General features: G+C 42.4%; 3 protein-coding genes across 3 annotated transcripts; 1 reads left to right on the forward strand and 2 right to left on the reverse strand.

Annotated features, from left to right (window-relative positions):
* Positions 1–6,612: 6,612 nt before the first annotated feature.
* LOC145417356 (vacuolar ATPase assembly protein VMA22) lies at positions 6,613–21,669 on the reverse strand. Its single transcript, XM_080286031.1, has 3 exons — positions 21,365–21,669; positions 15,445–15,547; positions 6,613–7,374 (listed from the first exon to the last, which is right to left on the reverse strand). Exons 2-3 carry the CDS (start codon positions 15,538–15,540, stop codon positions 6,742–6,744), a joined length of 729 nt encoding a protein of 242 aa, XP_080142157.1. The 5' UTR covers positions 15,541–15,547; positions 21,365–21,669; the 3' UTR covers positions 6,613–6,741.
* A 472-nt stretch (positions 21,670–22,141) lies between these two features.
* AlaRS (alanine--tRNA ligase, cytoplasmic) lies at positions 22,142–55,821 on the reverse strand. Its single transcript, XM_080286118.1, has 2 exons — positions 55,758–55,821; positions 22,142–27,395 (listed from the first exon to the last, which is right to left on the reverse strand). Exon 2 carries the CDS (start codon positions 27,388–27,390, stop codon positions 23,791–23,793), a length of 3,600 nt encoding a protein of 1,199 aa, XP_080142244.1. The 5' UTR covers positions 27,391–27,395; positions 55,758–55,821; the 3' UTR covers positions 22,142–23,790.
* A 5,087-nt stretch (positions 55,822–60,908) lies between these two features.
* frtz (WD repeat-containing and planar cell polarity effector protein fritz) lies at positions 60,909–109,111 on the forward strand. Its single transcript, XM_080286006.1, has 12 exons — positions 60,909–60,963; positions 66,542–66,683; positions 67,612–67,750; positions 70,357–70,537; positions 72,782–72,981; positions 74,512–74,760; positions 82,433–83,208; positions 85,241–85,533; positions 85,878–85,960; positions 94,916–95,348; positions 96,147–96,174; positions 105,344–109,111. Exons 2-12 carry the CDS (start codon positions 66,601–66,603, stop codon positions 105,414–105,416), a joined length of 2,538 nt encoding a protein of 845 aa, XP_080142132.1. The 5' UTR covers positions 60,909–60,963; positions 66,542–66,600; the 3' UTR covers positions 105,417–109,111.
* Positions 109,112–115,340: the final 6,229 nt, after the last annotated feature.

The raw sequence follows: 115,340 nt of genomic DNA on the forward strand, positions 1-115,340 counted from the left end.
AAACCCCCTTTCATGGGCAACCCTCAAGACACCTTTCAGACCTAAGTACAGTATTGTACTTTACAGGGAAACTATGTAAGACATATTACCTAAGATAAAGTAAACCAAGAAGATTATGGCTGCTCACCTTTACCCGTACTCGGGGTAACCCCGGATTTGGGCCACTCTTCACTGCCCATCTTGCTTACAAGGAGCTCAATTCGCGTACTAATAAAAAATACACTAAAATAAAAATAGGTCCGCGCATACAAGAGGGTTCGCATACTCAGAACTCGCGTACTGTGGGGATGTACTGTACAACCTATGTATTATGGTATGTCAGAATACGACTTAGATGTTTTGTAATTAACACATACTGGATCAGCTAGATGCACTACTTGGGTTCGTGGAGGGCAGTGTTCCAATCCTTTATGAATTATAATCAGCTGCCTGCGACAGTATTTATTCTTTGAAACTCAAAATTGACTACAGTTGACCCTTGATTCTATGGACACCGAATCAACGGATTTCGGAAGCAACGGACAATATCTGCTAACAGAGAATCACTCCGGACGCTGCTCATTTGTCCGTTATTTGAAAGTTTGTCCGACAGGCCAGTAGGTGGCAGTGCAAGACGATAGACGTTTCCTGCCAAGAAACTCCCGCTCTTTACAGGAACAAAAATAAATGATACTGTAGTTGAACATTTACTGTAACACAGTACTGTACTGTCCTGCACAGTACACCATGAAGCAAGTCGTAATATAATGGGTCCATAGACACCGGGGTATTGTGAGGGAAACTAGGCAGCGACAGTGTCACTGCACCTCATCTTTGATACCGTCATATTTCTTTTGCTATTTTTTGAGTTTTAAGCTATTTTCCCTTAATTTTCAAGCAGTGGACACTCGTATCCCCCCAGTTAGTCCGTTGAATTGAGGGTTGACTATAATAACCATATTCTTCATTACTGCCTGCATATTTGGCCATTCAAATAATACTGACAAATGTTCCCAATGCGTTACCATATTATACACGAAATTGGATGCACTGACAGGTAGGTTGCCAGGGCACGATAATGAAACCTTCAGATTCATGCGCCATGACTATAACAAAGGTCACAGCCTTTCCCTTAAACCGGACTATATGAGCTCTCAGCTCCCTTCCGGGAGGGTGAAAGCTGACGATCACGACCATCAAGTGATCCTGACCGACCCGGTGAATTACATGCCAAATACAAAGATTCCTTGGCATGGAGAGAGAGCCTTCTCAGTGTCAGGAGAGGCAACAGCAGCTCATTCTTCCTCCAACCACTCCTTACACTATAGTTGCGGCGCATGACTCTGAGGTTATCATTATCATACCCTGGCAATCTACCATTCAAAAGTGCACGTGATTTTATATTGTACATGAATCATAATAATTATTCATTCATTCATTGCCAGACGCCATGTATCCCAGACGGGGTGGCCAATGGCTTAGAGTTAATTGTTTTACAGGGAGGGGCACTAATCCTCCACCAACCCCACTTGACACGTAGGGATGCCAACAGCATCTGGTGTTCCCAGGCGGTCACCCATCCAAGTACTAACCAGAATTATTATGCATGAATATATTATACTCGATTATTATTATACAAGAACATATACACGAAAGACATGCATCTCATATATCAAATCATACACACTTTTGAACGATAGGTTGCCAGGGCACGATATTAACAACTTCAGAGTCGGGTGCCGCGACTAGCCATAGAGCTACTAGCTCCTGTCCACCTCCAGTACATAATATCAGAATTTTGAATCTTTTTCAAGTAGGTTGCTCCATGCAACTGTTCTTAATTTTTTAAAGACGACACCAGAAACATAGTGTTGCTTGCACAAAACGTTTACTGCTTACAGATGACAATGGAAGCAGTTAATATTAATGAAGCCACCTGTCTGAGAATGGCGTAGGATTGAGGGGTACCACAACTTAGGACAATACCGAATCTACTATGCAATTTCCAACATGATGCTCCAGCACATTACACAAAATCAAAATTTTCTAAACATAACATTTCCCCTTCTATGCATTGCATGACACTATCTTGGTGTGGTCTTTTTGTAAGCTGTATTTGATCCCATGATTTATTTTTTTTCAGAATCTTATAAAGAACAAGGTTTGTAAAGTATGCCCCATGGTATTCAGCAACTGAAAATGTGATTCAAAGATGCCTGTTCATCTGCCCCGTGCCCTTCTGCAGTTGAAATTGGGGATATAAGTATTACCTGAAATAAATTCCCTGAACAGACTGGCAGTGTGTTATCAAGGTGGTAGAAGAGGGGGAGGGGGGGGGGTTGTCACCAAGGCACTGGCAGCAAATGTATCTCTTTAGTGATTTCTTACCAGCAGTTTATTCATGCTGTTTCAAAATGGTTTTATTCTACTCGGGAAAGACTTCTTACATTGAAGTTGCTCATGGAGGTGTTTGATATCTAACTCCTTAAGTTTCCTAACAAAGACAGAATTGTCAATAATAAATTAAACTGGTATTTTCACAGCAAAGGGTTTCAAGGTCTGCAACTCATCAGAAACCCCATTATAGCAAACAGTGCTGATACTTATGGCTTTATTTTAATACTGTATATGGTACTTGAGACCAGCACATCTTACTTGCATGTAATTTCGAAGACTGACCGGGAATTTAAACAAAAAAAAGGGGGGGGGGCTCATTATAGCAGGTGTGGTGGGTAAGTTAAAATAGCATGTCAAACGATCCCAAAGTCAGTCAGTCAGCTGGAAAAACCTGAATGGCGAGCAAATATTTAACAGGGCTAGTACCATCAAATACCAGTACTTACAAAGGTAGCCAATATTGTACATAAATTTCATTAATTCACTGCAATATGCTTGAAATTAAAAAAACACCATCAATATGGGGATTTCCCCTGCAAACCGTATACCTAACAAAACTGTTGCTCCATTTCTCATCCCTCTGGTGTACCTATGAGCTTTAATTTTGCTACAGGGAATTTGGTATGGCAGTTATCTCAATCGTCAAACCAGTTTGCGCTGTAGCTTCATGTTAATAAGACAAACTGAATGCACTACCAAAGGACTAGCCAGAAGAACAAGAGCTTAATTCTTAAAAGAATGAGCAAAACATGAATATAATTGAAAGTTTCTTACAACCTCGGTAAGATTTTACTCACCTTAGGACTGACACCTTTTCATTGTGAGGTATATCCTAAGCTGAATAAAACAGCCCATATTGTAACAATAACATAACAACAAATGATGTTATACTGATGAAGCTGTTCTACAGCTACAGTAGAGTATGTACACTATGCAGGGATCCAGTGTCTCCCTGTGGTAGACAGTGCCATACTAGGGTCATACCATGGTGAGGTGCAGGGAAATACTGTATGTGGTTTGGCTTTTGGATTGATGCCACAGCTGCTCCACCCAAGGTGCATGGCCCCATCACATGTAGCTCTTCAGCACCTCCCTGTTAATATTCTAGTGGATTTTGGTATGAGATTGTCTGAACACTAGTTTTAGCTCATTCCTCAAACCATATCTAAGCAGTCACAATAAAAAATTACCAATATCAGCTATACTGTATATCTTACCCCACACCTTTAGCATCAGTACTCTCTGCCAGCCTTTCATCTTAGCATCATTCACCTGATAGCCATAATCCCATTACATACTTCAGGCAGAACACCGTTCAATGATTTCACGGGCGTTCCTGTTGGATAATCATCTAAAGGTCCAACTGCCCTGCCTCATGTGCTTGCAGACAGTGTGCCACCAAAAGTAAGTAGGCATTGTCTCAGCACATCAGAGACAGAGACATTAAACAAACAAATCCATAAAGATATACACATTACAAATACACTTTAAGAAGCTTCTCAGAAGATTACAAACTTGACACCTTAAAGACTGAGTTTGAAAACAGTTGGGTTATTGTGGGTCTGAGTGAGAGCCACAGAAATGAAGAAAATTAATTCAGCTCCAAGACAGCAGCCAACTATTTTACTTCAGAGGAAGGTAAAATGAAAGAGTTAATGGTGCAGGATTTCTCATTAACAGAAATCTTGCAGAGAACATTGTTAAATTCAGCAGAGTATCTGACAGTAGCATGGATTGTTATTAGGCATAAGATACACTCTGAAAGTAATACAAGTATAGTATATGCATTGACTTCTCAAAGCTCAGATGAAGAAATACTGGCAAAACATTCTATGACATCTCCCAGATTATTGAAGAAAAGACCATACTCATGGGAGACTTCAGTGCAAAAGTTGGCAAATAAAAAACATCGAAAGGCATGTGTGTGAAAATTCAGTGTGGGAGAAAGGAATAACTGGGGAAATGGTGGTTAAATTTTGCTGAAATGTAGAACGTGATAATGAACATTGCTTCCCCCCCCCCCCAAAAAAAAAAAAAAAAAAAAAAAAAACCGGAGAAGTCCAAATGGAAAAATGACATACATCATTATTGCAGGTAAGAGTAACACGATAATAAATTCAAGAGTTATCAACAAAGTAAATATAAGAAGTGACCAGAGAATGGTGGGTTGCACAGTCAATTTCAGAAGTGAAAACAGCCGAGATGTGCCCAATAACAGTATGCAAAAACAAAATATCCTTTCAATTAGAAATAAAGAACAGATTTCAGGCTCTAAGTTCTGCTTAGTGTGGCACTGATAAGTTATATGATAGACTAACAAAAGTGCTAAGAGAATCAGCCGAGGTAGTGGCGAAAGCTAATACAACCAAAGCCAACAAGTATTCAAAAATGACCCTCGAGTATATGAAAAGAAGAAAGCAAATAAATATAGAGTGAAACAGAAAAAAACGGAATTTCTGTAAACAAGCTTAACAAGAGACAGAGGCACAATTATACAACCTTATCAAGAAGAGACAGAGAAGAAAAATGAAAAATGTGCATCAGATCAACCATCAAAAAAGGGAAGAAGTCTGAATCAGGTCCAAAATAAAATGGCACTAAGAGAGCAACAAATTATATCACTGAAAGACTAAAACAATTAAGTCATTAAATGGATAGATAGGATGGTGAAGAGACTTAAAGAAGTTTACAAAGAACTGTACACATAAAAGATGATACAGAAGTGAGGGGAAGAATTTTACAAAGAACTGTATGCATCAAAGACAGTAGTACCAATTGATAACGTTTCAGTTGACAAGTGAAATACCAGAAGTAGCACCAGGCAAAATAAGCCTCTCTTAAAAGGATGAAAAAGGGGAAGGCTCCAGAAGGAGGTAGGATAGTAGCAGATTTACTGTCGGATGCAGGAACAGAAGTATAAAACAGGCTCACCCACTTATTTACTCAGTGTATAATCCATCCATCCATCATCCAATCCTATGTTGCCCCATGAGGAGCGTAAGAACCCGGCCCACTCTCACTCATCCCTGAGTGGCATTACAAGAACAATAAACCCCAACCACCTCTTGGATATAAACCTGCACCAGCCCAGTCCAATTGGAGCGCCTTAACCCATACCACGCTAGCGACATAAATCTATGTCCCCTTCAGAGATGCTGGTGACATAGATCTACCTCCTGCAGCAATGAGAAGTCACTGCAAGCAACCGAAGTAAATGGAAGGTAATAACGTATCTCGCTAACTTCAGTCATTTCTCTGCTATGCTTACAGCACTGATTTAGAAGCATGGGATGCGAGTTGGTCTTCACAGGTTCACAGCCGCTCTGCTCTCTCAGTACAGTAAACTTGAAGATTTCAGAGGTCGAGTGACACCAACCTGACGATTCTTTCTGGCTTTGGTGATTACTTTTCTTAGTGCCAGGGATCATATATTGATGTATTAAGTCCATTTACCCACACAAAAAATCCAAATCGATTTACAAGCTCACAGACACTGTTCTCTCAGTAACCTCAAAGAGTTCAGAGGTACAGTGGCACCAACCTGACTCGATTCAACCAACTTTCTGGCAGTGGTGATTACTTTTATTTGTGCCAGGGTTCTTAACTGATATATTAAGCCCACTTAGCCAGGGGAAAAAAAAAAAAAAATCCGATATCGGTTCACAAGCTCACTGCCACTCTGTTCTCTCAGTAACCTTGACGATTTCTGAGGTTGAGTGGCACCAACCTGACTCGATTCAACCAACTATATGGCTTTAGTGATTACTTTTATTAGTATTTAAAAAAAAAAAAAAAAAAAAAAATCAGCCAGGGTAGAGGGGCATCATCTCTCCCCCCCAGTGCAGTACGGACTGATTACCCACTAAAACCCCAGGTGCCATAATTTGGTTATATGGTTACCACCCAGTGTGGTAAATGGTTTCCTAGTTTACAGGAAACCATTTGGCTTGTCCCTCAGTGTAGAGTCACCCACAGGCAGAAGGAAGAGGAAAAATTTGAAATGAAGAAAGACAGAAGAGGGAGTGTAAAGTCACACGTCAGCAGAAGGAAGAGGTAAGAATGACAGACGAGGAAGGATGGAAGAGAGGAATGGGCAGACACCCACGGCAGCACTACATTGAGTTACTGGATCCCCACCTTATGGTACTCTGTATACTTCATCAAACTGAAGTACAGTACTAAGTGACAGGCAGCACAAAGCTGAGTTAAATCCTTTCATACCCAAATACCCTTTTATTGAACAATAAATTCTGTAAGGCTTAATATTAGTTCTTAAAAGTTACTGTACTGTACATGCAAAATAGGTGTATGTAAAAGGAATGTAGCAATTACAGTAGCTTTAAAAAAGGTTAAGTGGACTTTTCCTTATGCTTCTTTCTCAACACTATCCAGTTTGCTTTTAATCTCTTGGAGACGTCTGAATTCTTTATTAACTGCTCTCAACTTCAACTGTGTTGTGGCACACTCCGCAACCAAACTAACTGCAGTTTTAAACTCTGTTTGAGCTTGTCTCAAGGTTTGTGGTGGAAGAGCTGTGAACCAACGAATGGGGTTACCACTCACCACTTTGGCTGTGTTCTTTTCATTATCAGCAGATGTGTTCCCACTCTTTACTGCAACATCTTCACTTGGACTCACTTCCTCCACATGTTGTTTGCTTTTGACAGATGACCTTTTTCTCAGCCCTGGATGAGAATTATCATCTAAACTAACATGCTGTGAACTACTGTCACAATCCTTGCTGTCTTCAGTGTTACCATCACTATCTGCAACCTGCATGGCTGGATCCCCAAACCTGGCATCTATTCTATGATACATGATGTCATCTCTGTAACTCTCTAGACTAACAGGTTCACTGATGACCTCTGCCAGGCGTCCCACTTCACAGTCACTGGATGGCAGCTGGAGGGCACTGACAGCATGGGTGCCTAGGCTATAACGTGTCTTGCCCAGCATGAAGAACCCACCTCTCATGCACTCCTCTAGCATCATGTTTGCCTTGAAGAAAATAAGCAAATCAGATTATTTATCTGTCATAAACACTGGTAATGCTATTAAAAATGAAAACCAAAAGAAATTACAAGTCCTCATCATTACTGTTATTATTTTATTATTTTTATTTTTCAGTTAATTCCTCACTAAATAGAAAAAAAATGTGTCCATTAAGTTTCACTGCTACCACTTAAGTTGATATGCCAGTTCCCCCCCAATTTACAGCATCAAATGTATGGAAAAAAATTGACATTTTGGAATGCATTCCTGATAGCCTACATAACATGGACCACATGTACTGGACTACAGTATGTACTTCCTGGCATCTTCAACAGCTACATGGGAACTAAGGTAGCCACTTGGAATCAAGATAACTTCAAGTTCTCAGTGTGTTAGGTATATGTACCCTAATGCAGTCTATTACAGTTGCTCCCCCTAGTATGTGCCTATATGGGTGGCAGACGACGTCCCGTACTAGGAATCCGTGTACTCTGAATAAATAAACTCATGGGAAAAATTACATATGGGCAGCACCCCCCCTTCATGGGCAACCCATGAGACTCCTTTCAGACCTAAGTATTGCACTGTACAGGGAAACTATCAGAGACATATTACCTAAGACAAAATAAACCAACAAGATTATGGCTTTTCTAAGTCAACAAGGATATGGCTTAACTAAACCAACACGAATACTGCTGCTCACCTTAACCTAAGAGGACAACAGGAGAATTGTCTCCTGCACCACTCAGTTTTGGGACAATTCGGCATCGTCAATTTGCCGTCACAACAATAACAAGACAATTCGCTGTCATTAATGAAGACAGCTATGGGTGACGCTAGAATAACTCAAAGGCGACTGCAGCGAGGAAGAAACTAGTTAATTAAATCACCAGTGATGGAGAGTGGAGACATGTCTATGAGCCATTTCCTGGGGAGGATCAAGAGGATGATGCGATGCCTGAGGTGTCAGAAATAGACTTTGCAGGGTTTATGAATTACGTGAGTGCATTAGCTAGTGAAAGTGTCGAAAGTGCTGGTGACGAAAGTGGTGAGGAAGGTGGTGCCGAGTGGTGAGGAGAGAATTCGCCGTCAGACAATTCCTCATCAAAACATGGACGATTCCCCAACATGACAATTCGCACCCTGGACAATTCCCCGTCATTCTATAAATACAGTATACATATTAATTAATCAATACTTTAATAACCATCAGTGTTCAATAGCGTAGGCTTTGGATATTTTTTATTAGTTCCATCTTTAGTTAATACTGACTAAAGGTGCAACTAATATTTAATATTCAAAGCCTACACTACTGAACATTGACTTTTATGGATCCCCCTGAAATACAGTTATTAAAGTACTGATTAATTAAGTATAAGTACTGTATACTGACGAGAAATCGTCCATGTTTTGACGGGGAATTGTCTGACAGTGAATTGTCTCAGAACCCAAGCATGCAACTCCTGCACCACTCGACACACCATCTTCCTCACCACTCCAGTCACCAGCACTTTCGACACTTTCACTAGCTAATGCACTCACTTCATTCATAAATCCTTCAACGTCTGTTTCTGACACCTCAGGCATTGCATCATCCTCATGATCCTCCCCAGGAAATGGCTCATAGACAAGTCTCCACTCTCCATCACTGGTGGTTGGCGCTTCTTGGGGTGGCATTGTCGCGTGCTCGGGGCAAACCTCAGATTTAGGCCACTGTTCACTGCCATCTCACCTATTACAAGTTCAATTCGCATCACTATTAAAAAATACAATGATAAAAATAGGTCCTCGCGTACAATGACGATCGTGTATTCTGAACTCGCGGTCTGTGGGGTGCAACTGTATGTTACTGAAGATACATGAAGTTCACTAAGGTCTGTCTATCTATTGCCAGACGCCATTATCCCGTAAGGGGTGGCCGTTTGACTAAGTTATTTGTTTTACGGGAAGGGGCATTAACCCTCCACCAACTCACCTGTTGACACGTACGGAGCACATATGGCTTGGGTATATGGTTGATTAATGAAATAAATAAGAATCAACTGTGAGGAAGGTACACATGTACAATTTCTAGACATCTGCAAACATTCGACCCAAACAAATTACATATTGCAAAAAACTTCCTATGAATATTAACACGAGTAATTAGCCAGTGCACTGAAAGGTCCTGCTGTCTGGTGGCAGCCCATGAACTTCTGACAGATACATGAACAGCAGGTGTGAGAGATATACAGTAGCTACCAATGCCTGAGGTTATTCTATCCAAAAGCAGCTACAACTGAGTGTTGTCAAGTAGAACATCAGGTTTTCATTAACAAAACTAAAGGTTCTACAATACTCATACCCTCATAAAGATGGGTTGGAAAAAATAGTAGCTATTCACATGTATGCTCTACTCCTTTTTATCGGGTGATTTCAAGGGAAGTATTAGAGTGTTTATGTGGAAATATTGCCTTCATGCATGTACAGTCTGTAAATCACTCGAATAAGGTAACCTGATTTCCATTTCTTAAAATCAATGATGAAAGATACAGATAATTTCGCCATTCGACATTTCCATTCGGTACTTGGCTCTGCCACACATACAATTGTAAAAAAAACCATGAGACTCGCTAGCTGCTGACAGGATGACTGGTCACATGAGACTGACAGTAACAACAGTTAGCAAAATGATGAATTCTGTTTGTGCTGTGGCAGGCTGCAAATCAAATTCAACTTTCAACGCACACCAACGCCCATTAATGAGACAAGTTGGGCTAGAAAAATCAGCTGTGTCTTCCTCACTATATCAGTAAGGTACGTGTGTTGTTTACATTCAGGAAAACTTGTACATTGCTCCGGCAGTGAGTTTAAAAACAAGGTAAAAGTTGTGCATGAAAGCACTGCTCCAAATATTTACCATGTCATAGTCTTGCACCAATTACATGGGATTTTTACTGAATACTGTAGTAAGTATGTAGAAGTTAATTCAATGGAGATTATTCCTGTTTTAGGGGTATTTCTTTTTTTTTCTAGTACTGCTTACACACCAATAGCATGAACAAACCAACAGCATGATTGTCAAAGGCATTTGAAAAATTTTGTGATTTAAGGAAATTACATGAAAGTATGTGCAAAAAATTTCTTTGAAACCCACAAAACATGTGCCTGGGAGAAGTTCACAGACAGCCACCACATAGCAGTACCTTTCTGTGGACTGGCCAATTCTTGAAATGTACAACAATCTGGGTGAGACAATATAATGTTCACCATGAATACTATAAATTCTATTTGCAACTTGCTAATCATATGATGCTTATCATAATGAACAGTTTAGGGTTAAAAGTACGGTAACTAACAATAACTAATGTTACATCTATTTAAACTAAACAGACAAAACTGAAAGTAGTCTCAGTATAGTATAATCAAGAATAATACAATTTAGTGCACTGGTTTTACTTTAACCTTGTTGTATTACTGACAACCAACATCCCCTCACTTGACGTAGTGCTGCCTACTTCTTCCTTCAACTTAATCACTCCATTTCTGCGCCTGCCCTCCTCGCTTCATATTTCTCCCATCTTTCCTGTCAATTTTTATTGCTCTTCTTTCCTATTCAGGTGGCTTTACATTGTGTGACAAGCCTAATGGTTTCCTGTAAGCCAGGAAACCAATTACAACGCTGGGTGGTAACCATATAACTAACCCGTATGTGTTCCCTATGTGTCAACAAGTGGGTTGGCAGAAGGTTAGTGCCCCTTCCCATGAAACGACTAACTCAATGGCAAATGGCCACCTCTTACAGAATTATGACGTCTGGCTATAGACTGACAGGTACATACTTATGGAAATGAATATGCAGCTGATGATAATGTTGAGTAACTCCAGTCTGTCTGGTCAAGCAGACCCAGTGCTGTAAATGGTTTCCTAGGAACTTACAGGAAACCAACAGGCATGTCACTCAGTGTAGAGTCACCAGACATGGAAAGAAGAAAAGGGGCAGGAAGGACAGGAGAAATTAGGAAGAGAGGAGGGCAGATAGAAAAAGAATGATCAAGATGAGGGAAGAAGAATGCAGCACTACATTAAGTGGTGATAAGTGCCCCACCTACAACCAGTATATATATATATCTGATGTATATGATGTAATGAAATCGAGCTCTGTTTGCAATACTGAATACAATATTAAGAATTCATAAAAGATCGTCAGCCAGAATCCAAAAACATCTACGGTACTGTAATACTGTTAATAGTTCTGATAACTCTGACCCCTAACTGAACATCCTAACAATTTAGTAATAAATAAATGATGTGCTAGGTTCCGTGTCTTATACTTCAAATCCTTTTTACCCTAACTTCACCTGAAACTACTGTCTCTCCATGTTGAATACAGAACTGTAGCAAAAGATGAACACTAGAATAGGATGGTAGTGATGAAGAACTGCTAAGAGCAGTCTTTTTTTTTGTCACTCACCTACAGGAAATAAGCTGCAAAATGACAGAAATCAGGACCAGGTTGCAGTAAAAAGTGCACCAGTTTAGTGTAAAAATGTGCTGAATACTTTTACAATAACGCTGTTAAACGAACAATTACACCATTCTAAACTGCTAATGCAACTGGAGGGGTAATGCCTTTAAGCTTAATATTTCCAGTGATTTTATTCAGAATATTTTATTCTTGCTACTAATTTTACTCTGCATTAGAGGCTCTTCAAATTGGAGGTATAGGATACCAATATAACGTACATCAGAGTCTTCAGTTTGAGAGGGCTTTCAAATCAGAACCAAGTTGTGTGGTGGAAGCCTGGTTAAATTAAAAAATACACCATCACGCCATGAAGGGGATAAAATGATTTTACAGCACTACTTTGGAATGGTGCTGGGCATAATTTCTGATATATATGATGGAAGAAGCGAAGAGTGGCACCTATGGTGGACTTATGAATCTCCCAAATGAACCTATTCTGCGATTACAGTATTCTCCTTGTAAGTCGCCTTTACTGGCATTATTTGTTGCTATTAAGTCCATGGTAAATTGCTGAAAATTTTCCTATAATAGTTCCAATGATACCCATGAATTTATATGCTTTCCCTTGACAGACAGAACCTATCTATCTACCTGTTGCCAGGTGCCTTAATCCAGTAAGGGATGGCCTTAAACTAACTGCCTCCATCTCACCATGTGACCCTGTCCCCTGCCATTTTGCTGTCCTCTCCCCAAATTACATCTCCCCCACTCATTTACCTCCCCACTCCATCCCTTCAGCTCATCCTCAGTCTTCCCCCCACCCACCCTCCACCTCGTTCACACACACTCTCCTTGTTACTGACCCACTCTCCATTCTTTCCAAACAGCCAAACCACTTCACTTTATATCTCCTACAATTTTCTATCGTATCCACACCACAATGCTCCGTTACTCCCTCATTTGTCAGTCTCTCTCTCCATGTAACTCCACATGCTCCCTCAGATAACTTATTTCCACTGCTCTCACTCTTGACTTGTGTCCTTCCAACAAGGTCCAAGCTTCGCTGCCATATATCCGGGTTGGGATCACAGTACTGTCATGCAGGAACCTTTTTACATCCATGCTCATCTCCCTATTTCTTACAACTGCTTTCAGTGAACCAGCATTCTTTCTTACCTGTTGTACCCTTTCAAGCACTTCCCTTACTCAGCACACTACTCAAGTACTGTACTTAAATGCCCTCACAATTTCCATTTCTGTACTATCCAGCCTCACCGTGCATTCAGTGACTTCACTTCTTTTGAAAACCTCAACTTTACTCTTCACTATATTCACTTTCTTACATATTCTCCCAAACTCATTTACCAAGCACTGCAGTTCTCCTTCCTCTTCACTTAACACAGTAACATCTGCAAACAACAGACCAGGAAGTTTTCACACACTGCCCTCTCTCGTTAGGGCTGTTCCAACATCCACTGCCCTACCTTGTATATCTTTTATAACTGCATCCATATACAAACTGAACAACCATGGAGATATGACCAGTGGCATACTGGGGGGGGGGGACCCCTGACTGACAGCCATGGGGGAGAGGGGCATTTAGCTGAATGGTAACTTTTTCATCTCACTGTTTCAAGGTTTTTAGTATTTCTATCAGAAACTAGACTGAAAGTAAATGATTCTATGCTTCTTAATTTTCATCCATCCATCCGTCATCCAATCCTACATTGCCCCATGAGAAGCATAGGAGCCTGGGGCTAGGCAAGTTGGTCCTGACACTTAAGATAAGAGTGACCAGCCTCACTCATCCCCACGTGGCATTACATAAGCAATAAACCCCAATCACCCCTTGCATACAAACCTGCATCGCCTCAATCTGATTGGAGTGCCTTAATTACCCACTAAACCACCAGGCACCATAATTTGGTTATAGGGTTACCACTTAGTGTAGTAAATGGTTTCCTGGTGTACAGGAATCCATTTGGCTTGTCACTCAGTGTAGAGTCATCCACAGGTGGCAGAAGGAAGAGGAAAGAATGAAGGAAAGAAAGACAGAAGTGGGAGTGTAAAGTCACCCACGGACAGAAGGATGAGGAAAGAATGAAGGAAAGACAGAAAGGGAAGGAAGGAAAGAAGGAAGGAGAGGAAACGGCCGAGAGTAGCACTACATCTAGTGAGTGGATGGTGAGCGTCCCCACCTACCACACCTGAATTCTGAAACTACCGTAAAACTATTATGGTGAATTTTCATTTGTATATTATTCACCTCTGGAAGGATGGGGGTGTCAGTGAACAGGTCCGCCCTGGGAGCCAAATACCCTATGAACCCCCCCTGGGCATGACACATCCCTGTTTTAATCCAGCATTCAGAAAAAAAAATTAACTCAGTTCACCATCCACAAGCACTGCATCCCTAGCATGCTCATAAAACTCTTCACAGTATTAAACAGCTTCCCATTTACTCCACATATCTTTAATACTTTCCAGCTTTTTTGTCTATCCACTCAGTCATATACTTTTTCCTAATCCATCAAGGCGCATACAACTTCTTTTCATTCTCCAGAAACTTTTCCACTTAACACCTTAGGATGAATATCTGATCTACACAATTTCCTGAAACCTCCCTTTTCTTCTCCAACTAATTCCTCTGTTATTTCCCTAAATCTGTCAGTAAGTATCCTACCATATACTTCTCCTTTTACACCATGAAGATGAATGCCCCTATGATTACCACACACTTCTTTTTCCCATTTTCCTTTGTACTGTACAAGGGAATAACTATACATGACTTCCAATCTTCCAGGACTCTAACTTCCTCCCAGGTCATTCTGCACAACTTCCATATCCATTCTACTACTACCTCTTCTCCATGCTTCAACATTTCACCACACACTCCATCAACTTCTGGGGCTTTCCCCATTTTGACTTTCTTTCTTGCTTCCACTACTTCCATCCTACTGATCTCCTCCTCCCTTCTCACCTCCCTCCTTCTCCCAGTCACTTATACTAGCATTACTTTCATTCTCTATGTTTACCAATTTCTTAAAGTGTTCTCTCCATCTGTTCATTTTTCTTCCATTCACAAGTAATCTGTGATTTTTATCTTTCACTCTCCTACTGCATGCGAATCATCCTGTCTTACTCTCTTAACCTCTTTCCAACACATTTTCTTACATGCAACTGTAGGGAAAACGTTGTGATATTCTGGAACACATCCCTAACTTTAATGACAGCTGCCTGTATATTATTATGATTTTTGTGGTAGGTGGGGCATCCACCATCCACTCATATGATGTAGCGCTATGTTTGGTGGTAACCATAAAACCAACCTGGTGGCCCTAGTGAATTAAGGCTCGTCAACCAGATATGGTCCATGATTTTTCATGTCTAAGGGGTGGTTGGGGGTTGACTAACTGCTCACATAATGCACCTCAGGGAAATGGAACTTGTCATTCTCACCTAAAATATCTGGTTTGAATGGACTAGCCCCTGGCCTCTATGCTCCAGATGGGGCAACAAATGACTGGATGATAAAAGAATGAATGATGATCCTGTACTGTGAGATTACATAGACTAATGTGACAAATAAATTCTGTTATCATGAGGTACTGCTGATTACTGCACTGTACCTTGATGAGCTGGTCCATCAACTCCAACTGCTTGATACACAGTTGGTCCAGGCCATCACAAAGCACCTCCATGGTTAACTGCACACTCCCAGCCATCTTGTCACTGTTAAAAGCACTACTCTGTTATACACTACACATACCAAGTAAAAATAAAAAAAAAAAAAAAAAAAAAAAAAAGGGGGGGAGAGACTGCCATGGATTTGTTGTTTTAATAGGTGAAAAATACCAACACAAACAGAGTGAGCTGAGTGTGATGCTTGAACCCAGAAGCTTTAATAACTCCAGCCTTGGGACAACTCGACCACCACCAAAAAACACTTATCACTTCCCTTCAATTCCCCCCCCCCCCCTTGAGACTTATAGATGACTCTAAGACAGTACCATAATTACATGCTACCTCTGGCTTCTACCTAGATGGAGCTGGTGGACTGTTGACTTCAGACAGCATTACCACATTCCAGAAAGATGAAAATCAATGCTCGTACTGGGGGGCAGGAGAAAACACTTCAGAGAGGAGAGGTGGGAAGCACTCAGAACCTGGGGTTGGGGAAAGTACCTAGTACAGAGGAATGGAAGGAAGCATCTAACAATGGACGGTGGGTGAACCTAACAGAAGCCTCCTTCTATAAATGCAATTCATTCTTTACCTGTTTCCACCACTCTAGAGGCATTATGGCCATAATGGTGAGATACCTCCTACTCTAGTTCCCTTGTATTTTTTAGACATAGTCTATCTATCTATCTATTGCCAGACACCATAATCCCGTAAAGGGTGGCCATTTGACTTATTTGTTTTACGGGAAGGGGCACTAACCCTCCACCAACCCACTTGTTGACACGTAGGGAGCACGTATGGTTTGGTTATAAGGTTACCACCCAGCGTTGTAAATGGTTTCTTGGCTTACAGGAAACCATTTGGCTTGTCACTCAATGTAAAGCTGCCTGTAAGGGAAAGAAAAGCAATAAGAAGTGACAGGAAAGATGGGAGAAAGAGGAAGAGAGAAGGGCAGGCATTGAAAAAGAATGATAAAGGCTAAGGAGGAAGCAGGCAGCACTACACCGTGAGTGGATGATGATGCTGCCTACTTCCTCCTTAGCCTTTATCATTCATTTTCTGTGCCTGCCCTTCTCTCTTCGTGTTTCTCCCATCTTTCCTGTCACTTCTTATTCATAAATGATGATTGTGATGTGTGTGGAGGCTAGGTATCCTATTCCAAGCTTTGTCAAAACAGATCACTTTCTTACATTCCCTTGGCTTACACTAACAATGAAACAAGATAAAAATGAAAACTAATCACCTTAGCTGATTGATTTTGTCAGTAAACAAAGGGTACTGTAATACTGGCAGCTGTAGTCATTTACAGGGAGCTAAAATACAATCCGTTCAGTACTTCAACTTGTCACCAGTACGGTAATATGAAAACAACAGATTTTCTTGCTGTCTATTTGTAGTCAACATTCTGCAGCGTTTGATTAAGTCCTTATGTTTTTACAATACACCTTACAATAAAGGAACAAAGTGAATTAAAGATGGGCAAAAACTGCAAACCTGCCCATTGTTGAAGGATTAACAAAAAAGAGTGATTGTTCAAGAACTTCTTCATGTTTCCTTAGTGTCTGTCAAGTGTACTATACATTCAGTGGATGAAGAGAAGAGCTTGTGCTCTGGCACTCTCTTGGATGTTAGGAAGCTGCTCACTTTCCTGTATACATATGGTACTTCACTCAATGACTGGGGAGAAAGCCATTGAACGGAATGATCTTTGAAACCCTTCACCACGATGACGTATCCTATTAATACATCATTTCTAGGCAACAGGAGTGCACAAGGACATACCTGGGGCATCAAAAACCAATGCTTTAATAAATATGGGCATAGCAGAGGGCTGCCTAAAGCTTCATAGTTCCTCATCCTACTACTCAGATATGGTACTGATGGGAAGGGATGCTTGTGGGAAGTGGTTACTGAGTTAAGCTCATGGCAAAGAGGTTAAGACTCTAATGAATCATCAAAAACATTCTTATGCAAGAATGAACAACAGTGATCCCTTGGTTATCGCACATATTTGGTACTGAGCCTAGTGCGTGATAATGAAAAGCACAGAACCTAGAGGATTTATCCTAATTGGTACTGGGTACCCAACTTGTACACCCAAATTTTCCCTTTTACAACAATTTATACCTAATAAATACATACATACATACTGTTAAGGAATCAGAAACATACCCGGTACACAGTCACGGTTAGTTTAATAGAATGTGATGAAAAAGACATAGTAAGAAAGAAACCTGAGATGGGCTTGAGATAAGGGACTCTGAGGCTAGGGGGTGGAGAGATAGTGGAGTCCACCACATGGGATTGTAACACTTCCAGTAAGGCTTCATCTTTGAATCCCATTAACCTCAGATACTGCACCATCATTGATGGCAGAAACCAGCTCAGATGCAAGTTAACGTACCTAGTTTTTTTTAGCTGAAAAATGGGTGATAATGGCAGGAGTGCAAATTTTCATCCTACAGATACCAAAAACCATTATACCGAAGTGAACGATAACCAAGGGATCGCTGTATTTCAAATGAAGCTTTAGTGTGGTCATAATTCAGCTTTGCTACGAGCAGCATAGAGAGCAGTCATATATGTAATACGCAAGAAAGTATGACTAGAGAAAGAGTGAATACTGATGATATGCAGTTTGGGTTTATGCCAGGCAAAGGGATTACTGTTGCCATATTCACTGTTTGACAGCTTCAGGAAAAATATACAGGAAAGGGGATCTGTACTTTGTTAATCTGGAGAGGGCCTCTGACAGAGTCCCTAGGGAGAAGGTGGAGTGGGCAATAAGAAAGATTGGGATCGAGGAATGGCTGGTTAGAGTAGCTATGACTATGCATATGGGTCTATTTATCTATCTATCTATTGCCAGACGCCTTAATCCTGTATGAGGTGGCCACAAACAAATTGCCTTAATGTCACTACCCTTTCATTTCACTGTCCCCCGCCATTTCACTGCCCTGCTCAAAGCTCACAATCCCCTCTCTCATATACCTCTCCACTCCACCCCTCCATCTTATCCTTGGCTTGCACCAAACGAGAGTGAATGGATATTTGAGAGCTGACTTTTCCATGAACACTGGTGTGTATCAGGGGTCAGTCTTGAGCCCATGATGCTTGAAGCCCTCTCACATGCCTTCAGAGATGGACTCCCATGGGAGATGTTGCATGCCGATGATTTGGTGTTGACTGTAGAGAATGAAAGGGAGGCAGAGGAAAGATTTACGAAGAGGAGACGTAAAAACCAAAATGAAACTTAACAAATCACTGGTCTGACAGAGATTTGATCTCGGGCCCTCGTGCTCCACACTCACGCACGTTACCACTATGCCAAACAGAGGTTCCCAGCTTTGCCTCTGGAAAATGCGGGCTTTTAAAGACCCAATTCCAGAGAGAAGGTATGGGGCACAAGGGCTTGAGAGTAAAGGCAGATAAAACAAAGGTGATGGTATTTAGGGTTGGTGGTAGTACAATGAATTGTGTGGCCATGTGCAGTTTTTGTCACAAGGGCATGGGAAGTACTGTAATTCTATCTTATGCAGTGTTTTTGATAAGTGAGTGCATAAGGGATGTACGGTAGTGGTACTAGAGGTAGAATGTGAGACAATGCTGATTTCACATGTGCGGTGTGTCTGGGAGAGCATGTGGAGATTGTCAGGCGTGAAAGGAATGATCCTGCTGGCGAGTCTTTTGAGTAGGCTATGTGGAAGAGTTTTGTTTGGGGAAAATGTTATGTGCTGAAGGTTGGGCTGGAGCTAGCTCTGTGGCTAGTGAGAATGGTTGGAAGAAGTTCAGGGAGCTGCTGCCTCTTCTGACATTGAGAAGGCTATCCCTCCATGCTAAGGGATTTTTGTATATGGCATGTGTTAGGAGTATAATTCTGTATAGTAGTGAGACCTGGGCAGTAAAGGAAGATGATATTCAGAGACTCAAATGTACAGAAATGACAATGATTTGGTGGATACGCAGTGTGTCCTTTAATTACGTTTATGGTGGAAGAGTTGAGAGGAAGGATGGGACGAATATTGTATTGGAGTTGTGATGAGGAAGAGTTGACTGAGATAGTCTGGGCATGTGGAGTGGTTGGGGGATGACAACTGGGTGCAGAAAGTAAGAAGTGTGAACACTGGGGGTGGGGCTGTGAGAGGCAGACTAAAAAAAGACCTGGGACAAGGTCAAAGAGTGTGACCCCAGGGACAAAGGACTAACATGGAGGCTGCCAAAGATTGAGCAGCACAGAGAGCAGTCATGAAGTGACCAATGCAGATGCATGTAAGCATGCTGGAGCCTTTATAAATGAAACAAAACATACGTATATTGACCACAGAAGAAATGAAAATATAGTCATTATGATACTAACAAGAATGTGATCCATCTTCTTAGCAATCCCTCCAATATTGGAATACTGAGTCCAGCAGTGAAGATTTGGCAGCCAGAACCAGGACCCAGCAATTCTTACCGGTATGGGATTTTGCAAAATCCAAAAGATAAGAACTACTGGTATTCCTGGTTCCAGGCACAAAGAAAATCTATCTATCTATCTATCTATTGCCAGACACCACAATCCCGCAAAGGGTGGCCATTTGACACTGAGTTAGTTGTTTTACAGGGTGGGGCACCAACCCTCCACCAACCCACTTGTTGACACGTAGGGAGCACGTATGGTTTGGTTATATGGTTACCACCCAGTGTTGTAAATGGTTTCTTGGCTTACAGGAAACCATTTGGCTTGTCACTCAATGTAAAGCCACCTGTAAAGGAAAGAAAAGGAATAAGAAGTGACAGGAAAGATAGAAGAAATAGGAAGAGAGGAGGGCAGGCACAGAAAAAGAATAAAAGCTAGGGAAGTAGGCAGCACTACATCAAGTGAGTGGATGATGGTTGCCACCACCTACCACAAAAAGAAAATACTCCATAAAAAAAAAAAAAAGACAAAATTCTTTTGTCAGCAACCATTTACAATGCTGGGTGATACCCATATAACCAATCCATGTTCCCTATTTGTCAAGAAGTAGGTCGGCGGAGATAGTACCTCTCCCTGTAATACAACTCAAAGACGAATGGTCACCCTTACAGATTACTATTATTATTTTTTGGGGGGGCGGTGGTGGGGCCAAGAGGCACATACACAACTTAACCTACCTTACTGCTGTCAAGTCAGGTACCAGTGAAGCTGAGCTTGTCAGGTTTGGCTGGTCTGTCATGACTAACAATGTATGACAAAATTAAGTTTGGAGAGGTTAGGCTGGATTTAATTATGGGTTTGGTGCACTACCACCACCCTATAAATCAACACGTAATTATACAGTATTTGGTTCTTCGTGCTGAGTGAAGGGATTTTACAGATGGAAGGCCTGTAGGAGCCCTCACACAGGCTGAGAGAGTTTGCAACTATATTTTGTATGAAGTTAATGCCTGGAGAAGAGCCAAATGGCAGCAAAGGACAGGGCAACATGTAGGCATTTTGTTTGAGGCCACCTCTTATGGGAGTAAGACATCTAGCAATAATTTTTATTTCTTTTATTGCAAGGCTGGTCTGCAAGAACCCCCCCCCCCCAATAAAAAAAAGAGGTGAGTTTTAAGGTTTCATGTCCATGGGAAAATGACCTAGTCAGTTCCTAGTGTTACTATTCTGAAGGGCCATTAAGTTATACTAAACTGCACAAGAAAAATGTTTCATACCAAGGATGTTGTTTAATGGCACAATTATCCTTATGGCGTCTGGCAGTTTTTTATTTTGCACTAAACATACAACTTCTGATGAAGTTATCACTGGCTAATTAAGGCATTTTCATGAGTACTGTACATCATTAAGAACACTGCAAGGCTGTCAAGAGTTCGAATATATCTAGGTACAAATTCACTTACCTTTGTCCTACAGCGTACACCAACGTCGCCACCTACAGCACGTCTGCCCCAGGATTGAGGAAGTGTATCCTGGGAATGTTGTGGTTGGTGGTGGCCAAGGTCTCGGCATGGACCCTTGCCGCTGTTGGGAAATTGGTCTGCACCATTTGTTTGTTTACATCTCACTTGCCTGCATGACTCATCCAATAAAACGTACGAAAACTTATCCTCTTACAAAACTTTAAACTGACTGGATATTTAAATGCATTGCTAAAAATCTACTGTTTTTAAGCAAACCAGTTTCCACCAATGAAAACAAAAACACGTCCCACTACTGCCTTCCCTTACATACTTCCACCCACCCGATAAAAACCAGCTGACGGAAAAATTTTGTACGGCACCCAGATATCCGAACATCACACATCTCAACAATTAATGCAATAAACAATCGTGGTTTGTATCACCAACTCAAACTTTTACAGTGGTAGGTTTTTGACATATATTTTGATCGTTTACTTGTACGGCTGGCACCAACTAATCAAGGCAGTCCTTGAGGAGTGGAATCACGTTTTTATCCAACTTCCAACTATGTATGCACAAATGGAAGCCCTCTTGCACTGTTCTGAATTATTCAACAGTGAAAACACTGTACCAGATAGTCACTGTGAGAAAACTCTTAGTCAGTATCAACTTCCGCACACACCCAGCACATCCAGAGGTCACTTCCGGCACACCCCAGAAAAAAAAAAAAAAAAAGCACAATACCCCAAACTGGATATGAAAACTCAAATAGTTACTGGAACACTTTATCAACGGTATAAAAATTAATTAACACCGGTTACCTTTAATCTGAAACACTCAAAAAGTACCAACCTCCACCAACGCCTATAAAAATCACCATTTTCTGCTATAATTTCTTTCCCAGCAGACGAATTCTTTTAGTCACACATCGACAAACAATTCTATGGTCTCAGCCTGCCCTGTTGCACGTTATCAGAGAGTGCGTAACTCCGCCAATCCCATATTAATTATAACGTATGATTTCCATTCATCCATCCATAATCCAATCCTGTGCCCCATGAAGAGCGTAGAAGCCCGGGGCTAGGCACGTTGGTCCTGGCATTTGAGATGAGTGACCAGCCTCACTCACCCCTGAGTGGCATTACATGAGCAATAAACCCCAACCATCCCTTGGATATAAACCTGCACCGGCTCAATCGATTGGAACGCCTTAATTACCCACTAAACCACCAGACGCCATAATCTGGTTATATGGTTACCACCCAATGTAATAAATGGTTTCCTAGTGTACAGGAAACCATTTATTACGCTGGGTGGCAACCGTATAACCAAATTATGGTGCCTAGTGGTTTAGTGGGTAATTAAGGCATTCTAATCGGATTAAGCCATTGCAGGTTCCGCATCAAAAGTAGTAATGAGTTGTCTGTGAGAAGCATGTGAAGTTACGTGGAAACAGACTGGCAAATGACGAAGTTGGGGAGCATTGTGGTGTTCATGTACTCATGTGGCTGAATGTGTTAAGATAAATGCTTTGAGGTGGTTTGGCCACGTGGTCTGGATGGAGAAAGAGACTAGAAGAGTACAGTATGTAAGCGAGATGGAGGGATGGAGTGGAGATACATGTGTGTGTGTGGGGGGGGGGGGAGGAGGGTGAGTTGTAGGAAGGGCAGCCACATGGGGAGAGAACCGGGCGATGTGGAGGCGAGCTGTTTGTGGCCACCTCTTACGACTTATGGGATTAAGGTGTCCAGCAAAGGACGGACAGATAGACACATCTGGATCCACCTCAAAATCTAATCGTACTTGACCCACTGGCCACCTATCAACCAAATTTCACTGAAATTCGATAACTTTCAGAGATATAGTTGTTGGCGGAGGTACGGTAATAAATCTCGGATCAAACATAAAATACTGTACTGTACTTGATAATAAATAATATGGTACTCTAAAAACCAAGTGCACAGTAAAAATTTTTTTATAAATAAATAAAAATAAAGCTAATCAAATTATACAATACTTCATTCACTTCGTACTGCACTATCCTTATTATACTTACATCTCATCACAAACACAATAACTATTGTTCTACAACCAATTTTCCAGTACATCAGGAATTAATTTTTACTTCCTTGTAAATCAAAGACAAATTCCAATACAAATTACTTGGAAGTAAGGAACAAACCTGACACTGAGATGACAGCATTTCCTCCTTTGCAATTTACTTTACATATTAACCCTTAACAACTTCCTGTATAATATTTATACAACTGTATTATCAACACAGTTTCCACCAGTAACATACCAAAGGATACTGCAGAGTACTGTAACAGGCAAAATAAACCATTTATGAGGAGGTTACAAAATTTCTTTACCAATGATAACAGGCCTTTGTGATAGATTACATTCATAACTATCATCTACCAACACTACATCATTGTGACTGTACCCACAACCTGAGCTACACTGGGCTGGTGGAGGATGGTGTTGAACCAGCGAGTTAGGCTAGGGAGCTGCTCTCGATCACTAGCACTGAGACCTTTCTGGTAGGCAGGTATAAGGGATGCAAACATGGCAATATCAGCTAGTGACACCCTCTCTCCCACAAGGTACGTGTGATCACGAAGGTAGACATTAAGCTTATTTAGTTCTTTCATTGCAGCTTCATGGGCACCCTTGTCTTTCTTTTGAGCCAATAAGCCAGAGCATACCAATGGCAACAGCTGTGAATCAGCAGTTGACATCCAGCTTAATACTTGTGCCTGATTTGCCATACCTCTAAGAGCATCTGTTGCCAAGTACCATGCAGGACCTAAACTACCAACAAGAACACCACCAGGTGTTTCCAATCCAGGCACTGTGGTACACCCAAAGAGTTCAGAGTACTCCTTACTGGTGTTTGTTACACCTGGTTTAAAGTTGCTTGACAACTGTACTTCCTCACCTGAGTATTTGGCAGCAATGAGTGCTGGGAAGGAACGGATGCTGTTGGGATAAGTGTGCAGCACCAGATTGCTTTTGCTTCCCTTGTTCTGCTGCATATCTTTTTTCTGTGTTGACTGATTCTCATTCTTTGTTTTGTTGCTCTGTGGCTCTTTTACCTGGCTAGGATTTGAAGTTAGAGGTTGTGGAGGTGTCAGGGTAACTGGTTTACAACCAAGTTTCTCCTGGGCAAACTTCTCAGACATCTCAAGAGCCTCTTTCAAAGCCTTTACATTGGTGCCACTAATTTGGGCTGATTCTGGCTTGCCTCCACCCTTGCCATTCAAAAGGGATTTAAGGTTCAATACCCACTCATCAGCTTTAAGACCCTTGTTCACAGCATCTTTTGGAACGGAAGCCATTGCAAGGATCTTTCCTGTATCTTCATCTGTGCTCATAAATAAGGCAGGAGGTCCACTTTTCACTTCCTTCAGTGCATCATTTATCACTTTGTTCTGTGCAAAAGCTCTCATTTCTGTTACCAGATATGGAACACCAGGGTTGGCTGCCAAAATATTCTTAGTAATCTGAATAGCTTCTTTGGAAATTGCTGTCTTGCGAGATCTGTCAGCATCACCTTGCACTTTTTTAATTGCCTCAACTGCTTTGCGAAGTTCCTCCTTCCGCCAGTGCTGTATTTGAGCATGATTAATGTCATTTTGCATTTCAGTGAGCAAGCGCACAACTTCTCTGAAGGGAAGGGAGTTCTGTTCAATTTTTTTCTTCAACTTGTTGATTTCATTTTCAAGAATGGATGCTTTGTTTAGTGATTTAATTGCATCCATACCAGTAACAGCAACAATTCGTCTAATGCCCTTGGCAATAGCTTCTTCACTAACAATAACAAAGTCCCTGGCATGTCCAGCTCTCAAGAGATGTGTGCCACCACAGAACTCAACACTAGTAACACTACCAGCTGGACTGTGAGGGTCAGCTTCAAGGGTTTCCACTGGGATGCCAATGGATACAACACGTACAGGGTCTGGATACACTTCCCCAAACACAACACGTAGTCCCTGTATATTCTTTGCCACGGCAAGGGGAGCAGTCTTTGCATACACAGTCTTATTATTTTTCACCATTTCTCGTGCAATCTCTTCAGTCTTCTTGATTTGGTCTGATGTCATGGCACCTTTGTTGGTGAAATCAAAGCGCAGTCTATCTGGGGCTACCAGTGAGCCACGCTGGTCAGCCTCAGAAGACAGAACCTGCCTAAGGGCAAAGTTGAGGATGTGTGTGCCTGTATGGTTATTCATTAGCAGTTTTCGCCGCTCCCTGTCAAAGGTCAGGTTGAGGTCATCCCCCACCTGAAGCTTTCCCTCCACCACACCTATGTGACAGATATAACCACCCTTAATCTCAACACTTTCCACCTTGAACTCTGTCTCTTCATCATTCACCTTTACCATAAAACCCTCATCAAACAACTGTCCACCACTTTCTGCATAAAAGTTGGTTTTGTCGAGAATGAGGCTGCACCTGTTGCCAGAGGTCACTTCCTCCACAAACTGGCTGTTGTGCCTGATGGCCATGATTTTACCCACACAGCTCTCAAATTTGTAGTCTGAATCAGGGGCTTCACCTGCATTATATTTGTACTTTGCTTCATCATCTGTGAAAGGAACTTGTCTGTTCTTTAGATCTTCAATTGCATGGACATCCAGCCTAAATGAGTTGTCTCTGTCCTTGTTGTCTCCCCTAGACTTCTCCTGAGCCTCTTTCTTGTTCTCCTCAAAGCTATTCATGTCTACTGTTAGTTCTTTTTCCTCAGCCATCAGTTGTGTCAGGTCCACTGGGAAACCATATGTGTCATACAGTCTCCAAGCGACATCTCCCGGCACCACTTTACTTCCTCCTAATTTTACTATGGTTCGCTGCAACATCTTCTGACCCCTGTCTAAAGTCTTCAAGAACTGCAGTTCTTCCTCATTAATTACATCTTTTATGAACTCTGGATCTTTGGACACCTCAGGAAATGCATCCTTCAATAATTCTACAACAACATCAACAAGGGAAGCAAACATGCCTGGTTTCATTCCCAGTTTCTCTGAGGCATAACGAACACCTCTCCTGAGAATTCTCCTCAAGACATAGCCTCGGCCAGAATTGTCAGGCATCCCGCCATCTGACAAGGCGATGGTCAGTGTCCGTATGTGATCAGCCAGAACCCTGTATGCCATGTCAACACCATCAGCATCATCACTTCCTACTTTCCCCGTGTAGGGTCGGCCCCTAGACAGCTTCTGAATGGCATCAAATATTGGCACAAAGAGATCTGTGTCATAGTTTGAACGTTTACCCTGTAGGATTGACACAAGACGCTCTAGACCCATGCCACAGTCAATGTGTTTCTTAGGAAGGGATTTCAGAGAGCCATCTGACTCCCTGTTGAACTGCATGAACACCAGATTCCAGATTTCAAGCACATCGGGGTCATCCTGATTGACAAGGTGAGCTGCATGTCGCCCTCCAATGCGGTCAAAATGTATCTCTGAGCAGGGTCCACATGGGCCAGTCTCTCCCATCTCCCAAAAATTGTCCTTCATGTCCCCAGGCAAAACGCGGTCCTCCTTCAACCCTAGGTCCAGCCATATTTGCTTACATTCTAAATCTGGCTCAAGGCCTAGGGATGGCTCACCCCCAAAGTATGTAACATAAAGGCGCTCAGCAGGCAGTTTGTACCAGTTCACCAGAAGGTCCCAGGCCCATGCACACACCTCTTTCTTAAAGTAGTCACCAAAGGACCAATTTCCCAGCATCTCAAAGAAGGTGTGGTGGTAGACATCTTTTCCTACATCATCCAGATCATTGTGCTTTCCTCCAGCCCGGATACATTTCTGTGAGTTTACAGCACGCACAAGTCCAGCCAAGTCGCTGCTGGGATCCACTGTTCCGACAAAGATGGGTTTGAACTGGTTCATGCCTGCATTGGCAAAAAGTAAAGTTGGGTCATCATGGGGCACTGTTGGAGAGCTATGCTGGTATGTGTGTTGGTGTTCCTTTTGGAAGTAGTCAAAGAACATCTGTCGCACCTCAGAGCTCTTCATTTTGCCTGCAAACAAAAAACAGTCTTTGTAGTGAATTGCTAAAAACATATCTGGTTCTGCAGAGTAACAACTACTTTGCAACATCCAACTTGCCTGTAGAGCTGCACTTTCATGGCCACCATCCAAGACTCATGGAAGGTGAGTGCGAACTTATTAAACATGTTGTATGAAACATACAGTATTGCCATTTTGTCAAACGAAGAAAATTGGCCAACTACAGGTGACTGAGAAGCGTTGAGCCTGGGTTAAACCTACAGACAAACTGGCTGGTGCAAAGTATAAATATATTAATGATGTGCAATAGCAAGTACTTTTAAACCGTAATATGGCATGTCACGCAGATCATCATTATCATCAGTGGCAACTTGAGTCAGTCTACTGCAAGACACAGGTCTCTTGCATCATTTTCTACTTTGAACTAATAGCGCTACCAGACTGTTTCATCCAATCATTGGAAAACTCTGAACCTCATCTTGTTATCTTATCTTGCCACTCTGTTGTCCTGGCTGTGCAACTGTTATCTGTTAGACCCACTTTTGCTTTTATTATTGCAGTAATTATATCCTCTACTCTCATCTGATCTTTTATCCAGGAAGTTCACTTTTATCTCTCCACATGATCCCTATTATAATTCTTTCCATTTCTCTCTAAGCACTCCTAAGTATACATTCCAAGGATTTTATTGGATGCCATGTGTCCAATCCACACACTGTAACATTCCCAACATTTGGAAACAAAGAGCATCATGACTATACAGTACTTAAGCCAACAATGGACCCAACACACCCTTCTTTGTACTGAACCACAACAGCACTGTGCCATACTCTGTATGCAACCCAAGATTAACAAACGCCTAATTCTCAACAGCCACACTTCTGTCTTCCTTGCTCCCTCACATGGCTTTAAAGCACTACATCTATCTGACAGCATCAGCTGTAATATAAATGTAATTTCTCAAAAAAACATACATTAGTACAGCCTTTGATACCATCCACCAGTGCAAACTAACCACCCAAATCTACAACATGGACATGCAGAACAACATCAAACACCTGACTGTCAACTACTTTTTTGGCAGATGAAGACACCAGGGCAAGTCATCATCATGAAACCTTCTTACTGGAGTTCCACAAGGCTCCATTCTTTTACCTACATTTTTCAACCTGTAGATGCATGATATTCTCATACCCCAACCACCCACAAATGTTGTCTTATATGCAGATGACATTACCATAACATTCACACGTCACTTTACAGCCACAGCTGTATGGTATTACAAAACTATCTGAGCAAACTTTAGGCATTGGTCAAGGACAAAAACACTGATGAACACTATAGCCAAATCCACCATCAGACTCATCGCCATCAGCAAATAGAAGCATAGGTACAGCCCTAACACCATACTTAACAATGTACCTGTGCCACTCACACATCCTCCACAAAGATCCTTGCAGTAACACATGACAATGGACTACCCTTCAAGCAACACATATAGATACCATGAGGCAGTGCAGCCCCGGCCACAACACACTCTTGACACCTACAGGGATAGACTTTGGGTGTCATTTTTGTTTTTAAAGGCTCCAACATGCTTGCATGTGTCGGCCTTGGTCACCTAAAGACTGCTCTCCACGCTGCACGATCCACTGCAGCCTCCCTGATCAGTCCCTTAACCCTGAGGTCACACTTAATGACCTCGTCCCATGTCTTTCTCGGTCTACCCCTCATAACCCCACCCCCAAAATTAACACTTCTCACCTTCCTCACCCAGTTATCATCCTCCATCCTCTCCAGATGTCCAAACCATCTCAATCTACCTCTCCTCATCACAACACCAATACACTCCAGTCCCATCCTACCTCTCAACTCTTCCATCGTAAACCCAGCCCCTCCAGGTCTTGGACGCAGGGAAACACTGCACATCCACCTAATCATTGTCATTTCTGTACATCTGAGCCGGCGAATATCTTCCTCCTTCACTGCCCAGGTCTCACTACCATACAGTATTACACTCCTAACACATGCTGCATACAAAGACCCCTTAGCACGTAGGGAGAGTCCTCTCAATGTCAGGAGAGGCAAGAGCTCCCTGAACTTCTTCCAACCACTTCTCACCCTAGCCACAGAGATAGCTCTAGCCCCACCTCCAGCACACAACATGTCTCCCAAATAACAAAACTCTTCCACACACTCAAGAGATTCACCAGCAAGTTCAATCCTTTCACGGCTGACAATCTCCACCTGCTCACCCCGACACGCCGTACACATAAAATCAGCATTATCTCGCAGTCTACCTCTGATACCACTACATCTCTTATGCACCCATTTATCATACACACAGCACAAGATGGAATTACTTCCAACGCCCCTGTGGCAAACTGCACATGGCCACTCTCCCTCGTCTTTGACAGTACCACCACCAACCCTAGATATCATCACTTTTGTTTTATCTGCATCAAAAAAGAAAAGTTTGCCCTACTCTATTGTAGAAACAACATATCAGATAAGTGATATCCTAAATTTCCCTAGCATGGACCCTTATGCTATCTAATGCCCACAACACCTGACAGACCATACAAAACAATGCTCAATGCATTATCACTGACTGCACCAATACCACTCTCACAGCTCACTTACATTATGAAACAGAAGTCCTACCTGTAAGAGAATATCTTGGCATGAAGGCAAACAATTCTGTGTGGCAGTCTGAGCTAACATGCAACTTCCCTGTAACCATGAAACAGAGCCACACAACAAAACTATGCACATAAAACAATCCCCCAAGCAAACATTACCAGACCCTCTTCAACAACATCCCACTTCCAGACATTCCAACACTAGCACAGCAATGAAGAAACACCTACAGTACTTACTCAGTTCATGTGCAGGGGAATACAACACCTTGATAGAACCCTTCACCCTCCCCCCCTCAACATCCAACCATCAAAGGTATCCTAAACTAGAGCTCATGGAGTTCACATAATTAGGCTTTGATCAAGACATCACTCAGTCCTCCTCAGCTGCCAGCTCAGACCTGGGCTGGGTGGAATCATATACAACACATGCCCCATTTGTAGAACAGACCCATACACCCCAAAATACACATAATGAAACACTGCATAGCACATGCCACAATAAGATGCAGATGCATCAGTGGTGTTGGGAACTCACAGGAAAATCCCAATATGGGCAGTTGTTTAGCTGCAGTCAATGGGTCTGCTTGGCCAGACAGACACGGATTAAGCAACAACAACAACTGGAGAGGCATGAACAAGTCTGTTTAAATTTGTTTTTTCTTTTTCACATCCAGTATTCATTTTCAAGCCAACCATTTCTAATCAGCAATAATATCTTGTAGTTCCTCCTGCATCACTGGAAAGAACTATGGCATTAGCAAAATCTAAGACTGTTGATATTAACTTTCTTTTCATCCCAGTCTAGTGAAATTTTTATCTTACCTAACCTCTCTTTAGTGGAATTTTCTGGCTGGAAAGCAGGATGGAGGGAGGAGTGGGAGGGGAAGGACAGGAGAGTATGGTGTTGGTACCTTTACCATACTTCATTATACAAAAGCAGTGATGGTGTTAAGAGGATGAAGGAGGAAAAAGAGAATAACAGTGGCATATGCTCCCTAAAGTACAAACCCACTTGCCTAAACTGGACTGGCTAATGAGATAGAGTTGGGAGGAGTTCAGATGATTCCCAACCCTCACTTGGTAAGCTCTGGCAACAAATGTGGCATTGTGGATCATTCCCAAGTATGGTAAAAAGTTAAAATGACAAACAGACGACAATGGATATGACATGGACCATGCCATGATGACAAAAAGGCGTTATCATATTGAAGGGGTTTATTATGATCAGAGATGAGACCATCATCACATCTTCCCTTACCCTTCTTCATTCCTCTCACAGCATTTTATATTTCTAATGTAATGCTCGGGATCAGAGAAAGCATAATAATATTCAATGAACTGAGGTTTTGTTTCTTAACAGATTGACTCAATTGGACAGGTTTATGTGAAGCTACAGAGTGTGGTGAATGTTTTTGGCATATCTGATAGAGCCAGGATTCTAGGGGCTTGAATGCGCGTGAATGAAAGCGTGGCCCATTGGACTGGGCAAATTTGGGCTGTCTGGACATTGCTACTCCTCATCCTGCCCTTTGGTGGGAAAGGAGGTCCGGATGATGATGATGATGAACAGATATATTAATCATAAGTATGAATAATGTGGGAATGACTGTGTGCACCATTTAACTGAACACTGTGTTTGATAATTTTCCTAATTTTTATGTTTTCGCCTACATTTCTTAATGGACTGTACCTCACTTTTTTTTTTTTTTTTTTTTTTTTTTTTTTTTTTTTGGAGTGCTGTGTTTTGGATTTTTATATACAGAGGAAGAAATCAGCCTGAGGTGGTACTGGTGCTACCCTGATGCTGGGGTCCTCATACTGCCACATTAAAGTCTCAGATGAGATGTAGGTCAAGTCATACAGTAGTTCACCTGACTAAAGGCAAATAACCCCTTGAATCTGATAACCGCATTTTTCATAAAATTCATGCCATCCCCAGAAATTCCCCCTCCCACCCTCCTGCTATACAGAGACTTTTAAAAATAGTGGTTAGATATAGTATAGTATTTATTTACCCCTTATTACAACACATTTACCCTGTGCTGAATGAAATACTGTACTGTAATTTAAAGTCAGCTAGAATAACTCAATAAAGCAGGCTATTGGAGGGAAAGGGCTGAGGAATTGAAATGGATCTTTAATTCCTTGAATGCTGCTAACAACTACTGTGTTTTGGGTGAAAGATGCATACAGAAGTCCTAGCTACATGTTTCCTTCTAAGTTCTGCTTTGGAATGATGGTATTGTATATAAGTAGTGCTGTAAAATATGTGTTTGATTTGCTGGATGTGTGATGACAATGAAGGCAGTAATGATGTGAATATGTACTGTAATAAGACCACCTACTTTACTATTTGTTCTGCCCAGTCTGCAGTATCCAAAGGATTATTTGAATATGACTGGGAGTTTTGTCTCTTGTATTAAAGCTATACCCATAGTAAGTCAATGTCACAAGTGTGGAAGGTGATTAATTCTGTGGTCTTGGTTTTTATTATACCAAATGGTTAAGAGTAATATATATTTTTTCCTGTGTGTGTGTGTGTGTGTGTGTGTGTGTGTGTGTGTGTGTGTGTGTGTGTGTGTGTGTGTGTGTGTGTGTGTGTGTGTGTGTGTGTGTGTGTGTGTGTGTGTGTGTGTGTGTGTGTGTGTGTGTGTGTGTGTGTGTGTGTGTGTGTGTGTGTGTGTGTGTGTGTGTGTGTGTGTGTGTGTGTGTGTGTGTGTGTGTGTGTGTGTGTGTGTGTGTGTGTGTGTGTGTGTGTGTGTGTGTGTGTGTGTGTGTGTGTGTGTGTGTGTGTGTGTGTGTGTGTGTGTGTGTGTGTGTGTGTGTGTGTGTGTGTGTGTGTGTGTGTGTGTGTGTGTGTGTGTGTGTGTGTGTGTGTGTGTGTGTGTGTGTGTGTGTGTGTGTGTGTGTGTGTGTGTGTGTGTGTGTGTGTGTGTGTGTGTGTGTGTGTGTGTGTGTGTGTGTGTGTGTGTGTGTGTGTGTGTGTGTGTGTGTAATGTGAAGGCAGACAGGTACAGCAAAGGTATAACCACTTTTTGCAGAGCTTGCACCTTGACTGACCACTGCCTCTTTGTGATGTTTGTTGAGCCAGGGTTCATGCTGGTGTATGTCTGTGAGAAATAAAGTAATATTAAAGATTTAACTGAGGTGCTTTCAAACAATTACTTGTTTCAACTAACAATTTCTTTTAAGTTATAATATGAATACATACCTGTATTTCTTTCAGAAATTATTTATGAAATCTATCCTAAATAGACCTTATAACTAGAGTGCAATCAATATAGACTAGAAATTAGCTACAGCTGCAAAGATAAGTGGAAAAAAAAATGTGTACATTAGCAAATACAGTATGGTATACAGTTAAAAATTTTAGTGTCAGAAATGGATTTTATATAATTTTTTGTTTTTCTACTAAAAGTTAAGTCTACTGTTTCATCACCAGTCATGAAAAGTAATAAAAAATACTTAACATGCAAATTAAATACTGCAATGTAGTAGGGTAAATTGCATTTAAAAATTATACTTTATTACATAATTTGTGGAATACTACTGTAATTTGTCAAGTTGCAAAGACTGACTTACTGTCACTCAAACAGAGATGTGACTTCAATTTAGCATATTCTTGATACAGTATTTCCAGACAACTTTACATAGTCTTAGAGAAACTATCTGAACTGGAGAGGACACATAGAGCTTTCATTTACCCCTTCATTATAAGAGGGACCTCCAATGCTTAATAAAATCATTTGAAGGAAGGAAGAACCAATCAATAAAATGTACCATCAGGGTTTGATCAAACTGAAGTACAGTACAGTGATGGTATTTTAGTTCAATTTATCACCATCCACGGACAAAATACTGTAAGAATCAGGAACAACAGTACTGTATCTAGATTTGTAGTAATTCTATCTATCTATCTATCTATTGCCAGACGCCTCAATCCTGTTTGGGGTGGCCACAAACAAATCGCCTCCAAGTCGCCCTGTCCCCCGCCATTTCACTCCCCTGCTCCCAACTCACACCCCCCTCTCTCATATACCTCTCCACCCCATCTCTCCATCTCATCCTCGGCCTCCCCCTCCCTCTTTCCCCCTCCACCTCACTCACATACACTCTCTTCATCAGTCTTTCACCCTCCATCCTCTCCACATGGCCAAACCACCTCAGTGTGTTCCTCATAACGCTTCCTATCACATCCACATCAACACCACAACGCTCCTTTATATTCTCATTCGTCAGCCTGTCTCTCCATGTGACTCCACAGGCTCCTCTTAAATAACTCATTTCCACGGCTCTCACTCTTGACTTGTGTCCTTCCAACAACGTCCAAGCTTCACTTCCGTACGTTAGAGTTGGTATCACAATACTGTCATGTAGTAACTTTTTCACTTCCATGCTCACTTCCCTGTTTCTTATCACTGCTTTCAAAGAACCAGCAACCTTTCTTCCCTGCTGTACCCTTTCAAGCACTTCACCCTCCAAACCTCCATCCTTACTCATCACACTACCCAAGTACTTAAACGTACTCACATTTTCCAATTCCTCACCATCCAACCTCGCTGTACATTCACTGACTTCACCTCTCTCAAAGACCATCACTTTACTCTTCCCTACATTCACCTTTAGATTCCGTTTCTTACACACTCTCTCAAACTCATCCACCAAGCCTTGCAGCTCCCCTTCGTCTTCACTCAACAACACGGTATCATCTGCAAACAACAGTACAGGGAGTTTCCAAACACTATCCTCTCTCACCAGGGCCACTCCAACATCCACTACCCTACCTTGTACCTCTTTTATTACCCCATCCATGTACAGATTGAACAACCATGGAGACATGACACATCCCTGTTTCAACCCAACTTTCAAAGAGAAAAATTCACTTAGTTCACCATCCACACGCACTGCAGCCTTCGCACCATCGTACATACTCTTCACAGCATTCAACAACTTCCCATCTATTCCATATATTCTTAACACTTTCCACAATCCTAGTCTATCCACCCTGTCATATGCTTTCTCCAAATCCATGAAAGCTGCATACAACTTCTTTCCCTTCTCTAGAAACTTTTCCACTAAGGATCTGAGAATGAATATCTGATCTACACAACCTCTTCCCTTCCTAAAGCCTCCCTGTTCTTCTCCTACTAATTTCTCTGTTCTTTCTCTAACTCTGTCAATAAGTATCCTACCATACACTTTTCCTATTATACTAAGAAGACAAATGCCCCTGTGATTACCACACACTTCTTTTTCCCCTTTTCCTTTGTACAAGGGAATAATTATACCTGACTTCCAATCCTCCGGGACTCTACCTTCCTCCCAGGCCAATCTGCACATCTTCCACATCCATTCTACTACTATCTCTCCCCCATGCTTCAGCATTTCACCACACACTCCATCAATTCCTGGGGCTTTCCCTGATTTAACTTTCTTCATTGCTTCCACAACTTCTATCCTACTGATTTCTTCCTGTCTTCTCACCTCCCTCCTTCTCCCAGCCATTCCCCAGCCACTTATACTCGCATTACTTCCATCCTCCACGTTCAACAATTCCTTAAAGTGTTCTCTCCATCTGCTCACTTTTTCTCCCTTCTCCACTAGTAATCTACCATTTTTATCTTTCACTCCCCTGCTAACTTCACTTCCACCCTGTCTTACTCTTTTCACCTCTTTCCAGAACATTTTCTTACAGTCCCTCCACTTTACACTCAAATTCCTTCCAAATTCCTCATCCACTCTCTTCTTACTCTCTCTTACTAATCTTTTCACCTCTCTCTTTCTTTCTACATATAACTCTCTCTTCTGCCTCTCAACTTCTTCCACGCCCCTATTTCTCATCCATTCATTGTATGCTTTCTTCTTTTGTGCCACAGCCTGTTTCACCTCTTCAGTCCACCACGCTGTTCCTTGCACCCCCCTCCGTCTTCTCTTCCTTCCACACACCACATCACATGCTGCACATATTTCTTCTGTAAATATTCTACACACACTTTCCACGTCCCCCATCTGCTCCAACTCATATTTGCCCAATCGTTCCTCCACTTCTCTCTTATACTCTGCCTTTTTCTCATCCTCTTGTAACCTTTCCACTCTCCTTGCAACTACTCCCTCTCGTCTTTCCCTTCTTCTATTCCTCCATCTTACTTGAACTTTAACTCTGGCCACCACCAAGTAGTGGTCAGAAAGTCCACTCCCCCAACCTCTATAAACTCTTGCATCTAATATACATCTTCGCATCCTTTCATCCACACACACATAATCAATCATTGCCTTCCTTTCACTCAATTTGAGAGGTTCTCTAGTCAATTATAACTTTTATAATCAGAATTTTATAAATTTATAACAATATTTACAACATTTATGACGATATTTACATCAGCAAATTGTCCTAGGTAGTTTATGGCATGCTTTTTTGATGCAGGAGCATCTCTAGCAGCAAGCCTATCTGTCAGTCACTCACTAAGAATTTTTTAAACCAGGCGCTCCACTCTCATATTAAGGCCATGTGCTCCAGCATGTATGTAATACAGTACTGTACTTTCTTTTCTTTTTCTTTCACCAACACTGAATAAGAGGAATTAACAAGTCCTGGACATCTCAACTAGGTATCACTAGGAAGGGAGGTCAAATTTTTACATTCTTTCACTGTTTCTAACTGACAAATGGATAACCCTGCTAAGAGACCTAATCCAAAAACTACATTTAGATCTGACTATCAAGACTAAAGTCAAAGAAGTTGCTTCTACAGTTAGGTCTGGTAGCCTGGTTCACTTAACACTCTAACACTTTTTGTGGAGCTCAGATTGCACAGGTTATACACAAAAATGTTTGAATTGAAATATAATTTTAAACAGGAACTGGAGAGATGGAATGGGGTACATGGGTTTGAGAGAAAACATGGATAAAACAAAAGTAATTATAATATCTAGGGCAGGTAGTGGTACCAACAAAGCTGAGGGAGTGTGGTCATAGGCAGATTCTGTGTTTGCAATGTGTAGGGAAGAGGACACTGAGGCAGAAAGGTAGGCAAGGATTAATCTACCTGGAGTGTCTTGAGTGTCTTAAGTGTATGGGGGACATGATATGTGCTGGGGTTGGGGTTGGAGCTCTGTGGCAACAGTAAGGAATGTCTGGAAAAAGTTAAGGGAGTTGCTGCCACTTCTAACATTGTGAGGGCTCTCCTTCTATGCTAGAGGGTCCGTGTACGTAGTATGTGTTAGGAGTGTATTGTTGCAGGGTAGTGAAATCTGTGCAGTGAAGAAAGAGGACATTCACAGACTCACAGATAGACAATAATGATTAGATTTTCATTTTTTTAATGCAAGGAAGAAGGAACCAAAGGCCAGCAGCCTGCAAACCGTTCTTTCTAAGAAAAGACAAAAACAATACAACAAAGAGCCAAATTCAAGATCCGTTCGAGATACCAGGACACATGGACACAGCGTTTGAAAGACTGGAGGTCATAGGAAGTGGAAAAACAGACAGAAGGAGATGGTTCCAGATGGATGTATAGTCTATCCTTGAATGACAGGGAAGGCATTAGGATTTCAAATGATGAGTTAAGAGGAAGTTTTGGATTTGAATATAGAGTTGTGATTAGAAGGAGTAGAGTGAAATGGTCTAAGCATGTGGAGAGGATGGACAATGACATAAGGATGCAAAGGGCAAGGACCTTCCAAAAAAAGACCTGGAACAACGTCACTGTGTGACTTCAGTGATATGGGACTGAATAATGCTGCTGCTAGAGATCGAACAGCATGGAATGCCCCCAACACGTGTCCACAGCCGATGCATACATGTATGCTGAAGCCTTTATAAACAAAATTAAACATAACAAAAATGGATGCATACAAGCATGTTGGAGCCTTTATAAACAAAATTAAATAGAACAAAATTACAAAATATATAGTACTGATTAGTTTAACAAGTGTCACATCAATAGGTAGTTCAGTCTATATAACTGAACAATACATTCCCCAGGACAAATGCAGAGCCCTTTTGAGTTTATTCAACTGATGCTAACGATGTCCAGCAAAGAATTCCAGAGATCTTTACACCTAACACTGAAGAAACTGTACCTGGTACCTAAATTCAAGAAAGGTGTGGTTTTCATGTCTTTTTCTGTGGCACCTTGTACAGTATCAGATACAAGGGACAGAGTGATGACATCTGAAGGAGAAATGGAAGAGTGATGGTGGTTAACCTTCCAACAGATAAAGTATGTTTGCTCGAAGTAGTCTACCTTGCACAGAGTACAGGTCAAGAATCTTCAAACAATCAGCATAGTCTGACTCTGTATGACCATTGATTTGTTTGGGTGAATGTTGCCAGATGGATGCTGTGTACCTGTCATTATGAAAGAGATGCAAATACATGGTTCAGAAGCATTGTTTTGCATTGCAGTTCAATCATCAGCAAACTGCTAATAAGTAAATTCGTGTTATGTTTTTTTTTTTAAATAATGTGGTCATAAATGGGGTAAATCCACTTAAATCGCACAGTTTAATAAAAATTACGCCAGATGTGAATCTGAAGCTCCCACCGCACAGCGTAAGCTTTGCCAGCTGCCATGAGGCAGCGTGCATGGTTGCCTCTCCCAATCCCACCAATTGTTTGTTTTGGTACATGATTCTGATAGAATTTCATCATGGCTGGTAAGTGTTCAGCTAGTGAAAGTAAAACTGGTAGTGCATTCAATAGACAAAGGAAAGCACTGAGTTTGGAGAAGAAGCTTGAAGTACTGGAGAGATACAATAAAGGCCATAAAACATCGGTGATTAGTCATGCCACTGGACTGAGTCATAGTACCTTATGCACAATTCATGATAATGCCAGCAAAATTCGTGCCAGTATTAAGGCAGATGACATAGAGTAAAGTGTATGGAAGCCTGTGCGTGTTAGCCTACTGCATGGCTGTAGAGTGTCACCATTGCCTCCTGAGAAGATTAGTCAGTGAACTGGCATATCTGCATGCATGTTTATGTGCATATCTGTGTGCATGGATGAATATACTTTTATATAATTTTCAGGAGTACAGGCCTAGTGTACAGGTAAATGTACAGTATAGAAGCCATTTAAACATGAATCTTGCACCAATTAAAGGATATATCCCTTTCACTTTCCTTAATTTCTTATGACAATTGTTTAAATTATCCAAAAATTTCTTTATGCAGCCTCTTCAGGAATGCATCTCTTGTGTAAACTGAGAAGTTACTGTACTATCTTACCTAAACCTATCCTTACTTAACTAAGCTAACCAAACCAAACCTATCGAGTCCAAACCAATGCGAATCTAACATAACCAGACATAACCAAATCAAATGTTAGCTATATACCTGTATACTCATCCTTACCAATGTGTAACGCTGGCCTGTGGGTACTGTTTCAGTGATAATTACACTGTTGTTAATATTCAACTGAAAGCATATTCGTATGTATCATTATATAAATGGATCAATTTGTGCCTTTGAACAACCAGCAAATTCAGAGATTTCCTTTGTCTGTTGATAAATATCACAATCTACTTTTGCATTCTCTACAAAATATGTAAACAAACAATTTTTTTTTTCAACCTTTACTCATAGGGGGAAAAAACAATAGGCATAAATTAAACTGCCAATAATGCTAATAAACTCTTTTTTATCTATATAACAAGGGTAGAAAGGCTGCAAGACCATGGAAAAAAAGGCAGAATATAAGAAAGAAGTGAAGGAGCAATTGTGTAAATATGATGTGGAGCACATGGGGGAGGTGGAAGGGGTGTGCAAGATATTCACAAAAGAAATCTGTGCCATGTGGAGAGGATGGAGGGTGAAAGACTGACGAAGAGAGTGTATGTGAGTGAGGTGGAGGGGGGAAGAGGGAGGGGGAGGCCGAGGATGAGATGGAGGGATGGGGTGGAGAGGTATATGAGAGAGGGGGGTGTGAGTTGGGAACAGGGCAGTGAAATGGCGGGGGACAGGGCGACTTGGAGGCGATTTGTTTGTGGTCACCCCAAACGGGATTGAGGCGTCTGGCAATAGATAGATAGATAGAAATCTGTGCAGTATGTGAGGTGGTGTGTGGGGTGTGAAGATGAAAAGGGATGCAAGGAAAAGCACAGTGGAATGAAGAGGTGAGACAAGCTGTGGTACAAAAGAATGGATATAGCGAGTAGATGGGAAGCAGAGGCATCGTAGTAGTGATGCAAAAATCATTGTATTTTTAATAAGCAAAAATATATCTTTTAAAGGTTATTACAGAAATTTACAGCAATATAAGAGTTCCTTAAGTCAAAATAGCTTGTGTGTAATAGAATTAGAACCAATCACTCTACTGATATACTTAACTGAGATGTGTCATAAGTTCTAGTCCTGACTCCTGGCCCTTCTACCTCCTCTAATGTGGAGTAGGAAACTTGGTTAATTTCATGCAAATTTTGGAATACATAAACACCTTGTCAACACAGTTCATCCAGGTTACAGGAGAAATACTTATTGTATTTTTACTCTTTCCTGGACTGTCAGAATGTTTGACTAATGTCTGACCCAAAAAATATGAACTTTTGACATAGAAAATGGTATAAGAATTATCAAATATTCATACTAGGAAAAAAATAAATAAATAAAAAAATAAAAAAATAAATAAAAAACAACACCAAAAATCTTATAATTTTTTTTTTTTTAACATGACATGTGGGACTGAAACAGGGGTGTGTGATGTCTCCATGGCTGTTTAATATATATATATGGATGGGGTTGTAAAGGAGGTGCAAGGTAGGGCAGTGGATGTGGGGGTGGCCCTAATGAATGAGGGTGAGATTTGGAAGCTTCCGGTGTTGCTGTTTGCTGATGATACAGTATTGTTGAGTGAAGATTAATGGGAGCTTCAAGGTTTGGTGAATGAATTTGGGACAGTGTGTAGGAGGAGGAAGCTGAAAGTTAATGTAAACAAAAGTAAAGTTATGGTGTTTGAGAGGAATGAAGTTACAGAGTGTGCAGTGAGGTTGGATGGTGAGGATATGGAGAATGTGAGTGCATTCGAGTACTTGGGTAGTGTGATGAGTAAGGATGGAACTTTGGGGGATGAAGTACGTGAAAGGGTACAGCAGGCAAGAAAAGTTGTTGGTACACTGAAAGCAGTGATGAGAAATAGGGAGGTGAGTATGGAAGTTAAGAAGTCACTGCATGATGGTATTGTGATCCCTACCCTGACGTATGGAAGCGAGGCGTGGACCTTGCAAGAGGGGAACAAGTCAAGAGTGAGAGCAGTGGAAATGAGTTACTTGAGAGGAGCATGTGGAGTGACGTGGAGGGACAGGTTGACGAATGAAGAAGTGAAGGAACGTTGTGGGGTAGATGTGGATGTGGTTGAAAAGATTAGGAGAAATACACTGAGGTGGTTTGGACATGTGGAGAGAATGGAGAATGAATGACTGACTAAGAGGGTGTATGTAGGTGAGGTGGAGGGAGGGAGAGGGAGGGGTAGACCGAGGATGAGGTGGAGGGATGGAGTTGAGAGGTATATGAGGGAGGGGGGGGTGAGTTGGGGGGAGGGGAGTCAAATGGTGGGTGACAGAGTGACTTGGAGGCATTTTGTCTGCGGCCACCCTTTGCGGGATTAGGGCTTCGGGCTATAGAATAGATAGATTTTTTTTTTTTTTTCATCGCTGGTCGTAGAAGTTGAGAGACGGAAGACAGAGTTGAAAAGATTGTACAAGAGAGTAAGAAGAGACTGGATGAGGACTTTGGAAGGAATTCGAGTGTAAAGTGGAATGTAAGAAAATGTTCTGGGAAGAGGTAAAAGAGACAGGGTGATAAACAAGTTAGTCAGGGTGTGAATGGTAAAAATGGAAGATGGCTAGTGGAGAAGAGAAAAAAAGTGAGCACATGGAGAGAACATTTTCAGGAACAGTTAAACATACAGAATGAAAGCGAAGCAAAGATAAGTCACTGGGGAATGGCAGGGAGAAGGAGGGAGGTGAGAAGAGAGGAGGAAATCAGTCAGAAGGAAGCAGTGGAAACAGTGAAGAAAGTTAAAATGGGGAAAGCCCCAGGAATAGATGGACTGTGTGGTGAAATGCTGAAACATGGGAGAAAGATAGTAGTAGAATGGATATGGAAGATGTGCAGATTGGCCTAAGAGGAAGGTAGAGTCCCGGAGGATTGGATGTCAAGTATAATTATTCCCCTGTACAACGGAAAAGGGGAAAAAGTGTGTGGTAATCATACAAGCATTTGTCTTCTTAGTGTAACAGGAAAAGGATACTTATTGACAGAGTTATGGAAATAACAGAGGAATTAGTTGGTGAAGAACAGAGAGGTTTTAAGAAGGGAAGAGGTTGCACAGATCAGACATTCATTATTAAGTATTTCGTGTAAAAGTTTCTAGAGAAGGGAAAGAAGTTGTATGTGGACTTCGTGGATTTGGAGAAAGCATATTACAGGGTGGATGAACAGGGAGTGTGGAAAATATTAAGAATATATGGAGTAAATGGGAAGTTGCTGAATGCCATAAAGAGTATTTATGGAGGGGTGGGGGGGGGGGCTATGGCTGCAGTGCATGCAGATAGTGAATTAAGTGAACTTTTCTATTTGAATGGTGGATTGAAACAGGGATGTATCATGTCTCCATGGCTGTTCAATCTAGTCTATGGATGAGGTTGTAAAAGAGATACAAGGTAGGGTAGTGGATGTTGGAGCACCCTTAACCCCTTAACTGCGGGGGGTCACTTTCGTGACGCTTGGGAGCAAGGGATCATACCGCGGGGCGTCACTTTTGTGATTCTGTGTAATTTTGCATTCGCCCGGGCTTTCAAGTGGTGGCTTGTATCATCTATTAGTACTGCCAATGTCCAACACTAGTCAGCACTCCTAATCTCATCTGTACTCCCATCCATTGTTGACAATTTAGCCATTTCTCCCCATTCATTACTTCCCTCCCTACCTCCCTTCCATTACACTATCCTCTCGCCTGCCCGACCGTGCAACGCTAAGTAAATCTTCCCTGAAATTTTTCACTGATTTCATCTAATGAAATAAGCCCTATGCCCTATTCTTACATCAAATAATATATACAAGAAAGAAATAAGGTAAGTGAGAGTGCCATACACCTAGAATTGGCTAATTATCACCTGACAACACCTCACGCGCACTTGTTCGCTAATTTTCGCTGTTTATTTCCCCTTGAAATATGCCGTATAATCTATTTTCGTAATAAAAATATACATAAGAAAGGAAGGGAGAAGCCTAAGTGATATTTACATTCACCTGGAACTACCTAATTTATTATGTATTGTCTTGGTTTCCTGCCAATCATTTCATTGCTATATATTAGCAGGTCTCACAAGGCTGAAGTTGGTAGTTTTGCACTCACCCTAGCCACGCAGCAGGAGGCCACCACTATCAGTTCACTGTTGCCTTTCAAGGTGAAGGTATGTCGGATTCACTCCTGCTAACTTCCGCTGCTTTTTAGCCCCATGCAAAGGGCCCTGTGACCTTTACCCCCTACTAAACCTCGTGTGGAAAGAGGTAATGGCCTGACAATTGAAAGAGAGTGACTACGATCTTTCTGTTGAGTAAAACAATGCAAGTGGAATTGTAAATAATGTGTAAACAGCAAGTGAAAGCAATGAATGTACATATAAGTGAACAGTGGAAAATAGTTTTATAAGTTACTTCAAGTGACAGTGCATTACACAGTGTAAATAAAATAGAAATGTAAATAATGTAAAAACATAGAGAACATAAATAGAAATGTAAATGAGTAGTATTACAAGAATACGTGTATATATACTAGGAGTAATGGAAGTGAAAGTTTCACTCTAGCATGTATGAATACTATGAGTTATGAAAGTGAAGGTTAAAGTGACATTCACTCTCAATGCTAGTATACAGGACGGGAAAGTGAATGCTACATATTTTACTGAAAGAAATTGAATCCCTACAGTGACAATAAACTACTATTACTGAAGGAAACTTATGGATAAAGACTGTAAATATATTGTATATAAGTGTTATATAGAAACAGAAATATAAACTGTGAGTGTTTTTATGAATAATAAATGACACCACCAGCGGCGAACAATCGGAAGTGGGATGGTCATACGCCCTCGTAATTTTCATTGCTTTCACAGTTTTTTTTTTTTTTTTTTGGAGTATGGATTCCAAACTATTTGAGAATCACAGAATAGTTTTTCTAGTGATAATATCAGGCTGTGGTAATCATAATACGAGTTGTCGGGAAGTGTAAAGTGGATACTTCGTTACCCAACTTCAGAGGTCTCCACAAGTCCTACGGTACTCGACAAAGGCTCAACAAACACCCCAGGAGAAAGCTGAAGGTATGTGCCATAAGCATATGTGATTTTAATATTCTAGGACTAATAACTGATTTTTGGCAAATATTTTTAGAGAGTCTGTCGGAGCGCGAATATGCCTGTGGGAGCCGCAAGTCAAAGCAAAACAAGCCCGTGGTTTAAGGGTTAATGAATGAGGGCAGCGTTTGGAAACTCCCAGTATTGTTGTTTGCAGTTTATTCTGTATTATTAAGTGATGACGAAGGGGAACTGCAAGGCTTGGTGAATGAGTCTGCATGCGTGTGTACAAAACGAAATCTAAAGGTGAATGTAGGGAAGAGTAAAGTTATGGTCTTTGAGTGAAATGAAGTCACTGGATGTACAGTGATGTTGGATGATGAGGATATGAAAAATGTGGGTGCATTTAAGTACAGTACTTGGGTAGTATGAGTAAGAATGGAAGTTTGGAGGGTGAAGTGCTTGAAAGGGTACAACAAGGAAGAAAGGTTGCTGGTTCTTTGAAAACAGTGATAAGGAACAGAGAAGTGAACATGGAGGTAAAAAAGTTGCTACATGAAAGTATTGTGATACCAACTCTAACATATGGAAGTGAAGCTTGGACCTTGTTGGAAAGACACAAGTCAAGAGTGAGAGCAGTGGATATGAGTTATCTGAGAGGAGCATGTGGAGTTACATGAAGAGACAGACTGACAAATGAGGAAGTGAAGGAGTGTTGTGGTGTGGATGTGGATGTGCCTGAAAGAGTTGGGAGAAATACACTGAGGTGGTTTGGTCATAAGGAGAGGATGGAGAGTGAGAGATTAATAAGAGAGTGTATGCGAGCGAGGTGGAGGGGGGTAGAGGGAGGGGGAGGCCAAGGATGAGATGGAGGGATGGAGTGGAGAGGCAGACTATATGAGAGAGGAGGGTGTGAGCTGGAAGCAGGGCTGTGAAATGGCGAGGGACCGGGTGGCATGAAGGATATTTGTTTCTGGCCACCCCTTACAGGATTAAGACATCTTGCAATAGATAGATAGATAGATAGACAGATAGATAATTGGAATGATACAGATGTTGTTGGGAACTGAATCAACAAATTGAATGAGGAGAGAACCCAGTGATTTGTGTAGGGCTGACAAACTCACCAACCAACTCTAAAGCAACATCATCATCCAGCAGAGAATTCCAAAGATTGATTTGTGAGTATGTTTAAAAGAGAATACTGTAGTTAGCAGAATATGAGATATTGCCAAACAACTACAAAATATGAACCACAAAGATCAAGGGAGAAAATACAGTGTACAATGTGTCAATACTGATCCAACACTAGTAAATCTGTACATAATGATAATGTGCTTAGTGTCTTACTGTATTTAGTAGTGAAGGTGTATTCTATCTATCTATCTATCTATTGCCAGACGCCTCAATCCCGTTTGGGGTGGCCACAAACAAATCGCCTCCAAGTCGCCCTGTCCCCCGCCATTTCACTGCCCTGCTCCCAACTCACACCCCCCTCTCTCATATACCTCTCCACCCCATCCCTCCATCTCATCCTCGGCCTCCCTCCCTCTTCCCCCTCCACCTCACTCACATACACTCTCTTCGTCAGTCTTTCGCCCTCCATCCTCTCCACATGGCCAAACCACCTCAGTGTGTTCCTCATAACTCTTCCTATCACATCCACATCCACACCACAACGCTCCTTTATATCCTCATTCGTCAGCCTGTCTCTCCACGTGACTCCACAGGCTCCTCTTAAATAACTCATTTCCACTGCTCTCACTCTTGACTTGTGTCCTTCCAACAATGTCCAAGCTTCACTTCCGTACGTTAGAGTTGGTATCACAATACTGTCATGTAGTAACTTTTTCACTTCCATGCTCACTTCCCTGTTTCTTATCACTGCTTTCAAGGAACCAGCAACCTTTCTTCCCTGCTGTACCCTTTCAAGCACTTCACACTCCAAACCTCCATCCTTACTCATCACACTACCCAAATACTTAAACGTACTCACATTTTCCAATTCCTCACCATCTAACCTTGCTGTACATTCACTAACTTCACCTCTCTCAAAGACCATCACTTTACTCTTCCCTACATTCACCTTTAGGTTCCGTTTCTTACACACTCTCTCAAACTCATCCACCAAGCCTTGCAGCTCCCCTTCGTCTTCACTCAACAACACAGTATCATCTGCAAACAACAGTACAGGGAGTTTCCAAACACTATCCTCTCTCACCAGGGCCACTCCAACATCCACTACCCTACCTTGTACCTCTTTTATTACCCCATCCATGTACAGATTGAACAACCATGGAGACATGACACATCCTTGTTTCAAACCAACTTTCAAAGAGAAAAATTCACTTAGTTCACCATCCACACGCACTGCAGCCTTCGCACCATCGTACATACTCTTCACAGCATTCAACAACTTCCCATCTACTCCATATATTCTTAACACTTTCCACAATCCTTGTCTATCCACCCTGTCATATGCTTTCTCCAAATCCATGAAAGCCGCATACAATTTCTTTCCCTTCTCTAGAAACTTTTCCACTAAAGATCTAAGAATGAATATCTGATCTACACAACCTCTTCCCTTCCTAAAGCCTCCCTGTTCTTCTCCAACTAATTTCTCTGTTCTTTCTCTAACTCTGTCTATAAGTATCCTACCATACACTTTTCCTATTATACTAAGAAGACAAATGCCCCTATGATTACCACACACTTCTTTTTCCCCTTTTCCTTTGTACAAGGGAATAATTATACCTGACTTCCAATCCTCCGGGTGTATTCACAGCATACAAAATGAATGAATTAAAGGCTATAATTAGATGAATGTTGCCACCACCACATGTCATAGCTGTGCAAGTTTTCTTCTTTTTTTTTTAATGCAAAGAAGAAGAAACCAAAGGCCAGGGGCCCATAAACTGTTCCTTCCAAGAAAAAAACAAAAACAATACAAAAGAGAGCCAAATTCAAGATCCGTTCATTTCGAGATGACTGGACACACTGCATTTGAAAGACTGGAGATCATAGGAAGTGGGAAATACAGAGGGAGACAGTTCCAGAGTTGACCTGTTGCATAAATGAAGGACTGGGAGTAACATTAACTCTTGCATTAGAGAGTTGGACAGAAAAGGGATGAGAGTTTGTTGCTAGACAGGTGCTACACGCCCGCTGTAGAGGTGTAGAGATGCAAGCACAGTTCAGCGGAGCAGTGACCATTGAAGAAGCAACAGAAAAGAGATAAAGGATGCAACAGTGCGGCAAAGAGACAAAGTTTGAAGGGAGCCAGTAAGAAGAGGAGGGTTAATGAGATGAAAAATCTTTGACACCACCTTATTGAGAAGAGTTGTATGTGGGGAGCCTCCCCCCATATGAGAGTTGTACTCTATACAGGGGCGAATAAAACCCGTGTTTAAAGTCAAAAACTGCGCAGGGGTAAAAGAAGGTACGGAGTCGGCTTAGCACACCTAATCTCTTGCAAGCAGATTATACAAGAGATGTAATATGCTCCTTCCAAGATAAGGCCTGAGTGAATGAAACCCCAAGCATGTTCAAGGATGATGCAGGACTGAATTGGATATTATTAAACATTGGTGGGAACTCCTGTGGAAGATTCTGTCAGGTTGATAGGTGTAAGAACTGAGTCTATGATGCATTAAAATCAGGATCATTTTTACCCCAGTCAGAGATATGAGCCAAGTCAGACATTAGGTGTGCTATAGCCTCATCCTTTGTTTGCTGAAGTAACTGCTGAGATGGATGTTGCGGGAACCGAATGGAAAGGTGAAAGGTGGAATCATCAGTGTATGAGTGGATAGGGTTAGATGTACAGCTCAGAGGGTCATTGATGAATAAATGGAAGAGAGTTGGTGATAGGAGAGAGCCCTGAGGAACACCACTGTTGATAGACCTAGGAGAAGAACGATGGTCGTCTACAACAGACGCTACAGAACGTCAAGAAAGGAAGCTATAGATCAAGGCACAGATAGAAGGATAGAAACTATTGGAGGGCAGTTTGGAATTTAAAGATTTATGCAAAACTTGATCAAAAGCCTTTGAGATGTCAAGTGCAATGGCAAAGCTTTCACCAAAGTCCCAAAAGGAGGATGATCAGGAGTCTGAAAGGTAGGTGAGAAGATCACCAGTAGAGCATCCCTGTCGGAACCCATACTAATGATGAGAAAGAAGGTTGTGATAGGAAAGATGCTTCGAATTTTTTCTGTTAAGAATTGACTTGAAAACTTTTGAGACACAAGATGTTAAAGCAATTGGACAATAGTTAGAGGGTTGGGAATGGTCACCCTTCTTTGGGACTGGCTGAATGAGAGCAAACTTCCAGGAAGAAGGAAAGGTACAAGTTGACAGACAAAGGTGAAAAAGTTTACCTAGGCAGGGTGTAAGCACAGAAGCACAGTTCTTGAGGACAACATGAGTCCCATCAGGCCCAGATGCCTTGCAAGTACTGAGGTCAGTGATGGCAGAAAATACATCAGCTGGAGAAATTTTAATGTCAGCCATGAGGAAATCAGAGGGGGAAGTGATGGAGGAACAGCACCGATATTGTCTAAGGTGGAACTGGAGGAGAAAGTCTGAGTGAAGAGATCTCCTTTATTAGAAGACATAGCTACAGAGCCATCAGAGTAGAAAAGAGGCTAAACCAAAACACTTCAGGTTTGAAAGAGATATTGTGGAATACAGCATTGAAGGATACGAATGCTCTGGAAACAACCTGAGGTAAAATGAGGATGGAACAGGACTCCGTATGATAATCTGGTACTGGTACCATATTTGAAAATGCTGCTATGAGGTACATGGCCATAAGGATTTTTTTTTTGTTTTATGTGACTGACTCTGGGCATAGGCTTCACAGCCAGCTTTCAAGGCCCAGTAGTCCTCCTACGTACCGCACACCTCTACATGTCACCACTTCGGCGCTAACACCCACCGTCCATACTGAATACATGCTAGGGCTGTCTTACACAGGACTGGTGTATTTGTATTAGCGGGGGTATTTTAACGACATGTCGGTGGGTCTTCTGGTAGATCTCTCTACCGACTGAGCCACCGCCTCCCCCAAATGTCTATCTATCTATCTATTGTCAGACATCTAAATCCCGTTCGGGGTGGCCACAAACAAATCGCCTCCACGTCGCCCTGTCCCCCGCCATTTCACTGCCCCGCTCCCAACTCACACCCCCCTCTCTCATATACCTCTCCACCCCATCCCTCCAGCTTATCCTCGGCCTCCCCCTCCCTCTTCCCCCCTCCACCTCACTCACATACACTCTCTTCGTCAGTCTTTCACCCTCCATCCTCTCCACATGGCCAAACCACCTCAGTGTATTCCTCCTAATGCTTCCTATCACGTCCACATCCACACCACAATGCTCCTTTATATCCTCATTTGTCAGCCTGTCTCTCAATGTGACTCCACAGGCTCCTCTTAACCCCTTAAACGCGGCCGTGCACAGTCGTTCCCCCCCGAGTGGCGGGGTTGTATCGCGGTCTGAGTACCTGTAGGAAAATATTCGCCAAAAATCAGAGATTAACCCTAGAACATTATACTTGGTATGGCAGATAGTACTTACATTCAGCTTTCTCCAGAGACAGGTGTTGAGCCTTCGTGGACTACCCAAGGACTTGTGGAGACTTGCAAAGTTGGGTAACCAAATCTTCACTTTCACACCTCCAGAAACCCGGTTTCCCCTCTACCACAGCCTCATTCTGTCACAGTAAACTTTATACTACAACGTAAAGGTAGTTAGGATTCCGTATTTGTACAATAAGCACTGAAAATAAGGCTAAAATCAATGGAGCGTACGGCCGACATGCACTGTGGCGGCGGTCTTCCCGTCACTCAACAAACATTTCCATTTTCACAGCTAAAAACATGTATACTACATTATTTTCAATCATATTACTTCCCAAAAGATCACCATGGCGCGCTTTTTATTCTGCCTTACACCCACCACTTTATTCTCGTTCCTGTCGGCCGCTTGCACTGACTGGGAAGAGCTAGAACTCGCCATAATGTCACTTTGAAAGCCTGCAGTAAACTGACGCTAAACAGGGGCAAACCATGAGAAAAAAAGCTAGTGTTACAACTGGGGAAACAAGCGTTTCCTAGTAGCATAAACTGCTTGTGAGAGGAGAGCGCAGATTTACAGTTCTGAGCGCTCAGAGCGCTGCCATGTATCACAGCCAGGCTGGCCGGGTCGTAGTGGTGGGGGGGGACGGGGGGAAAACGCGATACTTGGCAACAACTGAGGTCAGTAGTACAAAGGTAAAGTATGCTAGTTGTAGCTAGAGGGTGGTGGTACTGATAGACAATACCAGCTGGAGCCTGCTTGCCCGCGGTTATTCAAAATTTACTAGAATCGCAAACGCGACGACCCGCCACTATGTCCTTTTCGCTGAGCGTCGCAAACGCGACGATCCGCGTTTAAGGGGTTAAATAACTCATTTCCACTGCTCTCACTCTTGACTTGTGTCCTTCCTGCAACGTCCAAGCTTCACTTCCATATGTTAGAGTTGGTATCACAATATTGTCATGTAGTAACTTTTTCACTTCCACGCTCACTTCCCTGCTTCTTATCACTGCTTTCAAAGAACCAGCAACCTTTCTTCCCTGCTGTATCCATACTTCACCCTCCAAACTTCCATCCTTACTCATCACACTACCCAAGTACTTAAATGTCCTCACATTTTCCAATTCCTCACCATCCAACATCACTGTACATTCACTGACTTCACCTCCCTCGAAGACCGTCAGTTTACTCTTCCCTACATTCACCTTTAGATTCTGCTTCTTACACACTTTCCCAAACTCATCCACCAAGCCTTGCAGCTCTCCTTCGTCTTCACTCAACAACACAGTATCATCTGCAAACAACAGTACAGGGAGTTTCCAAACACAACCCTCTCTCACCAGGGCCACTCCAACATCCACTACCCTACCTTGTACCTCCATGTAACGTACATATTGAACAACCATGGAGACATGACACATGCCTGTTTCAACCCAACTTTCAAAGAGAAAAATTCACTCAGTTCACCATCAACAAGCACTACAGCCTTAGCACCATCATACATACTCTTCACAGCATTCAACAACTTCCCATCTACTCCATATATTCTTAATACTTTCCACAATCCTTGTCTATCCACCCTGTCATATGCTTTCTCCAAATCCATGAAAGCAGCATACAACTTCTTTCCCTTCTCTAGAAACTTTTCCACTAAAGATCTAAGAATGAATATCTGATCTACACAACCTCTTCCCTTCCTAAAGCCTCCCTGTTCTTCTCCAACTAATTCCTCTGTTCTTTCTCTAACTCTGTCAATAAGTATCCTACCATTCACTTTTCCTATTATACTAAGAAGACAGATGCCCCTATGATTACCACACACTTCTTTTTCCCGTTTTCCTTTGTACAAGGGAATAATTATACCTGACTTCCAATCCTCCGGGACTCTACCTTCCTCTCAGGCCAATCTTCACATTTTCCACATCCATTCTACTACTATCTCTCCCCCATACTTCAGCATTTCACCACACACTCCATCAATCCCTGGGGCTTTCCCCAATTTAACTATCTTCATTGCTTCCACAACTTCTATCCTACTGATTTCTTCCTGTCTTCTCACCGCCCTCCTTCTCCCAGCCATTCCCCAGCCACTTATACCCACATTACTTCCATCCTCTATGTTTAACAATTCCTTAAAGTGTTCTCTCCATCTGCTCACTTTTTCTCCCTTCTCCACTAGTAATCTACCGTTTTTATCTTTCACTCCCCTGCTAACTTCACTTCCACCGAGTCTTACTCTTTTCACCTCTTTCCAGAACATTTTCTTACAGTCCCTCCACTTTACACTCAAGTTCCTTCCAAATTCCTCATCCCCAAATGTAAAAGTGCTAATATTCTGTTTGGATCAATATATTGAAGTCCAAATAATGAAATGAGAGACATGATAAGATTTTGAAACTATTACAAGAAATCAGTGAATATAACAGAAGACACAACGTGATTGACAGAGACTTTATTTTACCAAATGCAAAATGGGAGAATTTAATGTGTGTCTGGCGAGTATAACATCAGTCAAACTTTTACTGAGAGGATCCGAGACTGCTACTTCATACAACACATTCAAGAAACTACAAGGTTTAGAGGAACAGTGGTGGGAACACTCTTGATCTGGTTTTCACAGATGATGACATAATTGTTAATGATATTGAGATTATGAAGCCTTTATGTAAGAGTGACCACCGACATGTCTTCTTCAAATGTGACAGCACCAAGGGATGAAGAAAAGTAAAGGGCTTGTTTATCTTTATGAAAAGGCAGACTTAAAAAAATTAACTAGGATTTTAACCACGACTGGGATGAGTTCTTGGATACTGATGATACTGAAGAAACTGCAAGAAAGCATTTACAGAGTGCAAAAGGCATTCCACAGAGAGATGTCAAGGGCAAAATTATACTGTATTTAGAAAAAGAACAAACAGTGACCAGCCCATAAATAAAAAGTTGTGGGCTAAGATAAAGAAAATGCAAAGATTACGGGTGCAGTTAATAAAGATGAAGGAAGACTGAGATATCAGTCTAAGAGAATACTGCATAATCAGGTTCATGGGGAATATAGAATAATAAATAACCAAGTAAGATGAAAGACAAGATATACAATGAGAAATCTTGGGAGAAATATTGCAGAGAATGTGAAATCTAACCCCCAAATCTTTTGGAAATATATGAAATCAAAGATGAAAACCACAAGTGGTTGTACATAAATGCAGAAAAAAAACGTCAAGACCTTAACTGATAATGATAAGGCAAAGGTGTTGTAGGAGTACTACAATACAGTATTTACTTAGGAACCAGCAGGCACAATGCCAAACATTTCCATCAAGAATGTTCCTATGCTTTCTAACACTGGATTTACCTGTGAAGAAATCTGTAGAATCACTGACAGACTGAAAAGAGTCAAGTCTCCCGGACCAGCTGGTATCCACCCAGGAGTGATTAAGGAGTTGAAAACCGTTATTGCTTATCCACTCAGGATTATTTTCACTCAATAACTACAACACCAAAAAATACCCAAAGAATGCACAAAATGCAAATATTACAGCCATTTACAAAAAGGGGGATAATACTGATCCTGGGTATTATAAGCCAGTGAGCCTGACCTGTATCATCTGAAAAATAATGGAAGCAATAATTAAGATGAAAACAATAATTGAGAATAGATTCCAGGGCATCTGAGAGAAACTACTTAGCAACAGACAGTACAGATTCATGGTTTGGAAGATCAACTGTGCTGCAGCAACAGTACTAGAAAAATGGACTAAAATCTTGAATGAAGGTGGAGCAGTGGATGTCACATACTGTGACTTAACCCATGTATTGCGAGCCAGAGCTCAGGCTGGGTAGTGTCACGTTGTGAGCAACAGCTCTGGCTGTGCTGGCCATGCATCACCGTAAACAACTCAACCCGGATGCAAATTTACGCAAGGCGCTAAGCGAAGATGGAGATAGAGAGAGATTTTTTTCTTTTCACCAGATGATGCCCTGGATGTTTATCAAGTTTATAAAAAAAAAAAATAAATAAATAATAATTTTTTCACTACTCCCATACATAAACTTACACATGGCCTTGTGCAAAGATGGAGAGAGAAACAGGATGATTGTCAATGGAGAAAAATTGGAATGGCAGGATGTGATAAATGGTGTACCCCACAGCTTGGTGTTGGGTCCTCCACTCTGTCATATATATAAATGATCTAGCCTACAAGACTCTAAGCAGGTGAATGATATAATCCTGTATGCTAATAAATCTAGAGTATTCAGGCGAACTATTGAGAGGAAAGACTGTGATAAACTACACAAGGACCCTGACAGCATGAGAGAATGGTGTGAAAAGTGGTTATTAAGATTCCACCCTAACAAATGGAAAGTGATAAGAACAGGGAAATCTAATGTGGAAAAAATTAAATATGTCATGAATGTGGAGTTGAACGAAAGCGAAGCAGAAACAGATCAGGGAGTCAATATCGATAAGGAATTAAAGTTCAAACAGCACCTTGCAGAAAAAGTGAATAAGGCAAACAGACTGGTTGGGTTGATCACAAGGACATTCGTGGATTCAAACGAGTCAATATTCAGGGCTCTATTTGTTGCACTGGTCTAACCACACCTTGAATAATAATGCAAACCAAACATGGTGCACATACAAGGCCATAGAGGCAGCAGAAGCAGTTCAGAGAAGAGCTACGAAACTAGTAGCAACCTTGAGGAACCTGTCATACCATGAAAGATTACAGAAGCTTGACCTTCCAACTTTGGCATATACAAGTGCACATGGTGATTTGACTGAGACATTCAAGATCATGAGTGGTGTTTACAATGAAAGTGTTGTGAGGGACTCTTCGCGGAACAGATCAACTTGGTAACCTGGGGACATGATAAGAAGCTCTTCAAAAGACGGCCATGGACAAATATAAGAAAATATGCCTTCTGTAATAGAATAGTGAACACTTGGATCACTCTACCAGAAGTGATGAATGCAAGATCCATGCTGGACTTTGGGGGAAAAAAAAAAAAAAATGGAAACTCCAGAAACTGAATGTGAACTATTGTAAAATTAACGAGCACAGTCTCCCCAATCACAACCACACCACCATAAGACCAAGGACTAGTTATGCACAGGGGCGCACCCAGGAATTTTCTAAGGGGGGGGCCCGTAGTGAGGTGAGGTCAGGTAATCCGATAATTACTGGGAGGTCATATGCAAGTTTAGAGTCAGAGAGCTGCTGGCTCGTGTGTTACTCTTTGTTTGTACTTGCCAATTTTTCATGTTTTGCTGTTATCGAAATATATATAAATTTTTAAAGGACCCAGAGAGCTAAAGGGGGACCTGGGCCCAGGACCCCCCCCCCAGGTGCACCCCTGGTTATGCACAGCTGGATTCACAGGCTTGTTAGCCTCTTCCAGGAGTTTTCTACAGTATAACTGGAACAAGATCCCCCAAATAATAATGATTCTGAAAGCATAAATTGACCAACAAATGTTACCCAGTACTGCAGGCTGTATCAACCAAAATACTATGTAACATATGTCTTAGAAATGAGACGACAAAAACTCACTTCTGTTTACCAAGGTAACATTTAACAGGTAAGAAATCTGATATGCACTGACTGGCAAGGGAAATCTCGTTTGTTGAATAAAAACACAAATTCATCAAAATATAACTATAATAGCTCCCTACATACCACTACAGGCAGAATTAAAGTGATGTTTGTGTGGTGCGGGTCAGTCGACTAAATTCAGTTACAAAAATGTCAAGCCAGATGTCATGTTAAAACTGGAGTCTATCACACTTTGGATACCAAATTACTCCACCTGAACTTAATGACTGACAACCTCATGCCATAAACGGCTACTTACTGAATACTGATGGAGTGGGACAAGGATAAATATAAACCAACTGGGCAGCACCAAGAGTGCCCAAACGTCCTGACAATAGGAGTACCGTACGGGAGGTGACAACAACACGACCCTCGGACCCCGGCACATGCACGTGTGAGAATTTTTGCACTCTTTAGCCAATATGGTTTGAAAAAATGAAATATACAATCTTAATATTCGTAATCGCCAGGCATAAAAGTAGAATATGAGATAGTTTGTATCTATATGATGATAAAGTGCTAAAATCACGGTGTAATCCATCAATTTTTGTTCTGACGTAACTACCTTCCGCTATTGTATCAAGGATTTCCCTTAACCTTTCACTCCGATTACGCATTTTTATTTTTTCTGGCTTTACTTGGACGATTTAATTCTGTTTATGGGAGACTTTTCGAAGTGGAGGGGTTAGAGATCACTCATTAACTTCTTCGATAGATAGATGGAAGTTTCGAAGCCCATCCTAAGCCCAATAGTTGACCAGTGAAATGACTACAACAGAAGGCATCACGACACCCCCAGGAGGCGACAACAGAAGGGTAGACAGGGCTCGCGCGACGTCCGTGCGATATGGACGTAAGTCCCATAGAGCCGCGCGCCCCTATTCCCCGGAATGCACCCGGCGCGAACACCTTAGTCCGGGTGCATTACCCTTTCACCGACCCAGCCTGCGTCAGGATCAGGGTGGAGCTAGAAACCTAGCTCCAAACAGCACCCAAGTGACGGCCAGTAGCCGCACCCTTAAAGCAACGGCCAGTAGCCTTGCCCCTGCAACAGCGACGGCCAGTAACCGCGCCCTAAAGAGAAGGCTAGTAGCCACTCGTAGTGCTGCTCACCCCCATGACGGCCGGTTACCGCATGCGGGGAGAGAACAGTACGCCCTCTCTCCTTCTGCAGTTGCCTCAAGGGCCACGACACAGGTGACGGCCGGCAGCTGCACCAGTAGGCAAGGGATGGCTGGTAGCCGCCCTTCGCCTATGTTGCCCGCCATACGGGACTTCGGCGATGGCCAGTAGCCGCACCTGCAGGTAGGTGACGGCCAGCAGCCGCACTTCGTTTGCGGTCCCGTCAGGGTCAAGCCCCGGTGACAGCCAGTTGCCACACCGATGGGAGAGACGGCCTGTAACTGCCCTCCTCCCGTTGCCCAAGGGACTTCGGCGATGGCCAGTAGCTGTGTCAGGGAGGGGCGCCTCGAAAGCCCCTCGCCCTCTGTGACTCCACAACCTGAAGGAGACCCTGGAAATCAGGCCCCAGTGATGGCCAGTTGCCGCACTGATGGGACAGGGATGGTCTATAGCTGCCCTCCTCCTGTTGCCCAAGGGACCTCGGCGACAGCCGGTAGCCATGCCAGAGAGGGGCACCTTAAAAGCCTCTCACCCCCTTCGACTTTACTACCCGAGGGGGGCCCCTGTTCGAGCCGCCCCTCTGGTGATAGAGCAAGTCCCACCCTCGGCTCCCCCGACCGAGGCAGCCTCCAGGAGGAGCACCTTTCCACCCAGGACTGGTGGAGAGGACCCATCTTGACCCCGGGGTTACACTCCATCCAGCCAGCGCCAGAGGGAAACCCACACCTGTTGGACTCCTGCTGCCTGCAACGCCGCAGCCCCACCCCGACGGTGAAGCAGTGGGAACGAGACCGCAGCCAATGGGCTCTCCACACCGCCCCCAGCACCCCAGGGCATGACCTCTCCAGTCTGGAGGAGGAGTGACGCCCTTCCCGCACCTTCAGAGAATCTTTGGCCCCAGTCCCGAGGGCCAGACCCCCGTGCCAAGCTCCTCCAGTGCAGGGCCCTTCAACACGCCTGACCACAGCCCATCCCGGAGGACGACACCCCAATGGATAGTCCTGTGGCCCCTCGACGAGAGGACACCTGAGGGTATGCAGCCGACACTGGGCCGCCACCTGTGAGCTGCCAGTCCCCCCTCCCTTGGTTGGCCCGCTTCCCTGCCCCATATCCCCATAGTGACTGTGATTTCTCTGCCTGTGAGTGAAAGTGAAAGTGACTACATGAGTGTAAAGTACAGTGACAGTGCCTGAGCAGCCGAACTATAGTGAAAAGTGATAAGAGACACAACCCTGCAGCGTATATGCGGGACAGATACAGAAATACTATAAAGAACCAGCAGCCCTAAAACAAAGTGTAATCACATCTTCCCTTAAGTGCAGTGTCTGTCTGTAGATATCCTGCCAGATACCTATGACTTATAAACACCTGTCCATTCCAGTTTCTTGCCTTTGGACAGAGTCTAGTTTCCTGTATTCAGAATTTGGTAATATACGTGTAAGGCTGTTGCTCTATGTTTTTATGCCCTGTTCCTCTCACACTGTGTTTAAGCGCCGGTCTAGAAAGGGAACCCAGCTATACCTTAGGTGTTCTTAGGACGGGAATCCGACCTAAAAACACCTAGCATAAGAACACGTATACTATATGACACAGTATAATATAAAGCACACTTACATTATATATCATGATACAATACACCCAGGGGGCCTGAATACAATAAGACACACGACACTAGATATATCACAATAAAAAATAAATAGGGGCATAAACACAGTATAACCTACGACACGGCACATCACAGTGCAATACACACACGTGACATGAACACAATGCAGCGTAGGACACGGTATATCACCATGCAATACACGCGCGTGATATGAGCGTGATGTATCAACAGGCACTGTATATCACAATAAAACACACCCATGTGGTACAGACACAATATAACATTAAACTCTATATCGGAACTTAGAGTCAGGTCGGGTATGTATTGCACAGGGAGGGAACAACATGCTTGACAACCCAGGGGTGGTCTGCTACACCAAGGCTGCACTGAGGTATACTACAACAGTATGTTATGGGGACAGGTTTGGCAATTCCACTATAATGAGTCACTGTATGTCACCACTTGCAAGGCCTAGGGGGCACGATGCACACAAGGGGGGTCGGGGTATTGCACAGGGGAGTGAGGGGGGTGTCACTTATGAGGCAACAGGGGAACTTCTCACTGTGAGGGGTAAGGGGCACACAAGGGCGTACATGAAGGGGGGAGATCACAGTGGCGAGGGTTCGGCACAAGTGAAAGTCACACACAGGTGTGCGGTACTCTGGGTAAGGGGGAGGGGTGTATACACAGGGTCTGTAGCACTGTAACTCATGGTGTAGCTGGTCGTCAGTGGGCATGAAGGGCGCACCTAGGGCCACTACGCAAGCAGCCGTACGTGGTGGGCAGATGTGGGAAGAGGGCTGTCTGGTGTGTGCTCCCGGTGCGAGTCTCAGGTGATGTGGTCTGGGGTCCGGGTTGAGCTGAAGAGCGGATCAGTGGCCCTTTCCTGGTGGGGGCCCTGGGGGTGTGGTGGCTCTCTGGGCTAGGGCCAAACAGGACTAAGAGGCGATCAGCACAGCTCCTACCCTTAGCGGAGGTGGGAGTCCCGGGGGTGGACCTGGGCCTGGGGTTGGTTGCGGGGCACTCATTGTTGCCCTGGGGCTGCCCTCTTACCAGGAGGAGGAGGCTGTCAGGAGTTGGCTGCGGCTGCCTGCACTGGGGGAGTCCAGCAGCTGCTGGGGGCTTTGGAAGCAGCCCTGTGAAGTGCCTGCCATTGCCTGGGGCCTGCGGTCTTGCCTGGAGGAGAAGGCCGACAGGGGTAGATGGCGGCCATTCGCTCTGGGGGAGTCCGTCAGCGGCGGCAGGCATTGGTGGCTGTATTGCAGTGACAGGACACCTGGCCTCAGGGTGGTCTCATCCCTGGTACTCTCTGGCGGGGATCCTGTGGGAGAGCAGTCTCCACTCTCCGTGAAGGAGGGGAGGCGGGAGGGGCATCTCGCACGGCCACAGGAGGGCAGGCTGAGCAAGAGACGTCACCTTTGTAGGGGAGGGGGGAACGACCGGTGGCCTGTTCCCCAGCCTGGCGGGCCTGACGGTCCCTGCCAAAACTCTGTGCTGGGGCGTAGGAAGGAGGTCCAGAGGACACTCCTTCTGCCTGATAGGTCCAGAGGACATTGCCCAGGCTCCCTCCCAGGATGGTGGTCGAGGGAGATCTGGTGGATACTCCCTCGGGCTGGCAGACCCGGGGTCACTGCCGGGGGACCACTCGTCACGGGGACAACCAGAGGGGAAATCCCATCAGGCCTTCCGGCTTCTGCAGCAGGTCTGGTGGACTCTGCTGCCCACCTGCCATCAGGGGATAGTGCAGCTGGGGGACGACCGATGGTCTCTCCCCCTGAGGCAGATCTTGTGGATACCACCACGGGGCCCGTTGCCCTCCTGGGGAGCACAAGCAAACGTCGTCGGTCTGATGGTCCAACACACTGGCTCCCGGAGGTGGGTGGCAGAAGGAGGAGATCCGATGGACGCTCCTCCTACAATAGATCCGGTGGATACTACTGTGCCACTGCTCCCCTGGGGTGAAGTAGGCTTGTGAGCGATAGCTGCGACTCGTCCTCTTTTGAAGGCAGGTCCGGTGGACTCTGCATCCGAGGGCCTACTTGGAACTTTCCTAGGGGAAGTCCCATCCCGATTCTGGCGGGTGCTCTCTCCGTCGGAAACTGACGCACTCGATCTGAGTACTGGACAGCCAATCCTACCGCCTCTGAGGATGGTTTAGGAGTCCCGTACTTGACACCCAAATTTTCCCTAGCCAACGCCGATAGCTGTCAAACAAATATCTAGCTTTCTCTTGAACATATTTGTATAGTGGTCCGACTACGTGGAAGAGGGGCGTCGGGTCACGGGGGATATATGTCCTTGCCGCGTGGAATGCTGGTGTACCTCCCCATTGTCTCCTAGTGGGGAGGGGGCTACCTCCCTATGTCCTCCTCCTTTGGTGGTGGTGTCGGGCTCGTTCCGCTGGGTGGGTATTTCACTTTGGCTTTCACCATTACGCTTGACAAATCAAACGAGTTGACAGCGGATGCTAAAAACAACGGGGGAAATAAATTTCGCAAGAAACGTTTATTTACCACCCCTGAAATAATCAGAAAAATTTAAGAGACTATTAGGAAGAAGAACTGATTTCGTAAGGTGCTTCTACTGCTTCAAATAAAGTGTACATGTGAGTAGCAAGGGTTCTGTCACCTGCAGCACTGACAGAAGTCTTCACGATGGCTGTTGGCAGGCCTGCGAGATGTAAACAAATCAGAAGCAGTGACCCACACTGGCCATGAAGCTCATTTTTGGCTAATAGGTACGTTGTTTTACTGATACATAAGATATTCGATAAATGTTATGTACAGCATACGGCTGCGTGAACAGTTGTGTTCGTGTATGTTAGCACATTCCTCTTCATATACGGAAATTTCATTTGTTCATATGGCGAGGTTGGACTGTCGTTATTATTGCAGTTTTGGAGAGTCGCATCCCTCACTTTGGCAGCTTAGGTTAAGTTAGTTTATATGTTAGGGTAGCTAGGTTAGATCAGTTTGGATAGTTTAGTTAGGTTGACTTAGGTGGGTAAGGTAGAGTAGGTTAGAAATAAAAATCTGAATAACCCTGACTGTCCACAAATGCAAATTATCCGGATTTCATTTCTGTTAGATCACCAATGCCCAGCAGAGTCACTAGTGCATTCTGTGACATTTTCTCTTAAATATAGGTGGTCGTCTTTATGGCACTTGTCGCAAATGAGTATATAAGGTGTTTCATGATCGTTATGAAAATTACTTGCCATGACTATGGAGCGGGGATTTGGATCTTGTGGGAGCTGCTTTAAAGTGATTTACCACCATGCAAATCCATCTGTCAGTCTTCTTGGTTGTTATTCCTTCTGTGTTGCCTCCTAACAATCTTTCATGAATCTTTTATTGGACAAACTGCAGGAGAGCTCCCATTAGGAAATTAAATTGTTTTGACAGGGATTATTTTTCATAACTGTAAAATAATATGACGCAGATTCTGTGGGAATATCATTTATGTTACTGTACTAATGGCTGCATAATTCAGGAAACCTAGATTCTGTGGAAATTTCATTTAGCCCATATTACTGTACTAAAGACTGCATAATTCATGAGTGACACCCAAAATCTGTGATAATATTGTGTTACCCAAGATCACGAAGGTAGATCTGTTGGTGTCGGCAGTGGTGTCTTACAGAGCATGGGGTTGATTCGGGTCTGAAACTCATTTGTCTCCAAGTTGTTCAGGTTAGGTAGGTTAAATTGAATTAGGTTTGGTTGGGTTAGGCTTGGTCATGAAAGGTTAAAAGGGATGAATGATTAGTGATGGTTTGACTATGGAGTCGATTAAACCTAAAAGTCTGACCTGGCGGGTGGCCTCTGCCATGGTTTGCATGTGAAACTGGTGGTTTTAGAGTTGATATCTTCAGAATACTCCTTTCTGCAACTTCTTAAAGCTTTCATTATGATAATTGTTATAGATAATTATGTTATAGTTTTTTGAGAAAAAATAGTTGTAAATTTTATTCATGAGAGCTCTCCTTCAGTTTTAACCTTTTATGAATGAAGCAGTGAGAGAAGTTTGACTAATTCCTAATCCAAATATGATGATGGGTAGCACCCCTTCTGCCTGCAACAGCATGTGCGTCTTTTCAAACACATTCATTGTGGGATGTTTATGCTTCAGTGCTGTGGGACATAGTCCAGTGGTGTTTTCAAAATAATGTGGCAAGCCTATATATTTTTCACAATCACGGAATTATATCTACTGAAGTGAAGTGTCCTAAGGGGGGATGGCATCACCAGGGGAAACAGCAAGATGCTGGACAAGTCTTGTTTTAAGGAAGTAGATGTTCATTTCCACCTCAGGTGGAAAACAGTTGGACTGACCTTCCTGATTGGGCAACAGACACAGATACAGTAGAAACGTTTAAGGGATGCGTTGTTAGAATATTGGAAGAACCTATCTGTCACTCTATTGCCAGATGCCTCTGTCCCATAAGGGGTGGCCACAAACAAATCGCCTCCATGTCACCCTGTCCCCCGCCATTCACTGCCCTTCCCTCAGCCCACCCCCCCCTCATATACCTCTCCACTCCATCCCTCCATCTCATCCTCGGCTTACCCCTTCCTCTCCCCCCCTCCACCTCACTCACATACACTCCTCGTTAGTCGCTTGCTTTCCATCCTCTCCTCATGGCCAAACCACCTCAGTCTATTTCTCCTGATGCTTTCTGTCACATCACATCCAAACCACAATGCCCCTTCACTTCCTTATTTGTCAGTCTTTCTCCCTATGTAACTCCACATGCTCCTCTCAGATAGTTATTTCGACTGCTCTCATTCTTGACTTGTGTCCTTCCAACAAGGTCCAGACTTCATTTTCTTATGTTGGAGTTGGTATCACAATACTATCATGCAGTGACTTTTTTACTTCCATGCCCTCTTCCCTGTCCTTTATCACTGTTTTCAAAGAACCAGCAGCATTTCTTCCTTGTTGCACACTTTCAAGCACTTCGTCCTCCAAACTTCCATCCTTACTCATCACGTTTCCCTCCTGCTATTCCTCCATTGGATTTGAACCTTGACTTTCACCACCACCAAGTGGTGTTCGGAAGTCCACTCCCCCAGCCTCTGTATGCTCCTGCATCCATCACATACCTTCTCATTCTGTCATCCACGCACACATAATCAGTTATTGCCTTCCGTTCACCACCCACCCTTCTCATCACTTGCCACTTACGCCTGTGGATCATTTTTTGCCTAAAGAGGGTATTGGCTACCATCAACCCCCTCCCAGCACAAATTTCCGCTAGAGCACTGCCATTCTCATCCACTTCTACAGGCACACCTCTCTCTCCAGCTACTCCATCCACGTTCACATTGCAAACCGGTACTTTTCCATTCATAACTCCAGTCAAAAACACTCTCTCATTCCTCTCAAACTTTTCCATGCATGCTTCCACATTTGCCCAGAACTCTTCTTTCACTCTGCTTGCATTATCTTGTCATGGGTGAACAGCTGGAATGACCTTCCTGATTGGGCAAAAAACACTGATACAGTGGAAATGCTTGAGGTACGCATAGTCAAATTTTGGAAGAACTGAAGTCACAGATTTAGCTATAAAGATCAGATATCCACCACATGTGCCTGCCACCCAAGACATACTAGGTTTGGTGACGATTACCCAGGGGACCCGGAGCCACAGGTTTGAACATCCTCTGGTACAACGTCTATGGTATCTGTGGTAAGTGTGATACGGTGTGCTGGTATAATGCGGATGAGAGATATTGGGAGTCCAATGATCCCTAAAACCACATGTGCATCAGGCTTGAGGCTTCCCTATGCCAGCCAGAATTTACACAGACGAACAGGACGAACACACTGACACAGCTGTGGCTTTCTAAGGTACTGGTAGGTGACTAATTTTTGAGTGGCTTTCAAGGTTAGGTTTAATGGTGGTCGTGATGGTTAATGTTATGGGAGTGGTCTGGCGAGGGAAAGGTCCCCCATTTGGTACCCGGTTTTTGTATGGCCCTTTTTTATATAGCCTACCGGTACTTTAAAAAAAGGGGTTTTCCTGTGTTTCAATTGATTTTTTTATCATAATTTTTTTTTTACACATGGGAGTGGGGTTGAAAATAGCAAAATGAGGCATTTCTGATAGCTGTGACCATCAAAAAAATTCAAAACACATGGAAATATTTCATTTAAAAAAGAAAGGTAAGGTTTTTTCATTCATTCATTCATTGCCAGATGCCATGTATCCCAGACAGGGTGGCCAAGGGCTTAGAGTTAATTGTTTTACAGGGAGGGGCACTAATCCTCCACCAACCCCACTTGACGTAGGGATGCCAACAGCATCTGGTGTTCCCAGGCGGTCACCCATCCAAGTACTAACCAGACCCAACGTTGCTTAAATATGAAAAATTCCAGAAGTATAGTTGATGTTAGATTATATTAGGTTAGGATGCATTAGATTATGTTGTGTTGTTTTTCAGAATGTTTAATACTTCAAACTACTGGAAGTTTGAAAGATTGGAGGTGCTATGATGTTCCTTTGTTCACAAGCACGTAATGTGTTCGTTTGTCTGTAGTGTGTGTTGTGGACAAGAGAAGAGTGTGGTATCAGTGGTCACGTACAAGTATTATTTAAATAACTTCTCACAAATGAAAAACATTGTCACAGTTACAAAACTACTTATAATGATAGAGGAAATCTGTTAAAAAAAAAAAAAAAAAAAAAAAAAAAAACATGATTGGCAAGTTTCGTCTGATGTCCCTAAAAAAAATCTTTACCATCTGTCAGTATATCTGTCTTTACACAGTATGAGTACTGAATGTAACGCTGAAGGAAGATAATTGTGTTACCTTGAATAATGCAGTGGTCTTGTATCCCAGGACAGTGGGCAAATAAACCACCATACAGTAGGCTCATGGTGTTTGCTTCACCTTTACAGGTATCTTTTACACAAACCAAAGATAATGGGACCTAATGTGTCAGCACAATCCATATTATTTGGTTCTTGACATTGCATGCTTTAATAATAAATGATAGCTTTTGTTAAGTGTCATTTATGGAACATTACACAAGCCAAATGTAATGGGACCTAATCTAATGAAGAAAGCAAGATCTGTTGGTTCTGACCTTGGCATTCTTTAGTCTAAACCTTGACATAAGTACAAGATCTACACAGTATGCAGTAACATTTGTAAGTACTGGTATCATTATTAGTTTTGATGTGTTAGATTAAAGAGTTTGAGGTTTCCTTCCTTCATTTTGCTTTTTGATATTTAGTTTCTTGAGCTTCAGAGGCTTTCTCACTTTTATGGTTACTTAATGCAAAGAGTACAGGAGCTGGGATATACTTGATAACCAATCCCACTTTGGCGTACAGCACTGTATAAGAGAACATGTACGGTGTTTAATATCAAGAAAAAAATTGAAAAAAAAAAATAAATAAATAAAGCTCCAAAAAAATGCTAGAGATAGATGTTAAGGTGTCTCTCTGGATACTTTTCCTCCAGCTGTTGGAGGAATTACTGCTTGCTGGAGGTATCTCATATAAGTAATATGTGTTGGAGGTCTCTTGGTTGTCACTGAATGGTGACACATGTACTGAGTGTTATTGGTAATGTGGGTGGTAAGTAATGGCTTATTACACATGATCAGTGTGCAGTGGTGCATTAAAAGATACATTAAAAGATTGGGGGAGGCGGTGGCAGAATCGGTAGAGAGACGGCCTGCAGTCCTAATGGACCCAGGTTCGAATCCCGGCTGGGACAGGGAACAGTTTAAGGATTTGAATTTCATAAAAAGCAGACTTTTCTGATCTACCAGATGACCCGCCGACATGTCATAAAAGTATCCCCGCTAATACCAGTACACCAGTCCTGTATGAGACAGCCCTAGCATGTTTTCAATATGGATGGTGGGTGTTAGTGCCAAAGTGATGACATGTGGAGATGTAGGAGGACTACTGGGCCCAAAGGAGGACCACTGGGACTTGGGAATAGGCACTGAAGCCTTCGCCCAGAAGTCGGACATGCAAAAAAAAAAAAAAAAAAAAAAAAGTTTAGTCAGATTCACATTCAAGAATGTCACATTGGAGAAGGACTTGCTTTATTATTACAGAGAGCAGTTCACTGATCTCATGGGTCTAAGTGATGGCTTTTGGGATATCATACTTACTATGCATTATAGGTACAGCACTTGCAAATGTATATTACCGAGGCAAGTTGTTTTTTATTATTTACAGTGAGTAGACATTGAGGACATCAATTTCAACATGAAAAATGTTACTGTAGTTCCCATTTTCAATAGGCTACTTGCATTGACTTGTGCTAGCAGTGTTCTTTTTCCTTCCCAGGGAAAGTGTATAAGATGTGTTGTAGTATGCAGTGGACTGTGTGCGCTTTAAGTTGAAGTATGGTCACCTTACTTGGGGATGTCCACTTCTGGACTCTACGAGATGATGTTATTGTTAAAGACGCTGATGTTGGGGCATTCAGGTGAGATGATGTTATAAATTTTTAATACTGATTCTTACCGCTCTTCCTTTTCTTTCCTTCCCTCCTCTTCTGTCTTTCTTTCCATCTTTCTTTCCTTATCCTTCTGTCTGCGGGTGACTACACTAAGTGACAAGCCAAATGGTTTCCTGTACACCAGAAAACCATTTATGGTACTGTGCTGGATGATAATCATATAATCAAATTATGGTGCCTGGTGATTTAGTGGGCAATAAAGGCGCTCCAGTCGGATTGATTTGGTGCAGGTTTATAGCTATCCAAGGTATGGTTGGGGTTCATTGCTCACGTAATGCCACTCAGGGATGAGTGAGGCTGGTCACTCTCATCTTAAATGTCAGGACCAACTTGCCTAGCCCCGGGCTCCTACATACCTAGCGGGGCAGCGTAGGATTGGATGATGATGATGATGACCCACTTTAATGTCACTGTCTTATGTCCACCCCACGCTTATAGCCATACACACTGTAGGCTGTATGGAACATAGTTCAGTACAGTACCTGTATATTAAAAGTATGAAAACAATTAACTTCTCACATTTCAAACTGCTGGGTAAGTCCATATCTTTAGGTGGGGGAGGAACCAAAAAGTTGTCCATTAAATCTGAAATCATGTAGAATTGGGGTTCTTAGATTGAATGTTTACTGTATATCAAATTTTAGATACTGCATCCTCTACTGTTAATCATCATCCCCATCCCTCTTTCCATAACTTGATTTTTAATCTCTCTTAATTCCACCTGTATGTAAAATGAGCAGCCACTTATTTACATAGAGTACTGTACTCATCATATACTGTACTGTATTCTCTTTTGAGAGCTATTGTATTATTTACTTTTTGTGTAGTCACAGTTGTCAGATATTGCATTTTATTTCTGATGATATTTATGTAGCAAACATGACTTCATTTCCAGATATCAAGACAAGAATACAGTTAGCCGAGAGCGAGTTTACTATGAAGACAAGCGAGGCTACCTGGAGGCTCGAGGAGTCATGGTGGTACCCAAGAACACGCGTCCAGTCAAATTACGGGACTCCCTCAAAGAGTTGGAAGTTAGTGATTTTTTTACAGTGTAGTCCCACAGCTAGTTTGACAGAGCTTTAGTAGTTGTAATGTTTAGACACAATCCTGTGTCCTATGTATGAAAGTTAAGCATCTCAAGAGTGAAGGACCAGAAGCATTATATTTTTATTCATATCTTTTGTCAGTTTTGTTTGCAGAATGATAAGACTTATTCTGAGTTTTGTGAATGTGTGTGGGTGTCTGGAAAGCATAATAAATTAAAGTGGTATGATGAATGAAAGAGAAGGTTAGCCATAATAGAGTGATATTGGTGAATGGAGAAAGACTTCATCACTGAAAAATTAGAAGGGCCCTGGTCAAGTGATGTAAAGAGATATAGGCTTGCAAAGGAAGTGAAAAGCAGAGTAATTCAAGGAAGAGGAGTAACTGCTATTATGAAAGGCCTTCATATAAAGTAGAACAACAGTGACAACAACAGCAGTGACAGAGGCTACAAGAGCACCACATTGAAGCGTATTAGTACAGTACCCACATTAACTTGAGACAGTGGTATGGTAATGTTTTGAAAAGTCATGAGTGAAAGCAGTGGAAATGGTAGTTAGGGAATAAGTATATGTGAATAACAGAAGTTGGAGCAGGTGCTGTAGAGGAATGCCTTTACGAGGTGACACTGACATAACTGGGCAGCTCCACTGTCCAGTTACAGAAGCATCACTCACCTTGCTGTTTATCCCCTGAATGGAAGTTGGTAGATTGCTGGACAGGGACAGTTTTCACCTGCTTTCCACGGGGTTCATATTCAGATGAGCATGGGTACACAGCAACGATAGCAACGAAATGTAGATCAGGTGCTCAGTCAGTGTGCAGGAAGATGCATTGATGTTTACACTAACATACAGAAGGAGGCTTTGGTATGGGATGAATGGTAACAATCAGGAGGAAATGGCAAGGAATGTTTGTTGGTTGCAGAGAGTAAATATGATTAAGAGAGGTGTGGAGTAAGCACATATCTCTTAATGAAAGGGTAGAAGAGAGTGTACTGAAACAGGGTTTTTTTGTTGTGCAAGTTTCCTTTAAGTCAAGAAACCATTTACAGCACTGGGTGGTAACCGTATAACCAAACTATACATGCTCCCTACGTGTCAACAAATGGGTTGGTGGAGGGTTAGTGCCCCTCCCTGTAAAACAAATAACTCAAAGTCAAATGGCCATGCCTTCCAGGATTATGGCATCTGGCGATAGATAGATAGATAGAACCTCAGTCTGTCTGGTTGAGCAGACTTATCAGCTGCATGCAAACAACTGTTCCAGCAGGGTCTGATGTTTCTATGTGGCTAATAATGCCTTGCCACAGTGAGGTGCGGGGATTAGTGCGGAGGTTTGGTTCTTGGGTGGTTGTCGCATTGTGTCTCCACCCATTTAACAGGGACACCATAGTAGGCTTTACGTCATCATATTACTTGGCTATATGGTTGCCATCCGGTGTTGTAAATAGTTTCCTGAGCTACAGGAAACCATTTGGCTTGTCTGTCAGTGTAGAGCCACCTGAATTAAAAAGAAGAGAAAAAAATAGTAACAGGAAGGGTGGGAGAAATGGGAAGGCAGGAGGATAGGCACAGAAAAAGAATGATAGCCATGAAGGACGAATTAGGCAGCACAACATCATGTGAGTGGATGATGGGTGCCCCCACCTACCACCTAAATGCTGTAGGGTGGTGAAGGGAGGATTTGAGTGAGTTTGAAGGTGGAAAAAAATGTGGTAGACTAATAAGTATGTGTGAAGGAAGTTATGTAAATTTATTGAAATTAAGGATTTAATATCAGTTCAGAATGAACGAACTTGGCGGTTGATGAAAGAGTCACTGTTTCTCTGGTGTTAAAGTATTAAGCAAAATTTTGTGGATAATTTGACCAACAAGGTGGAACTGTGATTTTGAAGACTGAATGATGAGTGAATGGATTGGTACCCCATTTTATTGTTTCTTTCTCTCTGTCTCTGTCTGTCTGTCTGTCTCTGTCTGTCTGTCTGTCTCTGTCTCTGTCTCTCTCTCTCCAGGTTTTGCTCTTTTCTGTTTCTGTATCCCTCCCTCCCTCATATATAAGTGGGAGGTAAGGTTAGGATAATGATGATGATGATGGTTGATTGACTGACTTGCAAGAAACAAAACTAGAACCAGTGTACAGTATAGGTAAACCAACAGACTACAGTTAAGTAGAGCATTCTGTTGTTGTTGTGGCTCCAGGCTCTTCAGAACACTAACCTGGTGGACTGCAGGCTGAAGCAGCCCTTCTGTAGTTCACCATTCTTTTTTTGAAGGATAAGGAGGGGGTTGAGGGACAGTTGTATAATTGGTCAGCACTACAGCTCATCTACATCCATTGCACTGCATGAAGGCGTCTCTCCAGCACCAGATCATTCTTATACCTTATAGTACAGGAAATATTGCCAAAAAATTGATGTCATATTCTTCTTGTCAGTACTGTATACAGCTTGTATATTTCACCAAAGAGACCAGAGCTATTGAGAGCAGAAACAGTATAGATGAAATGCTCTGTATCCATAATCTGCCATAGACCTTTTTTTCAGTAAAAACTTTCTCTTACAATGTCCATACAGCTCCCCACGTCATTGCAGGAGGTGTTGGGACGGGAGAGGGTAGTGAGTGAGGGGTGGCGTGGGCGTGGACTTTATCAGCTGGTGTTTGCCTCAGGAATCATTGTGCTGCTGACAGTTGATCCAACCTCAGGGGACTTGATCAGAGTTGCATTTGACAGGTTCCTGGTTGGGAAACTCCTCTCAGAACACCTTGCGGATGGTGAGTAACTATGGTGGGGCAGGAGAGAATTGGAATTTAACAAATGTGACAGAGGGTCTCCTGTTATTCTTTTTTAATGTGGTATAGCACCATGGCAGTTCAGTGGTAGAGCTTGGAGTGAAGGTAACTGGATACTAATGCATCAGTAGTTTGAATCCAAGAGATGGTCGGTTTGTGTGTGTGTGTGTGTGTGTGTGTGTGTGTGTGTGTGTGTGTGTGTGTGTTAATCAAGTAAAACACTGCTCAGTATTTAAGGTGATCTTCCACAGCTTAAATGAGCAGGATTAATGTAGCATAGTCTTGGGCTTTCCCACTCCCTGGGTTCCCTAGGGCTCCTCCAAATAATAAGAGATAAGCTGTGAACCCACTATTTTTTTTGTTTTTTCACTAAAATGTTGAGGTGCAGGGCTGGACTGTTATAGCTTAGATTATTAATGTATTTGAGACTGATCCAACACCTCTGGTAACATTACCAAACACAGTTGGAATATCTTTGTTAGGATATAGGTAAGCAAACTGAGATGAAACTTGGAGCAGGTACAGGAGACTTAGAGTAGATAGTGATGAAGCAGTAGAATAGAATGGGGTAGAATTTACAGTGACCAGCCACTTCGAGACTGTTGGAGCATAACAGAGCAGGGAAGAGCAGCAAGATCAAGTGTGACTGTTAGAGCATAACAGAGCAGGGAAGAGCAGCAAGATCAAGTGTGACTGTTAGAGCATAACAGAGCAGGGAAGAGCAGCAAGATCGGGTGTGCCTGTTAGAGCATAACAGAGCAGGGAAGAGCAGCAAGATCAAGTGTGACTGTTAGAGCATAACAGAGCAGGGAAGAGCAGCAAGATCAGGTGTGACTGTTAGAGCATAACAGAGCAGGGAAGAGCAGCAAGATCAAGTGTGACTGTTAAAGCATAACAGAGCAGGGAAGAGCAGCAAGATCAGGTGTGCCTGAGGAGGGCAACAGATATTATTATGAAGAAACGGAATGGTAAGGATGATGTTTCATTGAGAAATGAATACATGATGTAACTGGATGCATGTTGTTCCTTATGTAGCTAAGGTGAATCAGAGATAAAAAATAGATTTTTGTGAATAAAGTTTCTGAGTTAATAATTAAGTATGTAGCTAATATGATAAATGAGTGTGTGAGTAAGTGAGGTATGGATGTTAATGAAGGCTAGAGAATCGACAAAACTGAGTTGTTTGGCTGAATTACATACACAGGAGCACATGACAAGGATTTGACACCCCTTTTTAACTTGAAAATTAGTTGATTTACTCTATCTGGGAGATGTATGTGAAGCACTGGTAATAAAAAAAATATTAATATTACGTAGAGATGGAGACTGTGAGGTAGAGCCAGGATCGTGGGAGTGATGTATGGCCTGCTGTTGAGGTTTTCCCATTTTTGTTCTTTCTCTGTCCATGCCTCTGGATCGTATTTACCCTATCCTTAAGTGGGAAAAGGGCCATGATGATGATTGACAGGCAAAGGTCAGCAGATAAATTGTAATTAAATTAATTTTGAACTATTTACATAGGACTCAAATTGCTGGCGGTATAAAAATGTTAAATATGTCAAATATTCCATGTACAGTATACAGTATTGCTTATATATAACATCTGTAGTATCGGGTATCGCCCAGTGGTTAAGTTGGTAACTAAGGTGCTCCAATCGGATTGAGCCGGTGCAGGTTTATATGGAAGGGGTGGTTGGGGTTTATTGCTCACCTAATGCCACCCAGGGATGAGTGAGGCTGGTCACTCTTATCTTAATTGTCAGGACCAACTTGGCTAGGGCAACATAGGATTGGATAATGGGTGGGTGAATGGGGTATCAGGTATCATTTGGACAGTGCAGACAGAGTTATACTTCTGTCTTCTCTTTATGCTCAAAAATATGACAAAATAGGTAGTCGATGGAAGGCCAAAACAACTCCGCCATGTACCCCATGACACTGAACAAATTTTAAATGCATGCAATGGGTCTTGATTTGTGATATGAAGTGGTAGTGGGAGAAAGTAGAACTTAAATAAAAAAAGTGACCAGATATTCTACCATGATGGAGTGTGTGGCAGTGAATAGATAGATAAATAGATTCATAGGTCTCCCATTGTTGTATTGTCTGTTTTTTCTTTTTCTGGATATTTCCTTATCTGTTCCTTTAAATGGGAAAATAGGTCATGATGATGCTTATGGCTGGTAGATGTGATAGAGTTGAGTGTAATAGATATGTTGTTTGCAGTTGTTATGACAAGGCAGCACCTGGTCCTGTCGTACAATGAGTGTCGTGTGACGGTGGTACATTTGGGTCGTGCGGCACCTGAAGGTACCCTACTGGACCGCCTCTCTGCCCTGGACCCCAAGCTGTACACATGTGAGGTGGCTGGACCAGCAGGCAGGCGCTTTGAACGCAAATTGTCAGCTAATCTCTCTGGTGACATGGTGGGTGCCTCTATGGTGAACCCTCTTACATGTTCATGGCTCACTCTTGGCTGTGTATAATGTAGTGAAATGTTGTAGTGGCCTCACCACCTGACATATAACATACAAATGTTGGAGGGAGTGATGTTTGTACTTGGGGTTTCATTTCCTCTGGGATGTGGGTCTTTATTAGGATACTCCACCCTACATAAATTTAGAGATGGGTTAGGATGATGATGACAGTACCCTTTATTTTAATTTGGCCTAAAGTTGCCATTTCTTTATCTTGAATGTTGAGATATGCAAACTGAAAAGGGGCCCCCACAAACTGGAAAAAGATGCCACTGCTCGCCAGATAACTTAATGTAAAATGCAAAAGTGTGGTCAACTTGAAATACCCTTTATTATACAGTTTTTGTTACTTTACTGAAAACAGGATATTTATTGGTTTATCTGCATATAATACTGGAGAAAAAATGGTTTATCAAAATATAATAGAAATGGAAGGTTGTCATTGTGTCTACCTCAGTTTAGGGACAATCTGCATGCAGTTATTACAGTAATATGTTGCATGAGTATTGATCACTGTCATGTTTTTAGGTGTTGGATGTACATCAGTAAGGAAAAATGGTAAATGAGTACAGTATAATGAAATTGTATCTTTCATAAAAAATGAAGGAAAAATGGTACTTAAATAATCGAAGATCGTATGAACCCACTAACCTCTATATTATGGAAGGGCTTTCTTATGGGTAGCCACAAAGTTTGTGTGCCCACCACCAGGGGCCCAGGGTTGCGCTGATGATGTTTATGCACTGATAGTGACTCGCACGAAGATAACTTTGGTGTGAATCATGGATGAATGGGTTTTAGTAGCTGTGGAAAAATGGATTACAGCAGAACTGAGATGTTTCCTCAAAGCAAGAGGAATACTATGCCCTAAAAAATTCAGGTTGCTGATCTCGGCCCTGTACGATTTCGGCCATACAAGTCTTACTGTTATTAATTGTTTAAGGGATAGAGTCATGTCAGGATTTGCCGAATGAAAGATTACGATCTTTGGAAACAGTACGATAAGTTTTTCCAACGACTGAGACTCATAACACCTGGTAAAAAAGTGCTGAATGCAAACACACACAATAAGCCCTCATAGCTTTTAGTAAACTCTATGAAGAACTTTTCAGCAAAAATCTCATTAAGAGCTTCAGTAAAATATTTAAGATGAATATAATACTGGTATAATGCCTTATGCATAAATAATATCCCAAAGGGAATTTTTTTAAAGGAAGGTACACCAGCTCTGAGCAGGTAGTGATCACATGCTAGTGATCCGGCAAACACTGGCAACTTTCAGGAGTTTGCGGGGCTCCTGTTATGGTAGAATATGATGCTAGCAGCAAAGAAGTGGTGTGTGAAGGATATAAAGTCATACTCTTGTTTTGTTCTGACACTGAGCTATGTGGAATTAGCTGCAAAAGGAGGAAAAACCAGGCCAAGATAAGGTGAAAAAAGTATAGGATCATATTGTTGGGACTATTGCTGTTATTGTAGGTGGTGGTGTGGTGGGGCCGGAGTGAGGATGAAGTATACCCTTGGAGTCCACTTGCAAGAGACCGTGATCGAGCTAATGTTCTGGTGTATAACTTGCGTGGGGGAGGCCTTCATCTTGCATGTTATTGCCGCACTGAAATGGCTCCCCTCAGTGTGTCCTTCAGCAGTGTCCACCCAAATGTCCTGCTTACTGTAGAACAAGGCTTTGGCAAGAAAGGTGGAGTTACTGTACTCAGCTGTGTTTATGAGGTGAGACCAATGTTATAGGTTCTAGTATGCCTGTATAGTGCTTTGTTTATAAATAACTCAGTATCCATTGATAGCAAAATTGACAACTGGTAATGTAAGTGATAAGTGTTTGAATTTGTATATTTAAATGCTTATGTCTTGTGTATCCGTTTATCTGTGTCAGTTTGTTTAGACCTGCAAGTCTGTCAGTCAGTGTGACTTTCCTTCCTTCCTTCCTGCTTACTTGTCGTCTGTGCCCTCTTCTCTTCCTGTCTGCATATGCCTGCCTGTTATCCTGTAGCCTGCCTGTTGGTATGTTTGTGTTTGCCTGCCTGCCTGTCGTTTCATATCTGCCTGGCTGTCTTCTTCTGTCTGTGTTTGCTGGTCAGCCAGTCTTTTTGTATCTGTTTATCTACCCACTGTAATAGTCTTTTTCTGCCCCTCTGTCTGCTTGTTCACCCTGCCCGCAGTTCATTGTGGAAGGGGTGTATTTGATCGTTGGCGTTTATTTATGTGTGAGTCTGTGCATCGATTAACTCTTGAACCAATGAACGAAACATCTTCAAACTTTGCACAGGTGTTGGGTATGGAGAACTGAGGAAGTGGCTTGATTTTGGTGAAAATCTACCAGAAGTATGGGTGGGAGTGGGGGGCCTCACATATGGAGCAAATTTTTCAGCGCCTTACGAGGCAAACAGTGAGAGATAGACATATGGTGATTCTTAATCATTTATAGGAAGCCATAAATGGGAATTCTTGTGGCATCATTACATTTGACCTTGGGTGACTGTCACGAATCAATTCGCGACATTTCCTTTTTGTGAGAAGCCACGAACTATTAGTGGAAAACTCACTGTGTATCGCTCAGTTAACCGTTTCTCTCTCCATTCCGGGGTATACTTTTCAAATAATTCGTCACCGTTTTCAAAAAGTGACCGATTTAATGCACGTCACTAAGTGCGCTACTGAGCGATACAATTGTTTCTTTATCGTTCGCCTCTACTTGTATAAACCGTTAGCCACGCCTTCTTCCGGTGGCTCGTGCTTCCTGCCCATACATTATTTGAATTCAGTTTAGTGTTTGCTGTGACGGAGAAAGGGTCTGTGCTCAGAAGTGGAGAGGTCAGCTAGCACCCCAAGCTCCATTAGTACAGTTAATCCCAGCTCTCCCACCTTAGTGGTGATACATAGTATTCATCGACTGGTATTTCTTTTGTGTATTTTGTAGTTTTAAGAGCTTAGTTAAGGTGTTTTTCTTAGGCGTAAGTATTTAGCTTCTGTGTGAGTGAGCGAGTGCGTCTCATTTAATTTGATTTGAAATGTAATGTTAAATTTATTTTTGTGATTAATAAATTTAACAGTTCTATTTCTTGAGCTTAATGTAGAGTAAAAATCTTGTTTCATTTCTCCATAATTAAGCTTATTTTCCATACAGCTCCTAGCTTGCATAAACATTTACTATTCATAACTGGTACTTAGACCAGTCTTGTTGTATTAACTTAAAATCCGTTGTGCCAGGAGTTAATGCATCAGCAAGAACCTGATGTTATTATTATTAGTATTAGTTATTTATTGTCAGGGGTGATGTAACTTTCTCCAGAGGCTAACAGTACAGTAACTCAGCAATTGTGAGTAATTAGTCTCTGCTGTGTACTGTTGAGAAAGTTTATAAATTCTCGTTCTTAGAGAATCGTGCACAAGCCAGCGTAAAGTAATCGTTGCTTGATGTAGCAAGACAATCATTGTCTCTGCTCTTCAATATTATTGAATATTATTATCAATTTAAATAATATTTAAGCATATATTTCAAAATTACCGTGATATCATAAAAACCCCGTGACAATTGGCGACCTCGCCAGGATATTAACTCCTAGCTCTAAAGCTATTCACGAGATAGTGCTCACTCATTCATATTTAGGTATTTATCACTAAAGTTTATAGGCACAAGCTTACTGGTGTTTACCCTTAATTTAGCAAGTGAATTTTGCTTTATTAATCAATAGAATACTTAACTCTAGTTTATTTTTGGTAACGTCAGACAATTTTATTCGCTCCTGGGTAGTCGCCGTACCCATTGTGTTTATTATTGAGTCTTCCCAGTCATTTACATTTTTGATTTATTCTTTGCCAGTTAACTAGATAAGACTGGTCACCACTAGCTTGTGTCTGTATTCTTTACTTGTGTTTATTAGTATTCGTCGCTAAGCAGTCAGTGCTCAATTTCGGTTACTTAGTAAATTGAGCTAGCATCATGGCTACAGCTGTATATGTACAGGAAGCCAAAGATATTGGTCTCACAGACCCAGAGAAAATACAGAGTTACGTTCTCTCACGGTTCAATTACGAGCAAGAACGTGAGAAAGATGCTCGTGAAGAGCGTAGGATTCAGCGCGAATGCGAGCGAGAACAGCGCGAATACGAGCGAGAACAGCGTGAGGAACGTGAAAGAGAGCGTGCTTATGAACAAGAGCAGCGTGAGAAACAGCGCGAATACGAGCGAGAACAGCGCGAACACGAGCAGAAACAACGCGAGCTCGAGTTAGAAAAAGAGCGAGAACAGCGCGAATACGAGCGTGAACAACGAGACAGAGAACGAGAACACGAACGTGCCGAGCGAGAAGCACGCGAGAGACATGAACTTGAAGTGCTGAAGCTCAAGCGAGATTCCTTGGCTTCAGACACGTCTGGTGCAGTTGGTCAAAGCTCCACGAGCGTTCTCCCTGCACATGTCCTGGCGACCCCACGCATCAAGCTTCCTTTATACAAGGAAAGCGAGCGAATCGAGCCGTACATAGCTCGTTTTGAGGACATGGCAGACTTATATCAACTGGATGAGGCAGCTAAGCGGCTTCAGTTTCTTAGCCTATTTGAGGGCCCTGCCCTCGATATTCTCCACAGAATTCGTGGAGACAATCTCACATATGAGATGATGAAAGCTGCACTCATTAAGGCGTATGGTCTCACAGTAGACGACGCCAAAGTTCAGTTCATGCGAGCTCGTCTCCAAGACAAGGAGACAGCTGTTCAGTTCCTTGATCGTCTCACAGCTTACTTAAATGAGTGGATGGAGAAAGATGAAACTCCTTCCACGCGTGAGGGGATAATTGACCTTATGCTGCGTACACAGCTAGAGAGGTCGTGGCCTGCTGAGCTCATAGCACAGCTTAAGATCTGCCAGGTGAAAGATGCCAGCCAAATGGCAGAGAAGGCTGACGCATTCTTTACTGCATACGGGTATCAAGCTCGTAAGCAAAACACCTGGAGCAGAAAAGATACTGATAAGTCTGGGAAGCAGTCTCAGACTGAATCCCAGCAACAAGGTCATTCTCAGAATAATGGCCAAGGTCCAAAACCGCAGTGGAAGGACCAGGGGCAAAACACTCAGAAACCTGAGTGGAAGAGGTACAACAAGTACCCTAACCAGCAGCAGTATCAGCCACGCAACCGACCGTCGGGACAAACTTTTTCACCACCAGCTCAAAAGAGGCAGGAAGCGAATGCAGCCTTCATTCCTCAGCAGCAGCCTGGTGGTCACGTCCCTACCAGTGTGGGTACTTCCCCACAGTTCACTAGTCCCACAGTGACAGTGAACCCCCCTCCACAGATGGCCAATGTTCCATCTCCCCAATATAACCCTCAAGGCACAATGTTTGCCACATCAATTCAGCAGCCTCATGAGTGGCTAGCTGCTTCCTCCACAGGCCCTCCCACAGGTGACAGTACCTTCCTTGTACAGCCAGGGTTTGTGGGAGACATTCCTGTGAAGGTCCTGAGAGACAATGGTTCCTCAGGTTGCTCTGTTAAGCAGAGTTTGGTTCGGCCTGAACAGTATACAGGTCGACAGATCCATGCAAAGCTTATTGATGGATCAGTGAGATTGTTCCCTGAGGCATGTATCCAGGTGGCATCTCCATTTTATACTGGTATGACACTTGCAGTTGTCATGCCAGAGCCTCTATTTGACTTGATAGTAGGCAATATTCAAGGAGCCAAGGATAGTTGCTCCGATGATGGCGCCACTCAGACTTCGGCTGCTGCGGTAACACGAGCCATGGCTGAGGCTCCAGATTGTGTCACCCCAGTGATCATTGAATCGCCGCAAGATCTGATGTGTAGTCAACTTGTTGTGCAAGAACAACATTCTGACCCGACACTTGCTACCGTGCGGAACAAACAAAAGGGTCGAGTGATAAAGTATTCACGGGGAGGTCGAGCCAAGTTCCTTCATAAACAAGGACGGCTCTACCGTGAGTCACGAACACCCGAGGGCGAGGTTCGACTGCAGTTTGTCGTTCCCGCCAAGTACTGCCTAGCAGTGTTACAATGGGGTCATTGTTCAGCCTCAGGAGGTCACATGGGCAAAAGGAAGACCCAGGGCCATATCCGAGCTGACTTTTTCTGGCCAGGGATGGGACGAGACATAGATAGTTTTGTCCGTTCCTGCAGTGTGTGCCAAAGTATCACCACTAATCAGGGACATGCCCTTCCTGTGCCATTTGTAACTACACCTGTAATCTCTGAGTCAGTTGAGAGACAGGGTAGTGGTGAAGTGGGTGCAGACCTGACGTCTCGCCCATTGGCCCCACAGGACACATTATGTCCAGGGCCTGTTCATACATATTATGTACCATAGGTTAAGGGGGAAGTTGAGAGGCGACTTGAGGCTATGGAAGACCCAAGTTTGCATAAGGATTCTCAGCTTCCCGGTACTAATAGAAGTACTGTAGGTTAAGGGGGAAGTTCGAGAGAGAACTCCGCAGTGGCGACTTGAGGCTATGGAAGACCCAAGTTTGCATAAGGATTCTCAGCTTCCCGGTACTAATAGAAGTACTGTAGGTTAAGGGGGAAGTTCGAGAGAGAACTCCGCAGTGGCGACTTGAGGCTATGGAAGACCCAAGTTTGCATAAGGATTCTCAGCTTCCCGGTACTAATATATGTACCGTAGGTTAAGGGGGAAGTTCGAGAGAGAACTCCGCAGAGGCGACTTGAGGCTATAGAAGACCCAAGTTTGCACAAGGATTCTCAGCTCCCCGATACTAATATAAGTATTGTAGGTTAAGGGGGAAGTGAGAACTCCGCAGAGGCGACTTGAGGCTATGGAAGACCCAAGTTTGCACAAGGTTTCTCAGCTCTCCGATATTAATATAAGTACTGTAGGTTGAGGCACAGGTTGAGGACCCGTGTGCGGTTCGAGGCTATGGAAGACCCGAGTTTGCACAGGGATTCTCAACTTGCCGACATAATCGTGTGCATAATTAATGGCGACCTCGAATGTACGTCGTAGCACTGACTGCTAGGCAGAGAGAGTAATGGTAACATAATAAAGTTTTGTCTCATTGACACTTTTGATGCTCCACCTCAATTGGTTTTGCAGGTTCAGCAATGGGTGTAGCAGTTTTGCTGTGCGGACCAGCTGATCGTCTGCCGCACGCTGCCACCTCTTCTCCTCTGCCTCCGTCGTCGCCATAATATTTACTATGTCATTTTACACGTAGGTACAGTTACACTACAACTGTCACACCTACACTGTGTATTACATACACCACGCTACACAACAATTAGTTGTCAGTGTAAATGTAGCGAATTTTCGCTCAGTTTGACCTGAGTACAGGATTTTCACCGTCGTCACGGAGTTTTTCCCTCAAGCTTGCTTCTATTAACGTAAATACGAGGTTTTTCGCTCACTGACGACTGCGACTTTCTCCTGTAGCAGGATAGCACACACACCACAGTGTGAATCTTGTGTGACTGAGTTAGGATTTATATATATGTATATTGAAATCATTCTTCTGAAGGAAGAAAGATTTAATTTTCATGGGGCGTAATGTCACGAATCAATTCGCGACATTTCCTTTTTGTGAGAAGCCACGAACTATTAGTGGAAAACTCACTGTGTATCGCTCAGTTAACCGTTTCTCTCTCCATTCCGGGGTATACTTTTCAAATAATTCGTCACCGTTTTCAAAAAGTGACCGATTTAATGCACGTCACTAAGTGCGCTACTGAGCGATACAATTGTTTCTTTATCGTTCGCCTCTACTTGTATAAACCGTTAGCCACGCCTTCTTCCGGTGGCTCGTGCTTCCTGCCCATACATTATTTGAATTCAGTTTAGTGTTTGCTGTGACGGAGAAAGGGTCTGTGCTCAGAAGTGGAGAGGTCAGCTAGCACCCCAAGCTCCATTAGTACAGTTAATCCCAGCTCTCCCACCTTAGTGGTGATACATAGTATTCATCGACTGGTATTTCTTTTGTGTATTTTGTAGTTTTAAGAGCTTAGTTAAGGTGTTTTTCTTAGGCGTAAGTATTTAGCTTCTGTGTGAGTGAGCGAGTGCGTCTCATTTAATTTGATTTGAAATGTAATGTTAAATTTATTTTTGTGATTAATAAATTTAACAGTTCTATTTCTTGAGCTTAATGTAGAGTAAAAATCTTGTTTCATTTCTCCATAATTAAGCTTATTTTCCATACAGCTCCTAGCTTGCATAAACATTTACTATTCATAACTGGTACTTAGACCAGTCTTGTTGTATTAACTTAAAATCCGTTGTGCCAGGAGTTAATGCATCAGCAAGAACCTGATGTTATTATTATTAGTATTAGTTATTTATTGTCAGGGGTGATGTAACTTTCTCCAGAGGCTAACAGTACAGTAACTCAGCAATTGTGAGTAATTAGTCTCTGCTGTGTACTGTTGAGAAAGTTTATAAATTCTCGTTCTTAGAGAATCGTGCACAAGCCAGCGTAAAGTAATCGTTGCTTGATGTAGCAAGACAATCATTGTCTCTGCTCTTCAATATTATTGAATATTATTATCAATTTAAATAATATTTAAGCATATATTTCAAAATTACCGTGATATCATAAAAACCCCGTGACAGTGACCTTGAAAAGTCTGTCAAGGTCACATATTTTTTTGTAAGTCCGTGCATTGATTAAGTCGTGAACCAATGAATGGATCATCTTCAAACTTTGCACAAGTGTTGGGTATGTGGAACTGAGTAAGAGGTTTGATTTTGGTGAAACTCCACCAGGGGTAAGGGTGGGAGTGGGGGGCTCCAAATTTGTGGTGCGGGCAGGGTGTTGTGACCTCGGGTCACTTTGCTGTAGTCTTTGAATATCTTTTTGTGTCCCATCTCTTACTCTGACTACTAGTCACTTAACAGCACTTTGTTAGTGATTTTTTTCCCTACACAATGGAAAGCAGACCTGTTGATCTATATAAACTGTGTTTCCCCACTCCCTGGGCTGTCAGGTTTGGATAATGTACAGTTGGTGCATGGGTTTACATCAGTGGACTACATTGTGATGTATGCTGGCGTTCAGTTGTTGGCTGGGTTTTGGTCTGTCTGGGACTACTTGAAGCAAAAGGAATATATGAAGTTTAGGGACGTATATTCTGACAAATTTTGGAAACTCACTTATAGTCCATATTTACTGTCTTTTTCAGACAATAAACAATCCAAATATCTAGATGAATAATACAGCAATGATATTTGGCTGGATATTGGATTTTTTAAAAAGTTTTGGCTAATTGGATAGTAACTTGGTATTTAATGCATCCCTATTCCATTCTCTCCAAGTAAGCTTACCATCTGACATACTCTTTATACCAGTACTTAATTATGAGCAAATTTCCTTACTGTAGTTATTGGAAATGCAAAGAAGTTATTTATTATTATTATTTTTTTTAGATTGAACGAGGTGCATTGCATCGGGTGACAGTAACAACTATACCATTGGAGGCTCCTCTCATGGCCCATGCCCACAATCCCTCAGAAGACCGACTGTTGTTGGCTTGCAACAACGGAGTTCTGGCACTGCACTGTGATACCCGAGGCATGACACACCTTACCAAAGCAGGACTTATACCCTCTAACATTGCTTGGCTGGATTCTGGTAATATTGTAGCTGTGGGCAATGAGAGAGGTCAGGTGCAGTGTTTTGACTTGGCTCTATCTTTGGTAAGGACACAGCTGGTAATGGAAGACCCCAGCCCTCAGAGGATTCTTGATTTCTCAGAGCATTTCTGTCACCAGCAGTCCCTCTCTAAATTGGCCTGGGCCCCCACCAAGGAACCAGGTTCTCCCCATTCCGGTGGAGGGCCCCATTTGCTTTTAGTGCGATACACCAGGGGCCCTCTGGCCTGCTTGCGCATGGATGTGGGGCAGGAGGGTCTCAGTGTTGGAGCATTAGTCAGTCAGTATGTAAAGCATCGACAGTTGGATGAAGCAGTCAACCTACTTGTATCTCTTAATTGGGATCAGGAGGGACCTGCTGCCATGACGTGCCTTACTGCTGTAGTTAATCACCTGCTGCGCCTGCCCCTTACCCCAGCCAGGGAGACCCAGTTGGAGGCAGCCCTGGCCAGCTTCCATGTCCCTGTCCAACCACTTAGCCACGCTGTTGAAGAAGAGTTTGGCCCAGCTGTCAGAGCCCTCACACGAAGGTTCTTCTTTAGAGTCTTGAGGTCAGTGTCAAGAATATACAGGTAACCTCTGGTATCAAGCAATGTTAGTTCAGACAATGAGTTTTTGATACCAAGGTGTATAACGTGGGTTCCATGGGATTATGTTGTGGCCATATGGGTTTACTGGTACTCTTGTGTGACTTCAGTCACCCTCTCCCAGGTTTTAATCCACTTATATATACTCATTACACACCTATAGCAGTACAATACCTACAGTAGAATTCCAACAACGTTTAATAACACATGGTTTAAATGAGGTTATGTCAGGTGACTGTATAGGGTTCATGTGTGACTTGAGTAACCCCTGTCATACGTTATTCCTTGCATGATGATGATGATGATGATGATGATGATGATGATGATGATGATGATGATGATGATTGATGATGATGATGATGATGATGATCATCATCATCAAATCCTGTGTTGCTCCATAAGAAGCGTAGGAGCCCGGGACTAGGCAAGCTGGTCCTGACGTTTAAGATGAGAGTGACCAGCCTCACACATCCCTGAGTGGCATTACGTGAGCAGTAAACCCTAACCATCCCTTGGGTATAAACCTACATTGGATCAATCCAACTGGAGCGTCTTAATTACCCACCAAGCCACCAGGTGCCATAATTTGATTATATGGTTACCACCCAGTGTAGTAAAGGGTTTCCTGGTGTACAGGAAACCATTTGGCTTGTCACTCAATATAGAGTCACCCACAGGCAGAAGGAAGAGGGAAGAATGAAGCAAAAGAAAGACAGAAGAGGGAGTGTAAAGTCACCCATAGGCAGAAGGATAAGGAATTTAGCTTGTCTAAAATGTTGACTTTTTTTTAATATTGAAGGCATGGTGAGCCTTCTTAGTGCATTAGGAGGCTGAAGATGCACTTGCTGGACACTTAAACATCTTGAAATGATGGAAGGAGGCTGATAATGATCCATGCTTATCTTCATGGCACAGTGAGTTGTGTATCAGGAAATGCTAAGAAGGGTGGTCAGGTAGTAAACAAAACACAGTGAGTTGTGTATCAGGAAATGCTAAGAAGGGTGGTCAGGTAGTAAACAAAACACAGTGAGTTGTGTATCAGGAAATGCTAAGAAGGGTGGTCAGGTAGTAAACAAAACACAGTGAGTTGTGTATCAGGAAATGCTAAGATGGGTGGTCAGGTAGTAAACAAAACACAGTGAGTTGTGTATCAGGAAATGCTAAGATGGGTGGTCAGGTAGTAAACAAAACACAGTGAGTTGTGTATCAGGAAATGCTAAGATGGGTGGTCAGGTAGTAAACAAAACACAGTGAGTTGTGTATCAGGAAATGCTAAGATGGGTGGTCAGGTAGTAAACAAAACACAGTGAGTTGTGTATCAGGAAATGCTAAGATGGGTGGTCAGGTAGTAAACAAAACACAGTGAGTTGTGTATCAGGAAATGCTAAGATGGGTGGTCAGGTAGTAAACAAAACACAGTGAGTTGTGTATCAGGAAATGCTAAGATGGGTGGTCAGGTAGTAAACAAAACACAGTGAGTTGTGTATCAGGAAATGCTAAGATGGGTGGTCAGGTAGTAAACAAAACACTTTCAAACCTTTAACTGTCAGCTTATTAACTTAAGGAAAAATGAAAATATTGATGACTTGCCATTAAATTTTTTTGTTTTTCTTGGCCTTCTACCATGTATTGTGGATAGTTAACCATGCTGATGATTTAATCTGTAATACTACAAACTATAATTGGCATGGCAGCATGCATACAATATAGCTATATGCTCCAAGAGATAGGCTGGGTATTTCTTCTTGTCATATGCTTTGAATAGGTGAGAAAACTCATACTTTTTTTTTTTTTCATTGGAAACCTATATAAGGGGAATACTATGTCATATAAGGCAAATTGATGTTAGATAATTATTTGGTTATTAGTGAATTTTTAAATGTTGGGAGTTTGGTAAATGGAGGTTTCCTGTGTATCTGCTAACTGCCAGTGCAAGCACACTTCTTTTCAGTTCATTGATTTGTCTTTTAAACTTTACTGGTATTGCCTGCCTCAGGTGTGGACGCCTGGAAAAGGCCTATCGTATTGCTGTTGACCTGAAGGACTATGACTGCTTCATGGCAGTGCAACGTGTGGCTCGGCAGCGTGGTGACACCCAGGTTGCTGCAGCTGCCTTCCATAGTGCTCGGGAACTTGAGTCATCCTGTGCTTCCAGTGACTCTTGCAGCTCTGTCCTGTATGGAGAGTCGGATGCAACATCTGGAGAGTCCTGCACTGAGTCCTGCTCCACTTGTTTTTCTGACTCAGCATCAGGCACTGACTCAGAAGACCAGGACACAGAAGCAGCAAGTATGACTCTTTCCATAAAAATATGTGCTGAAAGAACTATTAGTTTTCATTTGTAATTGGTTGTCATATACAGCACATATACTGTAGGCTATATACAGTACACATACGGTCTGTTGCACATGGTTCAATTTGGTCTTGCAGCTGCTCAGGATATTATTGTATTGAGTAACTTTCAAAGTGATGTGTGGTTAAATTTCATTAGATTATTTCAGGTATTGCTAACCCCTGGAATTGAAATTATTTATGTCAAATTTTATAAGAGGGGATCTTCCCCATATTGTGTAGTTCCTACTTTTGATTACAGGGATCAGTTTTACTTATTTTATTCTTTTACTGTGGTTCAGAGAAGATTGAGTGTGGAGGTGGACCAGCACAAAAGAAGTCGGCTGACTCCAGCCCTCAGACACCCCAGCACAACTCTCATGTGGTATGATCATAATGCTGTAAATCCACATACTTTCCATGGCCCCCATATTTATCTAACGAAGACAGTACATGAAAATCTGTCTCATTTTGTTCAGTAGAAATTAAACATGGATAGAGGGTGAATCCCCTGAGCCAGGACCAATGGACCATATGTATAGTTCTGCGGAGCATGGAGAGGTCCTTGGAGAGACCACTAAATCTCTCAGCAGAAATATGCCACCTTGGTGCAGGCTCGAACTGCCAACCTTACGGTTGTGAAGCATGAGTGCTACCACAACTATTCTGGCCCAAGTACACGTTAATAGAGTAAAGAAGGAGTTGACTTGAGACATGATGAGTGGCCAAGATGAGTGAATGATTATGAACGTATCAACTCAAGGTGCATGTATGTTATTTAAGTTTGAGATGGTTGCGACTCAGATTATTGCACGTAGAATTTGTGGAAACAGAGTGGAGAGGAGGGTATATTTTAGAACCAGTTATTTATTGAAGAGTGAGAGAACATATGCCAAGGGGTACAAAATGTTTGAATGGAAGGATTACACCCACATACCAAGGTGATGGACAGCAGTACAGATGGTGGCTGTGCAGTATGTGGAAAATAGTATTGTACCATTTGTAGGAAGGATATGGGTAATAATTTAGTTGTTTGTACTGGCTGCCAAGGGGTACAAAGTGTTTGAATGGAAGGATTACACCCACATACCAAGGTGATGGACAGCAGTACAGATGGTGGTGCTGTGGTGGTATGTGGAAAATGGTATTGTACCATATGTAGGAAAGGTATGAGTAATAATTTAGTCCTGTGTACTGGCCATAAGAGATGGGAGCATGAAGTGCAGGGATGTACAGGGCTGTTTGCAAAATGCGAATTCTGAGTATCATGTATGCAGGTGGAATCATATAGATACCTTGATGCTGGATAGTGTTGTTGTTGTTGTTATTATTGTTGTTATTGCTTAAATGTCTGACCGTGGGTAGACTGTAGCACCAGTCGAGCAGGGCAGTACTCCCGAGGTGGATGGAAAGCTGATGACAGGGAGTGCTGGAGCTCCCATTACATCAGCCCTTAGGACTAGTTCCTGACCATCCCCCTTTGCTGAACTTTTTCAGTGTCTCAGTTACACAGAGAGTAGGCCAGCATGCTCTCCAGTACAGATTTCTCTAACTATCTACACCAAACTACATGCACAGTACACACTACACTTCCTATTCAAAATTCAACAAAAATAGCGTCTCTTCATCAAGCCTCGGAGTCCCCAGGGGGGGGGGGACCATAAATGCCCCATCCGCCCCTCTCCCGGTGATGACTCGAGGTGCCTGGAACCACTGTCTGACTCTCTTCTTCTTCTTCATTTCTGCAACATTCGCGGCCTTTCCTCTAACTTTCGCTCTGTTGAGCACCACCTCTCCTCCTCTAAACCTCACCTTCTTTTTCTAATGGAGACTCAGCTGTCTGAGGCAACTGACAGCAAACCCTTTTCTGTATCCTCCTACTTTCTCTATACTCATTTCAAAGCCAAAGGTGGCTGTTGTGTATATATATGCAACGACTTATCTTGCTCTCGTGTTCCTGAACTCGATTCTTCTGAATTCTCTACACTCTGGCTTCAGCTTTCCTGTCATTCTCTGACTAAATATATCTGTGCTGTTTACTTATCCCCTAATTCTACTGACTATCAAAAATTCTTCGACTATCTTACTTCTACGATGAAACACATTCTATCCATTTCTCCTTTCTCTGAAATCTCCATTCTTGGAGATTTCAATGTTCACCACCACCTTTGGCTCTCCTCTCCTTTCACGGATCCACCTGGTGAACAAGCCTACATCTTTTCTATCCTAATGACCTAGAGCAGCTTGTACAACACCCTACCCGTATCCCTGATCGCCTTGGAGAGAGCTCCAACATACTTGACCTCTTCCTCACAACTAATCCTTCTGCTTACTCTGTTAATCTTTTCTCTCCGTTGGGCTCCTCCGATCACAACCTTATTACCTTAACCTGTCCTATCACTCCGGTACGGCCTGTGGACCCTCCAGGGAAACGTTGTCTGTGGCATTTTGGAGCTGCGGACTGGGAGGCCCTCAGGCAGTACTTCTTTGATTTTCCGTAGAATGATTATTGCTTCCATGGCTGGGAGCCATCTGAGTGTGCCTTGCGCATTACGGAGGTTATTCTCTCGGGCATGGAAGCATACATTCCTTTCTCATATCCTTTGACTAACGCAAGAAAGCCTTGGTTTAATCACTCTTGTTCTAATGCTGTCCGCAAGAAGGAGAGGGCCTACAAAAGGTACCGGAGCCAACCCACCCCTGAATCACATCATCTTTACGTTTCTGCCCGGAATCGTGCTAAGTCTGTTCTTCGCTCTACTAAAAATAATTTCATCCATACTAAATGCTCTCAACTCTCCAACTCGAATTCTTCCCGCTCCTTCTGGCACCTTGCCAAAAATCTTTCTAACAACTTTACCTCATCATCCTTCCCTCCTCTTTTCTACTCTGATGGTTCTGTAGCTATTTCTTCTACTGATAAAGCAGATCTCTTCACACAGACTTTCTCCTCCAATTCCACCTTAGACGATTCCGGTGCTGTTCCTCCATCACTTCCCCCCTCTGACTTCCTCATGGCTGACATTAAAATTTCTTCAGTTGATGTATTTTCTGCCATCACTGGCCTCAGTACTAACAAGGCATATGGGCCTGATGGGGTCCCTCCTGTTGTTCTGAAGAACTGTGCTTCTGTGCTTACACCCTGCTCAGGCAAACTCTTTCGTCTTTGTCTGTCAACTTGTACCTTTCCTTCTTGCTGGAAGTTTGCTCTCATTCAGCCAGTCCCAAAGAAGGGTGACCACTCCCAACCCTCCAACTATCGTCCAATTGCTCTAACGTCCTGTATTTCAAAAGTTTTCGAGTCAATTCTCAATAGAAAAATTTTAAGGCATCTTTCCTATCACATCCTTCTTTCCGATTGTCAGTATGGGTTCCGTCAGGGACGCTCCGCTGGCGATCTTCTCACCTACCTTTCAGACTCCTGGTCATCCTCCTTTCGGGACTTTGGCGAAAGCTTTGCCATTGCACTTGACATCTCAAAGGCTTTCGATCGAGTCTGGCATAAATCTTTAATTTCCAAACTGCCCTCCTACGGTTTCTATCCTTCTATCTGTGCCTTTATCGCTAGCTTCCTTTTTGGGCGTTCTATAGCCGCTGTTGTAGACGGCCATCGTTCTTCTCCTAGATCTATCAACAGTGGTGTTCCTCAGGATTCTGTCCTATCACCAACTCTCTTCCTTTTATTCATCAATGATCTTCTAAGCTGTACATCTAACCCTATCCACTCATACGCTGATGACTCCACCCTTCACATTTCCATTCGGTTCCCGCAACGCCCATCTCAACAGTTACTTCAACAAACAAGGGATGAGGCTATGGCACACCTAATGTCTGACTTGGCTCATATCTCTGACTAGGGTAAAAATAATATGGTTGTTTTTAATGCATCTTAGACTCAGTTCTTACACCTATCAACCCGACAAAATCTTCCACAGGTATACACACTAATGTTTAATAATATTCAGCTTAATCCTGCATCATCCTTGAACATGCTTGGGGTTTCATTTACTCGGGACTTGTCTTGGAAAGATCATATTACATCTCTTGTAAAATCTGCTTCCAAGAGATTGGGTGTGCTAAGCCGACTCCGCTCTTTCTTTACCCCTGCACAATTGTTGACTCTATACAGGGGTTTTATCTGCCCCTGTGTGGTGTACAACTCTCATGTGTGGGGAGGCTCCCCACATACAGCTCTTCTCAATAGGGTGGAGTCAAAGGCTTTTCGTCTCATTAACTCTCCTCCTCTTACTGACTCCCTTCAACCTCTGTCTCTTCGCCACACTGTTGCATCTTTATCTCTTTTCTATCGCTACTTTAATGGTCACTGCTCCTCTGAACTGTCTCCTTGCATTCCTCCACCTCTACGATGGGCGCGTAGCACCCGTCTGGCGCAAACTCTCATCCCTTTTCTGTCCAACTCTCTAATGCAAGAGTTAACCGTTACTCCCAGTCTTTCATTTATGCAACAGGTCAGCTCTGGAACTGTCTCCCTCTGTCTGTATTTCCTGCCGCCTGTGATCTCCAGTCTTTCAAACGCAGTGTGTCCAGGCATCTCAAAATGATCGGATCTTGAATTTGGCTCTCTATTGTATTTTGATTTTCTCATGGAGGGAACTGTTACTACGGGCTCATGGCCTTTGGTTCCTTCTTCCTCGCATTTAAAAAAAAAAAAAGGTGCTCCTGTGGGGCCGTCTTACAGGTAGAGTATACACAGTGCAGGGATCTGGTGTCCCATTGTGTTAGACAGTATCATGCCCGGGTGAGACCAGGGTCCTTTCCCACAGTGAGTGTAGGGAAATATAAGGAAATTCAGGCAGATGCCACAGCCACTTTGCTCTACCCAGGGTACACAGTGTTGCCACGTGCAGGCATCTCTTCAGTATTAGGATGGATAGTGTAAAATATGGGAGTGTTTCCGAGGAGTGTGTGAAGGAATTTTGCTGTCTGGGAGATATGGTCATGCTGATGATGGAGCAAAGGCTAGCTTCATTGCCAGAATCAGAAGGGAATGGATGAAGTTCAGAGAACTGCTACTTCTGACAAGGAGATAACTGTCACTTCACATGAAGGGAAAAGTGTATAAACTGGCTGTGTGCAAAGTGTAATGTTTGGCCAGTAAGGATTAGGATATTTGCAGGTTGGAGTGAACTGAGATGAGGATGAGGATGTAGATTAGTAATGCTTCCTTGGGGGACAGGTTGGATGGTACAGCACTGAGGGAATGGTTTTGTGTGAAGTGTATGAGTGACCTAATGTGAACGTGACAACAGAGATGATGTGAACACGTGAAAAGAATGGAAGAGGCTAACAGACTAACCAGGGATGTGGCAAAAGATGGAAAGCAGCCATCAGGTGACCAAGGCCAACACATGCTAGCGTGACCAAGGCCTTTTAACAATGTAAATGTAATAGTGAAGATTGCGTTTCTTATGAAGATACTGCAGTTTTGGTCCAACTTGGCTTTTCATGTGTCCAGGGAAAAAGATAATGGATGGCAAGTGAAGGACTCATCAGAAATGATGGTTATCTAAAAGAAATTCATGTTTGTCTCTAAGAAATTCATGTTTCAAACAAAACAGTGTAGATGGTCAGGCTTTCAGCTTTAATGCTTAACATTGTCAATCTTCCCTCTTTCTGTGAGGTGTAAGGTCCAGCAGAATCGACACATGATCCCAGTCATTCACAGCAGAGAGAGAAAGAGAATACAGAGGAAGGACTGGGATTGATGGCAGAGTACAGGGACTGAGGAGGGTTTAGGTATACTTTAGTAGAGTAGGAAGTATAGCAGCCAGCCTTTCATAAAAGAAATCTGTACTTCCATCCACCCATCCATCATCCAGTCTTATGTTGCCCCATAAGGAGTGTAGGAACCTGGGGTTGGGCAAGTTGGTCCTGACATTTAAGATGAGAGTGACCATCCTCACTTATCCCTGAGTGGCATTACATGAGCAATAAACCCCAACCACCCCTTGGATATAAACCTACACAGGCTCAATCTGATTGGAGCACCTTATCCATTAAACCACCAGTCACCATAGTTTAGGTATGTGGTTACCGCCTAGTATAGTAAATGGTTTCCTGATGTACAGGAAACCATTTGGCTTGTCACTCAATGTAGAGCCCCACATAGGCAGCAGGAAAGGGAAAGAATGAAGGAAAGAAAGACAGAAGATGGAGTGTAAAGTCACCCGTAAGCAGATGAAAGAGGAAAGAATGAAGGAAAGAAAGACAGAAGAGGAAGGATGGAAGAGAGGAAAGGGCAGACACCCAAAGCAGCACTACATCGAGTGAGTGGATTGTGAGCACCCTCCACCTACCACAGGAACCCTCATATCATTAATATAAAATCAGTTGGGGCATTACCTGATCTCTAAATAAGGAGGTATATACTGTACAGTATTTATATCTGTCTTTCAGTATCCAGATGCCATAATTCTGTAAGAGGTGGCTGTTTGTCTTTGAATTAGTTGTTTTGTGGGGAGGGACACTAACTATCTGCCAACCCACTTGTTGACAGGTAGGGAACATGTACGGGTTGGTTATATGGTTACCTCCCAGCATTGTAAATGGTTTCCCGGCATACAGGAAACCAGTAGGCTTGTGACTCGATGAAAAGTCATCTGAAAAGGAAGTGAGAGTAATAAAAAGTGACAGAAAAGTTGGGAGAAATAGGGAAAGAGGACAGCAGACACAAAAAAAGAATGATAAAGGTGAAGGAAGATGTAGGCAGCACTACATCAAATAAGTGGATGATCGTGGCCACCACCAACCACCATTTATATATATACTGCATATTTTTAAGGGAAAAGTTAGGCAGGAGGAAAATTTAAATGCAGATGAATGTGTTGTGCATGTGTGAATGGAATGGGTGATTGGGTTAGTGGGGAAGGGAGAAGGGGTGTAGTATGATCACTGAGGATAAATTTCTCCTCAGTTTGTAATGGTAAACGTGGACAGAATCATTCAGGTATGTGGCAGAGTTGATGTGCAGTGCTAATGTGTGTTGCCAGTCATTGATTCTGCAGTTTACCCACAAAGCACATTTTATTTGTAAGCATTACTCATAGACAGATAAATAGAATACTGTAATTTTCTTCTAAATTGTATGCAATAGCTGCAAAAACTATTCTGGCCCATAAAAGTGAAGTTATTGGGGGTTAGGAGGAGGGTAGAGTTATACACGAAATGCGAACTTTTTTACTGAAGATATTGGTACCCAAGTAGACATTAATACTTTACTGTATCGTGTACATTTGGCTATTAGATCCTTGCTGACTTAAATTAGCTTGTTAGTGTCATGTCAGTGGGGATTGAACCCACCATTCTAGAGTGTTCCCTGAATGCAAGGCTAGCACTGTACTAAACCTGTTGAGCCACTGAACTGCCATCTCCCACCCATCTTTCCCACAACACCCAGGTTTCCCTCTCATTCCCTGTACCACACAGTATATTGGTCTTGATCATTCCTCTTTATCTTTATCCTCTTTAATTATAGACATTTTGGATCCATTTATTAATTCTCACAGGGTGCACACCTTATAAGAGAAGGAAGATCAGCAATGCTAGTGATGATAACAAGAAGCTTGGCAAATTGTTCATAAATATGCATAACATGGAAAAGGTGGAGAAAATAATGGAACAAGCTTATTGGATTATGTGTTTGTAGAAAGAGGCATACATTGGGAGTGTTATGGCATAAGTTTTGAGAGAAGACAGTGTGAAGGTTTGTCAGAATACATGGTGGTAGTAGGTAAGGTTCCAAAACTGAAGGAGAATGAAGAAAAATGGGTGAGAGGAGTACTGAAAATGAAAGAATAAAGGTAGAACACTAATAAACAAATTAGCAGCAGATGATTATGAATGAAAGATGATACAGGGATTATGGATAATGGACAGAGAACAAATGGATTAAGAAAACTTGAGGAAAGCATACAAGGAGTGTTTGCTAAAGCTGTGGATGTTGCTGCAAGGATGTCAGCTAGTAAGAATGAAATGCTGAATTGGATGTGGAAATTGAAAGAGCAGTGGAAGATGAGAGTAGGAAGTGGTTGGGGTAGATGCAGTATGAGTTGATACAAAAGAGGGAATGTACTGAATAAAATGTCGTGTAATTAGATTATTGAAGAGAAATAGATGAAAAATTAAATTGTGAATTTAGAAAAAAAAAAATGAATGCAAACTTATTTGGAAATTGAAAATTATTTTTGAAAGAAGTGCAATACTGTACCAATGAACCTGAAGGGAAAAAAATGAATATATGAGGGATGATGGTGGGAGAATATTAATCAGTGGATGAGAAATAAGGAGCCTACGTGTAATAATAATTAGGAAACTGATAAGGAGAGCATAATAGTGGTATGTAGGATTTTTGTATGTAGGTGAGGTGGAGGGAGGGAGAGGGAGGGGTAGACTGAGGATGAGGTGGAGGGATGGAGTTGAGAGGTATATGAGGGAGGGGGGGGTGAGTTGGGGGGAGGGGAGTCAAATGGTGGGTGACAGAGTGACTTGGAGGCGTTTTGTCTGCGGCCACCCTTTGCGGGATTAGGGCGTCGGGCTATAGATAGATAGATAGATAGGATTTTTGGGTAGTGCACAAAAGAAGGATGTGGTATTTGGGAATGCCATAATAGCAGAAGTGAGAATGCTGTGAAATGGTTGAGGAGTTAGCAATTGGTTATGATGAAGTACTGTATATGCATATGTGATAAAATGTGGAGAAGGTGAATTGAGTTGATCGTGGGAAATATGCGAGAGAGTCGGATGAGTGGAGATGTATAGTGGTGTGGAAGAATGCTATGGTTGTGGCTTTGTAGTGAAATAGATGACCACAGTGAGTGCTGAAATGAAAATACCACTAATTCTTTGTAATGTCGTGTAACAGGTGTATTGAATGTTATTAGGGCAGGTAAGGAGCCTAGTATCTCATTTTTTAGTGGGAAGTAGGATGTGGATGATGATGATGATGATGTATATCCAAAAGAGTATTTTAATTATTTGATTCTAATACTAGAGTTCAGACAGTATCATGCTGGTTATTGAGATCTGTTAAAAATACTGATTAGAGTTCTGAAATTAATTTCTAGTATGTTTTAGTGATTCCATTGTAGATCTGAAATTGCCGTTGCCACTTTGCTGCAGTGGCTTCTCTCTGCTGAAGAAAATAATTTGATAAAAAAGTAAAATACAGTACAGTACTTATGTTCAGCCACTACAGAAATATGTAAATGAATCTCTCATAATATAATTGTCAGGCTTTAGCAAGAGTATAAATACAGATATTCTGCCACTGCATTGCATTTCAAGGGTTTACTATTCATTTTTCCTAACTTTTCTGTCTCAGACAGCTGGGATGCAATGCCTCTCTCTTGGCAGCAACAATAATGATGCCACCAACAACAGTGGGACACTTCAAACCAGCACAGCCTCTTCCTCCCCTGTCCCTCCAGTCCCTCCACCGCCACCCTACACCAGCAGCTCCCATCATGTTCCTCAGTCCCATGCTGCAGCCATCACCTCACAGGATGGCACAGTTACTATCAATATCCGTCAACCAGACCTCCCAAAACAACCATCGTCCATGAAGAAACCGAGCACGTCCTCTGTCATGCCACATCCCAGAGCTCCCCAGGCACAAGCCAGAAGGCCGGCAAGGACAGTACGGGAAGTTTTCTATTCCTCGGATCCCAACGAAGAGTTTGTGGACTCTGAAACATTGTCTGTGTTTGTGGACCGTCCAGAGCTGCAGCGGCAGTATGAGCAAGCAGTGTATCAAGGTGAGTTTAACCCTTTACAATAACTCCTTCCTGAGCCATTAATGATTTGTCTGGGGGTGACATTATCAAGCATTATCCTCTTTCATCTCTTGCAGATTCATGTGGGCTGAGGAAATCCAAAGCACACTCCCTGAATTCCCTGGGGATACATATAAAAGGAAATGTATAATCCTAGGTACAGTCTTCTCCCTTTGTTGTACCATAGGATTTATGATGCTAATTGCAACATGGGTTGTGGATATTGAGGTCATTACATCCCACACTAAGTAGGTGGCTGTCCACATCTCAGCCCAGTCCCAGTGTGTAACTTCTTGTAACATGCAGGGAATAAATGGGTAGTATTTTTGTTCCATATCCCAGGGAATAATGACGAGGTCCTTACAGTTTAGTAGTGCATATTTGGTGTTGTAATTTATCATGGACTAGGGATACAGCAGCCTCACATCTCATCATTTATAGTGTGCAGATCCTCCTGGGTCTTATGATTTAAGAAGAAGAGGAAGGAATGAAGCTGGTGTTTCTTTGAGTTATGTCCCAGTAGAGTGGAATGCTTAGCTCTAGGTTTCCCCAATTCATGAAACTAGAAAACATGATGATAATGGTGTGTTCATATTCTTTTACTAATTGCTTTTGATTATCCTCTGTTCATTTTAATGTTATGTTTCTCACTGTATTTCTGCCTATATTAATACCTGGTTTCAGTTGATCACATAAACACTTGGTATTTGGTGTACTTTTCAGACATTAATTATTTGTTAATCATTTGTTTAATTCAATATTTCTCACATCTTGATGCAGATTATGGTGACTACTTCTTGGAGCCAAGGTACAGTACAAGAAAGCTCCTTAGGGTGGTAGCATGTGATACTTGATGTGTAGCTTTATTAATTGTAGCAATGTTTATTGTGGTTTCAGAAGTTCTGCATGTACTACAGTATACAGTTCTTAGTTAGCCATCAACACAGGTTGAATGTAATGCATATTGTCAAATAGGCAAGGCTGGTAGTAGAGAGAGACATAGCAAGAGATGAGAATTTATCTTTTTATCTTGCTGATGCCATGCTGTATCCAGGAAGCTCCACCACACTGGATGGCCAAGATTGTCCGTACTGCTGTATCCTTACTCATCACTTTCATTTTCAGCCCCTCTTTTCCTTGACATGTCGCCTATAAATTGTTCAGTTCATGTTCTCCCATTTTGCTGGAGGTCTTTCCTTTGCAATAAATTCAGTTACTTCACTTTCAGACACCCTCCTTGTTACTATGTCTTTGCACATTATGTTTATGTTAACCATTTCCTTTTGGACAATATCAGTACATCAGGTAGATTCTTTTTGTATATTCTCAGATCTCTGTTTGTTCTTGTTTAACAAACAGTAATATGATTGCCTAGCATACAGTACAGGATGTAATTTTCATTGCTTACACAAAGTACAGTACAGTATCTCCACCCAGTTCTGTAAATTCATAGATGCAGGGATAGTTACTGTGCAGGATTTAATATCTCTTGGTAATGATTTTTTTGTCAAATTATGTTTAGGTATGTAACAGTGTGAAGATCTGAATTTTGTTTAGTCTTGACTGATCCTTCCTGGGACCCCTGGGACCCCATCAACATGTTAGTTGCCACCCCAAAATATTTTAAAACCAGTCCTGAATGGTGGATCTAGTGTGTTTCAGTATAGATGGGATGGTATTCTTGTTGAAATGGTGACATTTGAAGGTTTATGGTATGATTTGTTGTGTTCAGGAAGACAGCTGGGTCTCAACCAAGAGCTGGATATATAAAATATAAAGATTATAGTGTCTGTTATCCCTGGAAGATGGCATTAGCTGGAATCCTTAGAATACTCTCGAGAACTGTGGCTGTGTAATTCTTTACAGCTGTTCTAAGCAGTGTTGGCATGATAGTATAAAAGTTAGATACTGTTTGTTTTGTTTAGTTTATGAGTAATGTGAGTTAAGTTATTTTTTGTCTTTTGGGACACATCAGACATTCAGCAATAATGGTGAATTTTGGTAGTTAATATAGTTAGAATAGTAGTACGGTAGTTGTATAGTAAGAATAATAGTAAGCTGTATGTCGCACACACAGCAATAACTCTGGGTGGTTAAGATTTTATATGTAATTTCATCAGGTGTAGAGTATAGATGAGGGTGCTTGCCATCTGCTCATTTGATGTAGTGCTTCTCTTGGGTGACTGCCCTTTCCTCTCCTTCCTTTTTTCCTTCCTTCTTCCTCTGTCTTTCTTTCCTTCTTTCTTATCTCTTCCTTCTGTCTGTGGGTCACTCTGCACTGAGCAACAAACCAAATGGTTTCCTGTACAACAGGGAACCATTTGCAGTACTATGCTGGGTGGTAACCATCATCATCATCATCATCATCGCTACGGGTGACTCTACACTGAGTGACAAGCCAAATGGTTTCTTGTACAACAGGAAACCATTTACTACCCTGGCTGTTAACCATGTAACCAATTTATGGCACCTGGTGGTTTAGTGGGTAATTAAGGCACTCCAATCAGATTGAGCTGGTGCAGGTTTATATCCAAGGGATGGTTGGGGTTTACTGCTCACGTACTGCCTCTAAGAGATGAGTGAGGCTGGTCACTCATCATAAATGTCAGGACCAACTTGCCTAGCCCTGGGCTTCTATGCTCCTCATGGGGCAATGTAGGATTGGATGATGAATGAATGAATATTATATATATATATATATATATATATATATATATATATATATATATATATATATATATATACAGTACATATATATATATATATATATACATACAGTACATATATATATATATATATATATATACATACAGTACATATATATATATATATATATATATATATATATATATATATATATATATATATATACATATATATATACATACAGTACATATATATATATATATATATATATATATATATATATATATATATATATATGTATATATATATATATATGTATGTACAGCCATGCACCACTTAGTGTCCATTATACGTTCTGAAAAATGGGACATTAAGTGATCTTGACGTTAAGTGGCCACAGTAACTTATACAGTGTATACTGTATACAGTGCTGTATTGTATATGCTTGGGCGGCTGGCTGGCCTCTCTGGCCACATGCTGGTAGTGTAATAGACCCTAACCCACCAGCTGAGCAAAAATGGCCATTTGCCTCCTCATCAAACGTTCAAAGTCGCCCGGCCAGCCTCTTGAGCTACGTGCTGGTAATAGACCCTAACCCACCAGCTGAGCAAAACTGGCCATCTGCCTCCCTACTGAATGGTCAGTCGCCTGGCCGGCCTGTTGAGTCACATGCTAGTACCAGTACCTAATCCACTAGTTGAGCAAAAATGGCTTATATATACAGTACACCCATACCCGGCAGTGTTGTGTACCAGTGGGAGTGTTCGGTCAGCGAGTATGTCGGATATCGAAGCAATTTTCCCCATAAGATACTGAAGAAAAGCCAGAGATGCGTTCCAGACCCAAACCCAAACTCTGATATACCTTACTCAGTCAATAGAGACTGGCACAGATACACCATAGGTAATGTTATTATCCTCATAAATCATACTGTTGCTAAAAATGAGATCAAACATCGGATGCAGGAAGGTAAGCTGGGTGGGATGTGTTGTGTGAGATGCTTCAAGGCTACTGACAGGCAGGCAGCTGGCAGTGCTCCAAGTGGGGATGGGGGAGGGTGGGGGGATGGGGAGGGAGACAAGCAGGGATTGAGGGGGGTGGGGGGATGGGGATGGAGACAAGTGGGGGTGGAGGAGGGAGACAGGTGGGGGTAGGGGAGGGTGGGAGGACAGGGAGGGAGACAAGCAGGGGTGGGGGAGGGCAGGGGGATAGGGAGGAAGACAAGACAGCCATACTGCCCCATTACCACCTGCCCCCACCCAGTCTCTCTCATCCACTCATTCTCTCACTCACTCTCTCACTCACTCACTCTCACGGACTGACTGACTCTCTCTCTCTCTCACACACACACATACACCGCTCGCTGGTGCAGTGGTAACGTTCTTGCTTGCCATCTGGTGGACAGGAGTTCGCGCCTTGCTCAGGTTGCGAAAAGTTTCACTGACAAAGTGGGTGGTTACTGCCCCCCTTGAGCAAGGGGACGGGTGTGTGCATGTGTGAAGGTCACAGCCTTGCCCTTAGATCGGACTATATGAGCTCTCAGCTCCCTTCCAGGAGGGTAAATGCTGACGATCACGACCATCAAGTGATCCTGACCGACCCGGTGAATTACACACACACACGGGAGACAAGCTGGGGTGGGGGAGGGTGGAGGGACATGTTAGACAACTGGGAGTGAGGAGGGGGATGGGGATGGAGAGGGAGGCATGTCTGGCAGTGCTGAGCGTGGTGGGGGATGGAGGAGGGATGGGGGGAGAAGAGAGGGGATGGAGGGAGGACAGGGAGAGCCATGAGCATGACCACATCCCGTTCAGCCTCGCTCGTTTCAAACCTAGGGAGGGGTGGAGTGTTCGGACTAGCAAATTGATGGCTGTTTGGATTGTGAGAATGTTCTCCCATTTCTGTTGGTCGGTCTAGCGAGTCGTCAGTTATTGATGCATCAGAAATTGGAGCATGGGTGTAAATGGTATATACTGTACTGTATATTACTTTTAAAGTACAGTATAGTATAAAAAGTCTAATTAAGACAATAATACAATATGTAATGTTATAAAATGTGATGCAGGGATATGCAAGAACACTCCAAAGCGGCAGTAAACATGCGAGTAGATGTGACTGCCTGTGGCTGGTGTTGATGACACTGTTATACGGTAAACTTTTTGCTGCTTGTCGGTAAACTTTTTCTTGCTTTTTGGTATAGGTTTTAATTCATTTGTGTAAGTATGGGAAAAAAGAAAAATATTAAGACATGAACAGTATACAGTACACATGTATAACCTATACAGATACAGTTTATCTGTATAGGTTATACATGTGTACTGTACAGTCGGCAGTGTAATCGCTTTATTTTGGGATGCTGGTTGGCCGTCACAAAGCAGCACTGCTTTGCGACCGCATATGCTTGCTATGTCCCATTCTTCGGATATTTTTATTTTTTTTTTATTTTTATTAAGTAATCCCTCAATTATCCGGACGCTCCGTGTTTGGTCATGCTTCGTATACGGACGTTAGGCCTTGGCTCTGTCAGGTATGTATCCGGATTTATTTGTCCGTAACCTTATATAAAAGTTCCGACTTTGGCAGCTGGCTGGCCTACAAAGTAAAAAAAAATCTGTCGGGTGTCTCACTGGCCACTCTGTCCATGCTTGGGCACTATATCATAACCTACAAGGAGACCAACAAGGCTGTCTGGCTCCCTACTGAATGATCAAAATCCCCCCGGCCACCCCAATCACCGGAAACATACTGGCAGCGCACAAGGAAAACATAGCATAACCCACAAGCTGAGTGAGAATGGCTGTCGGGCTCCCTACTGAATGGTTGAAATCCCCTGGCCATTTGGGTTAGCTGGAAACTCCTGGCCACGCATGGCCATCTGCCCCATTACTGAGTGGTCAGAGTCCCATTGCCGTCCAGATTGCTCAGCCGCTCCATAAGCCCATGATGTACGTGGATCCAATGTTTGCTTGGGCCAGGGAAAAAGACCCTTGCACTCGTAGGTCAGTGTGCTGGTTTTTACTTGCATGCTCATAGCCAAGTGTGGATAGAGACGTGGCAATGCCGTACACTCCCCAGCTGTACTGCACCTTAGTTCCTGCCTTTGTCTGTCTGGATGTGCTTGGCAGAGAGTAAACAATGGTTGCTTCCATTGTTGCATTTGTAGTAGTGTCCTACCTTCTGCAGGCATTAATTCTCCTCTGTGGTGTACTTGTGTGTGTGATGACGGCCTGACCACCACCTGGGAAAGGCAAGAGGAGGGCTTTGACTCTGGAGAAGAAGCGTGAGGTATTGGGCAAGGTTGATGTGGGCTGGCCAACTTCACGCATTTTGCGTGAATATGACTTGGCCCATTCAACTTTGTTTGATGTAAAAAAATCATAGGACAAACTGACTCAGTATGGACAGGACTACGGCAATACCACTTGCAAAGTTGAGTGGAAGGTGATGTCCCAGCCCCGCCCTGCCAGCATTGACCAATTGACTTTGGTTTGGTTCCGCCAGCAACGGGGTGCTGGTGTGCTTGTACAGGCTATAAAAAAGTTTCGTCACCCTTACGACACGATACATTATGATACACCACACGAAGCATTCTGAATCATCTGAATTTCGGTGTGTGCTTGGTATCCATGGCCCTGTGTTGCTGGTGTGTGTTACTTCGTCCGCTAATGATGAAGTCCAGTGGGAGAGTGAGAGAGGTACAGGGGTATCAATCACACCACGTATTCTCGCCGTCTGTAACAGTGATTGTTGCGAAAGGTATCAGAGCAGGGGGTGCCGAAAAATTTTTTAGAGGGTGTACATGGGACCGAGTTGAAGGCTGCAGCCGAGAAGTTTGCATGCCTTCAAAACATACATGACTTCAAGGCATCTGAGGATTGGCTCTTCCAGTTCGAACTTTGACATGGACTTACTGGCCGTAAGGCACATGGTGAGGCTTTGGACGCGGCAATTGAGAATGTTGAGCTGTTCCGTCAGAAAGTGCAGCATCTGACTGAGAAAGAGGGCCTTGCTCTCGGTCAGATGTACAGTACTGACGAAACTGGCCTGTTCTTCTGCTCCTTGCCCACCAACACCCCAGCAGAAGAGATGGAAAAGACTGTGCCTGGTCAGAAGTTGTCCAAACAGTGTGTCTCAGTGTGCCAGTGCTAATGGGATGCACCGTCTCAAACCAGTTATTGTTGGACATGCAAAACAGCCATGTTGTGTCCATGGGTTGGTGGATAGCCTGCCTGTTGTGTGGCACAATTCTGTGGAGGCCTGATTTACCACAAAGATCTTCAGAGATTGGTTCCACAGACACTTTGTCAAGGAGGTTATCCATTATCAAACGGAGGAACTTGGTATCCTTCGAGGCCAGGTGAAGGCTGTCGTGATCTTCGACAATGCCCCTGCATATCTGTTGGAGAGGGATTTGGTTGCTGATGACGCCCTTATTAGGTGCATATTTCTGCCACCTAATACGACTGCTCTCATTCAACCAATGGACTAAGGTGTTATTGTGGCAGCCAGGAGGCTGTACCATTGGAGGTTCCTAGACGAGGTGATGGTGGTGCTTGAGGACAAGGAAGGAGTTGACACACATAGGGAGTGGACCTTGGAGAATCTGTGGCATTACAACATCAAGTCCGTGGTGTTCATCTGGGCCAGTGCTTAGAAGGAAGTCTCCATCAAAACCTTGGAAAGTGGTTGGTCTTGTCTCCTTCAGGGATGTGAGGCCATGCACGACTTTGAAGGATTTGACATGGACGATTTCCACCTTTGGCTATGAAACGCAGAGGAGGACGACAGTGGCGATTAAGGTTATCAGACGTTGTCTGATGAGAAGATTGCCGCTGCTGTCTCTGCAGGACAGACGGAGGAAAGTGATGAGGATGAGGACGAGTACCCTGACTCTGGCCACTCCGCCACTCCATCACTCCCTCGTCTTGGTGAGCTGCATGCCGGCATTGAGTAGGATCTCGAATATGCCGAGTGCCCTCATTGCAACGGGCAGTTGGCACCACCCAAGGTGGCGATGGATCTGCGGACAGTCAGGGATGCTGTCATCCTCTGACAAAATCGCACCACCTATCATCAGACAAAGATCAACTCCTTCTTCAAGCCTGCCACCCCCACGAATGCCAGCCCCTTCTTCCCATTGTGACAACCACCACCTGCTTGACCCGTCTTCACTCTTGGATCCACATCGGAGCACATCGTCAGCTGTTGAGTCGCCGTTAGACGTGAGCTTGTGGCTGTCTTCAGAGACTTCTGAGGTGGGTAGGGTTCCATCACCTCGCAGCACTTCCCCACTCATCGGCCAGCTTCAGCAGATAGAGGAGGAGGATTTCTTTGACCTTTGCTAGGTGGCTCTGTTAGTCACTAGACCACATGGGATACCTGTAGACCTGTTGCAGCCAGGCAGGTTTTGATGTTTGCTGTTTACTGGGTGGTAAGTGTACTGTGTTTTTTAAAAATAATTTTTATTGCTTATCCATTGATTTCTTAGTGTTTAGGAGTGTATTGCATATTGCAGTGTATGTTTTGATGTCAAAAGAAGCCGAAAGACCGCAGAACGCTGCCAAGATTAGGAGAGATACTGTGCATTTAGGAAAGGTTCTTTTGTTTTCATTGTTGTTTATGCAGTGTTTTCTTAGTGTTTAGGACTGTATTGCACACTGAATTGTGTGTTTTGATGTTGAAAAGCAGCCGAAAGACTGCAGAACACTGCCTAATTAGCAGGGGTACTGTGCATATTGTTTTGTTGTTGTTGTTGTTTATGCATTGTTTTCTTATTGTTTAGGATTATACTGCACATTTGAGTGTGTGTTTTGATGTCTAAAAAGAACCAAAAGACTACATAACACTGCCAAAATTAGTAGGGGGTACTGTACATATTGGTATTTTTTTTTTTTGCATGTAGGTGTTTTTGTTGTTGTTGTTATTGTTTGTGGATGATTTTCTTTTATCCATTGTTTTGTTAGTGTTTAGGATTATACTGCATTGTTTTGTTAGTGTTTAGGATTATACTGCATATTCCAGTGTGTGTTTTGATGCCAAGAAGAGCCGAAAGACTGCAGAACACTGCCAGAATTAGGAGGGGTACTGTACATATTGGTAGGGTTGTGCATATTGGTAACTTTTTTTGTTAATGCATTAATTTTTTAGTGTTTAGGATTGTATTGCATATTGCAGTGTGTGTGTTTTGATGTCTAAAAAGAGCTGAAAGACTTGCAGAACACTGTCAAAATTAGGAGGGGTACAGTGCATATTGGTATGATTTTTTTTTTTTTTTTTTTTTTTTTTTTTTTTTTTTTTAAATGCATTGTTTTCTTAGTGTTTAGGATTATATTGGATATTGTAATGTGTGTTTTGATGTCTGAAAACATCTGAAAGACTGCAGAACACTGCCAAAATTAGGAGGGGTACTGTGTGTGCAGGTTGGGTATAGGTCGGGTATGGGTACAGTAGAGGATATTGCTCCATATCTGGACTTTGCCCATATCTGGTCATGCCTTTGGGTCTATTATGTCGGATAATCGAGGGATTACTGTATTCTTATGGGTCCCCGGATGTTAAAGTGACCGGACATTGTGCGGTCAGACATTATGGAGCGCATGATTGTATATATATATAGATATGTATATATATATATATATATATATATATATATATATACTGTACTGTACAGTATTATCTTTCATTGTCATTGGCAGGTTGACAAAAAGAAACAAGAAGCAGTGCCAAAGCACAGCAGACCTGTCCCCAGCAGTCATTTTAGTGCTGATGTATAAACACAACAGGATATTTAGTTAAAGATGTTGCATATCAAATTTGGAGTAAATTGACTGAAAATTGATGATTTTATGCCCATTTGAAATTTTAGGCCCAACCCACCTGACATTTACCCCCTACCACTAACGGGGGGGTGACTCCCCTGATGTAATGAGGCATGTTATAGGATGCAGATTTGAAAGATGTACCTTTAGGTTTTGGTTTCATGTCAGTATGGCATATTTGAAAGGAGTTATGGTGAAAAAACGATTTTTACCTGTCCCCGTTTTTTTTTTTTTTTTTTTTTTTTTTACATTTTTTGGGCCTACAGCCTGGGCCTTGGCCCAGTTTGGCCTAAAATTTATTCAGGTGATCAGAAGGTCACAGCCCATTATCCCTGTAATTATAGTCAAAATCGCACCAGTAGTTTTTGCGTAAGGCTGTTAACAGACAGACGAACAAAAAAAAAAATGAACAAACAAACAAACTGGGTGAAAACAGTACCTGTCCCCAAGCCCCTCCTGGGTGGGGACGGGTAATAAGATGGCATTATAATTCCAATTTCTTTACTTTGTCAGAGGTGTCTACCGAGGAAGAAGATGGCGGGACGGTGAAGGTGGTGCACTTTGGAGTGGTGTGAGACGCAACTGAGAACCCTGCCATCACATACACTGCCCCCTGAGCCATGCATTCAAACATCAGTCTGGTTATTATTATTTTTTTTTTTAAACTGATTCACTCACAAATTATTTTATTTAAGTGCAGAACTAATTTTCACAAAACTAAAAGATATTCTCTGTACTTTAAGACACTGAATGAATGTGCACTAGTGAATGTTGTGCCTGGATTTCTTGCTTAGAATCCAGTACAGTACAGTGCAGATATTTTAAACCTGTGCCTCCTTATACATGGTTCTTGCTACCAGAAAAGCTATATGAAAGAAGAATTTACACAATACAAACAACTTCTTATGGTGCCTAATAAACTTGGGACATGAACCCTTCAATATCAAACCCTTATACCTCCTCCAGACTCAACTGCCAGTCATATTTTACAGGAAAAAATTCCATAAATGTATTCAGCACATTTGGATGTATCTTAAACATACTGTTCCCCTACTAAGGGCAATCAGTTAAACATAAGAAAATAATTGAACTACACACCAGAAGTAAGAATGAGAAGTGCATGGGTGGCAGAGAGGTTGTGAAACAGCAAGCACTGTACCCAGTCACTTGATGACAGTCATGTGGATTGAAGCCATGTCTTATGCGATTTTCAGGATTTTTTAAACTAATGAATTGGACACTTTTGTCTCGACTGTTCCTTCAGAGTAAATTACTGTAGTTAACAGTTAAGATCTTATGTAGAGTGTGACAAGTGGGAGAAAGTCACACAAGAGGAAGGATGGATGGAAAGTAATGAAGGGTTTTAATTAATGGAGGTGGTTATTAGAGGCACTTGCAGGTGAGACTGATGTTACATCCAGGAACTTGGTACTTTTAGATCCATAGCTAACCAATGAAAATGGATGTACAATAACTGATACTGGTATCGGAGAGTTCATACACTACCTCACAGTTTTTCCATGGAGTAGATGGGATATTTGTTAAACTTGTTGGAGTTTATATACACAAGTGTTGGTACTTTTTCTGCAGAAAGGCTGTCCAGTTCTCATACGAAGATTATGAAGGAACAGTTTTGATCTTGGTTATCATGTGTCAGTTACTACTCAGTATCCAAAAACTGATGCAGTTGAATGTTAAAAATATTGCACAGTGAAGGTATCATCCACCTCACAAATATTTTATTGACAGTCCCTAGAGTGTTCCTTTGACATTGTGTTCCGATGCTTTATGTAATATTTTCAGTATTGTACTGTATTTGAGTGTATATTTGTAATAATTTTAATATACAGATATTACAGTATGATAAGATATGAAAGACTAAGGTATGAAAAAAGATTCATTTTTAAAGAAATTACAATACATAATGTCTGACTCATATGGTCACACAACTTTTCCAGATATATTGGATTGTAGTGAAATATATCCAGAAAAATTCCAGTATAATGAAAGGTTGGTATATCAGGATTTTGCCTTTATCAGACTGGATTTTTCTTCCAGTTTGTCTGATATTATGAGGCTATAATGGAGTATACTGTAATAGCACTTTATTGTTATTGATAATTGTGCCAATTATGTCGTTTGTATTATGAATAGCTAGATTTTAGCATCAGTAGTATGGAATTTCAAGTAGCAAACTAGGTAATATGGGTGAGGGTTGTAAACTATACAGCATCTAAACCAATATTACATAATAGTGAATACTGATTAGTTGCAGTAATGGATCTGATATAAAATAGAATAGATAGACAGTACTGCTGACCCTTGCTTTAGTACTAATATGTTACTAAAATGGATTCTGGGAAATTGGGTTGAAATTAATAAGTATCAGTATAGGTAACATATTTTAAAGTAAGGGACCTAATACTCAGAAAAACACCAATATAGGTATGGGGTGTTTAACCCTTTTAGATTGATAACTTTTTACATTTTAATCTTGCCAAATAATTTTTTAGCATTGGAGAAATGTTTTGTAAGTATAGTAATATTGTATTAGATAATTTGACAAAGTCTAAGACTCAGTAGGTTATGTTACGTGTAATGGAGCCTCAGCCATACCACCTGACTGGCTCATCACTGACCATCCCCATTTAAATGTTAAATAATTAGCACACACATACTCAAGCATGCATACATGCTTGCACACTCTTAAGAGGGAGATCAGCAGGTATTTGGCAGTTGTGATGATAGTGTGAAAGGCACACCATACACTGTTATCATCTCATCTCACTTGCACATCACATACTTCAGACATATGTTATTGGTGTTATTAGTTCATATTATTATCCATTATCGTGAACCTCATCACTTATCATTCAGGTTCACTTTTTCCCATTGACTTGAAATCCAGATAAGCAGTCTGTTTTCTTTTGTGGATATGAGTCAGTATAGAAAAGAAGCTTCAATTACAGTCTTCCCACAGCCTATGCCATAGGAGGGAAAGGCAGCACATATATTGGACAGTGGGGTTGCAACGTTCCATTGCCAATACAAAGAGAGATTTTTTTTCCAGCCTCCACTCCCTAATTCACACTTTATGACATGCAGGGAATATGTGTGTGTTAGATATTTTTTCTCCTATGTCCTCAAAGACAGTTATCACTATCTCCAACACCTTTGCTGTCTCCTACAAACCCACTGATGTGAGATGGTTGCTGGAAAACTGCCTCTAGGCCACTTAATCCTCAGATGTCTTTTTCATTTTTCAGTCGCTTTTATTTCATTATCTTCTACTTTGTTTTTGTATTATTCCACCTCTTCCACATACTGCGAGGGGGAGACTCAAAAATTCCCTGAATTGTTAATGAAATACTTTGTTACAAAACTTGGTTGCAAAATCATTTTAGTTCCCCTCAAACTGTCCCCTTGAGACAATATATACTTGTCCCAGCACTTTTCCTATTCCTGGAAACACTTCCTGTAGTCGTTTTTTGTCATCTTGTCCAGAGACTCCAGAGATTTTTCCTGAATTTCTTCTAAGTCATCAAATCTTCTGCCCTTCAGTTCCAGCTTAATCTTGGGGAAAAAGAAAAAATAACAGGGAGTGAGCTCTGGTGAGTACAAGGGGTGCAGAGCATCAGTGATGTTTTTGGCACAAAATTGCTGAACTGCCAGTGTGGTGTGTGATGGGGTGTTGTCATGATGCAAGAACCATTTCTGGGTACACAACTTCTCAGGATATTTGTCCCTGATGCATTCCTATAAATGCCTCAGCACTGTATTGTAAAATGCAAATCTGCTGGCTCACAGTCTGTCCAGGGGGAACAGATTCTTTATGGATTACTCCCACTGTGTCAAAAAAAAACAGCATGGTCTTGATGTTGGATTTGACTGGATGCACTTTTTTCGGCCATGGAGGTGTTGGTGTCTTCTGCTGACTAAACTGCTGCTTGGTTTTGGGGTCATATCCAAAAACCCAGGTCTCGAGGATAAATGAGAAAGTCATTTGTGTTGACAGTAAGGAACTGAGCAGAGGTGCAATCTGGTGTACCAGCTACTCCCAGATGATGGATATTAGTGTGATATATTATGGTGAACTTTACTTTAGCTTTTAATGAAAAGCAGTTTTTCTCTTGTAATATCTGCTGGCAGCTAAACCCTGATTTTCTAATCTGTGATAATTGTTCCGTCCAGGTACAGTACATCTGTTTTGCATATTGTATTTCTGAGAATTATCTTTACTCATGTTAGGTCAGTTGCAGTAAGGATAATATGATTAAAGAACCGAGAACTAATATAATTAAGTTTCACTGATTTTCCCTGTTTCTTTAGATGTAGGTCGCATTAATTTGTGGCAGGATATGTTTTATTGATTTTTTCCTGCTACATGCGGATGATTTTATACAGCTGTGGGGAAAGGGAAACCTTGTGTAGTAAAGGGATAAATGCACAGTCTGAGCCTCAGTATGTTAGTACCAGGTAAGTTGACATGTTATGCTACATGTACCTTTTGAGTTGTATGGAAAAATAACAGGAAGTCCTTGTTATAATACAGGGATGTGTTCCACAAATTAGGTCTCTCCCTACAGCTGGTAATGTACAGTAAATTGGGAGAAACTGGGAAATCAACTTACTAGATAGCAATGAGATGAATAGGCAGTTAGTGTATGTATCCTGTGATTATCCCGCACTTGACTGCAAATAAAGAATGACATGAAAGATAATGTGATGCACGTATATGTGATATTTACGCTTATGAGGTGGTCATGATTATGGGGGCTTATGTAGTACATGAATGAGAATCTGGTCTAATCAATTGGTCATACTTTTGGTAGTTCTTCACCAGTCAGGCTTTTTCTGGCTTTCGTAACCCTACTACACCCCGCTCTTACATGGAGTGGAGGTTAGATAATTATAGTTATCATGACACATTTTCTGTATGAACTTTCTCCTAAACTGACGCAAAATCACCTGGCAGCATCAGGGGTTAACAACGAGTCATCATCGTCATTAAACATACCTTTTTTCCACACCCAGTGATGGCATGAGGTAGGGTCCAGAGAGAGAAAGAGAGAGAAAGAGAAAAAGATTCAAAGTCTGCCCATTTGAATGAGCCACACTCATTCACTTGTCATTCAAGCCCCTGGAATCCTGACACCCCCTCATAGCCATACACATACACTCATGGCTAAAGTCAGCCCAGCTTTTATCATACACTCCTCTGTACGAAATTTTCCCAACCAGCCCAATCCGCTGCCCATTCCCTAGCCTCATCACCTACCATACCTTGCTGTCACACACTCATTTACATCTATCCACCTTCCTCTTGGCTTACTGTGCCTCCGTCTATCTTCATACTCGTTCAGCTACACCCTTTTCACCACTCTGTTCACACCCATTCTTGTCACATGGCCATATCATCAAAGCACACATTCTTTGACTCTGGAGTTCAGAGAATTCGTAGGCTACTCCACATCTTTCACGAATTACATTATTCCTCATCCTATCCATTCTCTGCACTACAGACACAGTCCTCGACAATCCTATTTTCTCTCTTCTTACTCTTAACTTTTCAATTTTGTGCCACACCAAAGTCTCACACCCATAGGTTAAAGTAGGCACAAAAACTTATTTATGCAAGCATCTTGCAACCGCCACACTCAGACCTCTATTACTTATTAAGACTTTCATAGCACCAGTCATTTTCCTTCCCTGTGCAGATCTACTTTTCATATTTACCTCTCTTTTTTCTTTTTTCTTTTTTTACCGCTAATCCCAGATGCTTAAACTATTTCTTGTCAGATCAATTCTCTCTCCATTCACTGTGACATCACAATGGGAATCACCTCTCAGCAATCATCACCTTAGTCTTACGAACATTTAATCTCAAGGCACGACTCTCACAGAAATCTACAAAACACTGCACGAGTTTACCAAGCTCATGTCCACTATAGTAATTGCAGGCAGCACTGCCTCCCACTGTGGGATTGTGGAAGGCTTTGCACATATATGCTTCCAGTCAGCGACTCTTCCCCCCTCTAAATATCTCCATACATTAGTGACTGACCTGCTGTAGCCATGAGTTATGTGGCCTGCCCCTTGGCCTTCTCCACCCTGGGTTAACTCGTTCAGAGATCACCCTGTGAGCAGGATCAGCCTCAGAAAAGCGGGCCCAAAACTGGTGCCATAAGGTACTGAAATCTGACATCAAACTGCACTTAAATCTGGGTGAAAAATATTATTGTAAAGTTGCAAAGGACGTACTCAACCCTAGCGGAAATTGGTGCATTTTATGTACGGTAGGTATTTTATTTTTATCACTTGCATACATCAGATTTGACGTACCTGTACTCCACCCTTCATTATTTATTCATTACCAACGCCAACTCTCTCTCTCTCTCTTTCTCCATGACTCGTGTCTTTACGTCTCATCCTCTCATGTACTGTGTATCCATCTGTCTGTCTATCTATCTATCTATCTATCTATATGTATCTATGTGTCTATCTATCTATATGTATCTATGTGTCTATATCTATCTATATGTATCTATGTGTCTATATCTATCTATATATGTGTGTGTGTGTGTGTGTGTGGAACAACCATGGAGACATTGCACAACCTTGCCTCGCTCCAGCACTGATTTTAAACCATTCTGATGCCCAGCTGCCCGTGCGCATGCCTCACTACCGGCAATCATAAAAGCTCAGCGGCATTCAGCTATTTTTCATGCACATTATACATACCCGAAGTCTTTCATAATTCTCTGTTTACCGTGTCACACATTTTTCCTGATCCTTAAATGCCATAAATACTTTATACTCTTCCTCACAATCCTTCTCCGCTATCAGTCGCCTGGGGAGGAGGGAAAGAATACTTCCTCAGTATCCCTGCTTGTCGTAAGAGGCGACTACCAGAGGCCTTGTTATCTCCAGTCTTTCTTTCCTTACTTTCCTCCTCTTCTCTTCTGTCCTACCCCTCTCTTTGATGTTTCCACGTTTCTTCCTGCCTGTATTTTCCTTCTACTCCCATCAGGTTAGCCATTTGGCTTCATGGCACAAATAGTTTAAGATCTCCCATCGACATCGCCCCTTCCTCCATTGCTGGGTCAAGCCTTTCAACCAACTGACCAATCAAGCCACTTTATCAACAAGCCACTTCATTATCCAGTAACTACCATCAAGCCACTTCAGTGCCAAAAGAGCTTTGACGCCAAGACCACTTCAACACCAAGAACACTTCAACATAAGTGACCACTTCAGCACCAAGACCACTTCAATGCCAAGACCACTTCAGTGCCAAAACCACTTCTACATCAAGACCACTTACAGTGCCAAAACCACTTCTACGCCAAAGCTGCTTCAATGCCAAAGCCACTTCAACCCCAAAGTCACTTCAACACCAAGGCCACTTCAATGCCGAGACCACTTCAATCAACACCAAGACCAATCTGACATTTCCTTCTCTGTTTCTATTCCGTTACTAGTCGTAAATCTTTGCTTTGAATTAATGCCACATGACCTTTGATACCTGTCGCTAGCAATCGATTATTCAAATCAGTTCTCCACTATCAGTCTTCTTGCAAATATTTGATCCACACAACTTCTACCGCTCCTAAAGCCATCCTGTTCATCACTCACCATGCTTTCTGATGTATGTCTTGCTTTCTCTGGGACAATTCTTCTATATACCTTCCTACAGTACAAAAAAGACTAATACCACTATAATGTCTGCAGTCATTCGTTTCGTTTATAAACGGTCCAACACCCACAATGCTCTAACACAAATTTACCGCTTTCGCAGTGCAGAGCCGAAAACTAATTTCTATCTGTATAAGGCACTGATCAGACCACTGCTCACATATTCACCATTAAGCATTTCTCTTTCGGCCAAAACTAACATCCTAAATTTACAAAGAATTCAAAATAAAGCCATACGTTGGACACTATGCATACGGTGGGATGATTTTCAAACCAATATCAGCATACACGAACGCGCCAACATCTCACCCATTAATACATACCTACACTTCTTACAGGAAAAACAGATCAAATTCACCAACACTCATCACGACTTCACTGACTTCTTTACGCACATAACATCACCCACAAGACCTCACGCCAACCTTTCCCACCCTGACGCAGGACCTGCACCGACCCCCCTGTTCTAAGTATTTATTCACCTCATTATTATTTTTTTTTTCTGAGTGTGTGTACGTGTGTGTGTGTGTGTGTGTGTGTGTGTGTGTGTGTGTGTGTGTGTGTGTGTGTGTGTGTGTGTGTGTGTGTGTGTGTGTGTGTGTGTGTGTGTGTGTGTGTGTGTGTGTGTGTGTGTGTGTGTGTGTGTGTGTGTGTGTGTGTGTGAGAGTGTGTGTGTTACCCCATACAATCTGCCCTCAACTCATAACCAGCAACCTTCAACCTCAATCCTAACAACCTACCCTAAAGCCCACCCCACTGCCTACCGTACCCTTTCCCCCCGTCACACCCCTTCCTCGTTGTCACGACAACCTTACCCGACATCCTAATCCTACAAATCTCCCTACCCAAGCTCCGGGAGCCATCAAGATCAAAATGACAGTCCATAAGCAATGCTTGACAGAGCCTGTAGCGTAATCCCCCTACTCTGCCTCCCTCAGTAAATAATAACACTTGCACGTGAGGACCCTCCAGTTTCCCAACAATCAACACACGCATGTTGGGTCAAGCCCTGACTCTCTCTCCAACTAAAGTCCTTCCTTTCCCACTAAAAAAAAAAAAAAAAAAAAAAAAAAAAAAAAATGCACACTACACTATGCAACCAGGGTTCCTAAACTCTCAGTAGGGCCGGGAGTATAAACTATGGCCTAGTTCCTGCTACCATCGTCGTCGTCGCCCTGGTTGCATAACACTCACCACATACGAGTATACACAATCATTCTTTACCTTCCTTCCTTTCCCCCCTTTTTCTATACGTCATTCATTCATCCATGCTGCATGCGTCAGCCATGGTCACCCAATGGCGGCCCTCCATGCTGCTCGATATTCAATCCCTGCCATAAATAAAAGATGGTGATAATCAGAGGATGAGAAAATAAACTTGGTGAACAAGCAGAGCGGCACGAAAAGTAATGCATGAAAGATCATGAGCCATTCCTGACAAAGATTTGTAGCCTAAGGACTGATCAGACTAGGAGAATCAGTGGTAAACAGGACACACGCACGAATGAGATGAAAATAAATGATTCAACATGCAACATATTCACAAAAATAATATAAGGTAGTAGCAAAAATATCATATAAAAATCTACTCGAAGTTCTCAACAACTGAGGAAATCAGACTGCAGTATACCCGAACAAAAAGGAGCATTCAACGAGTGTAACCCAGGCGCCTCGCCATACAGCTGATCTACTTACTGAACATTTTACGTTGCCTTTTGATTTTGACCCTAAACCGAGTGCTGTCAAAACAGAGTTACTTCAATCTCGCCTGACCCTCAACCCTTCTACTAAGTTTGATTCAAATAAGCTCAGAACTGGTTGGGTGAAGATCGGAAGAGGGTAAGAGCTTCTGATGCACTTCAGCATTCCCTCCCCCCCCCTTCGACTATTTTACTCTCTCACTCTCCTGCCAATATGTAGGGGCTAAAGGGGATGTTGATGCCATGAAGTGCTAACTAAAAAAGGTTATGATCAGAGTATGAAAACAAGGGACTGCTTGGTTATGCACATTTTCATCATCATTTACATATGGAAACAAGAAACTTAACATGGTCATGGTTATTAAATAGCCTAAACATCTCTCATCCTCACACGTCTGACTGTATTTATGTTTCACTTGGAATAATAGTTAATATAATGAAGACGGTAAAATACAGTATAATGGTATAGTAATAAAATAATCCTAACATATATAGTGGTAAAACAATTATCATATATGCAAACATGATATACTAACACACATTACCTGATTACTATTAAGGCAAATACTAATATGATATGCTAAATAGGAAAAACAACATTTTACTCGCACATGAGTTGCAACAAAAGCTTATGCTGTACTGCGCCAAAATCTCGCATTTTAACTAACAACAAAATATTACGTAAGGAGCATCCGAGGTGAACTTTCAGCACCTAACCTAGGATATTAGTTTTTAAATTAATCTACGGGATTTTCACTCAAGGCTTCGAATACTGGGGGTCAACAAACGAAACTTCGCCTCTCAAGGCTTATCCAGGCCAACAATGTTAGTTACCTGAGTGGGGTCTTTAACGGTCTATCTGATATCTTGAGCTCCATATTGGCTCCCGATGTTTCAAATTACACGTTCAGGCACTTTAAAACATATTTGTGAGCTTCATCTTAACTCTCAGCTTTCATAATTACATGTTCACATTTGCTGATAGTATTTTGTCTTGATATTAGGCGTACAGAGTTCAGAGCCTTCATGAATGAGCCTACACAGTGTAGCAGCAGCATGTCCAGTAATTAACCTCAGTGTTGGTGAAACCAGATAGACAACTGTTAATCGTAAAC

Source organism: Coenobita brevimanus, chromosome 110 (genome assembly GCF_032717465.1).
Source record: "Coenobita brevimanus isolate Jiangsu-jjx chromosome 110, ASM3271746v2, whole genome shotgun sequence".
Taxonomy (NCBI): domain Eukaryota; kingdom Metazoa; phylum Arthropoda; class Malacostraca; order Decapoda; family Coenobitidae; genus Coenobita; species Coenobita brevimanus.

What these genes read in the sequence shown, in the direction of transcription:
- LOC145417356 (XM_080286031.1), bottom strand. Translation starts at nt 15,540, where the DNA reads ATGGCTGGGAGTGTGCAGTTAACCATGGAGGTGCTTTGTGATGGCCTG. An exon ending in TGATGGACCAGCTCATCAAG is followed by an intron (nt 7,375 to 15,444) that starts GTACAGTGCAGT and finishes ATTTTCTTCAAG; the next exon opens with GCAAACATGATGCTAGAGGA.
- AlaRS (XM_080286118.1), bottom strand. Translation starts at nt 27,390, where the DNA reads ATGAAGAGCTCTGAGGTGCGACAGATGTTCTTTGACTACTTCCAAAAG.
- frtz (XM_080286006.1), top strand. Translation starts at nt 66,601, where the DNA reads ATGGTCACCTTACTTGGGGATGTCCACTTCTGGACTCTACGAGATGAT. An exon ending in CTAATCTCTCTGGTGACATG is followed by an intron (nt 72,982 to 74,511) that starts GTGGGTGCCTCT and finishes CTGTTATTGTAG; the next exon opens with GTGGTGGTGTGGTGGGGCCG. An exon ending in GACTACTTCTTGGAGCCAAG is followed by an intron (nt 96,175 to 105,343) that starts GTACAGTACAAG and finishes TTACTTTGTCAG; the next exon opens with AGGTGTCTACCGAGGAAGAA.